The 110,492-nt window shown below is 39.5% G+C and overlaps 4 protein-coding genes, 1 long non-coding RNA gene and 1 pseudogene across 6 annotated transcripts; 5 read left to right on the top strand and 1 right to left on the bottom strand.

The window, feature by feature from the left end:
- The first annotated feature begins 28,587 nt into the window (after positions 1-28,587).
- Positions 28,588-40,287, top strand: LOC122083747 (putative 1-phosphatidylinositol-3-phosphate 5-kinase FAB1D). 2 transcript variants are annotated; one of them, XM_042651639.1, is made up of 14 exons: positions 28,588-28,806; positions 30,196-30,500; positions 30,593-30,626; positions 30,747-31,475; positions 31,709-31,853; positions 31,956-32,300; positions 34,094-35,032; positions 35,146-35,480; positions 35,560-35,686; positions 35,812-35,979; positions 37,493-39,205; positions 39,298-39,403; positions 39,507-39,564; positions 39,657-39,885. In XM_042651639.1, the coding sequence occupies exons 2-14, from the start codon at positions 30,254-30,256 to the stop codon at positions 39,739-39,741; spliced, it is 5,031 nt and encodes a 1,676-aa protein (XP_042507573.1). In that variant the 5' UTR covers positions 28,588-28,806; positions 30,196-30,253; the 3' UTR covers positions 39,742-39,885. The 2 variants fall into 2 exon arrangements, with proteins under 2 accessions (XP_042507573.1, XP_042507572.1); XM_042651638.1 differs by having other exon boundaries at positions 39,298-39,564; positions 39,657-40,287.
- A 9,465-nt stretch (positions 40,288-49,752) lies between these two features.
- LOC122083579 (protein DMP3-like) lies at positions 49,753-50,466 on the top strand. Its single transcript, XM_042651437.1, has one exon. The coding sequence runs from the start codon at positions 49,756-49,758 to the stop codon at positions 50,437-50,439; it is 684 nt and encodes a 227-aa protein (XP_042507371.1). The 5' UTR covers positions 49,753-49,755; the 3' UTR covers positions 50,440-50,466.
- Positions 50,467-50,710: 244 nt separating this feature from the next.
- On the bottom strand, positions 50,711-56,900 carry LOC122084652 (probable arabinosyltransferase ARAD1). The gene is made up of 3 exons (XM_042653071.1): positions 56,200-56,900; positions 53,004-53,257; positions 50,711-51,387 (listed from the first exon to the last, which is right to left on the bottom strand). The coding sequence occupies exons 1-3, from the start codon at positions 56,840-56,842 to the stop codon at positions 50,836-50,838; spliced, it is 1,449 nt and encodes a 482-aa protein (XP_042509005.1). The 5' UTR covers positions 56,843-56,900; the 3' UTR covers positions 50,711-50,835.
- Positions 56,901-60,109: 3,209 nt separating this feature from the next.
- Positions 60,110-61,626, top strand: LOC122084722. The gene has a single exon (XM_042653163.1). It carries the CDS (start codon positions 60,110-60,112, stop codon positions 61,469-61,471), a length of 1,362 nt encoding a protein of 453 aa, XP_042509097.1. The 3' UTR covers positions 61,472-61,626.
- A 16,495-nt stretch (positions 61,627-78,121) lies between these two features.
- On the top strand, positions 78,122-78,748 carry LOC122083744. Its single transcript, XR_006141715.1, has 2 exons — positions 78,122-78,490; positions 78,624-78,748. It is a non-coding gene; the product is annotated as an uncharacterized LOC122083744 (long non-coding RNA).
- Positions 78,749-85,039: 6,291 nt separating this feature from the next.
- LOC122084720 lies at positions 85,040-94,865 on the top strand (annotated as a pseudogene).
- Positions 94,866-110,492: the final 15,627 nt, after the last annotated feature.

Here is a 110,492-nt window from a genome sequence, read left to right as displayed (position 1 = left end):
CCCCCAAAAAAAGAAAAAAAAGAGAGGGTAATCCATCAATCCAATGGTCCTTAAAGCATTTACAGGAAATCTTTTCTTTATGATCCATTCTTTTTAAGCCACTTACAGATGTATTCAGCTCTTCTACTACGTAATAGAGGCAGCAACTCAAATTCGATTCCCTATAGCTCCTTGGCATGAAACCAACATATGAACACACACCTTGAAGCACTTCGGACATTGGATTTGAGCTACTGCCTCTATTGAGCAATACAAGAGCCACCACGTGCAGACTGCATTGATATTAAGGTTTTGCATTGAAATAGTTACAAAGCTAATTCACAAGAGAGATCTTGGAGACTATTCCTTCAATCATATTAACTTGTGCATGCAACAGCTAATTGTATTTTTGGTTGTCCAAGTTGCAAAAATTATGTGTGAAAAAGTGCAATACAAATATTGTATCAGTTTGGTAAGATTTTTATTCGATATAAATACGATATTATTTTTAGAGAAAATGAATTGGGAGTCACAAGATAAATTAAGGTATAGAACTCACATTAAATATACATAATTTCATACAAATTGGTTCGATAGTGAGATCATATATATATAATAGATTGCGAACCAAAAAAAAATTTAGGCAATTAGATCCACCCAGCTATTAAACAGATCTTCGTATTATTTGATATTTTTTTTATAAAATAATAAATATCATAGAGTAATAATATATCATACTGTAATTACTGAAATAATTCACAAATATTTTACACTGTATGAAATAGACAATATACTTCCCTAATCTGATATGGTTGAAGAGATTCTTTGCTCACCATAGGTGAGGAGAAAGTAAATCCACCCCCCCCCCCCAAAAAAAAAAAAAGGAAAAAAGAAAGAAAAAATGGTTGCAAAAATTGAATTTCTTTGTCAAGCAGCAAAAATGTCTTACACTGACCCGCTTGAAGAGGTTTCTAAGTGTGCGAGCTACCTATTTTGCCAAGAGTTGGGTGTGAAGTTGCAATTATGACCATTTGATATCTAAATAATTGTAAGAATTGATCAAGTGTCAAAAATTCATAGTTAAATTCAATTAAATATTTACATGTATGTCCATGCACCGTTGTATCTCTCGATCGTTCTTCTTTTTCTTTTATTTTTTGTACCCTCTTCTTAATCCTTAATTTCAATACTTACTTCGGCGACTTGACCAACTTCGATCAATAGTGATGAAACTTGATGTGTGGGCAGCATACCCACTTGTTAATAAAATTACAACCCCCTCTTATATGCCATGTGGCAAAACCCAACCCCACCTGAAGAGCCCTCCCAAAAACCAATCGGCATAGAAATCTTTTTTTTAGGTAGAACCTGAAAATCCCTTTTAGAGTGTTCGTTCCCTAAGAGCGTGGTTCCCTTGCTTGTGTGAGACCTAATTAGTTTCCCCTTTCTGTTTCATATGAGGATCAGGATGTCATCTTATAGAGAGGAGAGAGACAAACACAAGGGTGCAAGTGTTAGGTGTTAGGTGTTAGGTGTTGGAACCACACTCTTGGACAAGAAACTTTCTTTCATTAAATATAGGAAAAAGAAGCTTGAAAGGGTAATTGCCCCATGTATAGTTATGCCCAAAGGCCTCAGACAAAGAGGGGCAAAATGATTGCCTCGTCTCTCATGAAAGGCAAAAATTCTACTCTTGTTGATGCTTTCGCATGCTCTTATTGGCCCCCAAATAAGGGCAGGGCCATGATGCCTTGAAATTGTCGATGACAAGAAAGGGAAAGAGGGAATGACATTCCCGTGAATGGAAAGTGGGGGAAAATTCCAACATCATGCACTGTCCATAGGCTTGGAATGGGCCACGTTATCAGCCCATATATTTTTGGGCTCAAGGGGTGGAAAGCAAATTAGGGGGAACTCAGGAACAGGCTGGTTGGGCCTAATCCTAGCCAACCCAATTCACAGTACAGCCTTGCCTTTTTTTTTTTTGGCTAACGACGGGTATCCAGGTCTTCAGCATAACTACTCCCGTGGATCCATACTGACCCCACAAATCCATGGATAAGGTCAAACCAGGTTAAATGAGAACCATTCAATTTTCACTAAAAAATAGTACTGGCTTGCTAATCTACCCACAATCTTTTACGTGGGTCATCATAGGCAGAAATTCTCAGCCACATTACCAACCCCTCAAGCAAGATTTAAAAAATCGGATAGGGAATTCAAGCAGATTGGATTGGTATCGTTCAAGATCAATCCCAAGTTTTGACCAATCTAATAACAATCTGTTGTACAAACCAAGGGTAAGAAAATGATAAAAAAATAATTTATAAAAATAAGGAGTAAATCTATCCAATCCACAGTGATCCAGATCAGTCTTAATCGATCCCAAGTTTTAAAACCTTGCTACCCCAGTCTTCTTTTTTTTTAAATATTTGAGGTGTCCTTTGCACGATCTAATATTCACGAAGCATCTAATGACAACCCACCACATTGTGCCTTGTGGATAATTGGTGGAACAATTCTAATTATTAGATAGATAGGATAAGCTTTGGATTAATCATTTGTCAAAGTTTTATAGCAAATCCAACCAATAGAAATCTTTCCTCTATATATTTTTCTATATAAATTTTGGTTAACCACATGTCCAACTCTATAATTGAAAAACTTTATCGCAATCGAATCAAATTGCTTAAACTGAAACCGTTAAACCATTTAATGAATGATTCAATTTAATTTAAACTGTTTAACCATCGGATTTAAACAATTTTTAGTTATTAAACCAATTAGATTTAACACAACTAGACCATCTATATTGTGTAAGCACGTAAAAATTATAGCAGATATGCAAAGTTGCGATAAGGAAAGGGATTTAAAACGGGAAAACCATTTAGAACCGTTTAAGGATCGTCTATGAGTCTATTAACTCAAAACTGATAAAAAAACCAAAACGAAAACCTTTTAAATTCAGAAAACCAAAGTCTTTTTTTTTTTTTTTTAGCAACCTTGTGCACGAGGCTCCAGCTACTGCGAGATCTCAATTTCTGTCTACTATATTCTAAACCAAATCGAACTATTTAACATCCTTAATTAATACTATACAAGAATGCCTTCTTAAAGTGTAGGCCACACAAGAAATCATTCCCCATTTTGACAAATTCAAAGGATAAGGTATTCAGCACTAAATTGACTCCCAATGTTTTCTTTCCAATAACTTGTGATGAAAGCTATAAGAGGTCATGACTTTGAATTGTTCATCCATCAAGTAATACGTAATGATCGATTTGGTCTCTTGACTTTAGTCCATTTTTGTGGATATGGTCATCTTTTCTCACTATGGAATCGTACCTTCCTAGGAAATATATACATATAATCCAAAAGACTAGGTCTTAAAAGTCCATTTTTGTGGATATGGTCTATCTTTTCCCATTATGTAAGCATATATATCTCCTTAGACTACAAACACGTATAATTATAAGTTCTCGATAAAACATTCTTATATGTTTAACTGGGGATGTCAAAACCTAGCCCAAACATCTGAGCTGAGTCAAAATTGATATGAACTTATTGGATCATGTTTCGAGCTAGGGTTTCTTGAAGCCAAAACCATATTGGATCTCATCGAAACCGATGCAGTATCGAACCAAACTTAAAAACCAGACCGAAACCAATAAAATTCGATAAGAAAGCAATAACAACCCGAAATTCTTAAAGTAAAAGTAAAAAAAACCAAAATTTTCATATTTTTGAATATATTCACATGGTAAACCAAGGATTTAGTTATTGGTACTGGTATCAATACTGGTCTAAGCTGATATCGATACGAAATGGATCGGTATCGCCAAGGATTATTCTGTATCAGTCACTTTTGCTCTTCTTTCTTTTTCAAAAAATATATTTACTATTTTACCACTAAAACGATGTGGGCAATCGATCCTGATTGATCAAGTATCGATATACGATACAGCCGTTACGATATCAATACTTGAAACCATGTGGTAAACTGAAATCAAACCAATGGTAATTTGATAAGAGAAACCAATAACAAATCAAAACCAATGCACCTTTAATGGTTCATGTTTTAATTTCACTCATTATCACACCAAAACCAATAACACCGAACCAAAACTCTTATTAGTAAACTACCAAGAGAAACTAAAAACAAACCAAAATCGATGCATCCTTATTAGTTCATGTTTTGATTTCACTTATTCTCACATCGAAATTAATAAAACCAAACCAAAACTCTTCCAAAGGAACCAATTGACAGCCTAATTACAACTATCCAATGCATACATATATATATATATATATATATTTAGTCATCAACTAATAACTTGTCCTTAACAACTAACCAACTGTACATATTATTCCATTTTGGTTGTCACCCTCAAACTACATCACATCTTTACTAAACTTGCCGACATGTTAGAATATCCCTTCAACACGCTGTCCTTGGCAGACTTTATCCAATATGGCACATCAGAGACTTGTTTTCTTCCTAAAAAAGATCTCAAGTTTAGAAGCTTAGAAAGTTAGATTCATATCTGTCTCATTAGATATGAGATTAGATATTATAGCCTTCCTATATGGATTTTTTTGGAGTTTTTGTTGACTACAAATCAATCAGACTCATGAACTGTTTGGCCTATAACTTTGTGGGTATATTATCCACATTTCCATTGAGTCATCATTTTCAGACTGATACTGCTTCTAGAGATTCCAATATCGTGCTTGAAATTTTGTTTAAAAAAATCATATTTTTGGGGGTTATTTAAAGGATAGAAGCTGTTGGAAAATAAAGGAAATAGATACATAGTGCAAACTAGACAATTTGATCGATAGACAGTGGCAAGCAGTTAGATAGTTGGTTCTAATATAAGTTCAGGAAAGGTGGATACTTCCATCTCCTACCCTCTCCAAAACTCATCTTTACATAATATATAGTAGGGGTGCAACAAGGCCGGGTTGGGCTGGGTTTCTTAAAACCCTAGCCCAACCCTGAGTCTCTTTAACTGGGCCGAAATCCACCCTGACCCTGACTCAGGGCTGCAAAACTTCAACCCTGACCCTATCCTTCAGGCTTCAGCCCAACCCTTACCCGCCCTAATTGGCCTTGATTTTTAGGGTCGGGTCGGGCCGAGATGACCCTGACCCAGACCTTGGTTTGCCATAAAGGGCTAGATATACCCTGACCCTACAAAATATGAAATAACTTAGAAATAAAAAATATTCAAAATAAAGTGGAGATAAAAATACAAAGTTACAAATTACTTGTCATGAGGAGAACATCCTAAAGCAAACATTCAATCAATACAAATAACTCTAACTATTATGATAAACAAAGATGAGATCATCTTAAGAAAGTAAATAATCCAAAAAATTTCAATTATTTATCATGAAAAACAAAGAGATCATCCTAATAAGACAAACAATCTGAAGATCTCAAAACCTTTGTCATGTTAAACAAAGAGGAGAACATCATAAGAAAACAAAAAATCCAAAGAAGGTAGAGACGCAGAGAGCCGGAGAGCCAGAGAACTTCTGTGGCAAAGACTCAGAGAACTTCTGTGATTCTTCAGACGCAGAGAGCAAGATATCTTTTTCTTCTCTTGGTAAAAAAAGCAAGAGGGATCTTTTTTTTTTTTTGTAAAAAAAGCAAGAGAGATCGATGAGAAGATATATTAGAAGTTTTGAGGTGTCAATGACTCAATGTCAAACAAATAAAATTAGGTTAAATTCAGTGTTAACATCAGGGTCACAACCAGGGTCAACATCAAGGGCAAAAATTAGGGTCGGGCCAGGCCAAAATCAAGGCCAAAAGTCAGGGTAAAACAATCAAGGCCGGGTTCAGGGCGGGCTGGGCGGGGCCAAAGACATCAACCCTTACCCTCCCTGACTCTAACTCAGGATCAGAAATTTTAAGGTCGTGCAGACCCTCAGGGCCAAAAATTTTAGATCGGTACTTGTTCAGGATCAGGGCGGGCCAAGAGCGGGTTCGGGCTATCAAGGCCAAACTTGCACCCCTAATATATAGTAGTAGTTTAGTAGTTAGAAAAAAGTGTGGCCTCATAGAACCCCTTGCTGGCCCTTGGTTGGTCATGTTCTAGACTTTCAGAGGTCCCTTGTCTAGTCCCTATTTGGCTCCAGTGTGGATTTTGAACCAAAAAAAAAAAATGAAAAACCATATTATTACTGGTCCACGTGATATACAGAAAAGTTTCATATATGTGTAGAATGTTTTCCTGCACTATTCGTGTAGGAAACTTTTATAGATATTATGGGGAAATAAATACTCGGTCATGTGGACCTTGAGCCCAGACACAAAAAGTGGAAAATTGACTCCTTCATCCTTGTAAAATACTAAAAATTCATCCCTATTAATGCCCATGTGCATTTTCTCATTGGCACTCTCTTTCACACAGGGTCGCACAACTAGGAATCATTGTTTTACCTATAAAAATTACACCTCTATTTGTACTAATTACAAAATTTGAACTTTTGCAATAATACACTTATTCATCCTGGACTTCTATCATACTAATTTAGACCATCATTTAATAAAAGTACATCGGGGATCTATTGATGAATTGAAACACTAGTCAAAGATACAATTATATTAATATGGAAATATAGCTTCTATACCAATGCTGAACGTGACTAACATGGATGTATATATATATATATATATATATATGTATGGTCCATCAAGAATGATGTTGGAACACCTACCATTCCTTGTATTGATCTAAACTTTGAATACTAGCGGGTGGAAGGGTATAATGGAAAGCAAAAGGAAGTAGCAAAATTTTCCTGACCTGACCCTCAACGAAAAAACAAGAGGTAGTCATTTTTTCCTTCTTAGCTTTTCTTTTTTCCAAAATGTCATTAGTTATCCAATGCTTCCACCTAAACCTGACAGTACTTTTTCATTTTTGACTTTATGCATTCTTTAGCTTCAACCATCAGTCGTGATATTCTACCTTAAATAAAATAAATAAATAAATATCATTAATGATATTCAGCAAACTCCGTCAATGATTTTTTATTTTTATATTTCTACCAATAGAAAGAAAAATAACGAAATTGCATGTTTTGAATGTTGATACGGCCAAACTAATTGTCGAGTCAGGTAAGAACACGTGGTATTCAAGGGAAGGACATGTGTCACTCACCTGATAGAGGCCGCAAGGATTCTAACCACAAAAACCACGTGTAGAGAATATTCCCCACGAAGGGGATTGGACGTATCCGAGTAGGACTCAGAAAGAGAAAAATGCGGACCCGAGGGGGACTCCCAAAAGAAAACCCTAAACCCCAAGCGCTATAAGGGGGAGCCGGAGAGGAGGGGGGAGGTAAGAAATTAGACCCACACCATTACTCCTGTAAAAAACTGTTCTGCCGACCTCTAACTTGGGCATTGGAGGACTAATCCCGGAGATACCTCTGGGCCTCTGCCTTCAGTGCTTGTGCAGGATCAGCTCATACGGATTTTCGGCAGCAATAGATTGGAGTCGTCTGTGGGAACGACAGTAATGGTGGAGAAAACCTACAATCGTAAGAAAACAAGAGCAACGCCGAGCATAAACATGGACGAGGAGGAACCTTCCAGAGGGCTCCCTTCCTAGACGGAAATCGGTGAAGAATGGGGAAACGATGATCGGGAAGGTTCCACGAGGAACCAGCGTTCTGTCGGATATTCAGTGTGCAGAGAAGGTAATCCTCCACCCCCTCCTAGGGCGCAGGAATATGTGACAAGGGAGCAGTTCGAAGCCCTTCAAGAGAAGTATGACCGAATGGCCGAGACAATGAAGGAGGTCTCCAAAGCCGTCTCTCAAAAGATCGGCGGAGCACTGCAAGGCCCCCATATCCAGAAAGAGCGAGCTCAGGACGAGGACCGAAGTAGCACAGGATCTATAAGATCCGGTAAAAATCACCGAAATCGAGCAATGAGGGAAAGCCCAGCACACAAAGAAAGGACGCGACAGGCTACCGGGACGAGGCATGGGGAACCACGTCAAGGAGACAAACAGAGACACGAAGACATAGGGTTGAAGCAGATGATCCTAGACCTGAAAAGTGAGATCAGGAAGGTAGCAGAAAATCAGACAGGAACTCGCGAGCCAAACCTCACTAATGACACGGCTCTAGCCGATGAGGTCATGAGGGACCCGCTTGCGATCGGTTTTTGCCTTCCCAAATATGACACCTATGACAGGTCTGGGGACCCCGTCGACCATCTGGAAGGCTTCAAGGTTGCAATGCAGTTTCATCGGGTCTCTAAAAACATCATGTGTCGCGCCTTGCCTTTGACATTCAGAGGAGCGGCAAGGCTGTGGTACAACCACTTACCGATGAAATCGATCCATAGCTTCAACAATTTAAGTTACTTTTTCCTGAAGGGATTCTCCAATAGCCAACCCCTTCAGAAGACCATGTTGAACCTAAATAACGTCAAACAACATGAAGGAGAGTCGTTGCGAAACTACATGAAGCGCTTCCAGCAAGAGAAGATCACGATCAGAGGTCTGGACCCGAAAGAAGAGTTCACGGCCCTACTGGGAGTTGTCAAGGATAAGGAGCTGAAAAGATCTTTGGCGAAGCATACACCGAAGAACCTAACTGAATTGAGGGCTTGGTGTGATAAATACATCCAGATGAAAGAAACCCTTCAAGCCAATGAAGAAGCCAAAGAGAAGACGTGAAGGAAAAGGATCTCTAGAGCCGATGACAAACCTTTCGAAGAAGGTAAAAGACGAAAGTCCGAATGTGGTCGAGCACCCAGTCCACCAAAAAAGTTTACAGAGATACGCGCCCCTGAACCGAAAACAAATGGTTGTGCTAATGCAGATAAAGGACTCCTCGGACGCCAGAGCCATGAAGTGGCCAGGGAAGATATGACAACACCATGAGAGAAGCAATATGGACAAATATTGCCACTTCCACAGGGACCACGACCACGACACCGAAGATTGTTGGCACCTAAAAGGGGAAATAGAAGGAATGATCCGAAGAAGTTATCTAGGCCGATTCGTAGACTGCAAAAAGGAGGGTGCCCAATAAGGTAATGACCAAAGGGATAACCGCCGTAGAGACTGCAAAGGCTGCCATGAAAGAAGGGGACCAGCCTGCAAAGGCAATCAGGAACGGCAAAGGGATCGGACACCCGAGGAAGTTGACCGTCGCCACCAGGACAAAAATAAAAGTCCAACTAGGGTTATAGCGACAATTTGTGGAGGCCTAGCCGCTGGGGAAAGTTCAATTTTGGCAAGGAAAGCAAAAGCCTATGCGAGAAGTGTACATGTGGCTAAATGGTCGAACAAGAAGGGGAAGATGGGGACGGTTATTTCCTTCTCAGATGACGACCTGGAAGGAGTGCACACGCCACACAACGATGCTCTAGTAATCACCATGACCATAGCCGATTGCAAAGTAAAAAGGATCTTGGTGGATAATGGCATTTCAGCTGATATCCTGTTCCTTGAAGTTTTCCAGAAGATGGGTCTGGACGAGGGAAAGCTGAAGAAGGTCGAACACCTGTTGCAGGGATTCTCTGGTGCCCTGGTCAAAGTGGAGGGATCGATTGAGTTGTTAGTAAGAGCCGGCACCGGAGACCGCCAAGCGACAGTAATAATCAACTTCCTGGTAGTAGGCATTACTTCGGCCTACAACGCCATACTAGGGAGAGTTGGTTTAAACCTGCTAAAGGCTATCGTCTCCACTCCACACCTCAAGTCCCAACAAAGAACGGTGTCGGTGAATGTCGAGGCGATCAGGAGGCATCTCGGAGGTGCTACGCCACCACCTTATGGGGAAAGGAAAAGGCGAGTGGGTGCTCCTAATAGAAGATCTGCGCGATGACACCAGTTATCAAAGGGGGGAACCAGCCGAGGAACTAATACAGGTTGAAGCCGAAGAGGGGGATAACACTCGCCAATTCCAAGTGGGGGCTACAATGTCATGGCAACAACGAGAAAAACTCATCTCCTTCCTCCGAGATAATTCTGACCTCTTCGCCTGGTCAGCCTTGGACATGCCTGGAATAGATCGAGAAGTAATAGAGCACCATCTGAGTGTCAACCCGACTAAGAAGCTGGTACAACAGAAAAAGAGGACCTTCATCCCCGAAAGGCAGCGAAAGATAGATAAAGAGGTAGAAAAGTTACTGAAGGCCCAGTTCATCCGTGAAATCCAATACCCAAAGTGGATATCCAATGTGGTGATGGTCCCAAAGGTAAATGGGAAGTGGAAGATCTGCATCGACTTCACCGATCTGAACAAGGCCTGTCCAAAGGACTGCTACCCCTACAGAAGATAGACCTCCTCATCGATGCCACAGCCGGACACGAGACGATGAGCTTCATGGATACATACTCAGGGTACAATCAAATAAAGATGTCTGAGGTCGATGTCCCGAAGACATCCTTTGTGACCAAGGGGGGATTGTATTGCTATGAAGTTATGCCCTTCGGACTCAAAAACGCAGGGGCCACCTATCAAAGGTTGGTGAATAAGATCTTTAAGGGGATGATTGGTAAAACCATGGAGGTGTACTTTGAAGTATTATCTCATCCAAGCACCGAAGAACCCTGGGAGGTATTATCTGTAGGCGAATACGGCCCTAGCTGGATGGATGCCACAGTCGAATACCTGAAGGAAAGAACACTCCCCGAGAATAAGGACGAGGCAAAGAAGGTACGAATGCGGTCTGCACGCTTCCTTTTGAAGGACGAGACGCTGTACAAAATAGGGTTCACCACGTCGTACCTCAAGTGCCTGAACCTTGTTGATGGTGAGTACACACTCCGAGAAGTACATGAGGGGATATACGCCCAGCACCTGGGAGCCCGAGCCTTGGCCCACAAATTGCTGAGGCAGGGCCTGTTCTGGCTGACAATGAGGAAGGATGTGGAATCGTTCATCAGGAAGTGTGTTAAGTGTCAGATGTTCGCACCCGTCCCCAGGCAGCACTCTACTGAGCTCTCATCCCTATCAAGCCCAATACCATTCGCCATGTGGGGAATGGACATCTTGGGCCTGTTCCCCTGGCCACGAGACAAAGAAAGTTTGTAGTGGCGGCGGTAGACTACTTCACGAAATGGGCAGAGGCCGAAGCACTGGCGATAATATCCGAAAAGAATGTAAGAGACTTCTTCCAGAGGGCGGTAGTCTATCGATTCGGAATCCCTCGGGTGGTGGTAATGGACAATGGAACTCAGTTCGTCAACCCAACTTTTGGCTTGTTTTGTGATGCCCTCTGCATTGACCACAGGAAAACATCCATCGGTTATCCATCGACCAACGGATTGACAAACATAACCAACCATACCCTGCTCCAAGGAATAAAGAAGAGGCTGGATGATGCCAAAGGGTTATGGGTATAAGAGTTATACAACATCCTCTGGGCTTATCGTACAACCGAGAGGTCAGCCACCGGAGAAACACCCTTCATTTTAACTTACGGCACTGAAGTTGTACTCCCAGTGGAAGTAGGAGCCGTGACCCACTGGATTCAGTACTACAATGAAAAAAAACGATAAAGGACTCCGAGCTAATTTAGACCTTTTGACCGAAGTTAAAGACACCTCGCAGGAAAGGATCACTGTCTACTAGCAGAGGGTTGCGAAGCACTACAACTCCAAAGTCCGAAAGAACGAGTTTAGAATGGGTGACCTCATCCTCAGAAAGGTAGAAGTATCAGATCCGAGACATCAAGGAAAGCTAGCTCCAAATTGGGAAGGTCCTTACAGAGTCTCGAGGATAATACGACCAGGGTCCTATCACCTAAAGACTACGGGGGGAGAAAAGGTACCCTAATCATGGAACTCGAAGAACTTGAGGAAATTCTACCAATAAAACATTTACATTTCGTAATTTTTTCCTAAACTCTACAAAGTTGTAACTCTCCATCCAAAACACTTCGAAGGATTTTCATCTCGAAAATATATGAGCTGGCTTACAGCTATTGCTTCCCAATTGTTGCAAATATAAGACTCAGGCGAAGGCCGAGTAGACCTTACCGAAGGCCACAACCCCAATAGGGTGCTCAGGCGAAGGCCGAGTAGTCTGGACCGAAAGTCATAGTCTCAGTTGGGAGCTGACAACTGGTAGGTGTTGTGAAGGAAACACCTGCGACGGCGAAAGACACCCAAGGTTCGTGGCCTTTATTCCCCCACCATCGGACCAATGGCTCAACAGGACCAAAACTTGGGAAAAATGTAGCTCCCACCCATTCAAATAAGAGCTTCGACCTCCATGCCTCCACCCGTAGGCCGAAAAACAGAATCACCCCATCAGATTCGGTATCGATTTTTGGGATTATAAAAAAAAGAATGAGAGATTGACCTTCATACATGACCTGTAGGCCGAAGATCTGGAAAATCCCATCGGATTCGGAATCGGTCTTCGGGATTGCAAAAAAAAAAAGTTACAAGTCGGGAAAACATAAAAAAGGGAGCATTTCATTCACAAAGCCCGAAGGCCAAAATTACATGAAGCCAGAAAGACAGGATTACAAAAAGGAAAAAGGCATAGTTACAAAATGGCCTCATGGAGCATCTACTGGAGGGATGGCCTCACCCCCGACATTATCAGCAGTTTTTGCATCGGAGTCTCCTCTCCCAAGAGTAAGAGGGACCTCACAAGAAGCATAGGCCCCCTCTCCCTCACTGTCGCTATCCTCACCATCTGCAACATCGGTGGCGGTAGGAGCTGCATTGGTGTCCTCGAAGATAAGGCCACTCCCCTCGAAGGACACCTCGGGATGATGTTCGAGGACCCAGTCTCGAACATCGGTGGCACCCATGATGAATCCGGGGGCAATGACACGCTTTACCAACTCCCAAAAGTCGTCAGAGGACTTATTGCTCTCGATGGCTCGGGTTTCGGCCTCCTTCAACTTCGTGACTATCTGCTCCTCCAGCTCTTAGAGCTTCCGATCGCTCTCCTGTTGTACGCGGAGGATTTTAGCCTCCAGATGCTCCACTTTCTCAAGGAGGACTGTGCGCTCCTTGTCGAGGGTCAACTGTTCACGCTTGGACTCCTCGAGGTCCCTGGCCAGGGCTTCAGCTCGGATAGTCAGCTGGCCAACTTGGTTCTGAGCCTGAAAGAGCAAGAGTTAAAAAAGAAGAGGAAATTTTTTTCTGAAGGCCAAGACTGAAGATTACCGCTGCCATGAACACGCAAGTGCTTGTTATCATTGCCTTGGTCCCTTAGCTTTAGGCCTCGGCCACATCTCCTGGCAGGCTCCCCTTCTGAACAAGCTCTCGGGCAACCCGCCCGATGGTCAGTGTCTCACCCTCCTTAATGGACCACCGAGGCATAAACCTAACTTTGGCCCGAGGATGACTGCCCCTCAAACTTCAAAAGTCAGCACTGGGGGAAGAGGGCCTCGGAGGAGATTCACCGCGAATTGGGGCCTCGAGCGCTTGAACTGCCTCGGTCGTAGGGCCTTTTGGATCAAGGCTTCTTCCTTAGGAGGGCCTGGGAATTCGAAGCCCCTCTTTTCTTGCCCTTCGGCTGCTTCTGTTCGGCATCTTGGGCCCTGGCCTCCTTCAGGTGGGCCTGCCTCTCTACCGCGGCTGCTCTTGCTTCTACTCTTGATACTTGCATCGCAAAAAAGAGGATAAAGATCAGTACGAGAATGCTAAATTCAAAACAAAAGCAGTTGCAAACCTAGAACTCACCCGGGCTAAGCCCGAACTGGAACAGGAAGGCATCCGACTGGAGGCTACTGGACTCGACAGGCCGATAGAGGGTCTTGTCCCTAGCCATCAACAGTGACTCTGCATCTGTCGCGAAGAGGGTAGGTGCAAAGTTCATATTCTTTAGGTCTGGGATGTCCCAGGTATTACCGAAGGGGAACCCTTCGGACACCCTCACGAAAAAGAAGTTCAACTTCCAACCGTGTATTGAGGTTGGGTATCGGTTCAGAAATCGGAGGTCTTTCCTAGGGCAGAAGTAGTACCAGCCCGAGTCCCCCTTGTTGGAATCGAGAGAGAAACAATTGAGGAAGAGTGGAAGGGAGAGAGGTCTCCCCATCCAAAAGAAGAAGACAATGAAACTCAGGACTTGCCGCCACCCGTTCGGGGTCAGCTGGGATGGAGAGATGCCATAGTGCCGGAACACCTGGCTGAAAAAGGGTGAAGGGGTAGCCGAAGCCCGCCCTTGAAGGCATCCCAATAGAAGCAAAGCTCCTCAGGATTTTGGTAGCTTGTTTTATCTTCGAGCCTCGGTACCTGAAGGAGGAACTCATCCGGTATGCCACACGACATGCGAAGCTCAGTCAACTCCTCTTCGATTATGGTCGAAACTAGACTCCTGGATTTGACCTCCAAGGACTCGTTTTCCTGGGCCCTGGGGTCGAGAAGCCCCTTCCTAATACCTTCACCACTCATGTCACTGGCGGTAGAAGGCGAGGAGACATCCGAAGATGTGGATGTGGAGGACGAGTCCGAGGACATCCCTCAGACTCGATAGGGACTACAGCTCCTAAAGACCGCACCCTCAGATGATGAGGGGCCACTACCTATAGAGCTGGACATGATTTACTTCTGAATGACTGGCCGAACCGAAAGTCAGAGGAAGTTAAGGACGAAGGTCGAATGGTTAGAGAAATGAGTAGAAGTCGACAAAATGAGAGACTATATATAGGCAATAATGCGTCGGTGCGACTCCCCAGAATCATTAAATGTAGTACACGTCATCTAAGCGCGATTCCCAAAGCACACTAGCAAAGCACACGAGCGCATCACCGCGCCTAGACTCGCACTGACCTGACCAAAGGTCACTACTTCGGTTGGGGGCTTGGGCTAAGGCGAGCAGACCTGATCGAAGGTCCTTACCTTGGTTGGGGGCTCCAACTAAGACCGAGCATACCTGACCGAAGGTCCTTACCTCAGTTGGGGGCACTGGCTAAGGCCGAGCATACCTGACTGAAGGACACCACCTCAGTTGGGAGCTCCAGCTAAGGCCAAGCTGACCAGACTAAAGGTAACCACCTCGGTTGGGAGCTCTGGCTAAGGCCGAGCTGACCTGACCAAAGGTCACCACTTCCGTAGGGGGCTCAGGAAAAGGCTGAGATGACCTGATTGAAGGTCCTTACCTCGGTTGGGGGATCTAGCTAAGGCCGAGCTAACCTTACCGAAGGTCCTTACCTTGGTTGGGTGCTCTAGCTAAGGGCGATCTGACTTGAATGAAGGTCCTTACCTCGGTTGGGGGCTCGAGCTAAGGTCGAGTAGACCTGACCGAAGGACACCACCTTAGTTGGGAGCTCCGGTTAAGGCCGAGCTAACCTGATTGATCACCACCTCGGTTGGGAGCTTCGACAAAGGTCGAGCTGACCTGACTGAAGGTCACCACCTCGGTTGGGAGCTTCGGCTAAGGCCAAGCTGACCTGACCGAAGGTTACAACCTCGGTAGGGGGCTCACGCAAAGGCCAAGCAGACTTGACCGTGGTTGGGGGCACCGGCTAAGGCCGAGCAGACCTGACCGAAGGACACCACCTTGGTTGGAGCTCCGACAAAGGCCGAGATGACCTAACCGAAGGTCACCACCTAGGTAGGGGGCTCAGGAAAAGGCCAAGCAGACCTGACCGAAGGTCGTTACCTCGGTTGGGGGCACCGGCTAAGGCCAAGCAGACCTGACCTAAGGACACCATCTCGGTTGGGAGCTCTAGGTAAGGCCGAGCCGACCTGACCGAAGGTCACCACCTCGGTTGGGAGCTCCGACAAGGTTGAGCTGACCTGACCGAAGGTCACCACCTCATTTGGGAGCTCCAGCTAAGGCCGAGATGACCTGATCGAAGGTCACTACCTCTGTTGGGATCTCCGACGAAGGCCGAGTTGACCTGAATGAAGAACACCTCGGTTGGGAGCTTTGGCTAAGGCCGAGCTGACCTGATCGAAGGTCACAACCTTGGTAGGGGGCTTATGCAAAGGTCGAGCTGACCTGACCGAATGTCCTTACCTCGGTTGGGGACTCCGACTATGCCGAGCTGACCTGACCGAAGGTTAACACCTCTGTTGGGGGCTCGGGCTAAGGTTGAGCAGACCTGACTGAATGTCACCACCTCGGTTGGGGGCTCAGGCAAGGGCCGAGCGGGCCTGACCGAAGGTCATGATCACGTGCAGCATAAAAGCGTAGGCCGAAAGAATAAGGCCTAAGGGACACATGAATGGGAAAAAAATGACGAAAGACATGATTACTTCCATAGGAAGAGCCTCCTAGTGGAAGTAAGGGGGCTGCTGATATGGCCAAACTAATTGTCCAGTCAGGTAAGCACATGTGGTATCCAAGGGAAGGACATGTGACACTCACCTGATAGAGGCCGCAAGGATTCTAACAACGTAAACCACGTGAAGAGAATATTCCCCACGAAGGGAATTGGACGTATCCGAGTAGGACTCAGAAAGGGAAAAATGCGGACCCAAGGGGACTCCCAAAAGAAAACCCTAAACCCCAAGCACTATAAAGGGGGAGCCGGAGAGGAGGGGAGAGGTAAGAAATTAGACCCACATCATTACTCCTGTAAAAAACTGTTCTGCCGGCCTCTAACTTGGGCGTTAGAAGACTAATCCCGGAGATACCTCCGGGCCTCTGCCTTCAGCGCTTGTGCAGGATCAACTCATACGGATTTTCGACAGCAACAAATGTCAATAAAAATGATGTCATAGTAACAAGAGAATGAGCCAGATCCTCTATAGCACGCCAATACATTTAACAGGCATTCGAGCCTTCGAGGACTGAGGTGTGTGCCTAGAGATTGACAATTGACTAACATGTGCTATACGTGCTGGAGAGGTCCAGGTTCCTAGGAGAAAGGGATGTACGATGGAGTGAAAACCCTAAGAAGAGTGAATTTAAATTTTCTTACCTAAATTAAAATTTTGAGTTCAAACAATTGAAGATTTTTCATGAAAGAAGCAAAACTAGTTTGAACTCTCCATCCACTCAACTAACATAAAAGAACTTAAAAGAAATGCTTTCCATTCTCCATAATAACTCACGCTACTAGAAAAACGTTGTACACTCATGTAGGCTAATCTGAAGATCGTCAGATCCTGCCTATCGCCTGAAGAGAGAATATAAGAGATTAGAGAATGGCAACCACCACCAAGGCACTTCAAGCACTTGAATTTTCACTATCTCAGTTGCTTTACGGGTAGCAAACGAACCTTTATATGCAGTTTTTCATATGGCCCACTGCCAACCAACAGTTGTTTTTCGGGCTCACAACAAAATTCAATGGTTTTCTAGGTTCATAATCTCTATCATTTTTCTTCATTTTCTTTGGTGTTTGTTCTAATAAATTAGCTATTCACCTAACGATAGATAGGGTAGACGAAAGTAATTACAAAAACATGCGTAAACCTTTTCTACTTATTGTATTTTGGGGAACCATCCCACAGGTTTACCAATAATTACCTTTGATTGACATCATTAATAATTTTATTAGGCTTTTGGTTATATATGAGAATAGGTGTTTTTCATTGGCTACTTGTGATCACCTCAAATCCGATATGTAGTAGGAGATCTTTTTTGCCCGATAACAATTTTCATGCTAAAGTTGAAAGGGAAAGAGGAAAACCCTTAAAGTGTATTCGGTTTTATATGAGAATAGGTTTCTTTCACTGATTCCATAGAAATTATTCCTAATAGGGGTGTCAATCCTGAGCCCGCACCAGTAGGCCTGACCAAACCCGACTCGCTTAAGGCCCGACCTGAACTAGTCCGTTAATAAATGGGCCGGGCTTAAACGGGTGTTCACGGTGCAAGCCACTACCCTATCGGGCACCCGACCGATCCGACTCACTTAAGAAGCACGCTAGAACCGACTCATTTAGCTGGACTGGCCCAACCCCCCTTAAAAAAATGCCTAAATACATATTTTACCACTAATACTACAAAATATGAGTAAAGAATATATAAGACTAAAATATCCACATTCTAAATGGGACATTCAATTGTTAAAAAGAGTGTAATTCTTGCAACTTATATTACATTTTAAAGAGATGATTCCCTTGGAGATATATATATATATATATATATTTCCCTTAGATCTTGCTAAATGGGACATTCAATTGTTATCAATTGTTCAATTATTAAAGACATGATTCCCTTGATTCCAGAATTGTGAATGTTTTCCTCTAGTAGTTTTAAAGTCAATAGTTTAATCATTTAAAAAAAAAAAAATTTAGGGTAAGCACGTTCAAGCCCTTTTAGAATTAAATATGTCCACAACCCATTTAAGGCCCATATAAGGCCCGTTTAAGGTAGCCCGATTAAAGCCCGACACCTACCGACCCGATTACAAACTATACCATGCCCCCCAAATCTAGGTCCGTTTAAGTAAACGGACATTCACGATCCAAGGATTTCATACCGTCAAACTCAATTAGGCCCGACCGAGACTGACCCAGCCCGATCAATTGACACCCCTAAATTTCCTACGATGGTAGTCATATTTATCAATGGCAATTCAATTAGAGATTAAACTTTGTGGACAAATGTTCACATCACCCTTTACTCTGGTTAACTTTTAGCTTTATTAGAATTCATTACATGTCAAATTAAATATGTATTTTAAAAAAAACATCTACTCAAATTATTTTGGAAAAAAATTAAAATCCATAGAGATACAAATAGAAAATCTATGGTGCCAATTATTGATGTTAATATATGATGGAATATGTTAAATTTGACTTCTTTCAAATTCAAAGGATATCATATCTTGCAAAAATCATGTAGATTTTTTTTTTTTGGGAATTGTATAAAAATGATTTTAATTGTTTTACCTAAGAAAAAAAATCCAATTAAAGGAGTTTGGCTGTGAAAGTTCTTCATTAAACAAGAGGTTATACCTAAGTTAGCAAAGAACCATGTAGAAATGATCCCGGTGTGAAGGCATTCCTGAATCTGCCGATCAGGGATGGGGTCTTAGTGAAGGTCTCTGATGGGGTTTCTTTCATATTATTGCTGAATCGGACTGAGCTGCTCTGATTGATTTCATCACCGACCCCGCGAAACCTCGCCCTATGCTATTGGATGGTCTTATAGAGGATATTTTATTGCTTTCTTCAAAGTTTAGTGCATGTGATTTTGTTTCAATTTCTAGAGAAGCCAACCTAGTCAATGATTCTCTGGCAAGGAAAGCCAAGTCCTCGCTGTCTAGGACAACTTGGCCTATTTCCACTCTGTGGTTATTGGATCTCTATAATTCCCGGCCCACGAGTCCCCTTTTTTCTAATGAATAGTCTCCCTTCGTACCAAAAAATTAAAAATTAAAAAAAGAACCATGTAGCCTTGTATTATGATAATAAGAGAGTTATTGCATGAGCTAAAGACCTAAAAACGTATAAGAGGAACAAACATGTGAAACATAAACGGAAATAATTCATCATGGCGATGTAACCATTGTTGAAGTTGGCACTATATTGATAATCTTTCAAATACTTTGACTAGGGATTTAGCACCAATTTGAGAAACATGAGCTAAAACTCCTACTTTAGTCCATTTTTGTGTGGATATGGATATCTTTAGTCACCAAATTTAAAGTTGGCTCTGTATTGATAATCTTTCAAATCCTTTGACTAAGGATTTAGCACAGATTTGAGAAACATCAGCTACAACTCCGATTTGTCAACTTTAGTCCATTTTTGTGTGGGTATGGTTATCTTTAGTCACCATATTTAAAGTAGGCACTATATTGATAATCTTTCAAATCCTTTGACCAAGGATTTAGCACCGATTTGAGAAACATGAGCTAAAAGTCCGATTTGTCGACTTTAGTCCTTTTTTTGTCGATATGGTTATTTTTCTCACTGTAGGAAATAAATACATATAAGTTATTTATTTATTTATTTATTTTTTTCTGATAGAATATATGTTCTTAATTAATGAACCTAGCTAATATCCAACAGAACAAATATGTATTAGGTTCTTAATGAAACATTCTTATATGTTATAACTAAGCATACATCTTTTAGTCTATAATTAGTTCCTAATTGCACTTGTCATTAACTTTTTTTTTTTTTTGCTAACAACGGACTAGTTCCGTGGGCCCATACTGATCCTACAACCGCATGGATCGGGTCATACCGGGGTTGAATGAGAACCATTCAACTTCCACCGAAAGCAGTGAAGAGCATTAAACACCCCCGTGTGAGTGGCCCAAGGTGTGCATAGTGAAAATCGAACTCAGAACGACTGAGTTTACGGCTCGTATCAAGTTCGTTGCCTAGCAACTGCGCTACCCCCTTGGGTTTCTGTCATTAACTAACTTATCTTTTACATAATAAATAACTTACTTGTCTTTGACAACTATATGTCCCATTTTTGAGTCTTATATTATGTAGAGTCAGTTTCGGGTGTCACCCTCATAACTACATCACATCTTACATTACTTGCAGACATATTAGAATATCCCTTCTAACACGCTGTCCTTGGCTTACTTTATCTATATGGCACATCAAAGCTAGCCTTGTTTTCTTCTTAACAAAGATGTCTCTAAGTTTAGAAGATTATATAGTTAGATTCGTGTCTGTCTCATCAGATGAGATATATAGTCTTCTTATATGTATCTGTATGGATAAGGTTTTAAAACTTGGGATCAGTCTCAATTGATATTGATCTAAGATTGATATTGGATAGTCTGGGATTCAGATTAGATTGAATGTATTTATCCCTTTATTTTTAACCCTTTTACCCTTAGATCATACCAATGGATTGGTACTGAATAGATCTCGACTTGGGATCAATTCAATCCGTTTGTAGAATTTGTTAACTACCAACCAATTAGACTCTTGAAATTGCCTTCGAACTATAGTCCTTGCACCTAGACATAGAAGTGCATAAAATTATTGTCTCACCCCCTTTAAGTTAAAAAATTCTATTCATATTAATGTTTATGAATAAACACTAATCCACGCTTGTGTAAGACCACAGTGATCAGTCAATTATCTGTTGCCCTAAAATTACTTCCAACTGTACTAACCACCAACTTTGCACTTTTGCAATATTACAGTTAATTCTTCCTTTATTTTTCTTTTTTAACGATGAACAGGTACCTCCATCATACTAAACTTTGAATATAAAGGGAGGGAGATTCGATTAAAAAAAAAAAGTAGTCCTTGTTCCTCATTAGCTTTTCATTTTTTTTTCTCTCAAAATGTCATTATTTATCCATTGCTTCCACCACCCAAATCTGACGTTTTGTCATTGTTGACTTTATGAATGTTTTAGGTTATGATTTTTTGTTTCTACCGTGACAAAGGAAACAAATTAGAAACTACTCAATCTAATCTCTCAAAAACTATTAAAATTTTAAGTTGAAATAATTGAACAATTCAACTTCTTTAAGAAAGAAAATCTCACCCAATCAAGAAAGACCACAAGATATTTTAAAGTGGTTCAGACAAACCCATACATCCACTACCAAGGCTCCTCAAGCACTTACATTTCATTGTCTCAATTGTTTTAAGGGTAGCAATCAAAACTCTTTCATGCAGTTTTCCATATGACCTATACTAGCACAATTGTTTTGTGGGCTGAAATCCAATGGTTTTATATATGCCCATAAAATTCTCTTCTACACATTAAAATGTATGTAGAACAACAGGAATAACAGAAAAAACAAGCACATACGTAAGAGGTAAGAGATTTACATGGTCCAACAAAATTGCTTACTTTCACATAGTGAGATTCAATTTTCACTAAGAATCAAAAGAATAGGAATAGTACAACCTTTGCAATTTGGTACCCCAAACCCAAGCCACTGGTACACCCTTCTCTCTACATCGGCTCCTCGATTATTCCTTCTACAATCATTGCACCCCATTGTATCCCTTGGAGTTGTATCCCTTGGACTCTCACTTGCATCCTTACATCTCAACTTCTCATTTGGATAATCATTACTCACCACCTCTCTCTTTTTATAAGACTCATTTTTCATCCTTAGAAGACTCTACTCTTTTGGAGAGTTTACCCACTTAAAGATTCCACCTCTTTATAAAGACTTCACTTTCTTCCAACTACTTGTAATTCTTCACCTCTTCCATTCTTTTGGAAGACTCAACTCTTATTTTTCTGCCTTTTCCATTTCAACTTTATTCCTTGTGCACATGTTGTACCAATGTTATAATCCTTTTGAGTCTCACTTTGATCCTTGCATCTCAGCTTCTTAGTTGGATCATCATTACCCATCATAGTAGCACCTTTCTCATTTTATAGGACTTCTCTTCCACCCTTGGAAGACTTCGCTCACTTGAAGACTTTACCTCCTTACAACCACTTGAAAGACTATACATTTTTCACTCTCTTAGGTTTGTGTTTGTTGCTTCAAGGTCTTTGTTCCATTGGCATAGGATTACAAAGATATTCTTCATTGCTTCCCACAACTTGAATATTTTAGGGAAAAGTACATGATTACCCACTTTTGGATTTCCCTTTACAAAATTACCCACAAAAAATTTTGGTCAACAAAAATATCCAAAATTAGGTTTGGGTTTACAAAACTACCCAAAACAGTGATTCTCCTTCGTCTGCCTATTTGTTTTGTCATTTTTACTCCTGGCCAAGGTTGTAGCACGGCCTGATGGAGGCCGAGGTGGCAGCCCGGCCTGATGGAAGCCGAGGTGATAGCGCGGCCTGATGGAGGCCGAGGTGGTAGCCCGCGCTCCACCTCTACTTCCGTAAAGCCGTGCTGAACCTAGGCCTCCATCAGGCCGTGCACCACCTCGGCCTCCATCAGGCAGTGCTGTCACCTCGGCCTCCATCAGGCCGCGCTCCACCTCTGCCTTCGTAAAGCCGTGCTGAACCTAGGCCTCCATCAGGCCGTGCTGCCACCTCGGCCTCCATCAGGCCACGCTCCACCTCTGCCTTCGTAAAGCCGTGCTGAACCTAGGCCTCCATCAGGCCGTGCTTCACCTCGGCCTCCGTCAGGCCGGGCTGCCACCTCGGCCTCCGTCAGGCCGGCCCCCTGCTACAACCTTGGTCAGGGGTAAAAATGATAAAACAATTAGGCAGAGGAAGGAGAATCACTGTTTTGGGTAGTTTTGTAAACCCAAACCTAATTTTGGATATTTTTGTTGACCAAAACTTTTTGTGGGTAATTTTGTAAAGGGAAACCCAAAAGTAGGTAATCATGTAATTCTCCCAATATTTTATCATCCATTTCTTTCTTGTGTTTAGATTTTTGTTTCATCCCTTGTGCCTCTAATAGAAAGGCCCATTCCTACATAAGGGAGCTTCCTTTTTTGGTTCATCTTGTTTTTAGTGGCTCCAACCATCTATTTTTCTAGTAAATTTTGTTTTTTTTGTTTTTTTTTGTTTTTTCTTCTAGGAAGGAGATTCTCCTTCCTTGATTTCATCTAATAAATTGGTTTCGAATTTTTTCTTAAAAAAATCTAATTTTTTTCTTTTATAATATGAAATTGATCGAAGAATAGGCTATATGATCAGAGATTCATCCTAGGTCCTCTAAGGACAAATGCGTAGGATAAATAAAAAATAGAAAACTGCGTGTGAATCTCATCTAGAGCTCTGTCATACTGAATTTATTCCTCATAAAAAATTTGCAATGGTTAGTTTTTTTTTTTTTTTTTTTTTTTTATGAGAATTTTCAATATTCAAAATTTTATAAAACCATTTAAAAAATATTCAAACCATTTCTTTACCTCAACTCGATGATGACATCTTATCCGATTCCGATAATGTTCCTACGTCATGAGCAGAATTCAAATAAAAAATAGAAAACGAAATCAATTTGTTTAGGGCATGCCAATGACATCATCTCAATTTATTTTTTAATTATAAAAATAGAAACAAAGTGGGTTCACCACAAGGCATCATCCCCTCAAAATATTTCAAATTGAGTTGACCTGCCTCATTCCAAGCAGCAATAAAACGCAACCTTACATTTTTTAGAATGGAAAATTATTCGATCTTACTGGATATTGATTTAGGACGATGTAGGACCCATTTAATAGTTGGATATGCCTAGCCATCATCAATTTGTGCTTTCCTTCCTTCCAAGTGCCATCTTTGGGCACACCAATAGGTCCTTGCCTAGCCATCATCTATTTGTGCTTCCCTTCCTCCCAAGTGCCATCTTTGGACACACCAATGGGTCCTAACCTCTCTCTCTCTCACTCTCTCTTTTAGAAATATCATCATTCCCCTTGCAATTTTGCTCGTTTATTGGTTGAGCCTCTAGGTCCATGAAAGCTAGTGACGTGTCTAATCTTCTCTGTTTAAAAAATAATATATATCTTAATTTTGATGCATGTCTAAAAAATCTTTTGCACAAGAGGAGAAAGAATATTTTCCTTTCATTTAATTGAAAAGAGTAAAAATTTTCACCAAAAAAAGAAGCAAATATTTCTCCCATGGACTTTGCCAAGTCTTCCTTAGTTGTCTTAATTTTCCCCGGTCTCAAGTTAGCAATCAGGAGTCAAAACACGTATATATCGCAATGTATTGATGCTATAAATGTTAACTTAGAGATCTTTTGGATTTTCTCTTATCCAATAGTCAATTTGACCAAAGATGTCCTTCACGTGGTTCAAACTTCAAAGAGGTCGAATTATGTTGAAGCATTTCAATATGGACTCTTACGACATGCATGTAGTTGTCTTATTAGTTATTACATCTATAATTGTAACCCAAAAAAAAAGAGATGTATCCTATAAGAATGCGATATGATAGAACAATTAAAAGATTGGGCAAGTGTTTTTTATCCGAAAGCAGTTGCATGATGGTCATTATGCACCGCCTTGTGACATAGGCTAGGGGGTGGGTCTTAAACATAATACTTTGTCCCTAGATTGTATTTCTTTAGTGCATATAGAGAGGTGCTTATCTATACGGCCCACAACATCTGCCACATTGCTTCATAAATGGGGCCTAAATTTTGTATAAGTTTGGTCATCATCCCAAATCACATGTCAAGTTCTAGATGAAAATGAATACTCAAGTGGTAAAATAAAGTCAAAATCCAAGACTATTGAAAAGGTGTGTGCCACTATATGCATGTAGAGAAGGTTGAAATGAGCGATTCATGGACTAAAATTTGAACCATGATCAATCCAAACTTTCCCCTATCTATCCACCTATATGGGTTATATTCTCTAATTTTTTCATACTACATGTTGAGTTTATTTCTTGGACTTTATGGCCCCATTTGTTTAGAAGGGACTTGGGGATGGGATAACTTGACATGTGGATCCCATAGTGTAGTGGGGTAAAAGACAATAATGGAAAAGTGGGGTAAAACCATTGTAACGTTCCACCTTATTACGTTTGGTTAGTGTGTTCTATCGGGGTACCATCACTGACTTCAATAGATCTACAAGGTCTTGACCATTGGCAGTGGTAGATAGGGTGGATGGTGCAGATTAGGGAGGATCAGAGGTGCGACAATGGCAGTGGTATTCTATCAGGGTATCGTCACCAACTTCAATGGATCTACAAGGTCTCGACCAATGACAGTGGTAACATAGGTGGATGGTACAGATGAGGGAGGATTGGAGCTGCGACAATGTCAGTAGTGTGACATTCAAGAATACAACAAGTACCGGTCCCGCTTAGGAGATCGATGATGTGTCCCCACCAAGAATAGGGCAAGTACCAGGGGGTTTGGAAGATTGGTGAGGGTATGCAAACTTTAGTCCTACATCACTTAGAGAAAGAATACTGGGCTAGTTAATAACTTCTAGCCTCATTAACATGGCACAACAAGTTTTAAAGCCTTGAGGCCCATAGGCCAAAGATGACAGTATTGTGTAAGGTTAATGGGGCATGTGCGTTACAATTAGTATAAGAGCGAACCTTGACAGTTTGTGGGACCACAACGGGGACACTGTGCTGAAAGGGAAGAAGTTGTGACTGACACTCAAGAATACAACAAGTACTAGACCCGCTTGGAAGATCGATGAGGTATCCCCATCAAGAATATGGTAAGTACTAGGGGGTTTGAGAGATCAGTGAAGGTGTACAAACTTTAATTCCACATCGCATAGGGAGAGAATATTGGACTAATTAATAACCTCTAGCCTCCTTAACATAGTACAACGCATTTTAAAGCCTTGAGGCCCATGGGCCAAAAAGGATGATATTGTGCGAGGTTAATGGGGCCGGGGCATTACAAGCAGTGTTCTATCGGGGTTCCGTCACTAACTTCATTGGATCCGCAAGGTCTCATCCAACGACTGGGAATGGAGAAGATTGGGGATTGCATGTAGATCTACAAGGTCTCACCCAACGGTAGTGGCGGTGGATGGTGCAGATTAGAGAGGATTGGAGGTGTGACAATGGTAGTGGTGTTTGCGACAATGTGCAAGCAAGACATTGGATGCGGCTAGGTGTTTGCAACGATGGTTGGATGATAGCAGGGCTTTGATTTCAACCCCTCCCCACAACCCCCCCCCCCCCAAAAAAAAAAAAAAAAAAAAGAAAAAGATAATAGGGTTTTGATGTGTAGTAGTTCGGTTAGATGTTAGTAAACAATCCAAATTCTATTGAGATGGAATAGTTCATACAACTATCCCACCACTTAAATCCCACCTCATCAAACTGCCTATGAAAAGAACGGTCCTATAAGATAAAGATTTTAGTAAATGGAATTCCTTACAAAAAAAATTGGAATTACATTCCAATTGAAGTAACTTCATACAAACCACTCATTTGTTTAGGGGGTTTTGATGAGGTCAGATTTAAGGAGTGGGAGAGTTATACTTATTTTCTCAAAAACATCATAAAGTCATCTGTTTGGATATAATGAGGTGGGAAATACTCTAGACAACATTAAAAGATGAGCTTTCTTGTTTGTTAATATAACTTTCATCCAATCCCCTTCCAAAGTCCTACCAAATTAGTGGGACTTTGTGGGGTGGGAATTCATTACAATTAATGACTCTCTTTCCTCTGTTCTTTCTTTCCCACTCCTATGTGTTAACCAAACAAGGTTGGGGTGAAAAAGTTCAACTTTCCTCTAATTTTACTTTCATTACCTTTAACTCCACCAACATGTGGAACCTAGTAGTCAGACATTCCCACCCCAAACTCTATTCTAAACAAATGGAGTTTGGTGACCACTCTGGCCATAGGGTTGATCATAATGACAGATAAATCACGTCACATTTGTGAGCTTACCTTAACATATACATCTGTAAATAAGATAAATCAATATATACAATACTTTCTTCCTTACTCTTTGATATTTGCATTTATTACCAAATTAAAAGTTAAAATGAATACACATGAATAAGATTACTCGTGAACTTTTAGAACATAGAAAAAAGAAAATAAGTTAATTATTTGATGATGATGGGTAATATGTTCACTTAAAAAAAAAATGGATAATATGTTCACTTAATTTAGGTCACATATGGCATATGCCATTGCCACATGGTCAAAAATCTGTGTTGGAACTCTTTTGGAGTTGTGCTTTGGTTGGAGTCTCATTCTTTAATTTTTTTTTAACCCTTTGAACTAATCAATATAGAATATGGTTTTAAAAATTAGATCCTATGAATCAAGATTACCTAGATTCAACTGGTATTGTCTGACATTGATGATTGATCCTATTCATAATAAGGATAATTAAAAAAAAAAATGGTAAAGTTGTCAAGTCTTGATTGATATTAATCATAAAACCTTGATATACACGTTAAACAATTGAATATTTAACTATGGAACGAGTATGATGATGTGAATAATATATCTACCAAATTTGTGTCTCATCCATTTTTGAGATTATTCAAATCATCAAAATCTATTCACAAAAACAATTTTAGAAGCCACATATATATATATATATATATGTTTAAGAATTAAGAACTATGAATGTTTTTTATTTTTATTTTTATTTTTGGTAAGATAAAATAAGAAGAATGTCATGGATACGAAATAGGGAATCCATCCTTACCTGACAAAAAAAAAAAAAAGGGAACCCCATACTTCACCGAAAAAAAAAAAAAAGGCATCCCATCCCATCATACTTTTTTTTTTTTTTCATTTATTAAAAAATGGCTTTTCCAAATATCTTAAACTGGGTCTACAGCCACCATTATAATTCTTAATTTATGACGTCACTCCTACGATCACCAAGGCCCATAGGCCCATTTCTAGAACCCAAAACGTTACCCGCCCCGCACGACTCAGTCATTTTCGAGAAAACCGACAAAGACAGAATTTTAAAATTTCAAACATTTTGAAAACCTCCCAATCCTTCCTGAATACGACATTGACAATTGCTTCGAGATCTCCCCCTTCATCTCAACGCTCCAGATTACACCGCTTGCATTTTGCCCACCTGTATACGCTATGCTGTATAATACCAACATCTTACTTTCTAAGATCTACGGAATACACTTAATACATATACGCGTATCGTGTACGGTACACACCGTATGACATGATACGCGTAGATAACCCATAAACTTCCATCATGGATGGCAGCCAATGAATGAAGACTGTTCATGCACATACGTAAGTGTTGGGTAATGAATTGTAAATGCTAGTGGGATCCACTCAGTGGAGCCCACTTCATTTTTCTTTTCTATTTTCTCTCTCTATCTATCTCTCTCACTTTATTTCTTGGCCTTCGGTCTTAGTTCTTCTTTTCTTTTTTTTTTTTCTCCTTTCATTCTTTCTCTTTCTTTCATTCTCTCCAAAGCTCGTGATTTTGTCTCAGTGATTCCTTGTACACACGGCGACGAATTTTGGCTTCCTTCGTTTCTGGAGAAGAACTCGTAGGTTGGTTGTATCAGTGAAGACTATAGGGATTTCTGAGAACTGAGGATTGGGTTTATCTTTAGCAAGCTTCAAGTGTCGGTAAATGCTCTCTCTTTCCTTCCATTTTAAAAAATTTTCCCCTTTTTTTTAAGTAGATATTGTTCTGGGTTTCTTGTGTTACATTCTATGGAGTCTTGAGAATTGATCTTGTTATGGGTTTTGGGTTTATGGGGTTTATGTATGGGAACTAAGGTTCTATATGGAAGGTTTTATCCCATTTTGGTGAAGCTTTTCCATAGTTTGATACGGAATCTTGTGGATTTTGTGGGCTTTTAGATTTATATATGATGGGACTTTCTGTGGGTTGGGTGGAGAGTTGGATGTGAGGAGTTGGGACAGTCATTTCTTATGATTTTATGCTTCGGAAAAAACTTAGAAAAACGGTTTTGTTTCAACTTTTTGGGTGCCGATGGTTTGTTTGGTGAGTACTTATTTCAATCTTTTATAGATTTATGAATATTGAGTTTTAAGTTTTTCGTAGGAAATCCGATGTGATTTAAATTCTGAACCAAATATTTGACTGGGCTTGGATTTTGGATTATTCTGTTCAGATGGATATAAGCATCGGTTATTAAATTTTAAGATTTTTTCCTCAGGAATCAAGATATGGTAGTATTCTAAACTAGATATTGGAATGAGTAATTTCTGAACTTTTATGCATCTCTCTTGATTTGACCTTTGAGATTGGAATTTGAGAGTGGTGGAGGGCTATTACCCTTTTCTTAGTCAGCGGCTTATAAATCTGAACAATTGTAGTGTCTGGTTTTGTAGTATGTTTTCAAAGTTTTGAATTTGAATCTGAGAGGTAAATTTTGATTTACCATTCTTTTGGGTTTTATGTTTCTTGTTTACAGTTTTGAATTTGAATTCGGAGAACAGTAACGCTTTAAATGTATTCTTTCACTGTTTATCCTGCAGTTTTTGAGTTTTAAATTTGAATTTGAGAGAATTTTTTTTTTTTATATTTTATTTGTATGTCTCCTTGGCCAGTTATCATTCGTTTTTGTTTTAAATTTGAATTTCGGAGAATAATTTTTTTATTGGGATGTTTCCTCAGCCAGTTGTGATTTGTTTTGGATTCCTTCCCGCTTCTTAATTTTTTCCATTACTCGTGGGCATCTGGTTTTGATTTTGAGTCTGGAAATGATTACAAATCCTTGTCATGTTTTTTCCCCGTACCTCCTGTCGTGGGTCATAATTTATATACAATAGGAAACTAGATTTTTGTGTATGTTGCACCAGTTTACTTTAGTTTTTATTTTTAGAAGTTAATTGTCTGAATTTTTTGTTTTTGTTTTCATTTCAGAAGTTGATTGAATGGTTTTCCATTACTGTTTCTGGGCCTGCTGGCTGGTTAGATAATTGAAAAAGAGGAATTGCAGTTCTTTATGTTTGTTATTAACTTTTATTTTTGGATGGGCTGATTAGGAGCCAAGTCTGGACCTTGATTGGGTGAGACTGATTTGGTGAACACAGCTGGATTCGGATGTACAAAATGTGTCATGTTAGTGGCGAGGAATTAACAAATTTGGATAGTGGAGAGGAGGATATGGAAAAGGAGGAGGTGAATTCACTGGAGAAGGACAATGGAAAACCCTCCCATGATTATAAATTTCGTAATGAGAAGAATGTGAAAGACTCTACAAGAGCAAATGGGTCGAGTCCATATGAAATACCAGTAATCAGTTCGACAATTTCGATGTCAAGAACTGATAGTTTGGCCTCTAGCTGCAGTAAATTGCTATTTCTCTTCTTATTTATTGTGGCATTGTTTTGTTTTATAATTGCACTTCTAACATTTTTCTTCCATATTCTATCTGTTCAGGTGAGCTTTCTGTTGATACAAATATGAATGGAAGGTAGTTTGCTATTTTCATTTTTCCTTGACAATGTGTTGTTCAAGTGGTGGTTCTAGTGTTAATTCTTGAATTGCCTACTTTACATTTTGTTGTCTTACTTTGTATTTTCTTTTTGAATAGGGATGAAGGAGATGCTGGTGCTAGCCAGGATAATCCCAACTTGTTGCTAACCAAAAATGTGGAGAACTTGAGATTTCCAATTACATCAAATGATATTGATGGACCCAGTACAACAATGGAGGAAAACCTTGAGGGAAGAAACAATAATAGTAATACATGTTGCCTTGACCAAGGAACCAAAAAAGATATCCAAATTATTGGAGCTGATGCTGGTACAGAAAGAATAGAGGCTATTAGTGAGGGCTCTTCCCAATCATTTATGACCTCAATGGAAGGAACTGAGTTATCTCAGTCTGTTAATATTGAAACAGATGCACGTATCTGGGAACCCCCTGAACCGGAAGATCTGGAGGATGATGTGGAGGGTAGTGTGGCTAACAATGATGATGATGATGATGATGATGAGTGTTATGGCACAAAATGGAGTCAGCCAAGTTCTCTAAGTAGCTTTGGTAAAGAAGGCAGTGGTAGCTTCAGATTCAAGGAGGAACGTAAGAAGGCTCTGATAGAGGTGATGAACAGGGATTTCAAGGACTTTGTCGAGCGACTTATTACATCCGAGGGAATTACCCTTTCTGGGGATCCTGGTGAAAGTTGGGTTGACATAGTTACCTCTTTATCTTGGGAAGCTGCATCACTTGTGAAACCTGAGGCCATTGAGGCAAAAGCAGTGGAGCCTGAATGTTTTCTGAAGCTGAAATGCATTGCAACTGGTTCTCGGAGTCAAAGGTAGCTAATGTAATCCAACGTTTCCTGCGAAGACTTTTAGATGTTCATGGAACGTGACATGTCTGTTAGATGAGAGAAAAAATACCGATCTCATGTACCTTTCTTAGATAATATGCTTGTTGTTGAATGTCAATTTGTTATTTTCTCCTCACCTCCCTTTCAACCCCCTCCACTCAAAAAAAAAAAAAAAAAGATGAAAGACTAACCTTTGGAATTATACGTTGTTGCTGCAGTCAAGTGATTAAAGGCTTGGTTTTTAAGAAGCATGCTGCACATAAGCACATGCCAACCAGTTATAAGAATCCTAGACTGTTGCTGATCCAGGGCATGCTTGGACAGACTTCAAGTGGTTTATCATCATTTAATTCAATGGGGCAGGTATCTTGGATTCTGATTGTGTGTAAATCCTTGTCAAGGCTTGGGGATGCCCCCCCCCCCCTTTTTTTGTTTGTTTTGGTCTAACTATTTTATTGCTAACAGGAGACGGATAATCACAAGTATCTCGTTGAGATGATAGAGATGTGTCATCCAAATGTGGTCTTAGTGGAGAAATCTGTTCCTCGTGATGTGCAAGAATATCTTCTTGCTAGAGGAATAACATTGGTTTTTGATATGAAGCTTCATCGTTTGGAGAGAATTGCTCGTTATACTGGTTCCCAGGTTGTCTCTTGTACTGACAATTTGATGAACCTAAAACTGAAACAATGTGACTCTTTCCATTTTGAGAAGTTTGTGGAGGAATATGATAGCTATGGTGAAGGCGGGAAAAAGCCAAGGAAGACTTTAATGTTTCTAGAGGGCTGTCCTAGGCCTTTGGGCTGCACGGTGAGTACTGTTTCAATGCAAGTATTGATTCATGTATTCTTGGGTCATTCTTATCTCAAATGAAGTTTTGAATCTTGGGGATCCTAATGTAAACATTTGGTTGAAGATTTTATATACCAGACAAGGAATTTTCTAGGATACATTAAATGAACGCAATTTATTTGGGCCAAAAATTCTTGCTTTGTCATAATTTATTACTGTATGTTATGCTGATACTTGTGTATTATGTTGATTCTTTCTGTTGAAATGTCCTGCTCCTGCATGAATATACATTCATATTTGTCCTTTTTTATATGTTTTTTATATTTTTTGGGCTCTATTTTGTTAGATGTGAATTGAGGTGATGTGGTGTCATCTGAATTCTGAAATAAAAATTTCATTGGTAAACTGAAGTATAATGAATTGAAAAGAAAGCATAATAGGAAATTTTCAGTGGGTTGTTTGGTTAGATGTATAGTTTATAAGAAGTGCTATGAAAAACATGAAGATCACAACATAGAGTAATGGGGGTTAAAATTTTTTCAGTTATATTTATGCAGGAAATAAAAAATGGTCATTTTATGTAAAATATTACACAAGAAGAAGAAAATGTGGGTGCCACAAAAATTTGCATCAGAGCCAAACAAAATAATATTGTTTTTTTGATATAAAATGTGTTGATACGTGCATCTGTATTAGTGAGGGCTCTTCCCAATGTGTGTTAATATTGAAATGGATGCACGTATCTCTATTTTTTGGATCAGTGAGATGGGGGGTGAGGGCGAGATCTTAAACCTTGATTAGGGCCATACAAGAGGGCTTTCCTATGTGGCTTGCAGGAAACCAAAGACTAAAGAGAAATCTTTGGCCATGGGGTTTGTGTTGAATTGTGTAATTCACATTGAGAATTATGAAGATTTGACAAGATGGACTCAACAGTTAGGCCATGCCAATTGCCAAGAGATGCAGATTGTTTGCATTCTCTTTGCGCAAGATAGTGCACTGCAACCTTCTTTTGCATGGGCTTGGCAATTGTGAAGTTTTTGTAAGGCTTTATTGTGTTTTGGGGTCTGATTCCAGTTATGATTTTTTAATCTATGGTGGGTTTGGGGTATGCCGCAGTACAAATTTTACAATTTACCCTAAAAGAGTAATTTACGGTGGACCCTGAGTCTCCCATCTTTCTACTCTCTTCCCCCCCCCCCCCAACCCTTTTTTGTTTTCTTTTCTCTGAGGGATTTCACTACATTATCACCTGGCCCGTCCAAATCCTGTCTTGTTGGAGTCCCTGCCCAAACCTGCTTGCGTGTTGGGGCATCTTCAGGTTAGCAAAATGTGTACTGAACCTGTCTTGTTGGAATCCCTATTTCTGTAGTCTGGGCAAAGCATCTGAAATATAAGAATGATATTTTACTCCCCTTATTGCAGTTGCACTATGTTGGCAAATTATTTCATGTACTTGAACTGAGCTGTTTGTTCTTTTTGTCATTTCATTGTCTATGCATGTATAAGTAAACCTATCTTGCTTTATTTGGATTTCACTTTTTCCGGTTTGCTTTTCTGGAACTTGAGTAGCCTTTTACCTGATACTAAAAGAATTTAATTTCTATCTTTCTTAGATCATTTTCACTTTTGAAATAATATACCATCCTTAAATTCCCATGTTCGAATGAGAAAACATTCTGTTCAACTGCAACCAAGTTCCTGTTAAAGATGCCTCTCATGTTTTTCTTGGGGCAGTCTCATATATTATTTCTGTTAGCAACTTACTGCTTCTGGACTAATTTAGTTACATTTGTAATTTAATATGGCAGATTTTACTTAAGGGAGCCCCTAGTGATGAATTAAAGAAGATTAAATGTGTGGTGCAGTGTGCAGTTCTTGCTGCATATCATTTAATCTTAGAGACTTCTTTCCATGTGGATCAAAGGGCAATGTTTTCTGTATTCCATTATAATGGCCTGGCAAATGGATGCTTGACAAATCAACCAGAAATTGTTGGGGTTGAGGATTGCAAGGCCAAAACCACTCTGCCCTGTATTACTAATAGTCCCCGTGTTCGTGAATTCCGAGAAAACAGTGTGGATGAAAGGGTTCCTACAAATTCGCAGTTGGTTTTGGGAGGCAATGACAGTTCATCTGTCTCTAGTCCTACTATCATCGTGTCCAATAATGGTTTTGGTGAAAATGTTTTGACTAGTCATGATAAATCTGATAATGGTGATGTACATCATCCTGAGATATCTTATGAGCCATACACACCAAAAATACTTCCTGGGCAGTTTGTATCATCACTCTCAGCTTCTCTGAAAAAAGTTATTGGGGATGATATTCCTCTTGATTCCTCCACTTCTTACCTGTACATCCCCGGGTTGAAGGGGAGGGAGCAAGATAGCCAGGATGTAACCATCTTGCCTGTAGTGAAATCTCCTGAACAACTAAAATTTTGTCAGATGGAAGAGAAAGGAAGTGCCAATGAAGTGAAGCCACCTGATGCTGAGAAAGCTGAGTTGTTGTCAGCCTGCTATGAAGCCGCTTCGGTTCAAACCAAAAATGGTTCAAATGATGAAGAACAAAAGCAACAGAGTGGTGCGATAACTGTTTTAGATGGCCAGGGCATTTTATTTTTGATGTCTCGGAGGAATATTTTAAAAGGAACTGTTTGTGAGCAAAGCCATCTTTCTCGTATCAATTTCTACAGGAGTTCTGATATGTCCCTTGGGCGATTCTTGCGTGATAACATACTCAATCCGGTATGTCAACCACAGTTAGCTATGGCTTTCAAAACTTACAGTGAACTGTTACTCTGCATCATTGTCATATTCACTTGAGATAGTTACTGATGTGAAGTGTTGTATCATTGCAGAGGAATCAGTGCTCTACATGTGGTGAACCACCAGAAGCTCATGTTTTCTGTTATGATCACCATAATGGGAAGCTCACAGTGCGGGTAAGACAGCTTTCGAGGGAATTGCATTTGCCTGGTGAGGCAGAAGGAAAGCTTTGGATGTGGACCCGCTGTTTAAAATGTAAACCTAAGAATGGAATCCTAAAACCTACACGAAGAGTGGTGATATCCACTGCATCTCGTAGGCTATCATTTGGGAAGTTCCTGGAGCTCTGCTTTTCAAATGACACTGCTCCTACTAGGTTATCCAGCTGTGGGCATTCCCTGTACAATGACTCCTTGTTCTTCTACGGGTATGTGCGTAGTTTCTTAATAATATCACCTCCTATGCTTTGACTGTTTGTAACCATGTTGTCTGTTGGAAATGTGTAGTTTGGGGTCCAAGGTTGCAATGTTTAGATACTCTCCTGTTGATATTTATGCTGCATTTATGCCGCCACAAATGCTGGAGTTCAACAATCCAATTGGACAAGAATGGCTTGAGAAAGTAGCTGAGGATGTATGTTACTGGCTAACAAGTGCAGCATCTTATTGTATTGTTATTTTGCTAACTCCTGTTTTCTTATGTTCTCTTTTGTGAACTTATTGAAAGTATTTTTTTTCCCCTCCTTAAATTTCCTGTAGGTGCTTAGGAAAGGAGGAGCACTGTTTATGGACATTACAAACTTGTTACAGAAGATAAAATCTGGATTTGCTTCCTCGCTTTCTAACACATCTCTGAACCTTGGAGGTTCAGTCAAGGACCTTTCTGAAGTTGAAGAGATGTTGAGGCAAGAAAAATCTGATTTTGAGGTCAGTTGCTATCTTTATTGCAAATTTTGACACATTCTGTTTGACACTAATTTGAGACATCCCATGGACTTCTCCGTTCTATTTTTTGACATTCTCTAAAGATAAAATGTTCAAAGTTAACTGAGATTGTGAATTTTCATTTAAAATTTTTGCTAAGACTTACTAGACGAACCAGACAACTAATAGGCGCCTCTTTGACCTTCCTGAGATAAAAGCATGTCAGAGAAAGGGAAGATTAATGCAACTGGAATTTATCTGTGTGGCTTGTACCAAATTAGGAGACTCTACTTATGCTTTCTGTTAACGATGTGATTGTCGGGTATCTTAAGCAAGTTTCTTACATTGTGAAAACTTATTATTTCATTTGGAAAGACCGTAAAACATTGAGAAAGAGGATTCCCAGCGGTGCACTGCTGACAGAGGGAGGAACAAAGAGGGCTAGGGAAAAGCAGTTAAACCAGGAATTGATTGATTTGGATTTGATGGTTGGTTTTGTATTCCTCTATGCAATGGGGGAGGGCCATTTGAGGGGAAGTATTTTTTGAAGGAACTCACTCCTTGTTTGGGTGTGTGGAATTGCATAATAATTGTAAAATATTTTAAGATTATTATCATGGGAAATTTTCAGTGGTTATTTTACTGTTAGGTGAAGCAGACGAGGGCAATCATTTTGGGAAATTGTTTGGTTGAACATGATGGCTTATTTTCAATGGTTGAAAATTATTTAAGGTTATTGAAAGCATTGGGATTAATTATCCTATTTGGTTCTCCAGTGCTAAGTGTGTTGTATTTTCCCCTTCTCTATTATGTGTGTATTTTTGATTTTGTTCTTTCTTGTGTTCATCTTTCTTTGAGGGATCCTTCTCTCTAACAAAATTGTTTTGTTTCATAATTGAATACAGTTTAGCTTTACTTGTGTGTTGGGACAATAGAAAGTGGTCTGTTGGGCGATCATTGGGATTTTGGGTTCTTGTGGTATCTATATCTGCAATATCTTTTGTCTGTGGCTTCAGGACAGTAGAACGGTATAGGGTTATGATTTTTGCATGTGTTTCCTGATAAAGATATCATGACTAATGTAGCATGGATCCCAATTAATTGATTAATTGTACCAAAAAATTACATGGAACTGGTGATCCCAATAATGTGTTTGAGTGGAAGTATAAAAAAGAATCAGTTTTCTTTCATAAACATCTGAAGTAGTATTGCAGGATCATATGAATACAAGATATCTAAAAGTCATATCAATGAGCCTTCTTTTTTCCCATATATAGCGTTTTAGCTGGGACCCATTTGACTTTAAGTTCTCATCACTTGAACCTTTGTTGTGGGGCATTTTATGAGGGTGATCCCAGATGCTACACTTGATGCTCATGTTGGTATCTTGAACTTTAACCTGTAACTGTTACACATGAGTGGTTCAAAATGCACAAGGCCCTGAACTCTTTCTTTTCAGTCATATCAAATGTGGAAATAATACTTGCCTTTGCTCTTGTTGTTTGGTAATAATCAGGGACTCATTCAGAAGGCACTTGATAAGGATCTCAACCTAGGGCAGGCTGCGCATAAGCTTCTCAGCTTGAATTGCTTACTCTCTGAACTTCTGCTTGAGTCATATGTATGGGATCAACGTTTGCGTTCTCTTAAATTACCTGATTCTCAGGTAGTTAATGCTTTTACAAGTGAAAAAATAATATGCGATGAACAACAAAAGTTGCAAAGGGATGACATTTCTGGTGAAGTCATGGAAAATAATGCTTCTCCATGTGTTGAAGTTTTAGATGATTCCGCTGCTGCTTGTATTGCTCCGGTCAACAATAAAGTGTGTCAACCTATTTCTGACTACAGTAGTGCCATAAACTGTGGTGGCATCCTGGAAACCAAGCTGGAAACTAAATTTGAGGAAAGTTATACTGACGAACATGAAATTCCAGTTACAGAAGTCCCAATTTCTGAGCCACTTGGTGAAGGTTTGGTCTATAGTTCTGGTGTGATAAAAAACAATACGGTCAATAGGTCTATTAAAATTGAAGGTAATGGAACACCAGCTGATGTGAGTTTGAACCCTTTAGGTTCATCTAGTGATGATTTAAATGCATCCGCAGCAAGCAAGAAGTCCAACAACTCTTGTCTAGGTCAAGACTCTTCCACTGGACCATTTTATTCCTCTTCTACTCTTCCTTCATTTGGTGATAATCCTGAAGAGAAAAATTCTCCCATTGCCAACCATTTACAGATGGATCAAACTATTCCAGTTAAACCAGATCTATTGAGACACAGTGAGTCTGCTCCCAATATGGTTCATAATGTCACGATGGGTGGAATATCTGCAAAGTCTGGGTTCCGTTCTCTGTCTGAGAATTCAGGGTTTTCATACTTAGGAGATTCTGATCATTGGGTCTGGAATCCTTTTTCAGAAACTCGCAAGGCGTTTCGGAAGGATATTCATAGAGGCAACTCGCAGAAGTTTGGGTTCATCAATAACTACACTCCAGAATGCTTATCCTCAGTTCGCGAATTAATTACCCAAGAAGGATTCAGTTGCCAAATCCCACTTGGTACTGATGATAATCTTGTGTCAGTCTATGAGGGTGAGCTTACCAGCATAATTGCCTGCAGTCTTGCGTTGTTGCATGATCGATATAGTTCAGCTGAAGATTCAGCTGAGGAGACAAAAAAGGAGAAAGGAGAGGTGGGTATAATAATTGATAATGCGCACAGGCTAGTTTCTGAGGTCTCAGTGACTTCACCATTTTGGTCTTCAACCAATTCTTTGGATTTAGGGGTTTTCAGTGGAAGTTTTTCATCAGAAGAATCATTTAATTCTAGTTCTGATGGGATGAATTTGAATTTTGTGGATTCCTTGTCATCTTCGGAGGGGCTTCATCCAGAAATCCCTGTTGGGGTTGGGAAACTACCTGGGAAGGGTAAATATTCGGTTGTTTGCTTGTATGCAAATCAATTCCGTGCTCTTCGAAGACGATGCTGTCCATGCGAGCTTGATTATATTGCTTCTCTCAGCCGTTGTAAGAACTGGGATGCTAAAGGTGGGAAGAGTAAATCTTTCTTTGCTAAGACCCTGGATGATAGATTTATTGTGAAGGAGATTAAAAAGACTGAATTCGATTCGTTTTTGAAATTTGCGCTGGATTATTTCAAGTACATGAATCAATCTTTCAGTTCAGGGAGCCAGACTTGCCTTGCCAAAGTTCTAGGTATTTATCAGGTAAATTTTCTTTTATATCTACGCTAGATGGTTACATGACTGAGTTATGGGTTACAACCTTTTCTTTTAGTAAGCAATGAATTCCATTACAGGTCCTCATTAGACAATCTAAGAGTGGGAAGGAGCTGAAGCATCATCTTATGGTGATGGAGAACCTTACCTTTGGTCGAAACATAACACGCCTTTATGATCTTAAAGGTACTTTGCATTCTCGACACACTTCAGCTGTCGATGCCTCAGGAAAGGTTCTTTTGGATCAGAATTTTGTTGACGACATGAATATATCTCCATTGTATGTCAGTGGGGAAACTAAGCATCTCTTGCAACGGGCAATTTGGAATGATACATCTTTCCTCACTGTAAGTTGTTCACCACTTCTTTTCAGATGTTATTTGGTTTTGATTTGTAATTTTTTTTAACAGAAAGTTTGGATTTTCTCTGATAATGACAGTCAATTAATGTCATGGACTATTCTTTACTTGTGGGAGTGGATACTGAGCGACGTGAACTTGTATGTGGGATTATTGACTATCTGAGACAGTATACGTGGGACAAACATCTTGAGACATGGGTGAAAGCTTCCCTTGTCGTCCCCAAGAATGTGACACCAACTGTTATATCTCCAAAAGAGTACAAGAAAAGATTCAGGAAGTTCATGTCTTTGCACTTTTTGAGTGTCCCAGATCATTGGACTTCACATAAACCTGGGTCTAGTTGCAAGGTTTCCCTCAACAAGAACAAGGATTCTTCTCAGTTGCGAAATGCGGAGCAGGGAGGAATCAAATAATTTCAACATGGATGTCATTTTCCCATTCTCTAGCTTGTCTTTTGTTCGAGTTTTCAGCTATATGTTCTGTCAGTTTTTAGATACTGTATATAGATGATTGTCACAGCCTTAACCCCCTCATTGCCCCTTTGTTTTCGTCTGGGGATTCTTTTTTCTAATGTATGGGGTTGGTATCTTCTTTTCAGGTCCCTTTAGTAGTCATGTCATTCTTTCTTTCTAAATATTAGAGTCGTTCAAAGAAGCTTGTAAAAAATATGAAGATAATCAATGATAAATTTATTTCTTTTTGAAACAATGAGAAATTGAGTTTTCTTGCAAAGTATGCTTTTTTCCAATTTCGACACCAAATAAATTCAGTTTGACATTTTGATTGTGATCTTCCTATAATTTGCCATCACTTTTCTTGCTATGTGTGCCGCCGTAACTCGTCACTCAAATATTTGCAGTTGGTGTATGGATGTATAAACTTTTGATTCAATTCCTTCTCGATCTTAATATTTTAACGTGGATGTACTAGAAAGTTATAAACATTCAAACTGTTCACTTTAACTGAATCCTTGCATTTTTGGGTTTTTGTAGCCATCAATGATGCCAGGGGTATCTTACATATTTACTGATTCTAACTTTTGAAAGTTATAATTAATTGTTTGTTTATAGGTATCAAATTGTATGTTGTTTGTATGGTTCCATTTTGCGAGGGGAACTTTTTATTATATGTACTTCCAGCAATTAGATTCTAGTGTATTTACTATTGTTGCCAAAATTTTGACTGACCCATCCAATCGATATTGTCTGATGCGATTAAAATCAGGTCTGGAGTCTGGACAAGAATATGGTGTCCGAGTTCCCAGTTATGATAAGGATACCTTTTCTGAATTGAAAACTGGGCCAAGTCCATGTTGGGCAATTCAGTCTTGTCCCAGTTTGTCTACATGAGTTCCTTAAATATAATAAGTAATATTTTAGTATAGCATGGCAAGACTTGTATTGTTTGATAATCAGTTTTTTAGTTCAGATCTTGAAACTAGCATTTTTAGTTCTCCCTTTGTCTGACAATGAACATTCTTTTCCCATTTTTATTATCCTATATTGTTTGTCAGTCATGCAAATTTAAGTAATAGGCTTTAAAAAGTTTACTAAACAAAATAAGTAATATTTTAGTATAGCATGGCAACACTTGTTGTTTAATAATCAGTTTTTTAGTTCAGATCTTGAAACTAGCATTTTTAGTTCTCCTTTTATCCGAAAATGACATTCTTTTCTCCTTTTTTATTGTCCTATATTGTTTGTCAGTCTTGCAAATTTAAGTAATAGGCTTTAAGAAGTCTACCACCCCTTCTATGTAATGCTGCATTTTATTTTGAACAGAAAGAAAGGAGTCTTTAAGAGTGTCTAGATAAGCATTTGAAATGCAATGTTGGAAAATGCCATAATCATCCCTCCTTAAAATTTGGGTTTCTTCAAAAGGGACAGTTATTATGTGGTGGAGGTTGTTGAAATTGCAATTGAAGGTAATGCTTTTGAATGGATTAACATGCTTGAAATATGATGGTTCTTTGGAAACCTGATTGGAGATTTCCCAATTGGACATGGAAATATATCCTTTCTAAAATATGGGTTCAGAGTCTTCAGACTAGTTCCAGGTTGGATGACTACCCATAGATAAGGCACATTGTTCAACCTGGTCCCAGAATTATCATGGTTTTCACCAGCCTTATTATTTACCTGTTCCTTGCATCTTTTTAATGTAACAAACATCTTATGCATATCCTCCCACTCCCCTCCCCTCCCCCATTACATGTTCAATTTTCATTGCTTACTAGGAGCAAGTATTGTCCACCATGATGTCATTTTAGCTCATTGATTCTACCTACAGTACATGAGCAGCTGTCATTTTAAGCTTTTTCTTGGAACTTACTCTGCTAGTTATTTCTCTTTTAGCATTGAAATGAGTTGTCTGGTGAAAAGAATCATTGTTTTTGGTATATGTTGGGAGTCCTATGTGAGAAGCTTTATACTTTGGAGTTTATTCACTTTGTAAGCTGTATTTTATTTGAGCTGTAAGTTTTTAAGTAATTGTTACAATTTAGTCCTAAGATGATGGGATATATTTTATCTTTTATTAGATAATACTTTATTTTTTCTCCAGGTTGATATGATAAATGACCATTTAGTTACTATCATAAGCCCTACGGTTCAATGTCCGTCGGGTGCCTATCTGCTAGTATCTTCCTCTATTTAATGAAATCCAATCTACTGTATCTTGAGACTGGTAATTTATTTTTGTATATTTTTTTGGAATGTTATGTTGAAATTCTATCCATGCTTGATGTTTCTGCAATAGATATCTCAGGGGTAATGGTGCAAGCATTTGGATATATTCTCATGTTAGGCAAACTTCCATTTCCTAAAATTATACATTTATGTAAGAGCTGGCTTAACTACTTTATTCGGTGACGGTAAAGCTATGCTTATTCTTGGTGTTGTCAGTTTCGTTTTGTTTAAAGTGTGTTTTCTCTGCTGGAAGGCCATTATGTTCAGCATAATTTTCGATGTAGTCAATTTATGGTTAATTTATTCTCTCTATGTAGAGAATTAAATCCCAAAGAAAATGTGGAATTGATAATGCAATTAAATTTTTATTTATGGCATCTTCATCTTTTATACCCTGTCACTTTATTGTATATGACAGGAAACTTATGTTAATTTGAAATGCATTATCTCTGAGATTCTGCTTTGGTCCATGGTAATGCATCCAGATTGATTTTTACCATACTTTGATTGCTACATCTGCAGGATCAGTTTACATGATATATTTGAAAGTGAAATCTTGAAATTATTATGTTGTCTGCTTTTCTTTTAACAAGTATTAAGTATTAAAGCCTTGGTGGTAATTTATTCTTTGCTAGTTAGTTGGCATAAGTTTCACGTCTTTATGCTTAAAGAGGGTAGAGGAAGAGCTAGGCCTTCACTCCAGACTTGGACTTCAGATACTCACTCTTGCAAATCAAAGTAATCAAATGCAGCAATTTCTACTTCTGCTTCTTCTTCTTTTCCTTTTGACAAAATGTTCGATGCATTTTCCCTCGATGTTATTTTTCTGATTTTTCTTTATTAACTTCTCCTTTCCCTTGCAGTCAATGCATTTCCAGTAACTATGATACAAATCTATGATATTTTTTGAAATGGAAAGAGGAGTATCATGTCCTTTACAACATGTTTTCTACTGTCCTTGTAGTCCCTTTGGGATTTGGAGATGATAAACTAGAACACATTTTAGTGAAACAGGGACGCTGAAAATTGGGAGTGTTTGCAGTAAAACCTTTAGGGTAAAAAGGCTGTGGCCTCATTTCAGTCTGGTGTATTATCACAGTGATATTGCTTCAACTTATGAATTCAGGGGGGGCCTTGGGGTCTTAGGATGTTATGAGATTTGGCAGGTTTACAGCACAGATAAAGGGAAATGTGTAATTTTGGTGTGTGGTGGTCCATAGATTCTTCCCTTCCCTCCCCTCCCCTCCCCTCCCCTCCCCTCCCCTAATGAACTTTCTATTTGCAATCAAATATTTTCTTATCTTCTATGTTTTAGGGTTTTGAACCCATCACAACTATGCTCTTCATCGAAACTTACCCCCCACCCCCAAAGAACCAGATTTCTTTATTTTTCTTTGTTTTCTGTCTTTCAAAAGTTTTTTAACTTTATATTCTATAATGTGATTTTTTAACATATCTTTTTTTAAGTGGTACCTTGCAGGACTGCATCTGCCTTCCCTCTGTAAACGTATTTTTGAAAATACATTTATTTGCTTTCCACTTTGGACTTCCAGGCATTAGAGGTGTTGGGAATTCATCTACCCCTGCCCACCCTCTAGCTTCATATGTTGAGGTATTTCTGATTTACCTAAAACTAAGAGATTAAATGGATTAAACTATATAACAGCTATCAAATTTTAAAATGGCTTTTCTGTAAGTTGCTGGCAATCAGGACACTTGAGGATTCCAAAATTCGTTGTAAGCCAATTGCTCCCTCGAATTCCTGTTGGATATGATGAGTTTCCAGTAGGAAATAATTCATGTTTGGTAATTTGGCTGATGAATTTTGAATAATTCATTTTTTGTTACAATAGCTATAATCCTTCTAATATTATGTACCACTGTCCAGTGTCCACAGGCCCTATAAGAGCACTACTGTCCCTGCTGCTTGAGATCTGGCTGAGTACAAGTTTCCTACTTCCCTCCACATGGTTGGTCTGCAATTGCAAACTTTATAAAATGCCTTGGTTTTGAGTTGGATGCTAAATGAGATAGGGGAGAAAACCAGTAAATGTTTCCCTTTTAGGTGTCCTCAGAGATACCATTGTGATATCTGATCGAACCTTGATTGTGTTGGATGATGGGGATCACAACATTATCTGGTTTCCAGAACCTGGGGAGGGATTAGCAGGGCCTATTGTTGGGCAATTCCCTAGGTCTAGGATCATCGATGAACCGAGTAGATGGGCTAATGCATCTCGGAATAGCCACATGTTAGATCATGAGGCCATTGATGTTAAGTTCTTTAAAGGGTGTCTGAAATAGTTACTCGTTCTTCTCAGACCCGACATGCCAACAAAGGAACATAGTCTTAAAAACCGTTGTTTTTAGTTCTCGTTCCAACCTAATTTGTTTGCTATCCACCGGAATTTTCCTGTCTTTTGAATTTATCTGCTATCTCATCTATAATGACTTATCGAATTTGTAATGTCAAACAGTAGAGCTTTTCAACCCCAATACTCTCCAACTGGTTTAAAAGAGCAGGTGTGTCATTTTATCCCCTGATTTGGCTGCACAAGAACTTGCATTTTAAATGTGGTGCTTTACCACATATGCATACATGTCAACTAGGGCACTTCTCACGAAATCATGTAACACCAGACCCATTTTTTCCGAGCAACATGAATCGTGTTCCCAGTTTCAAGTCTGCAAAGCGTTGTGCAAGCAGCCAAGAATTTTAAGGTGAATTCGACTGGTTATATTCCTGCATATTTCATGTCCCAGAAGAAAGAAATAGCTTCTTCAGGTCTCTAAATTCTCAGCATACGACTGAATCAAGGTATTCCAAGAGATACCATCTGGCTCAGATATGTTTTCGATAGAGTGTGCCTAGAGCTGCAGGCTTCTGTGTTTGGAGTAGTACATGGTGATGATCGTGTTTCTGGGCAAGACATCCTTTTGGTTCCTCAGTTTAATTGTGATCATCTGATGCTGCTTCCTTCTTCCAATGTCGGTCTTCCGCTGCCTTGATCAAGGTAGATAAAGTGTATTCATATAGAAAGATGTCATTCTCTCATTTGACGAAAGAGCTGCAGATCTTTATCTACAAATTCATTCTCCATACAAGCACTGATAATTTTATTCAAGGAACTATATTCGAATTAGGCATCTGCTGAAGACCAGGTATGCATTTTTGAGGTTCCCAATACTTGCATATGCATTTAGAGAGAAGTTCCAACAACTATATAGGTCTTTTCATAATTTGAGCATGGAGCTCCTTTACTGTTGTTGCATCATTTGATCCAAGAATACTGCCAAAGGAAAACACACCTGACCTCAAACCATTCCTCTGCATCTCCAGGAAATTATTCAAAGCTCAGTTGCTGCATCCATTTCAATCATTTGCAGAAAAAATCGAATTCCAGGTTAACTTACCCTTCTCCACCATGTACTTGTACACGGTTTCAGCACTCTTGAGATTGCCCAATTTCGCATATTTATTGATCAGAACATTTCCAACTCTTATCATGGAAGGATCCTTTCTTATTATGTGGTCATGAAACTGTTCATCATTTCTTGGATTCCCCAAGCCATTAGTAGACAGCAGGGCAGTCAAGTGCTTTATATCGTTAAGGTGGCAGCCCTGTTTCAGTCATCATCCTGAAGAATTCAGAGCTTTCAAGCTGTCCATTGATGCAATAGCTCGCCATCTGATGCATCTGATGCATTCCATCAACTAGCTCTTGTACTGCTCCAACCTCACCACGTTTTGCATATAGATTGATAAAACTAGCTTTCGTAGAAATACCAGATTTGCAACCACCCTTAGCAATATGAGAATACACCATATCTCCTTTTTCAGAGCTTTCTCAGATACACAGAGGCGAAAGGGCATTGTTGAAAACAGAATCAAGTTTACCTCCATTATTATTGCTGAATCTAGTGTTTCATTGCTTCATCAAGATTTGTTCTTTTATCAGACGGAATTGCAGGCGTATTTGAGCACATATCTTGTTTGGTACTTCTCTGATGGATTCAGTAGAAGTGTCACCCTACAAGTGAATGCATTAGCATGGAATCTATGCAAAACTCCTTCAAGCAAGCACAGATTGCTAGTACCTCAGGCAGACGATTTGGGCTGTCCAAAGAAGATGAGGGTGGTTGGTTATAAGATCTTCCTTGGCATTGGAAAATTAAGGAATTTCCCGAGGAAAAAAAAAATGAAGATTGGGTAGTTAAAGTTTCAAAAATCTGTTACAAGAATTGAAGCAACTACGGATGACACTACTCAATCAATGTTAAAACTAGTGTGCTCACATGAGCTTTTATATCAGGATGGTCTTCACCTTCTACAACTCAGCCTTCAATTGTCCTATCGCATTGCAGCCTCTTCACTGGAAGTCGGCCAGACAAATGCACCCCAGAGGCCTACGATACAAGCCACGGAGACTGTGTTAGCCAGCTGATTATTGTCTAATTCGTTGGGTGTTGCTGATCTCTTGCACGCATCTTGTTGATTGCATTGGTCCAATAATGATACTGTTCAGTGTTATTATCCAGCCATGCCTAGGAGTAAGACAGTACTCCTGTGGTTGTTGGGTTTGTGATTAGTGCTTTGTGTGTGGTATTTCCTTCCAAGAGAGGAAGGGTATGAGAAGTAATTATCATAGGCATAATATATGTGAGATTGTGTGGTTGTATGATGTGAGGATTCTGAGAAAAATATATATTCATCATGAGTCCATGACCAAACTGTTGGGATGTAATGTCTTGAATTCTGTTACATGCAAAAGTAGGCTTATTCTGAAGGGTGAGATGGCCCTGAGAGTTCACTAATGGGTATTTTGGTAAATTTTTTGTATAGGGTTCACTATATATTTGTAGCGAGGATTTTTTCTCTGTAAGCAATTTGAGAGAGGTGTGAGGACAAACGATTGTAATTTTATTCTTAATTGATAATGAAGCAGGATCTCATCTCACTGTGGATGTAGGCAGTTTTGCCGAACTACGTAAATCTTTATCAACAATTGTTTGATTATTGTTTACATTTTCCTTTCATTTTTGGCATTGTTTTAAGGTTCTACTTTTACGTAATATATGTGAGATTGTGTGTGGTTGCATGATATGAAGATTCTGAGAAAAAGACATTTTCATCATGACCAAGTTGTTGGGGTATAATGTCTTGTATTTAGTCACATGCAAAATTGGGCTTATTCTGAAGGGCCGTCAGGCCTTTGGTGGCCTCTTGGCCTTGAGAGATCGTAATATGGATATTTTGGTAAATTTTTTGTATAGGATTCACTATATATTTGTAGCGATGATTCTTTCTCTATATATAATTTGAGAGAGGTATGAGGACGAGCGAATATAAACCTATTCTCCATTGATAGTGAAGCGAGATCTTGTCTCACCGTGGATGTAGGCAATTTTGTTGAACCATGTAAATCTTTTTCTACGATTGTGTGATTGTTGTTTACGTTTTTCATTCATTTTCTACATCATTTTATGGTTCTGTTTCTATACAAACCAAGGAAAAACAAGGATAGAGAAGGATAAAATGGGAAGGCCCTTCTTCAAGTAATTGTGGGTTAATTTACCAGATAGAATTCAGAACACCACTTAATTGTAATTTGTAAACCTCGAAAATATGATTTTGATTCCAAGATGTTTTTCTTCCATGACAAGTTCCACATTGCGTTGGCCCTTCTTCGTCATCAAGACTGGGTTGGGTTAGTATATTATGATGTGCAAGGTGCTCTTTTTTTTTATATCCTAATTGGACGGTCAAATTCAAACATGAATGAGTTGTTCCTGATTGATAGAATTTTATGTAAAGGGCTCCAGTAACAGTATTCCGACACTTGGGTCCAGTCCATTGATTATATGTTTGGTTCATAATCACTATGATGGTGCAAGTAATTTGAATGACCTGTGTAATGATTGGAAAACCCCTCTTAATATTTAAACTATCCTTCCATTGGTGCGTGTCACATCACGGTAGGTTGGAGAAAATCCCCCTGTGGGATCCGGATTCTCTCCATAGAGCTCATGGATCATAGAGTGATCCCATGGTTAGAAGGACCTAGGCACATGTCTCGAGATCATCCTAGCTGTGAGATCACTCTATGGTCCATGGGCTCTATAGAGGAATCCTATCCCTGTCATAAGCCACGGCCTTCTCTCTCTCTCTCTTTCTTAGGACAAAATTTTCTTACTACCTGGCCTACAGAAATTTTCTTGTTGCCAATAAGAACATGCATTGAAGTAGAATCTCACAAAGGTATTTTTTATTTTTTTGGTAGGATCACAAAGGTATTTTGAAGACTATCAAAACTTAAAAGGGGATTATTTTTTCTGTTCTTTCACATTATAACCATGTGGTCTTATATTGACATTGTTTTTTTTATGATTTTTTTTTTTTGATAAATTCTCTTTTCTTATCATGTAAGCCTTTTTAAATAAAATCATTCCCATGCCATCGTGATAGGTGTGGCATGAGAGATACTCACTATACCAGTGTGGAAAAATCCTTACTCTTCATAGTATAAACTCATCACATGGGTTTGGTTTCTATATTATATTCTCCCCTTAAAACTCCATTTGATAACAAGAGAAATAAAATGGAAGAAAAGTTAAAAATTTAAATTCTAAAAAAAAAACTTTCTTATATTAATTTTCACATTAATTTGTATCTAAATTTGTTAAATTTGAAAATAAAATAAAATTTTATAAAAAAAATTAAAATAAAATTAGGAAAAAAGAATCATATCAGTCTAGTGTTGCCTACGCCTAGACTAATGTAGGTGCGAAAAGACAAGAACACTCTCTAAGTTGTGCACTAAAGATGTTCCCTTGTGCTCCCTTCCCATTGGCCTCGAGTGATGACTGACATAGGGAAGAATAGACCGGCAAGATTCTTTCTCTGTAAAATTTATATTTAAAAAAATATATATCTTACTAATTATGAATTTATATATGAGATAATGATTACAGAAATTATGTTTTTATATTTAACATTTTTCATTTTCTTTTCAAACTAGACAAAGCCTTCTTTCTTTCAGTGAAGAATCCTATTTCACAAATACATCAAGTCTGGTCAACTGTCAGGCGCTCCTTGCGTGGTTCTTAATCACAATTTGATCTATATTATTATCGTTTACAAAAAATTTTAAAAATAATAAATAAAAAAAATTAAAATGCTTAAGGTGTTAGTAAACAAAGAGTAGAGGATTAATGTTAATCCGAATAAGACTCGACCAATTTAAATCCTGTAGTATTAGTTATGATGATGATAATTTAATATCTTGACGCCTTAGACAACCAAATTAAAGTGGTTTTCTACTATATTAACACAACGTAAATTAATTTATGAAGCGTGTGTCTCAAAAACAATGCCAAAAACCACCTCTTGCAAGGCAAGTAAACCCAAATATTTAAGCTCCAATCATCCTTACTAATCTTCCCGACAATTACCATTTCTCCCTCTCTCTCTAGAATTCAGATACAGAAGATGTCTCTCAGGACAAGAAGCAATAGAGCCACCACCGTGGCCGAAACTCCGGCGACAGAGGCAAGGGTCAGCAGCTCATCGGGCAGTGAAAAGGAACCACCATCTTCGCCTTCTTCTCTGCGACCGCGGTTGCAAAGAACTATTTCTCAGACTCTAACAGGGACAGCAAAATTGACAAACCTCCTCCCTACAGGAACTCTTATGGCCTTTCAACTTCTTATCCCAATCTTCACCAACAATGGCTTCTGTGACTCTTTAACAAGCCATTTGACATTACTATTGTTAATGTTACTCTCTCTATCTTGCTTCCTTGCATGCTTCGCAGACAGTTTTAAATCATTAGATGGGCAAGTTTATTATGGCATTGCTACATCAAAAGGGATGTGGCTATTTGACTATCAACCAGAGGCTACAACAGGTTCTAATGCTCTTCCTGATCTCAGTAAGTATAAGTTGAGGCCTGTAGACTTTGCTCATGGGGTCTTAACAGTCTTGGTATTCTTTTCAATTGCCTTAAGAGACAGGAATGTGTTGAGTTGCTTCTACCCTCAGCCAAAACATGAGATGCAGCAGCTTCTTGACATTGTCCCTGTTGGAGTAGGGCTTCTCTGCAGTTTGTTGTTCATGGTTTTCCCCACAAGAAGACATGCTATAGGGTACCCTAATTATCCTACTGGAACTTGATTGATTGATTCTACAGATCTAGATAGGATTCCTTGTACATTTTATTTATTTTTGATAAATTTTTAGGCAATGACATCATCAACTCAGTCTTATTCCTATTTAGTCTTATCCCAACTAAATAGGATTCGCTACATGGATCCTTGCCCTCCAACATTAGTCAGTGACATAATTACATGAAAACATTATACACACACACACATATTGATGATGACCTTTAGAAGCAACTTAGATTGTTATATGAAACCTCATGACCTAATGATACATCAGAAGATTTTAGTAATTCAGATTTATTATTAAATGAAACCCTATGACCTAATGATACACCAAAAGATATTTGTAGTTTAAATTTCTTTGCATTACAAGGAAAGAAAACAGAGGTACATTAGCCTTGACAATTCATGTACAATGACACCTTTGAGGAACTGATACACCTTTAGGTCTTCTCTTCTCTCGAATGATAGCTTCCTTGATCATGGGTGCTTTTTGGTGAACCATTTTCCATATGTGATTCACTGCACCATCCGGAGGAATTGGCCCAACACCACCCAGATGGCCATTTTCATACTCAAAAATTGGCTGAACACGAGCCATATTTTGTCGGAATGCATCCTTCTGTTCTTTAGAGAAGCTCTTCAGGTGGTGCATAAGCCAGTTTGGTTGCAATGCATCATCGACTGATACGAAAACGGAGAAATCCATGTAGTCTACCATCCCTTCGAATGGAAGCTCAATATTGTCACTTACAATCACAGGAATACAAAGACTATGAATGGCATCAAAAAGTCGGCATGAAGTGGGTGTATCACCAGCTGGGTGTAAGCAGAATTCTGATGTCCTCATTCCCTTTATTGACTGCTCCCGGCCAGTGGCATTAGGGAAACCTTCTTCCATGACAACACCAGGCTCATTAGCCAACAAATCCCACAATTTTTTGCGAACCAGGCCTCCCTGTAAAAAGAGTCAAGTCATTATTAAGAGAACTGTCAAAGAAACAAGAAAGGATCAGGGCATCTAATCGACTTCAGTAATAGATGTGGCTGATCCTAAACATGACATCTTAAACAAAAAGGCATAGCTTAGAGGAAGAGATGGAAATAATCATCAAAATTCTACAAAATTATCTATTAATCTACAGTTATATGATAGTAGCACCCCCCCCCCCTTTTTTTTTTTTTTGAAAATGTAAATATGATGTTTATTCAGAAAAATTTGTCACAGAAGTCTTTTTTTTTTGGTCATTTGCAAAGGCATTCATGTGTACAATGACCTCAGTTCAGATTAATGAGCCCATTAACTCATAGATTGTGTCATTGTGATACAATTTTGAACAATGATTTATTCGATAAACCTAGTCATGAAACCCCAACAGCAAAAGGCCAATATTTATAAAGAAGCTAAACTACTGCATTTTAACCTCTCAAAGCACAAGAATTTTATCTTCCCTTTTCCATCGAGTCTTCTTGTATGGTATTGTGATCACAAGGCAGAGTACCCAAATGATAGAAAATCTCTATGGATCTGATAGTTCCTTTTTTTCTTCGGCTGAGAATTGAGCAAGGGGAAAACCATATCCACCTCACTAACATGCATGCCATTGGCATGTGGTAAAACATTGTCTGAGAAACTTCACCATATAAATTACTGGACAGTTTTACAAACACTTTTATGACTCAAAGAGCACCTGCTTCAGACAACTTAAAAGAGAATCTTCACTTAGAAGTCATTGGCAATGAATTTGGAAAATTACCTTCCTTGACCTTAAAGATTCCATTTTGTGAAATAAAAGTGAGGGCACAGAAAAAGCACAAATTAATTGACACCTCTCGTGGTGTCAAAGAAAAAATTTCTACAAATAATATAAGAAAATCAAAACTACTAAATACAGAGTCTTGCTTGATGTTCTAATCAAAGCACTTGTCGAACCACTAAGATTATAAGTCACCACACAAGAAAATGAATCTACTAAATACAGCTATGTTTGCACCTGCAAAATGCTAATGTTTGAGAGTTTAGCATTCTGCACTTGCGTAGGAACAAATAAAAAACCCTAGGAAACATAAAATTATTAAGTGTAACCTTTATCCACATATCATTATCTATATGAAACAGTGGCATGTATGATTTATGAAACCAAAATGGCATGTAAAATTTCTAATCACATCATCTTTTTTTTTTTTTCTCACAACAAAGTTCTATTATATTTCTAGTACTCGTTAATAATTAGGTCAACTTCAAGCCAGGTTCCAGAGGGTTCTCAGAACTTCAATAAACAGAAAATAACTGTTTTGATAAGGAAATAAGGAGGTCTGCAAATAAAAACAGTGTTGTTGTATTAATTGGTAATATGATGCCTAAACTCATAAATATTGTGAACATTTGCATACTAAAATAATCTATAACAGATAAGGAAAAGTGACACTGAAATTATATCAGTTGCTTTGACAGAAATTCACTCCCCGAACAATCTCCACAATTTTCATTTGATCAATCTTGGTTGATGTCAAAATTAAGATCAATAAAAACAATAGCAATAGGAAACAAAAATGGTCAAATCGAAGACTAACCCGGTGCCTATGTTTGGCTCCTTTAAAGTAAAGAAGAGTATGACGATCCTGATTTTCTGACAAGTGCAGTCTAGGCAGAAGGTGAGTGTATGGCACAATCACATCTTTGAGCAGCGAAACTTGGGTATGTTGTATCATATCAGAGGAGTTACCATTGGATGCCTTTGAGTCAAGTCTGTACCAACCACCAAAATCGACCACGAGAAGAACTGCTGGAGCTATCTCAGCTCTAACATGCCACATTGCAACTGGGTCTGTCAAACAATGCTTCAAGTTTTAACACAACCTGACAATCCAGAGATTGAATCATAAGCTAGCAGGGATCACTAGATTTTTGGCAGCAGATAAAGCCAGAGTATTTTTATATTCAACAAATGTTGAACAAATTTAAGATACCACTTAAAAAAACAAAAAAGGAAGAGAATAAACCATGATGAAGACAATATATAATATTTCTTTTAATCACTAAAGAATAACAGAATAACATCTCAAGATATTCATACTTATGTTAAAAACTAAGGAAGAAGAAGAAGTTGCTGTCACTATTGAAAAAAAAATTAGAAGAGAGGTTAAAAATCTTGAAAAGATGGAAATGTACCAATTGCAAAGAGATGAAAGCCTCTTCCAACTTGGATGTCCAGGTTAAATGAAAAAAAAAAAATGAAAACCTTAATAAAGAAAGAATTAAAACTATGTAACATAAGAAGCAGCACATTTCTTGAGAAATGGAAATGCAATGAAGCACCCAACCAAATCCTCTATAAGAAATGAACTACATCATTGATGAAACAGATAATAGGATGTTCAGTTGATACAAAGTTAAAGTATCATAAAGAAAATTTATTGCATATGAGACAGAAGGGACCAAGAGCAAGTTTGGATGAAAAACACAAAAATTGCTAGCCAAGCACCATCATCCATGAAGATGCGAATCATACACAACAGTCCAAGACTAACTACAGAACAAACATAATGGACTCTCATCTTGAATTAAGCTTCTCTTCCATGGTCAGCTTCAACAGCATACACGACCACAATCACAGGCACCACAAGAAAAAACTAACCCTATACCATCGGCTACAAAGCAAAGATCCCTAAAATTCTTTAAGAGAACAAGCAAGAACTGTGCACTAAATAACAGAAGCGGCAATTACAACCCTTCTTTTGTCCTGCCCATGTTATTCAAAACATCAAGTTAAGTCTAGATCACGCTAATTGCCTTGGCACAGAACCAACATCTAGTGACTTGGACAGCTACGGGGTGAGTAAACACTACCTGTTCTAAAAAATTGTGTAACAAACAAAAGGAGAATCAAATGGATGGGTGGGTGGGATTGGTGGGGGTGGGGGTGGGGGTGGGGGAGAGCTCAGAAGTATGCTTAAATATGATATAGAGATAGTTTAAGCTCACTGAGCTCCTAAAGAAACAGGAATGTCAACCCAAACTAAAATTCCTATTACCTTCCGAAACAACTTACCTCCTTTTGGGGATATGATAAGAAAAGATACAGAGAGACCAGATCTAATAGAAGTTAATGGCTAAACTAAGAGTAAAGCTACTGCTTATCAGGAAAGATCAACTCAAAGTTGCTTGGGAAAAACTGTGAATGAAAGCTCAACAGTGAGATAAAAGAAGAATTCTCAGAACTGCTCTACAGCCAGATATTTGCCCCGAATATTCTCCCATTTCTCTCCTTTAAGAGAGACCCGCAGACAGCAAAACAACACAGATTCCATAGACCCCTGCCTCTTCATCTAGACCCTTTTTCATCAGAAAAAATTCAAGGGCTTTTCACGGTAGGGGAAATGATCCTATAGCCACTATCTGTTCACAACGTAGAAGCAGACCTTCATAGGCATAAGACAAGAATATTAAGGTGTCTCGTCGATCTTCAGAGGAGCATAGGGAGTAATAAGATGTCTGATCAATTGTCAAGATGTTATCATTATAGGCATCCCAAGATATGGTTAACAATTTTATATAGTTACGTATTATAGACCTAAACAACGGCCAAGAACATAGCCACCTTGGCATACACTGTTTGTGCTCAATGTTGCCTGGAAAGAAAAACTATGTAACCACCTTTTCTTTAATTGATGATACTATTGATACTTTTAGGATACCAAAGTTCCCAGGCAATTACTGCAGCCAACACTGGCAAAGATTTTTGAAAACTAGTTTAGCGTCATGTAAAGGGCTTCAATTTTAAAGACCATCTTCACTCGATTTAAACTTGAAGCAAGGTTCAAAAAAGGAAAAGTCTCTTTACAGACTCAAAGAAAGTATCAAGTTCCCACAGAGAGGATCTAGTGCCATACAAGTTACAAGGGCATGACGGAGTTCAAAACAACTACATTCGTTAACTTCTATCTTGAATAGTATTAGTTATGAAGTGTAAACGAGAGTTCAAAGAAGCAAAAGTATCTTTTCATTTCATTTTCCCTTTTCTGAAGCATAATTGGCAGAGAAAGAAAAAGTTTCCAACTTCTAGGTTTTACAAGTTACAACAGCTCTGCAAAGCCACTACCATTCCATGCCAGTGGCTTACTTTACAGCTTATATCATCTATGGACCATGTAGCAATGCAATTTAGATCCAGAGAGCAACTCTTGGAACTCCAGCGTCTTCTAGAGGTTATACTAAGATTTTCTATGGGGTGAACTTAATGCTGAAGCAGCATTGAGAAGATGCATTACTAATGGCAGACAAGAATATGCATAAGGAAGGACATGTATGAGAATTACAGTAATACAGAATTTTAAAGCATAAATAGGGACTCCCCACGGATCTATGAAGCAGCTAGTGGGTAAAAGGAATCTCTTTTGTCAATAAAGCTTTCAGAAACATAAAACCCAGATAAAACCAACAAAGCTCATAACATGAATCAAGCTTAGGACATTAAAGCGAGTTGACAGATAACACAAAAAACCAGGAATAAGCACATCTGGGGGAACCAGGGAGCGGCACAAGTAGCAGAAGATAGGTCATTTGTCAACATAACTTTCAGAAACAGAAAATCCAAATAAAATTAACAATTCCTCCACATAAAGCAAGCTTGCAACACGAAAAACCAACTAATAAACGTTGTAATTAAGGGAGATAGAGATCATATATCGACAACACAACGACCACATCAAGTCATTGACATTTGTAGTTAATAAAAGGGTTAAATTAATTAAAAAGAACAAGACACACCCGTCAACACAAAGACGTGATCTCTGCCGCCAGACCTTTTCCAAGCGTCTGTACTACGAATCAACTCCACCACCTGCCTCTGCCTCTCATAATCCTCATTCCCATCTTTCTTTCTGAACACCCCCTTCGCCATACCCAACTGTATTTCTGCACTAAGGGTCGCAAAGAATGGCACAAATATGACATCTGCTTCCTCCACAGAAAAAACCCGTTTCGCAAAAGACCCTCCTCTCAATTTCTCGGGGGTCATCAGATCACCCAAGATCCAGTACTCAGCACTGTACTGCTTGACCAATGGGCTCTCTGGATATGGAGGAAATTCAAGCATCCCTTTCGAAGAAAGCTGAGAGCGTAATTCATTGTCAACATCGCTGCCCAGTCTAGAATCGCCTTTCAAGGACCAGTATTTGTCTAACAAGCCATAATTGAGTGATCTTGGGAGATCTGCAACGTAGACTCTAATGGATGGGTTGGGATTTGGAGAGATTTTATGAGAGAAAATGAGAGATGAAGGGCTAGTAGAGGATTGTTGATGGATTGTGTAGAAGAGGAAGAGGAGAGAGATCGGTAGAACACATAGGATGGAAAATGAGAGCAAAAGAGAAGGGATCGTACAGGGTGGAGTGTTGTTCTTTGAAGCCATGCTCTCAAGTCACTCCGTTTGCTTTCACTGCTGGTGTTGCTTTTAGGATCAGATTGGAGTTTGAAGATGGGAGATCGGAGAGAAGAGTATTTAGGTCATTTAATACATAATGGGTCCGGTGTTCGGAGCGGGTCGAAGTGGTTCGAATCTGGTCTGGTCTGGTCTGGTCTGGTCTGGTCTGGCTGGTCTGACAAAATCAGGAATAGATCGTTTGATGATGGTGGTGATGAAGGGATCAGAGATCTCTGGTTCACTTGTCAAGCTTGGATAAAAGGAGTTGAAGAACTGGAATAATTGTCAGTAAGGGTGTTAATCGGTTCGGTTTTGGTGTATACAGTATCATATGATTCGGTTTATATTTATTTAGCTGAAATCAAAATTGCACCATCTACTAAACAGTTAGCAATCGGTTTGTTAGTTTATTCGCATACTTACTAAAATTTGCTTTGTTGATAAATGCTTTAATCTTGTGTCAAATTAAATAAGGCATTGAACAAGCAATGATTTAATGGCATAACTACATAATATGAGTAAATTATTGAATAGATTGTTGGACAACCTCTATGGTCCTTAATTCTTCCCTAAACTAAACCATTACGCTTTGTTAAAACAATCAAATATTTAATTGTTATACAGATTAATTGGATCGATTTTGACAGTTTAAATGGTTTGATTTTCACGGTGTCAATTCGGTTTGAAACCAACAGGTTAAACTGTTAAAAGCGACCCGACCCATTTAACTAATCGGTCTTAAACTTAAAACCATAACGGAACCATTTACTAAATGGTTTTACAGTTTCAGTGTAAATGGCTCGGTTCGGTTTTAAATTCACATCCTTAATTGTCGGTGTGTTGGTGTTTTTAGGTTTCAAAATATCAAGCTCACTTTGAGGTCTTATTTTTTTATTTTTAGTTTTACTCTTTTAGGGATATAGGGTTCTTTAGAGAAAAGTATCTCTCCTCTTGGCCTTGGTCCTATATGGTGCGGATGTGATTATGGCCTTAATTTATATACATGATAAGAGACATCACTATATATATAGGCTATAGGACAAAGGACATACCCATAAGTACAAGTACCAATAGAAGTATAGGTAGGCTGCAACAGGGTCGGGTTGGGCCGAGCTTTTGAAAACCTAGCCCAACCATGAGTCCCTATAACTAGGCCTAGGCCCTACTCAACCTTGACTCAGAGCCTAAAAAATTCAATCTTTACCCGCCTTCAAGGTCAACCCAAGGGCAGGTTGGGCTAACCCTGATTGGCCCTAACCGGGGGAAGGGGATAGGAGATGCAAGGTTGGGATGGTTTAGGAAGAAGAACAACAAGAACAAGAACAAGAAAAGGGAAAATGATATCATTTCTCCTCCATTTTTTGCAATACACCTTCTATGTTTGATGGTACTTAAACACTAACGAAAACAAAAATCCTAACTCTTTCGCCTCTTCCATTTATTTAGATTATTGAGATTTTTTCATTAGATTTTCGTTTGTTGCTACTATATGTAATGGCATTTCCTTGGCTGTCTAAAATCAGGTTTATACTTTGTATAAAATTAAGGTCAATGTCATGGTCGAGTTGGGCCTGGCCCAGCCCAAGGCCTCAACTCTGTCCCTGTCCAACCCTAAATCTAACTCTAGGCCAGAGATTTTCATCCATGACCAGCCCTTAGGACTAGAAATCTTAGCTCATGCCCTATTTAGGCTCAGGGCGGGTCAGAGCAGGTTTGGGCCGACAGGACCAAACTTGTACCCCTACATACAAGTAACAAGTGTATGTGTACAAGTATAGTCCATGTCTATAAATACCCAGTACTGGCAAAGGAAAACATTAAAAAAATTAGCATGCTTACGAAAAATTGTGCTCAGTGATCCGTGGGAATACTCTATCAATTCATGCCTACTTCAAAGAATGCTTTTATTCTTTTGTTCCTTCTCCATCTTTTGTTTTTGTTCTCATCATATGTTCTATTCATGATTACTGCTCTTGGATTACTAAGTATAGCTTGCAGACTTCATGTGTAATCACATTTAGGAGTGCAACCTTTTTGTGATATCAAATTCAATGAATACATATCACAGGTGCACTCAAGGGGAAATGCTATTATACAGTCACAGTTCCAAGTTTAGAGTTATTTCAACCATCTGAGGAAGAAACATACCAGAGAATGTCTGGGCTTGTGTGACTAAGAAGGCCTTGTCTAGTACAAGTAAGACGATTTAACCTATTTCCACTCCATGGTTAACGAAATCTTGTAATTTGGTAACTATGAGCTATGCTCTTTCATGAATATAATTTTTTTTTATCATTAAAATAATAATAAATATATAGATAACTAACACTAGCACCGCCCTATATCTATCTCTATCTCCTCCCACAATAGGAGGGTAGATATGTTATTTAATAGGGGGGAGGAGATAGACACAGGGAGGCACTAGCGTACGCTACACAACCAGATAGGGAACCCAATCTCTTGAGTTATTATTATTCAAACATTCAAACCCAATAAAAGTCAATGATTACACTAATATTAGGTGTCTTTTCTACTAATCGTGGAATTACAAGAAAGCAAAAAAGCTTTTGTAAGGCCTGAAGTAGGAAGGGCTTCCTATTCGACTGCTACCCTCTCTCATTTTTCCATGTGGACAAATGATATGGTTCTTCAAACATTTAGATAGGCAGAACATGTTGTAGATTAGTGATGTGTCAAATTTCAGAGTTTAATTCAATTAATAGCCTCCCATGTATAGATGACTCGCACATGCAAGAACCTTGTGCACTGGGTATGTGCTATATCCAATACCTGATCTTATTTTTTTTACATTTTCTCAAACTTAACATGTTTTCATATTGATTTCATCCATGAGTTGGGATTTGTAGCTAGTTAATCTTTCGGGTTTTAAAACAGTGAATTGTGTATGACCCAAGAGATCAAATGATGGAGTTGACTTTGCTTCAAAGTCATCAATCATCAGCCGGCTAATCACGTTAGGAAATTGAATTTGTCAGATGGACCAACCTCTGATTCAACCACCGATGATGGTATTATTAAAAATAAACTTCAGACTTTGACTTCAATGCCCACTTGATATAATGAAGAAATAATGGAACCAACAGCTATTAAAAATCACAAGGGAACTATTTAAAAATGGCCCTTCAAGACTTCAAGTGAGGAAGGAGATAGGAAACTTCATTGATTCACACTAGACACCATTTATTAGAAGGATCAATCATTTCTGAGACTTGATTTGCAGAGAGAGAGAGAGAGATGGGGAGATTATCAACCCAAGAAGAAAATGTGCTTCAACACTTCAGCCATGTTCACCCCTTGCAGCTCTCCAGTCTGCAACAACAGCAACAAGAAGATGGAAACCAAAGGTTTTGTAATGGTTGTGAATTATTATGCAAAGGTCAAGTTTATAGGTGTTTGCCACGCAACTACATACTTCACAAGTCTTGTGCTCAAATCCCACAATCAATCAAACTCCCAGCTCACCCTCAGCACCCTCTCAAACTCCTAGCAACACCAACATATGCTGATGGCTCCTTTATGTGCGACGCATGTGGGCGGCAAGGCCGTGGCTTCTCCTTCCACTGTGAGGCTTGTGAGTTTGATATCCATCCTCTTTGTGCATCAATCCCCCGTAGGATCCAACACCAAGCCCATCCACATGAGTTGATCCTCGTATACACCTCCCCTCATACCTCCCCTTATGGTGCAGTCACCTACACTTGTGATATCTGCAGTACCAATATTGGCTCTCGCCTCTGGATGTACCGGTGTGCCTATTGTGGCTTTGATGCCCACTTGGGCTGTGCTATTTCCCAAGCACAACCACAACAACCACCACCACCACCACCACAAGCACAACCACAACCCATAGAGACCAACCCATTAATTCAGGGCCAACCCCCATTGGATCAGTACACTGCACAACTGATTTCAGTCATCGACGATGGAACTCCGGGGGCATCTGAAATAATAAGGGGAATTCTGGATATCAAGCGTCGGGAACAACAACAGCAACCACCCCCACCACTTCCATTATCACAGGTAACTAGTCCTCTTACACAACACAGGACCAACCAATTACTGCAAGGCCAATCTCTGTTGGATCTCCACTCTGCACAACTAAATTCAACTGATCCTAGTCAAATTGAAGATTCATTAACGAGGATTAGACTGCAAGCTGAAAGACAGGCGATGGATGAGATCACAAGAATAAATGAGATGGCAAGAGTCTATGCAGAAGCATACCAGAGGCAGCTTTCAAGATCAACTTCTTACCCGTTTCAGGTGCAACCACCACCGGTTGCTAATCACATTCAGCATCCTGCAACAGTTTTTCCACGTCCGAGTAGTACCGGCTGGGCAGATCAGTTAGCAAATGGCTTGAACCATATGTCCTTACACCAGATTAATGGTGGTAGCAGCGTTGGACAACAGGGTGTAGGCCTTGGTGCAATGGGTGAGGGTTTTGGGTTACAGGGTGATCAACAATACTTTGGCAACAACTTGGGAAATCAAACTGGTTTTCCTTCACTTGGAAATCTTATGGATCCAATGAATGGTATTGATTGGAGCGATCTGATCAGTAATGGCTTGAATCTAATGACAGGATTCATGTGAACTTGTCCTGGCCTAGGAGTCCCCAGAAAATCAAAGTTGGAATCTAATGTATTGAATAATTAAAGAGTTTTTTTTCCATAAAGATTTCTTATTGTTGTAATCCTTTTCAGTTCACATCCTCTGAAAATGCAAACTTCTGTTAATAAATTCATCTACTGGTAGTTTACAGGGTATTCAGAATAAGCCAGATGTTTGATGACAGCAAAAGTTAGGTTTCAAAAGCTAAAAACATTGTAATTAGAAGCTACACAATTGCATGGTCCAAAATGTGGAGTTCTACAGTAGTAATATGCATTTATGGAGAGTTTTCTTCCTGGATTATTGGAAATACAAAGAAAAAAAATCCAATACATGGTGAGCCATCCGGTGAAAATGCAGTATGAAAGTTGACACATGGTTAATCTAGAGAATTAACCAACGTGGACAGCCAAATCAACCATCCACATTGCAGAAAACCATAGCCATACCTCTGAAGCAACCCATAGCAAACCATTATAGATCTTTCCATTGATATAACTCCTTTGAACACAAGGTTTACCCCATCTTACCCAACTCAAGCTAATCCAGACCCAATCGACCTGTTCAAGTAAGCTTTCTTCCCTCCAGTGGCTGCAAGAATGTATACCATACATTCCAAGAAATCACACCAAATACAGCCTCAGATTTCCACCACATGATCTTAAACATCCAGACCTACTATTTATTTTAACATATATTTATCATCTCATCTTCTCAACCTTAACATTTTGGGCAACCTGGACACCTCATCACCCTAATGAGCTCAACTCTAATCATGGTTGAATAAAATGAACTATACAGTTATACATTGAAAGCATTTCAAATCATATAGTAGACTTTTCAAAATTAAAATTGCATTTTAGTACGATTTCTTGGAATGCATAACAAATGCAACACTAGTATCTAAGCATTCCAAATCACTTCAATCAGTTCAATGGGACCATGTCTCTTGATTTCAACCACTATAGATCCATTGCCTCATTGCATACAGTAAAAGCATGAATTGGTTTAAGGTACACATAGGATTTCACGCCCACCAGGACTCTTTCTGGAAAAAGAAAAAATGTAAACCATGAAAAATAAAACAGAAGTAATCAAGTACTTGCTATTATGGACAAACTAGTAAATCTTACGGATGAAATTGATACCATTGAAATTCTCTATTCAACGTTCTGGGATTGCAACTATAATTTGTATATTGAAGCCACGAGGTCTTTCACCTTCTCCTTGTACACATTTTCCTTTTTGACATAATAAAACAGCAATAATTGAGAACCCCCCCCCCCCTTTTTTTTCTCTTTCTTTCGACAGGGAAAAAAAATAGTTCCTTAAGAAAAAAAAAATTATCCGTTGGCTCCAAAAAGCAAATATTGAGACTTTATAATTGGCAAGCCAGACCACCTCTCCGATTTCGGCTGCACTTTTTGAGAAAGATCATATGTAGAAAGGCTCAATCATTTCACTGAATATGAATTCCACTGTCCTGAAGATGAGCTAATTTTCTATGGTATTTATGTATCAGCTTCTGCACGATTAGTACCCCTTCGAGACCTTTTCCTTTTCCTTTTTCTCTTCTCATTGGCATTGTCACCATCCTTGCTACCCTGAAACCAAGTTTCCAAAATAGTGAGATATCTCTCAATAGCAATTCCAAGTCAAAAGAGAGAAAATAAATAATAGATACAAGGCACTGAAGGCAGGATCATCACTTTATGAGTCTTCCATACCAAGCAAGAAACATTACCACGTGTTTTGTTGTGTCACTAGTTTGAAAAAAAAGTGCTTCAGATTCTCTTGATATTACCATGTGATTTGTTGTGTCATGAGTTTGAAACACACTTTCAATATGTCTAGGTATTTGGTACCAAAGTCACATACTGGGGGATAAGATCTTATATATTCGTTCCCTGGATCTCTAAGACATGATTTCCCCTATCCCATTTTTTTTTTTTTTACGCCAATAATCATTCACTGAATGCAGAAATCAGTTTTAGGACAATACTTCTTTGATAGCATTGAGAAAATAAGATCGAAGCATGGAGTAAATGCCATTACATTTTTGCTCCCTAGTCCTGATTGAATTCCATTTGTATTTTTTAAATACATTCTGCTCATGCTTTTTCAATTATGCAGTGACTATCAGGAATCAGATTCCAGAACACTACAAAGTGATTATTCATTTCTCTTTTTTTTCTGGATTTTCTATATTTTCTGTATTTTATGATTTTATACTTGTATTGCATATATATATATATATATATATATCAGCAAACACATGACTCACCCTGACCAGGTTTTTGTCAAGTCAAGTCAAGTCGGAAAACCTGGTTTTCCAAAAATGCATATAACTACATAACAACATAAATAATAAAAATTTCTCCCCGATCAAACTGGTTAAACAACCCAACCCAGCTAAAGGTTTCCTAATCACCAAAGTAATCCTCTGGGTCCTTAATTTGCTTGAGTTAACTCAAGAGTGATTTTCATTATTGTGATCCTCTACTGACCGACAAAGAGGTCGAGAAAATAAGTATTGTACTAAGGTTTGGTTGCCAAGAGTCCCACATAGAAAAATCTTTGGCAAGAGACCTAAACGGAAACAAATACAAGAGAAACTAAATTCAACAAAACTCAATTCTAGCTAAAATAGTGCATGACATATACATGGAAGATCGCTCATCGTTCAATAGCTTTGATACTTATGAGGTATAACTTTCTTTTTTTGTCAACCAGTTTGATTTCTGCAACTCTGCTACGCGATTCAGTCATTCATGGTTTGAAGCTGGAAAGTGGAATTCTGTTCCATTGGCGGATGCCATTACTATCTTTCTTATATCTTTTATACTCTGTTTTCTGCTAACAAGGTACTGATTTGGTTCCCCATCAATTGGTCTTATTGTTCGCAAGCTTTCTTCTCTGTTTTGAATTAGTACATCAACCTTCATCTACATTATTTTTCACAAACTGTTCTAGTTGTTTTACATCACAGAGCCTGATTTATAGTCTGAGATTACTCTGTTTTGGCCTCACTTTCAGCCAGATATTTTTCTCCACCTGAACAGAAATACTCATCAGTTGGGGCTAAGAATTGGGCTTGGTTGGGGGGGGGGGGGGCGGGGCGGGGGGTTCAAGGGACATCCAAGAGGGCAGGGCCCTTCAACAAGGGTATGTCCCTGATCTGGGGTTTTCTTTTGAAGTTACTAGAAAATCTCCTGTTTTCAGTCTCTGTTCTACTTCAGATCTGAGTTTTCAAAATTTACTTTTAATCTAGCCTTTAGATCTGATTCATGCTTTGGGATATGAGTTAGACAGTCAAGAAGGGAACTCGACTTGAATTATAGGGTGATCTGATACTTTGATTTTGTTTGATTTGAAATCTCCTAATTCCTGACTTCTCAATTTCAGATTTGAAATATCTTCAATTACTTTTAGCCCAACCATTGGATCATTACCAACTTCTGAAAGATATCTATCTTATTTATTTGTGATTGATTGTCAGAGTTTAACCTTCATCTGAGAAGGCTGATTGTTGTTGCCTTTTTGGATTTGGGTTCGGGTTTGCTTGGGATCTTGCAAGGGAGGTGTAGCATGAACCTAGGGTTCATCCTACGTACCCCCCACCATTTATTCTCAGCTTTCTCTATGAGATTTAAGAGATGCATGCATTCCATGGAGAAGTGGACCAAAAGAGATTACTGATTTGAAGCCTGGTGGTCAAGGTTAACTGTCAATGGATGAGTGGAGGAAGAAGAAAAACAGACAGTGTGGGTTGGGGTTGCAGGATAGGGTGGGAGTGGGGGAGGAAAAATAGAGTGGGTGTGCTGGGGGATGTTGAGAGTGGAGGGGCGGGGGTTGTGAAAGGGATGGGAGGGGGAGGCAGGGATGGGGGTAGTGGCAGGGCAGTGGAGGGCTGCTGGAGGGGGAATACGGGAGGAGAGGAGGGTACTAGGGTAATTTGGGGATTTAAAATACCAAGAGAGAAGGAGATGTGGAGATTTACTGTTCTGGGGGAATCAGAAACGAAGTTTAGGGTAGGGGACTTTGAGTAAATATAGGGCAAGTATAGGGGAGTGAGTAATTTCCTCTAAATAATGTGATGTACTCATCAGTAACTAACTAATTGAATTTCTAGTTAAAAATACCAAATCAGTTGCGGAAAAGAATTGACCAGTCAAGAAATAATGCAAAGATTGGGAGACATTTTTTAGCAATTATAAAAAAGGGTGTACCCGGTGCACGAGGCTCCCGCACATAGTTGTCAAAGCGTCGCCACTTGGTGTCCAAGCGGTTTGCCAAGGGCCTAGGCGATAGTTGCCTTATTGCACTGCATTTCTCCTTGTGTTTTGACACTTATTTTATGCCAAATATCATTTAAGTAAATGTTTACTTAAGATATTATTCATAAATAAGCAAATACCCCCTATTTGAATCCAATAAAAATAGTTTAAAAATCAAATTCAAAAAGGATAAAAAGTCAACCCCCTAGTCCAAGAACAAAAATTAGATTTTGGTTATAAGGGCAATTTTCAACTTTTAAATGTTGGGGTTTTTCTCAATTATGAAAATTTTATAAATCCTATCATGTTAAAGCATTGCTAAAAACCAAAAGTCCGGTAAAATAATCTTTTGTTTTGATATCCATAAAATTATTTTCATTCAGGCGATTTTAACAACATTCCCGCACTTTAAAATAAGTTTGACCAGAACATAACTTTGTTATTACAACTCAAATTTAAGTAATCTTAGGCTTGTTGGAAAGTTGGTTTTATTTTATACCTAATAAAAAGTCTCATGTAAAAATAAAATCATTTGACCAATCAAACTTATTATAGAACAAGAGCATTTCTCGAAATGTTGATGTTTTATGACTTAATTTGACTTAATGTTAATTTTTTATTGCTAAATGTTGATTTGTAACGACTTGATGCTGCTTAATATTGTTTTTTTATGATATAAGGTATATGTAGCTTACTAAATAATGTTAGAAAATAGGAAAAATGAAAAATAACACTTGGTTGCCTTATTCGCCTTAAGGCGGGCATCTTCTCACCTAAGCGCTTAGACAACCCTCCAACGCCTTGGCGCCGTAACAATTATGCTCCCGCATGTGCGAGGTCCGGAGGGGAACTATACAACCTTACCTCGACAATGTCGAGAGGCTGTTTCGACTACTTGACCACCAGGTCGCAACATTCATACCTTAACGTTGGACCAAGTGGCCCCCTCCTTTCATTTTCTTAACAATTGTATTTTTCAAAATTAAAAATGGAGAGACATTTTTCATCAACTCTTAATTTTAATAGTTGAGAAATTTGGTGGATATGTACTTTCTGTTGCCCACCATAATTGTTAACTAGATATTCACTTAAAAAACTCACATTGTTGTTGACATTTGGAAACAGATGTCAATTAGCCTGTACTACTTAACTAAGTCACCAAGTGGCTCCACAACCCAAACCATTTTTTTATTGCAGGAGTATGGAATCATATCCTCCTGTCCAACATCCTGTACGCATAAGGTAACACAAAACGGTAATAAAGCAAACATCATTGGCCCACTGCCCAGAGACATGAAAACAGGATCCATACAGTCAAAAAGAAAATCAGACATATAAAAGAAAGATTAACCTGAGTTGGAGCACGTGATTTATCACCAAGATTCTGTTTCTTCTTGCATGAAAGTGGGTTTGGTCCCTGCAAATCTCAAGCAAGTAGACATTATTAACAGGAGTTGGACAATGGCATAACTAATAGAAATGGGATACAACTTCAAATATTAAAAATTGAAAACATACTTGAAATGCAATAAGATGGTACTTGCTGGAACAAATTTAAGCATTTCTACATAATCGATTCTTCAATTGATGCCCATTCATTGCTAGTGTCATGTCTATACCATAATCACCAAACCTTATTAATGGGGAGAGGCCAAGAGACCAGAAAGTAGAACATGCGACCAAACAAGCAAATAATGATGGGATAATCGTGTTGTAACCAAAAATGGTGAAAAAGAAGTTGTAAGGTTGCTCCACTGCGACCTAGTGGTCACGAGTTCTAGTCAGGAAACAAGCTATCCGCGAAGCATGGGTAAGGATCACACATTATGACCCTCCCCAAACCCTGCAATGGTGGGAGCCTCATGCATTGGGTAAGCCTTTTTTTTTTTTTACACTTTTTTTCCAATGAAGATAAATACTGTGAATTCACATGGACAACGACAGCTCTTGAAAATGACATAATGATATATCACTTTATTATTTTGAAAATCGTTTTTTACAGAATAAGGCAAGGGGCACAAAAGAACGTTACTTCACCACCTTCGTGACAAGAAGATGTTCCAATGATGATATATCAAAAAATGCAAAAATGACACCAAATTTACAAACAATATAAGCTCGTCGATTTTGCAGCAATGAGAAAATACCCCTTCTGAGGTCTACCAGCACAGAAGCTGATGCAATGGCATTAAGTCCATCTTTTTCTGAAGGAGATCTAATCAATCACCGATTAACACCAAAAGGCAGGGAGGGGGAAGAGGGAGAGGGAGAGGTACAGAGTGCAAATAACATCTCCATTGAAAAGCATCCAACAGTAAAAGTTCCAAGGACCCGTGGCCCCTTCACTTGCATGTTGGATCTTAAATTCACTTCAGACAGAGAGGGAATTGGGGTTTTAAAGACCTACAGGTATTTTGGGGATTTTCACCCAAGGATATTTTTTTGATAAGCACACAGGAGTTAGTCTGCTTAATTAGAAGTCTTCAATATTATCCAGTTTAAGAGTTTTGGGTATTTCACTTGAGCTTATTTGATATTGGTTTTTCTCTTGCAGGGATGATTTTGTATTTTTCACATGTTTGGATTAGTCAGCTTAGAAATTATTTGGAGAAGTGAGCATTAAGAGTACAGAAGGCTTGGTGATGTAATCCAACAAGCCTTCATGAGTCCTTAGTCTTGCAGATCAAGTAAAGTGGGCTTTTATTTAATGAATTTAAGCGATAATGGGATGTGTAAGAAATTCCAGGCAAAATGCAGTAAGTCAACCACATGTATTTGACATTTTTTCTTAATTTATTTTTTATTTTTGAGTAATGTGTTGAGTATAGTTTGAATCAAACTTAGCAATTTAAATCAAAGCATGACATTAGTTTGAGTTGGGTAATTTCTATTTCCCTTGATATTTTGGTCAAGAATGTTACAAGCATCTTACAGGGTTGCTGTCTTAGCTGCTCAATCATTGGTAATTTGCTATTCTACTGCATTTTTTTTTTTTATATGAATAAACAATTCATCACCAAGAGGAGAAGAATATACAGGGGGGAGAATTAAGCCAACAAGGAAAAGCCAACCCAAGGGCAGTAACTAAAACAATGGCAAAGCATCACGAACTAAGAGGACAGCAAAAGGGGGGGTGAACACCGAAAGCCATCAAGTGGTGGGGATGAGATCAACCTAAAGGTTCCAAGAGGCAATGATGTGGGTGTTCCTAAGGGTATGGGGAACAGGACGAGCCTAGAATGCTTGGACTTTGGAAGTAACATCAAAGAAGATAGCTTTTCAAATCTTATCCGGAAAGCAAGATTTGGGGGTTCATCTACGAATGTTACGTTTCATCTAAAGATGGTTAATAGTTGCACAAAAAGCCAATTTACCAACAATGTCATAGATGGAGGTATCAGAGTAGGTCATGTCTATCCAGATCCATTCTCTGTCAAAAAGGAGAATGGATCTCTTTACTGGCCAGCACTTGGAAAGGACAGTTTTCCAAACAAGGCAGGAGAAGGGGCAGGTGAAGAAGAGGTGAGATATATCCTCCATACCCAGGGGACAGAGGCAGCAGGAAGGGTTGGCGGGGATATAGCGGTAAATGAGGTAGGATTGGGTAGGGAGGCAATTGGTTAGGTATTGGCATTGAGTGAAGCTATGGCAGGGAATATAACCTTTAAACTAGACCAACTTATACCAAGGGACCACCGAGGTAGAGGTTCGGACGAAGGACCAAGCAGAGGCAGAAGAGAATATCCCATTGGAGGTGGGGAGCCAAATGCATTTATCTTCCCTTCCTCTATTCTACTGCATTGTTACTCCTATCTACAGATTTGGGTGCTATAACAAAGTTAAAGCCTAGGCAAAAGTATTGTTTTGGTTGGTTACAAATATGAGTTTTCTGCATGCTTTTGGATCTGTTTAGAGGAACATAATTCATTCATCTAATCTGGATGCATCTCAATCCAGTTGCAACTGCCAACTCTAACTTACATATCAAACCTCAGCTGATTTGAATGATACTATGAAGTATGAACTACAAAGTTAACCAAGAAGGGAAGTAATCCCAATTACCCAGTAGGCCTCTATAGAGGATTGAGCTCCAGCTTTGGCTAGTCTTCACACTCCATCAATTGTAGCCACTATCGCAACCAAAGGTGGCTCGGTGAAGAACAATGAAGAATCTCTTAAGGTTCATCAAGTAATATGAAAAGATGGGGGAGACAATAGCATCACTCATGCTGTAGATGTTAGAGAATTGTTGGATGCTAGAAGGGATGCTCAATTGTTGGGTGCTAGAAGGGATGATGGTGTAGATCAGCCTTTCGTGCTATCACCAAGCCAAGGCGGTGGAGATTGATTGTCTTTTGCTCCCATTTCAGGCTTTCAGCAGTGAAACCATTCTGGCCGGTGGCTATTGCAATTCTCCTTAGGTAGGTAGGTTTCCTATAAGATATAGAAAGAAGAAACTCTTGGCCAAAATATAAGGGGGCCAAACATGAGTCAATAGTAGTTGACATGGCCGAGATCTGGCTGCGATCATGTGTTTTTTCGCTCTCAACTCGGTGGTTGGTCTCGGTGGTTATATGGTCTTTGTAGTCCTTAAAACTAGGTATTTACCCTATTTTAGGACTTCCAAACACAATGGAAACATCAGTTTTTTAAAAATCAAACTTAAAATAGTACTTTGACTCCATACCCTATGTAAGTAGTCTCCAACTCTTCGAACCCTAGGCTAGTATGCTCTATTCCACAATCCACATTCCACATTCCACAACCAACACATGACACAGCATAATCTTAAGAATTTAAAAGACATCATAGATAATTATTAATTGATTAACAATTAACATTGATGACTGATGAGTCACATTAACATACCTTTGAAAATTTAAAATGACATAAGATAGGAATGGAGATCCTCAAGAAAAAGCACCAAAATTCTTGCCCCTTAGTGTTTTTTCTTCAAAAAAATAGAGATCTTGGTGAGAACTGCCAAGATTTTGGTAAGATTTCGCGAGATTTTGGGAGATCTCGGCGAGATCTTGTCGTTTTTGCACCTCGCCTGTGATCTCGTCTCACTAATCTGAAAAAACGAGATCTTGAACCATGGTAGTTGACGAAGCATGCACTCCCCTACTGTCTTGCCTATTAAAATGGTAGTCAAAACGGGTCTTGAGATTCATCCAAAATGTAGCATTGTTATCCAAGGGGATTGATCTGCCATGATGGTGTTTACTCAGCTAAAGAGAAGGGGTAGTAAGGAATGCACAGGTCTCGAGACAAGTTTAGGTGTTCAGACCTCTGTTAGTTAAAACGGGAACGGCAAAAAAACATTGTTCGGTACGGGCATGTTTTAAACGGATCAAAACGTGAACGGGACGGTCAAAAATACGGTCAAATACGGTAAAAACGGGAAAAAATAAAAAACGGACGATACGTGTTTTAAACGTTTATATTTAAATAATACGGTGTCAAAAAAACGGCAATATATAGACATAAATTGGCATAATAATTCTCTAAATACCTAGATAACAATAAAAAAAAATAGCCCCGTTTTAAACGTTTCTATTTTAAAACGTTTATATTTTTCAAAATCCGTTTTTTTACTGTCAAAAAAACGGGACGGCGTTTAAAACGGCAAAAAAACTTTCAATAGCCCCGTTCCCGTTTTTTACCGAATTTCTGTGAAAAATTCGGCAAACGGCGTTTAAAACGGCAAAAAAACGGGACGCCGTTTTAAACGCGTTTTAAACGCGAATTAACTAACTAGGGTTCAGACAAAGGGTCGGAAATGAGAGGAAGGCTGAAATCTTGATCAACAGGTGGGGTGAGTGGGGAGTCACCATTTTTTTTCCTGACCCTTGGGGCTCTGTGGTGTTTCAAAGGGGCTTTTCTTTTTCCCGTTTCAGAGTAGGTCTTGTGCAAATTTAAGTTCTTGTGGCTGTTGACAGTTGCTCCCTGGCCCTATTGTTTTAGTTCTATAGGTTCTGCAGTGGCTTGCAGAGTCTATTATGGCTTACACTTCATTCTCTGGCTGAGTCACCATTTTTTTCTGACCTTAGGGGCTCTGTGGTGTTTCAAAGAGGCTTTATTTTGGTTTCAGACTAGGTCTTGTGCAAAGTTTAGTTCGTTTGGTAGTTGACAGTTGCTCCTTGGCCTTATTGTCTTAGTTCTATAGGTTCTGCAGTGGCTTGCAGAGGCTATTATGGTTCACACTTCATTCGGTGGCTGCAACTTGATCCTCATGAGTTGCAGTGGTGTGCTGTCTGGCCCCTTTGATGCTTGCTTGCAGGGTCTTTTGTGTTTGAAAGGACTTGTTGTGTTCTGTTAAATTGTAAAGGCACCTTCGTGGTCTTTTCTGATGGTGAAGCGGGCTTTTTCTTCATTGGGTTTTAGATTTTGGTTGGGTTTTAGTCATGCCTTTTGTTCCTTCAGGTGGTGCTTATGACTGTTTCCTGGATCATCTTATTTAGTTCCTGTTTCCTGCAGCTCTTTCTTTTCTTTTCGTATGGTTTCTTGTAAATGTGTTCAAGCTATCCTTCGTATCTTTTGGATATATTTCAATAAATAAATAAAAAAATTGTACCAAGTGAGAAAAAAAATTAAAGCCTACTTTCTGAATCTAGAGTTTGTGGATTGTCAATTCGACACTATTTATCTGCTACCTATTTATTCCTTTACTGCTGGTTCTGGTAGGTAAGAATGTTCCCACTGCCTTGGTTTGCTTAACCATCCATAATCAGATTGAAGTTTAGTTTATTAAGGGGATTATCAAATTTACTGTAACATCCTAAAGTTTTGTATAGTTCCATTGCATGTTGAAGTTGCAGGAGCAGTTCCATTCAATTCCATCCAGATTTGGATTTCTAAAAATTGAGGTTTTTCTTCTACAACTAATTGTGGAAGTTACCAAAGGACTCTACCATACAAATAGGATCCATCACCCGCAGAGCTTAAAGGTTTTCTTAGACCTTCCTGCATCACAAAACAATCCAGGTAAATGACACTCAAAAGAGTAGGAAGGTTCACTAAAAGCAACATGACTGATGAAGGCATTGAAGTCCAAATTACTTGTCGGTTACCATCACGACTACCTTTTTCATCCAGGAATCTCACATAAACAAAATCCACCTGATGTAGATCCCCATCGTGGGATCCATTACCAAAGGAGGAAGAAGCAGCAGCCTTAAAGCTACCACCAGCCCTTGAAGTTGCAGCTACCGCCGAGCATAGGAAGCTCTCTTAGGCTGCTATTTTAATTCCCTATTTTAGTAGTATGGTTATGTTTTTAGGAAATCCTATCAGCTGCTATTTTGTTTCCAAAATTAGAAGATAGGTATTTTCTATTTTGCATTAGTTTCTACTTTGAATTAGTTGCTATTTTGATTTAGCTTCTATTTTCTTTAGTTTCTATTTTGTGTCAAGCTTCTATTTTGTAATTTCAGACCTTTATATAAAGAGGGTCTGCTGTGGACACAAATCACTATTGAATAATGAAAATTGCTGCAGTTTTTGCTTGCTCCCTCTCCTGAGAAAGGAATATAACAGCTGGGATAGCTGTGGGTGAGATACCTAGGCTGAGATAGCCTTTCCCACCCACATCTACCATTGTTGAACTACTACTTTTCTCTTATTTCTGTTCTCTGTTATTGCTTGCTGTGAGGAGAGAGTGAGTGAATTAAGTCAGATTTATTTGAAGACGTCAAGCCAGGACCAATGCCTGTAGAAGCCTAGTTCAGATCCGTCAAGTCAATCACAGATTGGTGGGGGTTTGAGCCTATCGGCTGGGTGCTATTTCTCCTAATCTGTCCACCCATTCCAGAGACCCTTTGGAGGGTTTGAAGATCATCTCAAGGGAGGCCTACGACCAGGGTTTCAGCCCCTGTTTCTCAGCCAGGTGCCAACCGCAAGTCTTCCCTTGTTCTGTCCGAGACCTAGTTCTGTCTGGGATCAATTGTGCTATTGATTCTGCTGCTGGTGTGTTTCCCTGCTACTGCAAGTATTTGATTGGGATTAAATCTGGTTCTTGTAGGACATGGATCTTCTAATTTCTGGATTGTATTTCCCTTGTTTCTGCTACTATTTCTGATTTCTGTTAAGGCTAAATAAAGAGTCAGATTTGAATTGTTTTGAGCTGAACATATTGGAAGTTGTTTACCTAGTGTAACATACTTCTACATTACCACCCAGGATGGGAACCTTTGAAAGTTCCCTTCTCCTTCCAATTCATTACAGAAAGCTTCCATTAAAGAGCTAGAGCAACTGAGCAAGTGAAGAACCAAGCAGCTATTTACGATTTTGTAATCCAGAGATTACTAAGGTTTATTCCCCCCGTCTTTTTTTTTTTTTTTTTTTGGTAAAGATTCCCCCAGTCATGACAATAGCCACTTCACTAATGTTGACATCAACATGAGATTCATCTAAGAATATCTAATATAAATTCATTAACACCTCCGAAGTAACTGGAAACTAAGTACCAAAAGCTGGAATGAAAAAAATAAATACATAAATAAATAACAACTTCCAATGTAAATTTAAAGATGTTACCAGTTTAATGATAGACTTAAGATCTCAGCCTAATAAACATGAGATGAAAATATTAGTTGATGTGAAATGCATACAATTCAATACAAGCAAGATAACAGCACTTATCCATTATTGCAATAATTTCCTTTCCTAGAGGATACACAAAAAGTCGATAAACTTTTCTTATCCATTTAGTAGTCCCACATTATAAAGTAACCATTTGATAGGTGAAAGAAAGGATGGCACAGGGTAAATCATAACCTTCGCTCTCTTTCTCTTAAACTGAGGTTTGTCTATCACACCCAATGTCCTCCTCCGTGCTATGGTCTCGACCAGAGCTTTTGGCATCACAATGTCATCTGCTGAACCGTCATCTGCCTCAGTGGTGTCTGTTTCTATTTGAGCACTGGATTCAATCTTCTTCTTCTTCTGTAACATCTTATGTTCCCATTCCGTCACATGCAAACGTTCCTCCTCTGCAGATTTAACATATTGCCGTTGAAATGCTGATGGTGGCTCGAGGAAAAACGAGTTTCGCAGACCAAATATAACAGGGACACCAGGTATCTGTAATGGAGGAGACAAAGTTTATAACGTTATATAGCAGCCTGACCTTAACTTAGAACATTTGTGATACAAATAGAAATGGATATGTGACAAATTCATTTCCGTCACTCCCCAGATTCATGAGAGAAAATATACTAAGAAATTAAAGAGCAGCAACTGAAGTCATACACTTCACCGAAATCATCTTAGGAAGAATCTGTTCCTAACCTCAATGCATTGTGTCATGCGAGAAAATGTAGTAAAAGTAAGCATATTTAAATGGCTCAATCTAACTCGGTAGAATCTGATCCAATCATTGTACAGTTTTGATACAGATCAAAGAACTGTCTACAGTTGTTCTTGCACCACTTTTGGGCCTAATCCAGACCCAAAGCAGACCATGGGTCAGTTTTTGGTACAGCTCATCAATCCAGGTCATGGGAGAGAAGCTTGTGGCTCACGGTTGTTAGTTTCCTAAATTTCAGAAATCCAGTCTTTAGTTTACAACAGCCTGTGATAGAGAACCCTTAGGGAAGGGAGGGGAAATCAGAGTAGAGATGGGGAAAAGGAGGATCACACTCACACATTCATTCAATAATCAAATTGCTCTCTAAATCTTCAGTCGATTACAACCAATATATAGAAAAATAGGAACATGAAATTAGAAACTTAACTGGAATGGAAACTAGCCTAAATTAGGAAACAACTATAAAAAGGAAACCAAAGCAAGGAAATAAATCCTACTCCTACGTTCAAGTCTGGAAACTAAAAGCATGAAATAAAATACTAGGTAAACTACTAATTTTATTTCCAACCCTTGTTGGACCAAAACCCTGGGCTGGACCGGTTCTTCTTGGCTCTTGGCTTCCAAAGCCGGTCATGCTGGTCCAACCAAGAAAGGGCAGCCGTATCTGCATCAACTCTCCTCCTCTGAAAAGAAAAGGACTCCGTCGAGTTAGGGAAAGGACCGAGGAGACCGTCTGAAGGAATACGCTGAATGAGGAATGATCCCACCATCTTCTTGAGCTTAATTTCAGGGAGATCTTTAGCAGGATGAAACTTCATAGTCTTGTTGGCATGCTTGAAGGCATAGGTATTGGCATAGCCACAATGTTGTACTTTCTTATCAAACAACCAAGGTCGACCAAGAAGGATATGGCACACCTTCAGAGGGAGGACATCACATTGGACTGTATCCTTAAATCCACCGATAGAATATGTGACCAAGCACTTATCTGTGATTTTGAGATTAGTGTTGTTCACCCAAGCAACCTTGTAAGGATTAGGATGTGGTTCTGTATTCAATCCCAGCTTACGAACAACGTCTTCAGAGACAACATTAGTGCAACTGCCTCCATCAATGACCAAGGTTAGCAACTAATCATTGCACTTCACACGAGTCTGAAAAATACTACTGCGGCGCCAATCTTCATTTTCAGTGGCCTTCTGAGTGGTCAACACATGACGAATGACATAAAAAGGATGTTGGTCATCGTCACTGAGAGTGTCATTGACTTCACCTGTTGCACGCTCTTCTCTTAAATCGACTGTGTCAGAACCAAGTTGCTCTTCGGGAATATATGGTATAGGAGAATCCTTATCAATAAAAGCAACCAAACGGCTGGGACATTGGGCACTGATATATCCAAATCCATGGCATGAGTAGCACCGAACTGTAAATTTTGAAGAATCAGAAGGTTTATCTGAACCACACCGAGGGGGTGAGTATGGGCGAGTAGGCCGTGAAGATGACATCTCAGAAACATGTCGAGGTGGAGAATACGGCCAACTAGGTCGTGAAGAAGCCAGAGATGTAGCACTTGCCTGTGGCTTGCTAGATGACCTCTCTTGGGTAGGAGACTGTTGCCAAACGGAACTAGTACCTCGAGAAAAAGTATCTGCAAAATTTCTCCAGTTGTATGGGCATTTCGGACTTTCCTCAACCTGATATGCTACTTGTACGGCGTCTTCCATTGTAGGTAGTCGACTAGATGCAAGGGCAGCACTAAGTTGAGAGTGCAAACCATTGCGAAATTGGGCCACTAAGACTTCTTCATCCCACTCAAAGTCAGAACGAGTGGCCAAATAATAAAATCTAGCAACATACTCTTCAACGGTCAAATTCTCTTGTTTCAACTGTGCAAACCTGAGATGCATGTGTTGCTTGTAATCAGAAGGCAAGAATCGCCGATTCATGACTTCATACATTTCAGCCCAAGTAGTGACCAAACCAATGCCTCGGGTTCGGTTCTGTTGTTGTTGCTTGATCCACCAGACTCGAGCCGTGCCTTTCAATTTGGCCTCTGCAAATAGGATCTTTCGAACCTCAGTCAACCCGTACCATCTGAAGAATGTATCTAAACTGTGAATCCAGTCAAGGTACAATTCTGGATTATTGTCTCCATAAAAATCAAGGACATCCAGTTTTGCTGCTCTTTCTGCTCCATCATCATGTCTACCAGTCCCATATGGTGGTGGAGGTGGTTGTGGTGGTGTATGATGTGGTGGTGGTGGTGGTGGTGGTGGTGGTGGTGTTACTGGTAGATCCTGTGGAGTGGTGTTGGAAGAATCCCCAGACTGAATGGGACTCTTTCCTTTATCTGTGGCCACCAAACGATCAATAGAAACTTGCATAGATTCCACCATTGTCTTTAGGNCTTGGGCCATGCCTTTCAGTTTGGCCTCTGCAAATAGGATCTTTCGAGCCTCCGTCAACCCGTACCATTTGAAGAATGTATCTAAGCTGTGAATCCAGTCAATGTACAATTCTGGATTATTGTCTCCATAAAAATCAAGGACATTCAGTTTTGCTGCTCTTTCTGCTCCATCATCATGTCTACCAGTCCCTTATGGTGGTGGAGGTGGTGGTGGTGGTGGTGGTGGTGGTGGTAGTGTTACTGGCAGATCCTGTGGAGTGGTGTTGGAAGAATCCCCAGATTGAATGAGACTCTTTCCTTTATCTGCTACCACCAAACGATCAATAGAAACTTGCATAGATTCCACCATTGTTTTTAGGGACGTGACCATGTTAGTGAGAGCATCAAATTTCGTATCAGTTTCTCCTTTATAAGAATTCAGCTGCTGAACAACTTCACTATTGGCAACCATGGTGATGATTAACAAAATAGCACTCAAGAATATAACTTCACTATTGGCAACCATGGTGATGATTAACAAAATAGCACTCAAGAATATATGGTAGAATAGGAAATAACTCTTTTTTTTTTTTCTTTTTTTTTAAATAACTCTTTTTTTTTTTTCTTTTTTTTTCTTTTTTTTTGGGAAGGGCAAAATTGCAATTACTTGAGATTCAAGTAAACCACAAAGGATATCACGTGTGGGGCAGGGATCTAAATGTAAATAATAAAAAAAAAATGAGGGATAGAAGGAATTAATAGATAAAAGAGGGGTACTGTGGAAAAATCAGAAAATTAAATAAAAGGAGACTCAATGGATGGGTAAATTTGAAAATTACAAGTAAATGTGGAAGAAAAGAAATAATAAAAGGTAGGGGTAGTTTTGGAAATTCAGGGTTAAAGCTAAAGGGGACGGTTATCTCACGGATTGGGGTGAAAGATGTTGAAGACCTGGAGTTGTCTTCTACAGGCAACGGAATAGGGTCGACTTCGAAGGAGGCGGCTGGAGCTGGAGTTCAAACCAGGTATGTTCGATTCTCTTTGTGGTTCTCTGCTTCTCAATCTCTTCTTCTACTTTTATGTTCTTTCTTTTCTTCTTCTTCTTCTTCTTCTTCTTGTTTTCTTCCTCTCTTTTTTTTTCTTTGCTGTCGGACACAGAAAGAGGAGGCGGTGGCTGCTGTCGGAAGGGAAAAGAAGTGAAAAGAGGAGGCGGTGGGATTTTCTGGTTGGGGAATCGAAGTGAGGAGAAAAGAAAGGGAGGCGAGACACTTCAGGGGTCCGACGGAAACCAGGTATGCATCTCTCTCTGTTCTACTTCTTCTTCTTCGTCTTTTCTTCTCTTCTTGCTGCTCCTTTTCTTTATTTTGGCTGCTGTCGGAAGGAACAGAGAAGGCGGTAGGGCAGGGAGGTTTTGGGAATTTTATTTTTTTTTGCTGCTGTCGGAAGGAACAGAGGAGGTGGTAGAGAATGGGAAGGGGGTTCGATTCTTCTCTGGACAGAATCGTTTTTTTTTTTTTTTTTTGTTCTCAGTATCGGTGGAATCCGACACAGAGAATGGGAAGGGAAGAAGAAAGATGGGGAAGGAATAGGATCCTTCGGCTCTGATACCAAGTTGATGGAGAACCTTAGGGAAGAGAGGGGAGATCAGAGTAGAGAGGGGGAAAAAGGAGAATCACACTCAACACATTCATTCAATAATCAAAATCTCTCTGAATTTTCAATCGATTACAACCAATATATAGGAAAATAGGAACATGAAATTAGAAACTTAACTGAAATAGAAACTAGCCTAAACTAGGAAACAACTATAAAAAGGAAACCAAAGCAAGGAAATAAATCCTACTCCTACGTTCAAGTCTGGAAAATAAAAGCATGAAATAAAATACTAAGTAAACTACTAATTTTATTTCCAACCCTTGTTGGACCCAAACCCTGGGCAAGACTGGTTCTTCTTGGCTCTTGGCTTCCAAAGCCGGTCATGCTGGTCCAACCAAGAAAGGGCAGCCGTATCTGCATAAAAAAGAGGCCTCCAGTCTGATCTAACTTGCATTGGCAGGCCAAGAGAAAATTCCAATACGGTTTGTAGTCCCATTTTGAATTTGTCAGTCTGATTTATAATATGTTTCATTTCAGTTTACAGGCGGTTTGTACTGATGGTTCAGATTCGATTACACCTTTGTACCATTTAATTTGATTCTTTCTTCACTTAGTTTAGGATCAGGAAACAGATTAGTTTAGAATTACTGAAGCTTACCATCTCAATATATATTGAATTTATTTGATTTGGCTTTACTGGTTCTTATTCAGTTTAAACTGTTGGTAATTTTTTTTCCCTCATTTTGCAAATCAAAACCTAACTGGCGACAATGCCTGGGCGAGAGGAAGCTTGGTGACTTCTCTTCTAAGTGTTCAGAGGTTTTGATGAGAGAGAGAGAGAGAGAGAGAGAGAGAGAGAGAGAGAGAGAGAGAGAGAGAGAGAGAGAGAGAGAGAGAGAGAGAGAGAGAGAATGCGTAGGCGAGAGGAAGCTTGGCGACTTCTCTTTCAAGTGTTCGGAGGTTTTGATGAGAGAGAGAGAGAGAGAAGGAATAAAGTATGTATACAACACTAGAAGGGTAAACTGGTCTTTTTACAGGCCAGTTTAACAGCGTCAGTCACTTTGGGGTCGTTAGTTAGAATCTTCAAACTACAGGGGAGGTTAGTGCTATATATGAAGGTACGTGGGGGGAACATGATGTTAAGCCAAAGGGCAGGGGAAGGGAGTGTAATTTCCTCTTAAATGAATTTCAGATTCAAGAACAAATCAGAAAAATAGAAAAGGAAAAGAATGGGGGAAGGGGGAATGCCTATCTCAGCCTGAGTCTCTCATCCTCAACTATCCCAGTTGATGAACACAACATATCTCAGGCAAATCTTTGCAAACAACAAGAGTAAATTTCATTCAAATTTGTGTTCAATGCTGTAGCCCTTTACAACTTATATAGAAGACTCGAAACAGACTCAAACACTAAAAAAAGGAAAGGTACCTAACCCAATCCTTAACTTAACTAATTGGGAAATCTAAATTGATTAGGAAACTGAAATAACAAAGAAAATAGACTCAAATAAGGAAACCTAATTAGCTCAGGACTTAAGCTATTTGTCCATGAACTAAAAAACATAATTTGACTCATAATATGACTCCTAAAAGACACTTAAGACTTCAACAAGGAGTTGGACTCAAACAAAACAACCAAAACATATCAAGACTAGGACTCTAACTAAACTAATGAAGTAAATCTCATTTCTTACTTTCTACCCATATTTTAGGCCCTATTACAAATAAAACTCATAGGATCAAAGGCCCAACACCTACATAACTCAACCCAAGGCCTATTTCTAATAAAATAAACCCTTTAAGTGACTTATCTGCATCACCTCTTATCTTATCTTTCTCCTCTGCTCCCAACACTATCACTCAGATCCTCCAAACAGATTCCTGAACTGACCATTTGAGGTCAGAAGAGAGCTGAAACTTCCTGTGACGTCTAACATTCAATGATTCTGATCCACGTTGGTCACTGATGAGCTGTAAATACTAGAAGGTTCAGGCTTTAGAACTACATTCAGAGCTGACGATCTTGATCCACATTGGTCCTCTTCTCTGCAATCAAAACCCTTTCTTTGTCCATCTCTCCATCCGTGGAATGCTTTCATTTTCAAGTTTCATTGCTGGACAAAGAAATCAGCACATCCAATATGGAGTGCGGAACTCACCGACTTTACCAAATCACAGAAAGCCCAACCCTCAAGCTCCTCCTGAAGCAATGGCTCAAAGAAGAACTAATCCTTGGCCGCATAGCCCTCAAAGAATCCCAAATCGACTACGTGTGCAAAGAAATCACCCAACTCTACTGCTTCTTCTTCCTCTTCCACTCCACAACCCTTCTCCTTCTATGCAGTGCAGCATCAAGAGAGAGAGAGAGAGAAAGAAGATGGGAAGCTTTTAACGAAATGTGTTCACTAATTAAAGAAGTTAGGCCTGGAATTTGATCTGTTGAAGGAAGGGACTTCGTTATGGTATTCTTCTTTTCCGTTTCTTGCATGGTTTTAGTTTTATGTAGTTAGAGATTTAAAGAGTGGTATCCAAGTATTGAAACTGTTCTTCTCGATCATATCTGGGTACCCTCTTTCGCTATCTCTAACATTCAGAGTGTTCATTTCGCAGACGATTCTTTTTCTCTGCTACAAGGAAAAATGGGGATTTTTTTTTTGAGGGGGGGGGGTGCTGAAAGGGAAGGAGAATACTTTGTTCTGCTGTTGTAAGTGCTGGCATTGATACTGAGATTCATCATATAAAGTTTGGAAATTTATTGTCAGTTTTAATTTAGACTTTTTGCAAGGGAGAGAGAAGAGGAGGAAGAAAGAAGTGTTTTGTTTTTTTTCATTTTTATCAAACACGCTACTAACTTGTAGAAATGTCTTTAATAACAGAAACAAAAATAAAGGAAAGGGTTCTTTGAGCCAATAGGGTGGGATGGAATAATGAATCTCCTACACCCCTAGTTTATTGACTGTCAGATCACTTTTTGCATCTCAATCATTCATTTATCTGTTGTTGCAAACCCACTCGCTTCACCGGTGCTGCTGCTAACTCTCTCCCGCTTCACTGCTCATCTCTCTCTCTCTCTCTCTCTCTCTCTCACACACACACACACATTTATCGATCTACTTTGGAATCAAATCTGTGCTGGAAAGGGTCTCTCTGGCTATTTATTCCTGCTGTCTAGCATCACCTGACCACCTCTATCATTGCAGTGATCCTCTCTTCCCCTTGTCCCCTTCCTCTCCAGCACTCCCTCCCCCTCCGGCTCCCTCCCTCATCAGCTTTTCTGAGCAGCGATAACCACGAAGTCGACTCTGCTATTGCTACCAATTCGTCTCCTCTCCAGCCTATGTGGATCAATCCGCTCTCTATGAAACACTCTCTCTTGCGTGGTACGACCCCCTCATTATCGGAGTAGTCCCCGGTGGAGTAAGTTGTTGAGTGGACCGATGGCTTGGAGGGATTTTTACAGATGCAGATTTGAGACTGAAGATGACATAGAAGTTTAAATAAAACAAAAAGGTTGGATTTGAAGAGGGCGGTGCGTATCTGTTCAAAGGGATTAGGTGGAGGTATGGGTTGTCCTCTGTTTCTCTTTCTTACGCCGCTTCCACTTTGAGTTAATTTATTTCATAAAAAATAAATGTTGTGACCTGGTGGTCAAGCGGTTGAAACAGCCTCTCAACATTCTCAGGGTAAGGCTGAGTAGTTCTCGCCCCCCTGGACCTCGCACATGCGGGAGCCTTGTGCGCCGGGTACGCCTTTTTTCTTTTATAAAAAAGAGTAGATCTGAAATCCCAAGTGGTTTTGCCTTCTTCCACGATCCACCACCATTGCATTTGCAATCTGCCACCAGGAGCTCTGAGATCAGCCGCTTGTTCTGGTCTTAGTGAAGAACCATGGAGGGAACTCGTACTCTACTGAACCAACATGTGGGTATAGATGGTCGACCTTCTAATTTAAGGGATGCAACAATGGTAGGTTGCACTGGCAAGAGGGAGAAAGAGAAGGTGCATACTGAAGGGTCTATGAAGACAGCGTTGCAACAGCAGCAAGATCGAATGCTTATTGAAAAGAAAGGGATCTGACGCTCAATAAGATGGTGGCACGGGATAGCGTGGGAGATTCTATCCCACTATGACTGATCAGAGAACCTTTTTTCCGAAAATAAATACTTCTGATTAAAAAGTACTTATACCGAACAGAAACGTTGCCAACAAACCATAATTTTCTAAAACGGGATAACTCCCAAATTTCAGATCTGATGATGCTGAAATTCTGGACAGATAGTCTTATTAGGGAGGATAATCATATCCAAAATTGGACTAAAATCCGATGGTCGGATGGGCTGAAATCTTAAGAGAAGACTGGGAACACAAGTGGATTTGGTATGCAAGAACAGAAACTTAGGAAGAAGATTAGTAAACCATGGAGTGATAAAAACTAAAACAAAACAAAGCAGATGGACAAAAGGAAGATGGAATCAAATTCACAAGAAGATGGATTAGTTTACCTTATTAGACCTCCACACCCTCACCTTGTAGCGTGCTGAAACTGAGAGCAAGATGGAGAGAAGAAAGTAAGGAAGGATATGACTTTGGATCACTAGCAAATCCTGCGGGATTGGAATTACCACCAAACCCTCTACCTTGGACTCACCACCAAGGGCTGGAGCTGCTTCACCAGAGTCCAAGGACAACTTCACCGTTGACCAAAAGAGGGGAAAAGCCAATTTCTCAATAGCTCAAATCATAGGTGAGGCTTATGGCCCCTCCCCTTTATTTACAACTAATATAAAGGAAACCCCTTGTATGGTAAGAGGAATCCCTTACAACTTAAGTCTCTCTTCAAAGTAGAACATTAAAAAATAGAAACTAACTATATGGGACCTAAATCCCTAATATTTATCAGCCCATTACAATAGAAAACTCAAAAAAATGCTAAGCACATCCATGTAACCTGTTGGGCACTCAAACTATATGCGTAACTTAAAACAAAGCTTAAACCCTAGGTTCAGTTGGACCCAATTGTAACAGTGTCAAGTACTAATCAACCAGCAACCACAAGAGGAAGAGGAAGAGGAAGAATAAGAGAAAAAGAAGAATCGAGACTGCAAGAGTTCACAGAATCATGCTCTTGCAGTCTTCCTGTTTCCTTTATTTATAATGCAAACTTATTACAAGAGAAAAAGAAAGAATCCAGTCCAACAAGGAAACTGAATCAAAGACCAAAAAGGAAAGAACTAATGACTAAACAAGGACAGAAAATATAGTCTAAAACTAACTTCAGCTATTACCATCGTATGACTTAACACCCAAGGCAAACCACCTAAATTGTGGTACAATTGTACCCTTTGTACCCCTATGGTACAAAGTGCCCATATCTCCTACTTAACACCAATAAACTAAACCAAACCCCAAAATTACAGGCCCATTTTCTTTTCTTGCTGGAATTCTGCATCACCCTGCCATGTGGCTGGCCGATTTTATCATTCTGACCATTGGACGATGGAAGATAATGTACCCTTCTGGATTTTTCATGTCTGCCCCATTTCAGCCCCCCCCAACACACACACACACACACAAACCCAACACCCAAAAAGACTTATCCACCAATGTTCCAACCATTATTCTGACACATGGTGAAGTTTATTTGGGACACTAGAACTCCTTGATGATGCTAAGTAAGTAGCTTGTTTGACCACTGCAAGCAAGCCAGAGATTAAAAAAAAAAAAAAAAAAAATAATACTGCAATCCAGAGATTTCTGGTATTGGCTGACTTTATGGATCATGCAATTATCTTATATTTCTTCTTCATGGAAACAATGCATTTTTTTGGTTGATTCATACTCATATTATCACTTTAAGTTACTGGCATTGTTTCTTTAGGGATGGATAAGTTTATCTTATTCTATGGCATAAATCAACCTTTTTTTTTTTTTTTTTGGATTTTCACAACTGGAAGCAATGTACTGATACATTGAATTCTTTTCCCAGATATTTGGAATACCAAAGGAGCACAGGAAATCCAAACCTTATCATGACCATGTTTTTGTTTTCTCCATTGTTGATGATCACATATGGTTCCGGAATTACCAGGTACATTGTTATTTTATGTCGTGTCATTTCATTTATTGAACCTATGTATAACATAGTTATATTGTTCAAAATTTCCAAATTCTTTTTGAGTACATATTTAGCTGCTTCTTGAACTGTGAAGATTACACACTGCTTCATCCCTTACCCTTAGTTTATTGTACATCTGCATACTCTTACATTATTCTCGTAGTCATTCATTTTGCCTGTTCTTGTGATCAGTCATCCATTTCTCAATGTACAGATCAAATGTTGAGTTTCCACCTTGAAATTACTGGGGGAATTTAGCTCAATCTACCTATACATGGTTACTCTTTCAGTAGTGTCCTGTAGGTGCTTCAAAATGAGTTCTTGGCTTGTGAACAATTCATGTTTAATTACCATAAACCAGAATACATGATGTGCCCCTTCAGTCAATCTAGAGGAGGGGAGGGAGTGGTGAAACTTGGGGAACGGGATCTATCTCAGAGTGATTGTTTTGAATACATGGGGTCCATCATTACCAAAGAGGGGGATATAGAGAATGATGTTGCCCGCAGGATTAAAGTGGGGTAGATGAAATGGCGAGGTGCGTCGGGAGTGTTATATGACAAAAAAAATGTCTATTAAACTCAAGGAAAAATTTTACAGGACAGTTATATGACCAGTTATGACGTATGGAGCGGAGTGTTGGGCAGTCAAGAAGAGTACTTTGAATAAACAGAGTGTAGCGGATATGAGAATATTGAGAGGGTTGTGAGGCAAGGCCAGGAGAGATAGGGTAAGGAATGATTGTATAAGAAACGATTTGGGGGTTACACCAATCCAGGACAAGCTCTGTGAGAGCCGCTTGAGGTGGTATGGCCATGTTCAATGGAGATCTATGGATGTCCATAGAATGAAGAGTGGCCAGATTCATTTGGAGGAGACGGAAGAGGAGGGGCAGGCCTAAGATGACTATTGATGAAGCGGTATGAAAAGATATGCATATGGTAGGGTTCGATTATAGTATGACTTAGAGTTTTGTGGAGGACAAGGACCCGTGTTGTCGACCCCTTATAGGGGATGTTCTCATGATGCGTCTTTCTCTACTGCTTTACCTTCTCTTATCTCCATTTTTCTTCATTTTAACCTCTCTTTTGCACTTCTTTATTTTCTGATTTTCATATCGGATCCATGTAACCGACCCCATTTAGTTGGGATAAGGTTATGATTGTTGTTTGAAATGTTTCGACGTTATGTCCAGGTCATGTTTCTAGGTTGGACCATAGTTAGCAAAAAAGGGGAATGACAGAAAAATGGAAACTGATGTTACAGGTTTTAAATGGTGAAAACTCTGAATAGTATGGTAAAAAAAAAGGGTCAAAAAAATAGAACGACAAAAAATGGAAAGCGGATAGTACAAGTTTTAAACGTGTAGATTTCAATAAAAGGGGTCCGAAAAAGGGCAGTATACTCATGTAAAATGAGGAATTTTCACCTGAATACCTACACCTAATATTTAAAACAACTGTAGCATCCAACATTAGTGCATATATATTCCACAACCCATATATGTTCTATGACATATCATCCAACATCAATTCCAAATTCATACATCATAAGAAAAAAACATGTCCAAAGTCCTGTTGAGCAGTATGACTTGGATATGATGTTGTTCATTGTTGTTAACATAGTTAACATGCCCCCAGAGTGATGCATGTTCAGTTAGATCTGGGAGTCATCGCTTTAGAAACACTTTTCAATAGACGCATCAGTTTATAGCTCAAGTCGCGCGGTCTGCGCATTGAACTTGAGTTGAAGGTGATATCATGAGAAATGTAGCCCTTTGAGTTAGCTTCATTTTGGTGAAAGAATTAGGTTGATCGGAGTTCTGGAGAGAGATATGGTCAGTTAAGTAGGCATTGTGTTCAAACAAGTCTAATGTCTTAAAAAAGGCAAAAAATGGGAACATGTTTTGAACATGTTTTAACAGAAATGTTGGCTGTTTGCCATTTTTCCCGTATTGTTGGGAAACAAACAGCAAAACACCTTTAAAATGGTAAAAAACGAGAATGCCGTTTTAAACACGTTTTTGCTAACTATGGGTTTGTTGGGGAACAAACGACAAAACATGTATAGAACTGTAAAAAAGGGGAATGCCATTTTAAATGTGTTTTTGCTAACTATGGGGGGGGGGTTTGTTGGGACAATGCTAAGTATGGGTTGGACTGGTCATTGACTTGATAATCAATAACCAGAGAAACCTATTCAAACTCTTTGGGTTCTCAGTGAACTGTCTCATTTGGATGGTGGAACCTATTGATCTGGGTAAGTGATTTATAATAGCTCCATGAGAAAAGCAGAAAAAGATAATTTTTTCACTTTTTAACTAGTGGGTTTATTAATAGAAGACCACTTTTACAAAGATTTGAAGACATACCTTAAGTGGATTATTCTTCTGTGATCTTTAAGTGTGTTTTTTTTTTTTTAAATCCACCCTTATTAAGAAAGCTTATGTTGTGTGTCACAACATTGATATGATTCTGGACACATGGGATGTCACTCACTTCTCTTTTGAAACTGAGAATTCAAAAAGAGAAGATCAGAGTTGAAATATATTTACTGATGATTTAATCATATTCACTAAAGATTAAAATAAGGATTTGCAAAAGAGGGCCTAAGTGAAAACTTTTCTTTATGTATCTAAGTTCTCATAAATCATAAGGGTGGGGATCTATGCTATATGCTAGCGTTGTGTAATAGAATCTTGCATGCTATCACTTTATTGACTGTTGGATTATGCGGGAGGCATGATGTAGACAAGTATTACAGCAAGCGGTATTTTTGCAAGCCCAAGAAGAACCAGGTCCATACATGGGCATAGGCCCATGGTTCTTCAACTGCTCTTTTGGACTAGGCCAGACCAAGCCCATGGTCTTCGTGTTAGCTGGCTCACTAGAAACCAGAATCGTTGGGTTATTGTAGTTTCTAATTTGAGTGCTATTTAGATACTTCTGATGATCTTAAGTTATTAGGATTTCTTAATTGTACAAGGTTCCTACGAATTAAGAACTAACTTTTGGAGAGCGACATGGTAGAAGACGGCTCTGCTAAGGTTTTGAGTGCTGCTGCACTCCTTGGCGTGTCTCAGGATCCGGATGGAGATTTGCAGCCTGTAAGGAAATGGGTAAGCCATTGCTGGTGCTGATCTTCCCACTAGTGCTTCTCGATTACATAGATCCTTTCCTGAAGTGGTGGAGATTCAATCCTCTGCCTATGGTTGATGATCTTCCTGTTCCGATCAAGGATGGAGGTCTTGCTTGTATCAAAATCCCCAAAAGGTTTATGAGGAGCAGCTTGAGAAACATTGTTTTACTTTGATCGGACGTGGTAATTTTAGAGTTGTGACTATGAATGATATTGGAAGGATGGTTAAAAATTCATGGTCTTTGCAAGGTTTGGTGGTTTTAAAAACCCTAGGGAAGGGTTTTGTGATGTTTCGGTTTGGCAACGAAGCCAACATGGCCATGGTGTGAATGTGCCCTGTGCGCTTAGAGGGGCATCCACTGGAAGCCTAATTTTAATGTTCATTCTCAATCCCTTACCAATCGGTTTTCTTGTATTCGGTTTCTTGATCTTTTGCAGGAGTATTGGCATGAAGACATCCTCCCTATCTATCGTTAATGTGGTGGGAAGACTTATTGTGATCGATTGAAACACTAGGGAATTACATTATGGGCACTTTGCACATGTTTGTGTAGAATTGTTGATATCAATGATACTATACGTCGTGTTGAGGAGATCTATGTGGCATAATCAGATGGTATCCATAGAATCATATATTTTCAAGTAGAAGTTTATGTTTTAAGATTACTTGGCTTGTTGTAGGTATGGCCATAGGGCTTTTGCTTGTCCAAAGGTTTCTCACACTCAGAGGGTGGAACCATGGTTTAAAGTATTGGTGCATATCGTACCATATCAGTCGATACGTATCGGTATCGGTCGGCATCGATATGATACCCACCGATGCAATACATGTATTTTAAAAAAAATTCTATGTATCAAAGCGTACAGTACGATACACAAGCATACGGTACGATACACTTTGATATGCTACCGTACGCTTTGATACGCTCCGATACTCATTGACACGTACCCATACTCTCGATATGTACAATTAAGCTCCGAACAATTGAATTACATGCTTATCAGTTTGTATCAAATCGTATCGAACCGATACTCACTGATACTTACCGGTATGTATCTGCAGTTTCCATTTTACTTTTGAAACAAAGTTTGTTCTTTTCACTGGAAATACTTAAGTTTTCAAAATGTGAAGCACAACTACACTTTTACCCAACAGATTTCACAATCTTGATTTACAATTTTTTCATATCCTTGTCATGAATTATGGCATCCTCATGTTGGTCATCTCCTCTAGTTTACATCTACAGAGTCCTTGTTGCCAGATTAGTGTCTTCCGTTTGATTTCTCCATTCTATGTAATTCTTAATTTTTATAAGAATCATCACGATAACTAGTGTCATTATTTCTATTTAATGTTGTTTCCTTGTGACAAGCCAAGTGTGTTGATCCTTCCACAAAATTGAACGATGTATCTCGTGTCAGGATTGCTCAAGTTACTGACATCCCTTTTGGAGTGTTGTAATAATATTTTTTATAAGAAGCTGGATGGAAAAATCAAACAATTAAGTTTGTTTTACTTTGTTTTTCTGTGTTTGAGTAGATTTAGGTAAAACAAACTAAAACATTACATCAAATATGAATTATTGCATTAATTTGTTCATAAATTTTAAAATTTCTTAGGAAGTCGACGATATTCCATTACTTCATGTAAGAAACCTCATCCTTTTGAACAATTTCAATTGAATACACTCATCTCTTAGGATGATGTTTTCCATTTTAGTGTTTATGCATGAGACATGTTATATATAGTTTTTTATTTTACTGTTTTTTATGCAAAAGTTTATAAAAATGTGTTTTCTGTCCATTTATGTGCGTATCTTTAGTATATCTCCAATACGATATGATACCCTCCTATACATATCTTAAATTTAGCCGACCAGTACAACGTCCGATATCGATACTTAAATTCTTGGGTGGAACCATCTATTCCTGGTGCAGATTATATGGATTATGCTGCACCTTGGGTTAGGAAGATCTTAAAGCCTAGGGTTCTGTGTAATGTTCATGAAGGGGTGGAAGGGGCTGTTATGGTAGCCATGATCTTTCTTCTTCGTCATGGGGCTTCGATCTGGTGAAGCTAGAATTATAGTGTTGCCTCTTGGTATTGATCCTGATGATCAATGTTTAGATGGATTAAATGGTTTAAATGGTTTGGTTCAGACTCTCTCTATCGACTAGGATGGTGGGGATGGTGGTAGGGCTTTGTGTGTGCCAAGGGTTCCTGAAGGGAATGTTGGAGAGGGTGATGTTGATGTATCTGATCCTGCTGTGTTTGGTGATAGTGTTGATATGGGAGGACTCTCTGCTAATGGGGGCTTGAGGAGCTTTGCTGTTTTTACTGATCATGGAGGTGCCTTACAGGATGTAGCACTTGAAGTTTGTTTAGAGGTTGACAGTCTGGAACGATTGAAGGAGGCCGATGCTGTTATGTAGCTTGGGGTCGATGAGTCATCTCTTTCTCCTATTTACCATGTTGATCACTCCCATAGTTGTCAAGGCGTCGCCAAGGCGTCGCCTAGGCGACGACTAGGCGTCCAGGCGGTTTGCCTGGGGCCTAGGCGACAGCCGCCTTGTTGCACTGCATGTTGCCTTCTGTTTCGGCACTTATTTATGCCAAATATCATTCAAGTAAATGTTACTTAAGATATTATTCATAAATAAGCAAATACCCCCTATTTGAATCCAATAAAAATAGTTTAAAAATCAAATTCCAAAAGGATAAAAAGTCAACCCACCAGTCCAAGAACAAAAACTGGATTTTGGTTATAGGGACGATTTTCAACTTTTAAATGCTAGGGTTTTTCTCAATTATGAAAATTTTATAAATTCTATCATGTTAAAACATTGCTAAAAACCAAAAGTCCGGTAAAAAAATATTTTGTTTTGATATTCATAAAATTATTTTCATTCAGACGATTTTAACAGTATTTGCGCACTTAAAAATAAGTTTGACTGAAGCATTACTTTGTCATTGCAACTCAGATTTAAGTAATCTTAGACTTGTTAGAAAGCTGGTTTTATATTATAACTAATACAAAAAGTCTCATGTAAAAATAAAATCATTTGACCAGTCAAACTTATTATAGAATTAGAGCATTTTTCTAAATGTTGATTTTTTATAACTTAATATGACTTAATGTTAATTTTTTATGATTTGATGTGGCTAAATGTTGATTTTTAATGACTTGATGTGGCTTAATCTTGATTTTTTATGATACAAGGTATATATAACTTACTAAATAATGTTAAAAAATTAAAAAATAAAAAATAACACTTGTTCGCCTAGTTCGCCTTAAGGCGGGCGCCTTCTCGCCTAAGCGCTTAGACAACCCTCCACCGCCTTGGTTCGCCTTGGCGCCGTGACAACTATGATCACTCCTCTATTCAGTCTATTGTATCTTCTGATTTTGGTCGCATTGCCATAGTGCAGTTTGATGGATCTCAATTAGATGGTCCGGTGCGTCTAAATGATCACATCTCTATTGTATCTTCTGATGTGATCTTTCTTCTTCGTCGTGAGAAGTGAGAAGGGTTGGGCGTAAGGTGCAGGGTCGTAAGCCCAAATGTGGTTCCAGGAATAATTGTTGATTTAAGGGGCCCTGATGCTTTTAATGTGGGTTTGCATGCTAGTTCAGCCATGGTGGATGTGGCCTCCTTAGTTCCTCTTCCTTTGCATGGGTGCAAGGTCAAGTGGTGTAATAACAGAGAAGTAGGAAATGTTGAGGCTGTGCTTGATCGGTTCGTATGTTCGGATGTATGGCTTGATAAAACCCATGATTTCTATGTGCCTGTTGTGTTACATAGATGTTATTCTGATCATTGCCCCAATATTGATGTTTGTGAAAATATTCCCAGACCGAGTAAATGTGCCTTTTCACTATGCTTTTATCCTCCTTTGCCCTTATTTTATCATCCCTTCAAAGTTTGTCCCCATTAAATAATTTCAAATCACTATTGTACCCTTTGTTCTTTTATTCTACGAAGTGGCCCCTTGAAATTTCTGATTAATTACCAGATTGCCATTACCTCTTGGCATCGTTTCTTTGGGTGGCCCATAGTGATCCCAAACGGGGTTCTCGAACCCAGGATTGCATTACTAGGTTTCCAGATCTGGTTGTATTGGTCCAGCCATGGAAGTGCTTCTGCGTCACGGACTTATTTTTTTTTCCCCTAGTTTTTCATTTATGATTCCTTGATTTCAGTCGATTCTGAGCCTAATTCCATCTGGATCCAAGAACCAGCTCAAAACTAGATTTTAGATCTTGCAGTTGACTTAATATCATAGACTGAATTGCCTGCACTTGCTTAGAGTTTGGCTGCAAATTCCTATGTGCTTCTCATATTTACAGTCTTTCTATCACTGGGTGTGCCTAAGTTGCTATTTACCCTATGATACCTGCTTTTCCTTATATAGAGGTGCTTTCCTTTTTTTTTTTCTTTTGTGTGAATAAAAAATTCATTATTAAAAAAGAGAAATACTGTAGAAACACAACCCTAAAACGATGCAGAAGATAATGGAAAAACAAGAACAAACAATGCACACAGATTTACGAGATTCGGCAAGGTTGCCTATGTCCCCAGTGAGATGAGATCCTGCTTCACTATCAATGGAGAATAGGGTTACAGTGCTCGTCCCTCGGGTTACAGTGCTCGTCCCTCACACCTCTCAGTATTGCTTGCATTACAGAGAAAGAAATACAAGGGGGACCGCCGTCTTGCCCCCTTGCAACCCCCACGGCCCGCTAACCGGCTTGTAGGACCGCCGTCCTGCCTGTCGAGGTGCTGCACCAGTACTCCCTGGATTAAACTGTGACGGAATACAAGACATTGTACACCAACAAATAGAAGGGGGCTCCCCAAGGAAAGGGGGGAGAAAAGGAAAAAAAGAACAATACAACTTTGGGCATGTGTGATCTGAACTCCACTGAAGCCACATCCATTTGATTTCATTATTATACACTTTAAAATGTAAGGTTATAGCTGTGTACTAGTTAGTTACTTCATATGATGAAGAACAGGTTCATTGAAATAGATCCTTCCATAATATGGCTTGCATTAATCATTCTGCCATCTTAACCTTTTCTTCTTCTTCTTTTTTATTTTATTTATTTATTTATTTATTTTGTAGTTACTCTGAGGATTTTGCTTACTGGAGTATATTCCTTTTGTGTTCACAGATTAATGTTCCTCACAATGAAACGGATAAAATGGATCGGGGTGGTCTTGAAAAATGACCCTTGTTGAGGTTTGTGATCATATATACTTTCAAGTTTTTGTTCTTGAGGTTGTTTAGACAACCATGCTTAACACCCTCTACCTTCCCACCTTCAAAATGGAAAAAAAAAAAAAGAATGGTTAAGATTCCAGCATTTGAAATGATATAATTGCTAATTTTAACCTGGGAACTGTTTGTGGATAGGTTGGTCCAAGGTTTTGTTTAAATCCTATCAAGATATTTGGTGGCAGCTTTGGAGGTCCCACACTATATGAGAATCCCTTTTACATATCTCCAAACCAGGTTAGAATATCGTTTTGTGTTCATAATGATGGATTTTGCGTACAACTCTTTCGGATTTTGTGTTTCCTTTTTATAGATTATATTGTTGGTTTGTCTATACTATGCATGGAACTAAATCGTGTGACATCTTGGATGAAATTTCAGCAGTTTCAGTGGACCCCGAGACAAAACCTGGTTTGTGTGAAATTTCGGAAAAAATACCTGATTTCGGCCCAAATCTTAGCTGAAACCTGCCTCGATGCTATTCATTTTAATTTCATATGTCCAAATCATGAGGGATGTACCATTTCATGGATTTCTCCAACCAGTTTCTAGATCATAATTACCGTAGCTGATTTTTTTTTTTTTTTTTTGATAAGCAATTATCTGAATTATCTAATATGTGGACTTCATGTCAAATTGCTTACTACATATATGCATTCTGCATTGAAGCTCAACGGTGGAAGGTTTAGGTTTACCAATTGTGTTTGATCTTTGTGGTAGAAATTTTCTTGTTCAGACCTATTGTTAAACCATACCTGCAGCACCTCTTCATGGGGTTCTGTGCAAAGTAGATGCCCAGACAGAAGCCTTAATGCATTGTAATTTTTGGTGTGGTCATCCTTCTCACTGATTCATGAGTCTGCTTTTCGTTGTTGATTTTACTCAGATTCGAGCATTGGAAAAGAAGAAAAAGACTGGTAAATATGCAAAGAAAGTCAAGGCCAAGACAAGGAGGAAGATGCATGAGCTGTCAAATCCATTGGAGCCTGATGAATTTGCCGATCTATGGAAGGGTTGACAGAGCAACCGATGGAAGAGGATGTGGTTCACTCTGAGCCAGATTCATTCCGATTTGAATTTCATATGCAGATTTTGGCAGGTTTCTGCATTCTTGTTCCCTCACCAAGCCTGTGGTTTCTTCAGATGATCAAATCGCTACAATGTTGAAGAAAAACTTTTGTAAGGAAGTGAGGGTGCTCTTTTTTGGATCAATCAGTTGATTTGTTACTTTGTTAAGGTTTCTGAATTCAAATCTGATCTTGCTTTTGGTTATGATGTTGCTCTCTCCCTTTGGAGGTGCTGATAGATCAGGATGGTATTTGGAGCGCTGTGTACTCTTTAAATATCATTGCCGTGTTACAAGAGCCAGAGCGAACTTGGAATTTAACCCATTTGAGGAGTGTTTGGCTCGCCAAAAATATTCTGATAGAACACAACGTCAAACCCATTTCTTCACCTCTCCCCATGTTTCTATTTAGTAACTTACATCTTCCTGTACGACCAAATATAGCCTTGGTAAATTGGTCCGGTCTGGTGCGTTTGTATACTAGTATCCTTCTTGTTTGGCAATTTTGGGGGTTTTCGTTTTATTAATAAGGCAAGAGGTTTTGTGCTCGACTCGCATAATGCATTCAACCGTTGGACAAGGGATTAGGGTCGACAAGAACACAATGTCAAACCCATTTCTTCACCTCTCTCCATGTTTCTATTTAGTAACTTACATTCCTGTAAGGCCAAGTATAGCCTTGGTAAATTGGTCCGGTCTAGTGCGGTTGTATACTACTTGTATCCTTGTTGTTTGGCAATTTTGGGGGGTTTTCGTTTTATTATTGAGGCAAAAGGTTTTGTGCATGACTCTGCATGATGCACTCGACCATTGGACAAGGGATTAGGGTCGACGATGCACCCCTTTTATCCCTATCCGACAACTGACATTTGTGCATGATTGTGCATCCTACATCACCATGCATAAAACCTCTCCCTATTGATCAAAAGATAGAGGGCTTTGACAGCCATTCTTTTTCTTCTGAGTTCTTGTATGAATGTTTAGGCTGGTCTGGCCCTAGGCATGTGCTGAATTCAAGGTCATTAGGTGTAAGTGTAAGACAACTTCAATTTCTTCTCTTTAAGGTTTTTGGCCGCATCGCTAAGTAAAACAGATTATCCTCTTCCATTACTCTACTACTGAAAAAAGTGAAGCAATTGGGTAACATTGTAGTAGTGGGAGGCCAGATCTTGGTGCAATGGTAAGTTGCTCATTTGCCATCTGATGGTCACGGGTACTGAGAAATAACTTCTCCATAAAGCAGGGGTAAGGTTGGATTGGTTGGATTTGGGTATGCCCTGGGAACTAACAATAACCTGGTAGAGGGTAAGGGTAAAGATTTTATTGTCTAGGCAAGTAGGGTAAAGATTTTACTGCCTAGAAGGAAGCATTAGATTGCCTAGGTGGTAGAGATCCCTGTTTGCAATTTTCCATTCGTTACTTGGGTGTTGAAATCTTCAAAGGAAGGGTTAGAAAAGATTCTCTCCTTCCCCTAATGGATAAAATCAAAGGGATGTTATTGGGCTGGAAAGGGAAACTCCTTTCTATGGCAGGCCGTGTGGATCTGGTAAAGTCGGTCATCTCTGGCATTCCCTTGCATAACTTTTCAATTTATAAATGACCTTTTATGGTCATCAAGTAGATGGAGTGTTGGATGAGAAATTTCATCTGGTGTGGTGATATGGATGTTATAAGGAAAATCTCGGTCAAATGGGAAGATGTGTGTAAACCAAAAATGGAGGGGGGGGGGGGGATTGGGCATAAGAAGATTGCGGGAAGTTAATGATGCAATGTTGAGTAAGTTAGCTTGGTAGGTCAAGCACGAAGACTCAACATGGGGAAGATTTTTTAGGGGAAAATTCCTATCCAAAACAGGTGCATTGAAGTCTAATTATATTTCTTCTTCTGTTTGGCCAGGTATTCGTAAGGTCTAGAATTTTGTTTCCTCTAAAGAGCGGTGGATATTGGGTATTGGAACTAAAATTCGGTTTTGGAAAGATAGCTGGTTGGGAGATCTATCTATTGAAGAATCCTTAGGGCTTCATGAAAGTCTATTTCCTAAGGACAGAATGGTAGCTGACTTTATTGAAAATGGAGCATGGAACCTTCCTCTTCCTATTTCTCGAGCCTTATCAGAGATTTTCCTAAAAGGAGCTGCAACAAACATCCCTACTAATGTGGTGGAAGACACTTGCTGCTGGAGCCTCACATCCTATGGATGGTTCTCAGTTAAATTAGCGTGGGAAGACATTAGAAAATCAAAGATAAAGGTTCCTTGGGGACCGCTGGTCTAGGGGATGTTTCTGTTGCCACGTCAATCTTTATTTAGCTGGAAATTATTTACAAAATGAATATCAACAGATGACTTGATGTGTGCTAAAGGAATCCCACTATCCTCTCGATGTGAGTTGTGCCACAGGGTAGTGGAATCTTTGGATCATATTTTTTGGAGTGTGACTTTTCTCTTGCCATTTGGAGAAATTTTTTAGAGAAGTTCAATATAGCCTGAGAATCATCTCACTATTGTAGATCTTCTAGCTTGGTGGAAAGCTAGATCAAAGATAGTTTCTCTGAAGGATGCATGGTTAATAGGCCTTGTGATTATTCTGTATTTCCTGTGGCATCAAAGAAACAAGAGGAAATATGATGGATCAACGATGCATGTTGATTTGGATTTTAGACAGATATTATCAGCTTTAAGGTCTCAAGCTCTTGCCCTTTGGGTCATCATCTCAATGGATGCCCTATTATGTTCTAGACACATTGGGGAGTCTATTTCTCCTCGAAAAGTTCCTTCTCCCTGTGAAGTTTTTTGGTCTGCTCCCCTACCTTCATGGTTCAAATTGAATGTGGATGGTTGCTCCCTAGGGAATCCGGGAAGAGCAGGAGTTGGTGGTATGATAAGAGATGAAAATGCAAAAGTAATTTCAACTCTTAGTAACTTTCTGGGAGTAAGATAAAACTATGAAGCTGAAATTATAGCCTTAGTGTCTGGATTGAAGTTGGCAAAAAATTTGGAAATCCAGAATCTTGGTGTATCTCGTCAAGAATGACTCTCTCTTCAACAATATCTTTCTTCTACCCACTGGAAGCTCACTCACTGTTTTAGGGAATCAAATCCGATAGCGGATTACCTTGTGAAAGTTACAGCTAAAAATGGAGTTTCATCAGTTGTGTCCTCATTTCTTCCTTCAATTCAGGTTGAACTGCAGGTGGATGCCCAACAAAGACCTCGGTTCCTCTTTACTTGAGCTTTTAGGTCTTCATTGCCTTCCTGCTAATGGCAATGCCGAAGGTGGGGAGTGAGGAAGGGCCTAGTCTCAGTTTTTCTTCTATGGCTGAGTGTTTTTTTTTTTGTGGAGTGTGTTCTTCTCTCTCTGCTGATGGCAATGCCGAAGGTGGAGGGGTGGTTATCGTTTTTTATTTTCAGTTTCTTTGTCTTTGGAGTTCTCAGTTAAACTCCACTTTTTACATTCTTCTTTCCCCTTTTTCTTTTTTAATTCAAATGACCTTTTACCTAAAAAGAAGGTAAGAATGGAGCTTGATGATATGGGCTTGGAAGAACTTAACCCCATAAACCACCTTAAAGGCGAGGGCATTCAAGATCATATCGACCCACATTGATTCCCTTTAGAAACTGATGTGGAATCAACCCTCCAAATATTGTTATATGGGACTATAACACTTGATTTCACCAAGACAGATTGTAGTACAAACTGAAATTTTTTAATCCAAATTTTGTGACTAGAGTTTACTCTAATTAGGAAATGACAAAGCACCAAATGAGATCTATTGAATTCATGCTCGATTTCTTGACATGAGAAGAAAGAAAGAGGAAAGTAACAGAAAATATAGGTTTTTGTCTATAAATATTAGAAGAATAAGAGAAAAGAGAGAATTTATGGGTGTAACCTATTGGGAGTTAAAACTTAATGTCATAATGTGACACCCCATGTCCAAATTCAGCTGTATGCCTCAGGTGCCAAATCATAACAGTGCATTGAGGGCAGCTGGGCTGCATATTTGACAAGTGATGTGTACACAATGAGCATGGTATACTTAACATTTCTAGCGTATAAGAAGCCAAAGTAGGAAGGATGTTGGGCTGATTTAGTGGTCCCAAGGTCACACACATTGTTGATCTCCAGGCCCATTGTCAGGGACTGCCTGATGGGCATAATTGAGGCCATCGGCAAGTCACTCATGTGACCTATGCCACCTACCGGTAGTGTTGTACTGCAAAAATTACATTCTGTGTGTGAGCCCCATTGCCTCGCAAGCATGGGTCAACCATTTTCGTAGGTTGATAGGACATCCTTTACTAGTCTTATAGCACTTGATATGTAGAGGATCAGGTGGGCCTATATAGCAGTATATGGGATTAATGCAGTTTAGTTTTAAACACCCCAAAACCAAACAAGACTTAGTGGGGATTCATAAACCACTATAAAACCCAATCCATCCTCCCATTCTTCCATTTTCACCTTTCATTTATTGAATTCGGTGGGGGAGAAGAAGAAGAAGAAGGGAGCTTGGAAGCTTGGGAGCTACTGCACCTGTTCCGCTACTCCTACTGTTGCTGTACATGCCAACTGAGGTGAGTAAATCTCCTACTTCCTTGATTTATTTAGTTTGGTAGGAAATACATGATCAATAGCCAATTCCCAAGTATGCAGCCACCTGGAATTGGGAACCTTGGACTTGTATAGCATTGTTCCTTAAACTCAGTTTATTGACTGGTTGGTTTAGTTTGGTCGTGCAGGGTCTGAACTGGCAAGGGTTGACGCGGGTGCCCTATAGTGTATGATAGTAAGGGTGACGTCAAATGCAGGATGGTTGAACAAGATTGAGTCTGTGCCTGATATGGTTCGCATGCCTAAGCCGTGCCCTTACACGTATCATAAGGTCATGTACGAGTAGGGAAGGTATATATCGTATTGGATGATGAGAACTTAGTCCATGACAAGTGGCGGGAGTGAGATACGAGTTAAGAACCCATTTCCCACCAGAATCTAACTAGGTTGGTCATGTTCTGACCAACAGGTGGGTGGCTACTGGTGGGTGTGACCCCCCAGTGTGACCCACCTATAGGGAAACGTGGGCCCCAACAAGCCTAACTTGGGTGAGCACGGGTGTTTCAGGTTCCCCATTGTAATGAAGTCATGGTTGCCCAATAATGTTGGCTACTTCACCCAGTATCACGATTTAATGTGTTTCGGGCCATAGAATGACAAAACCAAACACACCTTAGTAGATATTTATAACTCAAGGTATAAATAGCCTTTACTCCTCTCTCCCATTTATTATTTCAGCAAAAGTTGGTGGGTAGGAGTAAAGAAGAGAGAGAAAAGAGGGAAGGGAAGGAAGTGAAGGAAGTGCTTCCCCTTGATTTTCGAAGCCGTATCTTGCCTTTTCGTCCTCGGAATAGTGATCGACGCCTTGAGATCTATGTATTGAGGTAGGTAATGTCATAAACCCTTGGAATATGATGAAACCCTCTTTGTGTGGTCAAATCAAAGAGTTAATAGAGACCTTACGTGATTTCTTTGAAGGTTTAAAGGAAGGGAAATCACGATTTGAAAGCATTTTGGTGACATTTGAGTTGGGAAAAAGGATCCTAAGTTCTTTGGGGTTTCTTGAGCTAAGGATGATTTTGTTCCCAAAACCTTGATGTGAACTTAGATCTATCATATGTTCAGGTGGATGAAGGCTTAAATGTGTGGGAAATTTTTTGGGAACAAGTCCTTTGGATTCCCAAGAGGTGGGATGAAGAAGAGAAGAAGGATAGCAGAACCCACTGAACACTGGTGGGTAGCATAGGCGGGTAACTAGACCCACCAGTGTGACCCCCCAGTCTTACCTAGGCTTTAGAGTCTATAGGTAGGTAAGACCGGTGGGTACCCAGACCCATCGGTAAAACCCATCGGTGTTGACTGGGCTTTGGGTCCTCCCGATAGGTAGGACTAGACCTGCCTAGACCCTCTAGTAGCACCCATCGGTCTTAGGTTAGCCCCAAGGTCCTACTGGCGGATAGGATTGGAGAGTACCAGACCCATCGATATCACCTACTGGTGTGTGTCTGAATGCTGTCTGCTTGGGCAGTTTGCACAGGTGGTTCCTCCTACCCACCTGTATGACCCACCTATGCTCCAAATGAGCTTCGTTTGAACTCAAACTCATTGACAACCACCTATGCGCTAATAAATGCATCATGACCATATCTTATGTCATTTTATAGATCCGGAATGGACATATTCTAAGTTTCTTATCTGTGTTAGGTTTCAAGACTTTTGTCGTGGCATGCTGGATCTTTCCCATACCGTGTGTGCATATTCTCGTACAAGAATAAGTGGGGAGAGGACGTTAATCTTAATTTTGGGAATGTTTATTGCATCATCTTCATCTTATATATCATCATGCCATCTATGAATGCCATCTTTATGCATTTGCTTACCTACCATAGGATGTATTTATGAATTGATATGTTATATCTTGAATTCTAAATACTTGATTCTTGCTTTGAACTATGAGCATGGATTATTAAATTATTGGATGATGATGATCAGTGGGCATGTGATAAATTGCTAGACTAGATGTCGTAGCCAGCTTGAAAAAGAATGCATTTGGTACACCGTGGATTGGGACACGAAATTACTATACAGTCATACTATCTTATATAGGAGCATGTGGTTAATATTTGACATTCCCTCATGCTATGACCCTTCCCAACAGGGGTTTAGGTGTTGGGTTATCACTGGGGGGAAGCATCGGTCATGGATCGTGGTGGTTAGAAGTATGCTTGGCTGATCATTAAGATAGTTGGAAACCTTGGTGATATATTCAGAAGGCCGAGCGTACTGCATTTATTTTCTACTGTGGTTCGGCCACGATTTACTTTTCTATTGTGGATCGGTCACAATTTACATTTCTGCTGTGGTTTAGCTACGATTTACTTTTTCGAGTATTGACGGTCGACCCTCTCTGATAACCCTATGGGTATATCGTGGGATGGAGAAAGCTTCTCGTACCTGGGGCATACACGCACTGTGGTTGTGAGTAGCATGAAACCTATAACTTAGTAATGTTGCTTAGGTGGATAGGCATGAATCTCATGCATTTAGTATCATTTGAAATGCAATTGCTTGTGTGAGTAAAGCTTTTCATTTACTGAGCTAGTGAGCTCACCCATCATGTACACACCTTTTTAGATGATTTTGTAGGTTTCCCGATAGAGGAACAAGTGCCGAGGTCCACTGAAGAATCTCCAGTGGGAGATTGGTGGATCCCGGAGGGATTTGATCACGGAGTAGGATGCCCATGCAAGAGTTGTGTTGCGGGAAAATAGTAGCTAATACCAAACACAGTTCTTCTTTTCGATTCTTTTGGCATATTTTTCTTTTTGTGCTCTTAATAATTAAATTGTTATTTCTTGTGTAATTATCAAGAGTAAGTGGAGAAATATACAGGTATATACATATGACAAGACTTTCGCTGAATTACATTATTATATTTTTGTGTTATATTTTGTTTGCTGTGTTGTGATTACTATATCAGATGATCCTGATTGTTTTGGGTTACCCGGAGGGAACTCAGTCACCGGTCTAGTTCTATATGAACGGAGCGTGACAACGGTGGTATCAGAGGTTGATGCTCTAATCATACACACCTAGCAAGATCAAACCTTATAGAATCTATAATAGGATTGAGGTTGGATAAATATGAAAGATTTCACATAAAGCAGAAAAGACATAAAACTTAAAATTTCATCATGTTGCATGCACAAAACGAGAGTACAAAAAGTTTCAAGACAAGAGAGAGTGACATAATGAAAAGAGAGAAAAGAAAAAGAAGAACAACAAATAAGAAAAGAGTTCCCCAAAACATGAATTTTATAATACAATTCCAAACTTGCTGTACCACAAATCAATCATCATCTAAGTCAATAACTTCTTCTTCCCGAGACCTCGAGTTGATGTGGAGGCAACTATCATAATAGTCAAAGCGATGGTTCACCAAATCCACCTCCTTCCGGAGTTGTTTTAGGCTTCCCATCATTTCTGTGGAGATTGAGGCCATGGAATCGGATATGTATGTAAGATCTGTATCCATGTGTGCTTGGTTCTCCAAGATCCGCTCTTGGCCTGCCTATGGTGCCTCTACCCGGTCCATCATCTTGTAAAAATTAAAAGCCCCACCTGGAGATGGTGGTGCTACATCAATATGAACCTCATCCTCCATTGGCTCTTCCTCATCCACCTCGGGAACGTAATCGTCATCCTCCTCATCATCCCCCTCCTGAACTACCTCCTCCTCATCATCTCTCATCAAACCATACAACTCCATCTTGTGTAAGATTTCCCAAGAAAACTTGTCTGATGGGGACTTTCCCTCTTCACCCTGTAGATCCATATGAAAATACTAAAATATCCGGGTAAGAGATCGGGCGTACAGGAAGTTATTGTCGGATGGATGTCTGGTGTGATACTCCATGGTCCTCATGATGACAAAGGGGAGGCATATACGAGAAGCATCCTTCAGGGCCCTGTATATGTAATAGGCTATGTACGCCCCTATGAAATTCACTTGATTCTGGTGACCGGCTCTAGGGAGTAGGTTGAATTGAATCGGGCGACTGAAGACCTGAATTGAACCGGGCGACTGAAGACCTGAACCTTAGGAATGAATAAGGTCTCAGACTCAGGATAGATGGCACTGCCACAAATAGTCTCATAGATATGGTTCTGTAGATCTTGGCTCATAAAGGGGCCCAAGCCTTTGCCGTTGGGAGGATAGTAGTACCAGTTGCCCTTTATGGAGATGCCCAAAATCTTCGTTAGCAGCTCTATAGGGAGTCTGATGTCACGTCCCTTTACCCAACTCATGAGGGCATACACTCAGCCGTCATAAGACACCTCCAGGTTGCAATAGAACAGCCTAACCAACTTAGGATAGCATGGGGAGTTGACAGAAATCATAGACTGCGAACCTAGGGCAGTAAACTTTTCTAGCATGGGGAGTTGACAGAAAGCATAAACTGCCAACCTAGGGTAGTAAAGTCCTCCATCACCATGGTTTTCTCTATGAGTATGGGTCTCCTGGAGAAGGTGGACCAGGATATTGCTGCCTCAAGGCTTTGGAACATACGCTCGTCCTACTCTTCCAGGTCCACCGGAGTACTCCTCCTTGCCCGGGCCCTATGTGCAGAAGAGCTTGAGGCTGCACTCTTCCTCTTTTGACCTGCAGCATTTCCACTCTGAGATGAGGCAGCAGCCTCCTTACCTTTATGTGAAGACATCCTGCAAAATCCATATGGAAGACATAAGAGATCGACAAAGATTTCAAGAGGGATTAGTCAAAGCGAGGGAATAAAAGAGGATCAATGTGATAGGATCATAAGAAGGAAAATTTGTGTGAATGGCACTCATATTAGGTACATTGTAGGGGACAATGTGTATTGAATGGCAAACAAGAGGAGAAAACGCCTTTAGTGCCAATGCCATAGTTATAATGTGCTCATATATTAATGGTAAGTTGACAAAGAGACGTATTGATAAATAAAAGGTAGTGATCAAGTGAACATCAAGGGGTCATGAGTCTTTGATGCACATTATACAAATAAAGGCCAAGGGATTTAGAGCATTTTACTTAAACCATAGACTCATGTAAATGCCCAAGCTAGTATCAACACAATGTACTAAACAGAATTCCAAAAGAAGAAAAAGGGAAGTTTCGTGGAGAAGAGCATAAACCATGGATATTCATAGCATTGAGGAAAATTTGACAATAGTGTGTAAAAGATGGTTCAAATGCACACAATTGCACATATCTTAAATCTATTGAGGTCAAAAACAAGGAAAACCCCCCAATTTTCCCATGAACCCTAACCTAGGAATGGTGGAAATTCATGCCAAGGATTGATGAATGAAGCATACATGCAATGTGACATCCTCATCACTATAGTACAACCAAATGAGAGTGGATAAACTTATTTATATCATACATTGTGCAAAGAAAGAGAAAGAGAACAAGAAAACCCTAAAACAACAAAATTGGAAAAATAGGGTTAAGCAACCCATGGAAATGATAAATGTGATGATTAAGGAAGGAAATCATGGGCAAATGATGTACCCTCATGCTACATTCATTCTAGTTTGGAAGAAATCAAAATAAAAACAAAATTTAAAGGATATAGAACAAGAGTAAACAAAATTTCATAGTTCAAAAGAGAGTGAGAAGAGAAACACTTACTTGAGGATTTGAGGTTGAGGTTGGACATTTCAATCCAAATGTAAGTGAGTAGAATGCTTGGTAAGAGCTTCTTAACCTTCTCTTTGTCGCCTTCAACAAGCTTGAGAAGAGAGGGAAAAGAAAGAAATGAGAAGTGATTGAAATGAGGGCTTTCTTGCCCTCATATCAAAACCCCGGGCATGACCGACGGGTCGCAACCAGCGGGTCCTGAAACAGGCCACCCACCGGTGTGGGTTTTTGGAGCAAAAATACCCAGAATTTGAAAATTCTGCCTCCCATGCTTACTAGGCCCCAATTTTGCATGAATTGTAAGTTGTTGTGCAATAAATTTGTATGCATGCTCGTGCAGGGTAATTATATTTTTATGTGGGGGTCAATATTATGGCTGCATACTACGATGATGGAATGCAGTATGATAATGTGATCAGAGGTGTGATGTGCATTTGATTTTGTGCGTACACGTGATAAATGTAGCACTTAATCATAATTAACTTTGATGCAATTCAGGAGCAAACTATCATGGTATGCACTAGATCCAGTAGTAATACACGAGGAGCCCCTCGTGGTGACCACCTAATCCTCAGGGGCCGAAGACCCTGAGTGGGCCCTAGATGGGAAGAGATAATTGAGGACCCACCTATGCATGAAATCCCAGATCCTCCTCCCATTATCACCCCAAATGATGTTACGACTCTCATTCAATAATCACAGCATTTCAGCAGTAGTTACTCCAACAACAGTAGACTTTTATGAATGTTGTGCATCAACAGCTGAACCCTATGCAAATGGTCAGCACCATCGTGTGGTAACCTTTCCATAAGATCCTCCCATTGTGCTGGGTGCCGGAGTTCAACCGGGGGGTGCATCTCCTCGAGCACCACCTCTAGATGCACAGGAGGGTACACCTCCTGCAGTACCACCACAAGATCAACCAGGGGGTACACCTCTCATGGTGACTCCACGGTTCCCACCTTTTGGCACTCCTCTATAAATGATGTTGCCTCCATATCCATACTATCTGGCTTATCCACCTTATTACCCACTGGCGGCTACTACTGCAAAGGCGGTGGAATCTTTTAAGAAGCACTTGCCACCTATCTTCACCAAGGTGGGGAGTGATCCCTTAGAGATGGATCGATGGATCCAAGAAATGGATAAAATATTTGAGATGGTTGAATATAGAAGCCCATAAACTCATATTTGCGGGTTTACAGTTGAAGAATGAAGCCAACTCATGGTGGAAAGCTTCCAAGCCCATCTTGATGGCAACCCCCTGGAACCGATATGGGAACAATTCAAGGAATTATTTTTATCAAACTATTATCCCAGTAGCTTCAGAGACCGGAAGGAAGCAGAGTTCACGGCCTTGACTCAAGGAAAAAAGTCCGTCCTTGAGTACCAATGGCAATTTGAGCTTATTTTATTTTGCTCCTCCACACATGAAAACAACAGAGGAGAAGGCAAAGAAGTTTTTGAAAGGGTTGAAGGTATCGATCGGTAAGGTATTGGGGGCTATGGATTTGATTGATTATGCCCAGATTGTACAAAAGACCAAGACTATGGAGGACAAGCAAAAGATAAAGTCTTCCACCATAGTAGGGCTCTGGAAGAGGTCCAACCCTTATGCTGACTTCAGTAACCCAAGTAAGAGTTTTCGTGGGCCATATAATTATGGTCCATCATGCCAGCAGACGTATAAATTATCAGGTTATATGCCCCGACCAGCTGGTGGATCGGGTACTACCTCTTTCCGCCCAAACACTAGCACGGTGCCTATAGTCTCGAGGCCACCTCATCCTTCAACAGCACCAGGTCAGGTACAGAGAGCCCTTACACCAGTGCAAGCATCCCAGAATCGATGCTATGTTTGTCATGCAGTTGGACACTTCACCAAAGATTGTTCGTACAAGCCAACTGTTGTACAGAATCAGCCCCATGTTTTTAGACCCGTAGTGACCTAAGGGGGCCCACCTCAAGGGAGAATGTATGCATTATTAGACAAGGAGGTTGAAGCCAACCCCGATGTTGTAGCAGGTATCCTATCTATCTCGGTTATACCAACTTATGTGTTATTTGACTCTGGAGCATCACATTCTTTTATATCTAAAAGATTTTCTAGAAAGATTGATATGACACCCAGGGCACTAGAGTGTAAGTTGATTGTTAGTGCACCTACAAGCAAAGTAGCACAGTTGAATGAGATATATGGACCATGTCCTGTTGAAATAGGTGGGAAGAAGTTGGATGCCCAGCTTATCAAATTCAATATGCAGAATTTTGATGTCATATTGGGCATGGACTGGTTGTCAACTCATCGGGTGAACGTGATGTGCATCGAGAAACAAATTAAAGTGGTGAGTGGTGAAGGTGAGGAGCTGGTGTACCAAGCAAATAAGGTAAAACGACCTAGAGAGGTTCTCATCTCTACCTTACTGGTGGTGAAATTACTAGAAGACGGATGTTAGGGCTACCTAGCTTCAGTACAAGATGTGGAAGCAAAGGTCACACCGTTAGAGAAATTGAAAGTAGTTAGAGAGTTTCTTGATGTCTTCCCAGATGATTTAACCCGACTACTACCTAACAGAGAGTTGGAGTTTGCTATTGATTTAGTTCCCGGAGTAGCCCTAGTGTCTAAAGCTCCATATAGAATGGCACCACCTGAGTTAAAGGAGTTGCATGATTTGTTGGAGAAAGGATTTAGATGCCCAAATGTTTCTCCTTACGGTGCTCTAGTTCTATTTGTCAAGAAGGATGGGAGTTTGCGTATGTTTATCGATTATCGGAAATTACAACAAATTACCCATCAAGAACGGGTATCCGTTGCCGCACATAGATGACATATTTGATCAACTGCAAGGTGCTAAAGTGTTCTCAAAGATTGATCTCAGATCTGGCTGTTATCAGCTCAAAATAAAGAGCTGCGACATACTTAAGATGACCTTTAAGACCCGGTACGGCAACTATGAATTCCTAGTGCTGTCTTGTAGGTTAACCAATGCATCGGCAACTTTTATGGATATGATGAACAGAGTATTTCATGATGTTCTTGACAAGTAGGTCATAATTTTTATCGATGACATTTTGATATACTCGAAGACTGAAGAGGAGCATGCATTACACTTGAGGATGGTACTCTAAAAGTTAAGAGAGCAACAGTTATATGCAAAATTCAGCAAGTGTGAGTTTTGGCTCAAGCAGATTGGATTCCTAGGAGATCAGGTCTCTTTCCTTCTCCTTCTCCGGTTAAATCTCCTCCTCTGACCATCACTCTCTTTCGGATTGAACCTGTATTAGCTAAAGATACAGTCTAGGCCACACCCTTTTGCAAGTAATCCTTGCTTTTGGTTCCTTCTGTCAGAAAAAGACCCTTGAGCATTGTGGGCTTTCAGGCTAATGATGCCATTTTGTGCCCTTTTTGACTCGGGTTGCTCTGAAGTAAGGTACCGTGATCAGGGGGTTCTTGATCGGCCTCGAATAGCTGTGTCTTTACCTAGTTCAATTTCTCTGATAAGTTGTGATGGTTCAGATATGGAGTATGCCTCTTCTCTAGATTCTCATGGGTTCTCCTTCTTCTTCCCTTTTCTCTTCCCCTCGACGATCAACTTCATCCTGGTCTTCATCCTCTTCCCTAGATTACCTTTATGAACTCTCCTATGTTCCCGATAATTAAGTCTTACCTCCTACGCCTTCTCCTTTTCTTAACCCTGACACTGTCTTCCCAAAAACTCAATCTTCCTCTTGATGGAAAGCTTTTCTTCAAGCAAAGAAGGCTCCACCTCTGAAAGAACTGGTTCAGGCTTCTCGCTTTGATTAGTTTCAGATCCCTGCCACGGAAAAGGAGCAACTATTTACTCTTGATATACCTCTTGATTTGATTCCTCAGTGGAAACAACAAGGTTACATTCACCTCCACTTTGGCGCAATCAAATTTGCCCTTTCTTTCCATGGACGAAAAAGTCTTCTGGTTGTCTCTCGGATAATCCTTCTTGATAGTCGGTTTTTATAGTATCAACATGCTGTAATAGCTACTGTTCAGACCACTCTGAATGTAGGAACAATTTTCTTAACGTTATATCCAAATTTCAATATTCCTCTTTCAGATCCTTATCTTCCCACTGCCCTTAAGTTCCAGATCCAGATTACTGGTGCCCCTCAAGTAGCCACAAGTCAGGTTGCTACTTTACACTACCAAATGGCCTATCGATTGTAAAATCATGCTTTTGATCTCCTTACAGGCTATCAAGAGGATGCCCTGTTCATAACTATGGACTCCACCCAGGTTCCTTGCTGTACCTATGTCCCTTGATAGATTTCTAGAGACGAATTCCTTCGTCTTCTTCCCTCCTCTTGGGTAATAGCCTATGAACAACAAGTCTCCAACACTCATCAACCAACCCTGCAGAACCCATTTAGTCCACAGATCCTCAATATATCCGGCACTCCAACGGTGAAGTAAAAATTCAGTTTCCCCCTCCAAAACCTCAATCCCTTTCTCCCACTTTTCCAACTACTTTTGGAATGATCCAAGAAAAAATTCCCATTCGATCTTTTGATTCTCAAGGCGGCCCTATTTACTATTTTCAAGATCCAGTTACGGGTCATAAATATTTTGATTTATGTGACTGTGACTCTTGCCTCCAAGACTCAGATGATGAAGATACTTATCCCACTAGGTATCATTCTTCACGACGTAAGTCTTCCCAACAAACCTTACGAGCCCGCTATAATTCAAGAGATTCCACTATTGGCCCTCTTAGTGATGAATGCAAATACCTATTCTTTGTCAAGTATGGTGATGATAAGGTCTTTCCTCACTCTTCACCTCCCACTTACAAACCTCCCCCAAAACCAGATCTTCCATTTCCTACTCTTCCCCCATGTTGTATGTATACACCAGGTTATTCATCCTCCTCTCCTCTTAAACAGTTCCCTAGTCCTAGTGACTCAGGCCCAAATACTCATAGTGTTCGGCATGAATTAAACCTCCACTTCGACCTACTGGACAACCTTCAGAAATTTCCCCCTCAAAAGCAGCTTTGAACTGGCAGGCACACTGACTCATCATGATCATCTTCTCTAGTCTTTACAACGAGAAATTGATCAGGTTCATGCAAAACTAGCTGGAATAGCTTCAAGTGTGGCAGATACCACTATTGCCCTTATTGGACAAAAAGAAAAGCATCTTCGATATCTTAAAGCTCAACTTCATAGTCTTCAGAGGACTCCTCCTCCCTCTTCTGCAACAAGTCGACAACAACCCCTTCCTGTCACAGTGCCAAGTTTCATTCCACATGATCCCTTTGCTATATATGCTCCTCCGGCTCCTCCAGTTGTCTCTTCTCCAAGAACATTTCCAATTGAAGAACTTAAAGAACTTCAACGACAACAACGTTCTTTTCCAATAAGAACTAGAGCTACTAGAGGACGTACTCATGGTAGACTTCCTCTAGCTTGGACGGCTACTGCTACTTTGATGGATCTCAGTGATGATTTTGAAGACGATCTAGATGCCCTATAAGATACCTGTGATACCTTTTAAACCCGGTCTAATTACACGGTTGACCTGGTTTAACTATGCAGGACTCGAGTCAGAGAGGGTTAAGGCG

This window comes from Macadamia integrifolia, chromosome 7 (genome assembly GCF_013358625.1).
Source record: "Macadamia integrifolia cultivar HAES 741 chromosome 7, SCU_Mint_v3, whole genome shotgun sequence".
Lineage (NCBI taxonomy): Eukaryota > Viridiplantae > Streptophyta > Magnoliopsida > Proteales > Proteaceae > Macadamia > Macadamia integrifolia.
This window is presented reverse-complemented; position numbering and strand designations above follow the sequence as displayed.

Coding starts and splice junctions, on each gene's coding strand:
- LOC122083747 (XM_042651638.1), top strand. CDS start 30,254: ATGTACAAAATGTGTCATGTTAGTGGCGAGGAATTAACAAATTTGGAT. Junction 30,627..30,746: donor GATACAAATATGAATGGAAG/GTAGTTTGCTAT, acceptor CTTTTTGAATAG/GGATGAAGGAGATGCTGGTG. Junction 32,301..34,093: donor CTAGGCCTTTGGGCTGCACG/GTGAGTACTGTT, acceptor TTAATATGGCAG/ATTTTACTTAAGGGAGCCCC.
- LOC122083579 (XM_042651437.1), top strand. CDS start 49,756: ATGTCTCTCAGGACAAGAAGCAATAGAGCCACCACCGTGGCCGAAACT.
- LOC122084652 (XM_042653071.1), bottom strand. CDS start 56,842: ATGGCTTCAAAGAACAACACTCCACCCTGTACGATCCCTTCTCTTTTG. Junction 53,258..56,199: donor TCACGTCTTTGTGTTGACGG/GTGTGTCTTGTT, acceptor ATTGTTTGACAG/ACCCAGTTGCAATGTGGCAT. Junction 51,388..53,003: donor GAGCCAAACATAGGCACCGG/GTTAGTCTTCGA, acceptor CTCTTTTTACAG/GGAGGCCTGGTTCGCAAAAA.
- LOC122084722 (XM_042653163.1), top strand. CDS start 60,110: ATGGGGAGATTATCAACCCAAGAAGAAAATGTGCTTCAACACTTCAGC.